General features: G+C 36.5%; 1 protein-coding gene, 6 long non-coding RNA genes and 1 pseudogene across 9 annotated transcripts; 3 read left to right on the forward strand and 5 right to left on the reverse strand.

Annotated features, from left to right (window-relative positions):
• The first annotated feature begins 5,806 nt into the window (after window positions 1-5,806).
• Window positions 5,807-20,431, forward strand: LOC142632907 (uncharacterized protein At5g50100, chloroplastic-like; annotated as a pseudogene).
• Window positions 20,432-30,608: 10,177 nt separating this feature from the next.
• On the reverse strand, window positions 30,609-46,761 carry LOC142632908 (uncharacterized). The gene is made up of 3 exons (XM_075807223.1): window positions 46,695-46,761; window positions 45,984-46,605; window positions 30,609-30,730 (listed from the first exon to the last, which is right to left on the reverse strand). Exons 1-3 carry the CDS (start codon window positions 46,740-46,742, stop codon window positions 30,609-30,611), a joined length of 792 nt encoding a protein of 263 aa, XP_075663338.1. The 5' UTR covers window positions 46,743-46,761.
• Window positions 46,762-53,496: 6,735 nt separating this feature from the next.
• Window positions 53,497-63,228, reverse strand: LOC142632065 (uncharacterized). Of its 2 annotated transcripts, none has more exons than XR_012843724.1 (4): window positions 62,706-63,228; window positions 62,462-62,548; window positions 62,250-62,333; window positions 53,497-53,962 (listed from the first exon to the last, which is right to left on the reverse strand). It is a non-coding gene; the product is annotated as an uncharacterized LOC142632065 (long non-coding RNA). The 2 variants fall into 2 exon arrangements; XR_012843723.1 differs by having other exon boundaries at window positions 62,250-62,327; window positions 62,706-63,210.
• A 3,910-nt stretch (window positions 63,229-67,138) lies between these two features.
• Window positions 67,139-82,932, forward strand: LOC142632004 (uncharacterized). The gene is made up of 4 exons (XR_012843711.1): window positions 67,139-67,226; window positions 71,530-71,694; window positions 78,803-79,073; window positions 82,549-82,932. It is a non-coding gene; the product is annotated as an uncharacterized LOC142632004 (long non-coding RNA).
• An 8,266-nt stretch (window positions 82,933-91,198) lies between these two features.
• LOC142632212 (uncharacterized) lies at window positions 91,199-92,619 on the reverse strand. Its single transcript, XR_012843755.1, has 3 exons — window positions 91,781-92,619; window positions 91,639-91,680; window positions 91,199-91,544 (listed from the first exon to the last, which is right to left on the reverse strand). It is a non-coding gene; the product is annotated as an uncharacterized LOC142632212 (long non-coding RNA).
• Window positions 92,620-119,513: 26,894 nt separating this feature from the next.
• On the forward strand, window positions 119,514-121,430 carry LOC142631060 (uncharacterized). The gene is made up of 2 exons (XR_012843500.1): window positions 119,514-119,972; window positions 121,057-121,430. It is a non-coding gene; the product is annotated as an uncharacterized LOC142631060 (long non-coding RNA).
• A 1,952-nt stretch (window positions 121,431-123,382) lies between these two features.
• LOC142632147 (uncharacterized) lies at window positions 123,383-127,324 on the reverse strand. Its single transcript, XR_012843739.1, has 2 exons — window positions 127,275-127,324; window positions 123,383-123,856 (listed from the first exon to the last, which is right to left on the reverse strand). It is a non-coding gene; the product is annotated as an uncharacterized LOC142632147 (long non-coding RNA).
• Window positions 127,325-133,727: 6,403 nt separating this feature from the next.
• On the reverse strand, window positions 133,728-140,724 carry LOC142631901 (uncharacterized). Of its 2 annotated transcripts, none has more exons than XR_012843675.1 (4): window positions 140,398-140,724; window positions 140,155-140,235; window positions 139,992-140,058; window positions 133,728-135,095 (listed from the first exon to the last, which is right to left on the reverse strand). It is a non-coding gene; the product is annotated as an uncharacterized LOC142631901 (long non-coding RNA). The 2 variants fall into 2 exon arrangements; XR_012843676.1 differs by having other exon boundaries at window positions 133,728-134,400; window positions 140,398-140,721.
• Window positions 140,725-143,629: the final 2,905 nt, after the last annotated feature.

Here is a 143,629-nt window from a genome sequence, read left to right on the forward strand (position 1 = left end):
TTGTTGTGTGATGATTTTGATTGATAATATGTGATTGGTTTTTTATTTTTTATTTTATAGTTCATTAATATTAGAATCTTAGTATTTTGAACTCGTTAACTCAATTGGCACAAAGATTAAAAAATTTAAGTAGACACATGACACAAAATTGGAATCTAATTTCAAATTCTAATTGAACTTTCTCTGAGTTTTGTCTATTAATATATATATATATATATATATATATATATATAGATATAAACTATGGACAAAGTTTTTATTGTAGCTAGGCTACAAATTCCTTTAAAAAATTAATATTGTCACATATTTAAAAATTTAACCCATTGTATTGCATGTTTTTTACGTGTCAAATTTGATGTTAATTGGATGTAATTTACTATATAATTTATAAACTTATATTTTTTTATATATATAATTTTAGATTACAAAAACTTACAATTTAAACAAATGCTTGGTAATATAGTTATTGATCTTTATCTTCTTGAAATTTTGTAAGTATGGATGATATAAAAAGAAAATATAATTGCTTCCAATAAAAAAATATTGGATGAAATTATAACATACACCCACGTTTATAACTAATTTTTCAAAAGATTTGGATTTTTTTTTCAAACGTTGTGTAGCGTAGGGAAAAAAGAAAAATAAATAAATAATCCTCATATTTTCGGACGTGTTAAAAACAAAAGGCAAGAAAAACCTCAACTTTCCAAGGGAAAAAAAAAAAATAATAATAATAATAATAATAATTAAAAAAAAAAAAAAAACTCCGGGCCCAAACGTAGGACTCCTGCGCCTAGCTATTTTTTTTTTTTTTTTTTTTTTTAGGGACTCCAGCGCCTAGCTTGAACCCACCAAACCATTGAAATCCTTCAGCAACGCGGTTTCCTCAAGAGGCCTAGCTAATAAGAATATATTGAAGGTAGAATTTATAATAAAAAAGAAAATGAAGACATTAGTATGCTAACCTGTCATGATTGCTAAGATTAGCATCACATTCTTTTTTCTTTTCTTTTTTTTTGAGAATCCAAACTCCTTAGCATTTTATTAAGATATAGGAAAATTGGCGGATACAAAACGATAAATATCTAGTGGAACATCCTCCATCCAGATTAAAATAGAACAAGAAAGCCTCGCTCTCTGCACTAAGGCATAGGCCACAGTGTTTCCATGCCTCCTAACATGAGAGAAAGATTTAGTTCGTAACAAACCGCTTATAGACTCAATGTCTTTTACAATGTGACCGATATTAGGAATTAAACAATTTCCTTCAGCAAGTGCTTTAATAACAGTTTCTGCATCTTCTTCAAAAATGGAATGCGCGAACCCCAACTCATGTATGAACTGGACTGCTCTGCGTGCTGCCAGGACCTTCAATATTTCTGTGGATGCTGGTTTGGGTATTTTTTCTGCTAAAGCTGCCATTACCTGCCCCTTATTGTTTCGAACAACCACCCTTATCCCTACTTGATCCGATTCAGCAAACATAGCCCCATCAAAGTTTGTCTTCACCACTACTCCTTCTAGTGGTTTCCATTTGATGTCTCGCTGCATTGAAACATTCACACTAGGCCGAGTATGGCTTTGAAATTCCCTCAGTAGAGAAGCAGCGCTCTCTAGGATTTTTCCCAATGGCATACTCGGTTCATTACACCTCACCTTGTTCCTGTGGCACCAAATGAACCAAGCTATCGTTGCAAAAAGCTATAGCTGTGTTGCATGCTCGCCAAATAAAGCAACCAGGTCTGTGAACTGCGATATCCCTGGGTGGTCCTTTAAAATCCATCCAAAAACCTTTTCCCATATCGTGCGAAGCCAATTACATTCCCATAATGCATGCATCATGCTCTCATTTCCAATACCGCAATGTGGGCACGTCAAATCCTCTAGCACTTTCCTCCGAAGTAAATTGCATCTTGTAGGCAAAGCTTCGGAACACGCACACCATAGAAAAATTTTAATCTTATTCAGTACCCTCATCTTCCAAAGGTGCCTCCAGAAAACTCTCTTGCTTGTCATGTCGACACGATGCTCGTTCTGGGTATCCAACTCACAAAGTAATTGGTATCTAGTTTTCACCGAATATAATCCATCCTAGCATCTTGGCCAAATAATGCAGTCAGCCTGATTAGTAATACATATAGGAATGGATTTTATTTTTGCTGCTTCAAACAGTAGGAAGAGGTGATCAATCTTTGCATAATCCCACTGTTTTGTGTCTTGGTCAATCAAAGAAGCTACTCGCACTTCTCTTGGAGCACTATTCTGTGGTGAACTGATCTTAGAAGGGAAATTTCCAGGTAACCAAATCTTTACCAAATCTTTGAAACCCAAACCGCCTTGGTCTTTTGGTTGGCACATTACCTCCTAACTTCTCCAATGAATTTTCCTTTGCTCTCCTCCTTGCTCCCACCAAAATTTCCTTATCAACATCTCGATATCATGACAAAGGCCCACTAGCATCACATTCGGAAATGGGAATTGTGACTTTTGTCCCCAACTCTGACTCCGACTCAGTGCGTCTTCCGGACATCTTTGGGTTGTCGTGCTTTGCTTTTCTTCAGCACTATGAACACTTTAAAAAATATCTTTTTTACATTTTATAGCAAGAGTAAAGACTTTGATTCAAAAACAATAATCTATATATGTATATAAAACCAAAGCTTTTGAAGCTACTACAGTTTTCCACGTGAGCATAATTTAAAAAAAAAAAAAAAAACGTAATATAACTTTTTTTAAACCCGACTTTGCCTTTCCCTTTCACGATGCTATGCCAAAGCCCAAACCGGCTCTCCAAATCCCCGATCTCCACCGTTGACAAACAAAATGCAGACCTTTTCTCTTTCCCCCACCGTTTCCCTTCTCCTTCCTCCAAAACAAAGATCCACCCCTTCTACTTCCTCCAAAAAAAAAAAAAAAAAATCCCGACCATTAGCGAACTGAAAACCAGCATAAGAAACCTCCTTCTCTCCCATTCTGGTCTCTATCTCCAATGATCCAAAAAACCCAATCATTGCTTTGAGGTACGCTTCTTTTCATCTTCTTAATTGTTTCTCCCTTAGCCTCAAGCCTTAAATCTCTCTCTCAATTGAAGTATTCTGTTTTCAACTTTTCCGGTCCCAACTCCACCAAACCCGTTTCCCATTTTTCAACTTTCAAAGCATTTGATAGAAGAAGAAGAGAAGAAAGGCAGTGGATCTTATTGTGGGCAAAAGAAAATAAAAATAAAGAGAAGATGAAAGAGATGACAGGGAGATACGGAGGGCACTGTGAGAGAAAAAAAACCCTTCTAAAGCTTCGTCTTCTTCTTCTGGTCATTGTTCGTGAAAGAGCTTAGGATTTTTTATCTGGAAATTTGGATCAGCGACTTCGTTTATTTATTTTTTTGGGTAAAGCTTAAGATCAAATTGTATCAATTAGCAGATTTAGACCCACAACCCCAATCGAAGGAGTATACAGTTTGACTTAAAATCTTTTGGGCCAACATTTCGGGTCATAACTGTGGGCCTGAGGTGCAGAGAAAACTGGCTCAAATCTTCCTTTAACTTGGAGTGGGGCCTTGATTTTTTTTTTTTTTTGAGAAGTGGGCTTGATAGTATATATGATGATAGGGCGCCGATTTAGCCTATCTCCAAGTCGTCCATAAAGGTCGTCCGTAACCCGGCTACTATCGTAAACACGCTCAGGAACTTACCCAGAATTACCTCGTCCTTGTAAGAAGAGTTCTGGACGAGGTAAGCATCACCAGCAGGATACACTCGTCCAGAACACCAATAACCTTGTCTTGAAGGAATTCGTCGGTTAGACGAAACTGCCCCTGCGCATACCAGCACACATTCAAGGGATCCCAGGACGAGGGTACTATACTTCGTCCAGGACGAGGGTACCATACTTAGGAAAATCTCCGAGCATGGCGTGACAATCCCTTATCCCACGCATAACCGCCAGGTATCCGTTGAGCAACAGAAGCATAACTCCCAAACGGTTATGCAAGTTACACTTGATTCCTACCTCTCCTCGAATCTAGGAGAAGTTCCAATCTTGATAACCGCCTGTAAGAACACTATAAAAGGGGCTGTCTCAGACAAGGCCAAGGTATGTTCATTTCCACTCCAAAAAAGTTGGAACTCAGATAACGTAAAGAAAAAAACTAACTTTGCCATCGGAGGATTTTCGGCCGGTAGCCCCGGTCGCCTTTGATTCGTTTTTCTTTCTTTTTCAGGCCGCAGAGAGAGCCAGTGGTCCTTTGAAGTCCGAAGCATCCAGCCTACTGATTTTCTTCGCATCATCATATGATATTATCAAATAATATTTTACTTCAACGATATCATTGCATATTGCATGATAGTGGGCTTTTTTTTTTTTTTTTTTTTTTTTTTTTTTTTTTTTTTTTTTTTTTTTTTTAACGCATGATAGTGGGCTTGATAGTATACCATTGGGTTCTCATTAGATAAGTTTTTATACCATGATCTTGAATTTTTTTTTTCTTTTCATATTAGGGAAGTAATTAATAGCTTTCCCGTGCATCGCACAGGTTAGCAACTAATAATAAAATAAAACAAAGCTAAGACTCCTTACCATCCATCCCTAAAGTGCAATGACCCTATTACCCCAAAAGCCAATGAGTTCTTACCGTTCAACCAAGTTCTAAAAATACACTTTTCAAACTATAATAATATGTTCAATACTCCAATGTACTTAGTTTTTATAATTTTATGCGATACTCAGATACATTTAAAAAAAAAAATTTATAATATTTTTTTGATCTTTAAGAAATAAATGAGTGCAAAATCACATTAGATTCCAATTGAAAAGAAATTAAAGTTTTAAAAGGTTTATCAAATAATAGTTTCTTAAAATGATTACTAATTGGAGTATTGTATTGTTATATGTGGATCAAAAAATTGTTGTATTTGGCAGGAATCAGTATATTTCACAATTTTGTTAAGTATTGTAAGTAGTAATAGAGTTCTTCTTTTTTTCAAAAATAAAGAAAGATTTAACTCATAAAAAATATATTGTATATATAAATGCTCCATATTTATAGTTAGCATCCTTTAAAAAAATTATTTTCACATACCTTAACATATACTACAATATAAGATAAACAATAAATAGTGATAACAAAAACTAAATGAGAAACTATTTTTTAAAACTAAAAAAAATAAAACCATTTTTATGACTTTAATCATAAAATATTTATTTTAGGTAAAGTTTTTGCTATTATTCCTATATCCCTGATCCAAAAAATGCAAATGAAAAAGAGGTTCTTTTAAAAAAAAATTTTAATTACAAGGAGATTTACTTATATTATATGAACATATACTTTAAATATTCTTAAAATTGTTTAAAAAAAAAATATTCTTAAAATGAATGAGTTATAAGTGACAAAAAAGTGAATATTAGAAAGAAAAAAACTTTAAATTGAGCATTTGTATTTATTTATTTATTTTTAATATGAAGGGTTTATTAACAAAACTCATAATCTTTAATACTATAATAGAAGGGAGGGTACATTTTTGGAAAAGCAAGCAAACCATGGCCACTGTCGCTGTCACGGAGGGGCGCCTGCTCCCTCCTTACTTTGGATATTCCAAACTCAAAACGAAGTTTTGACGTGTCAAGAACTAGAGAAAGTACATGATGTTTCAAGAAGTATGTGGAAGGTTTATTAGAACCTTCTACATACTTCCTCTTACTTTAATAAATCTTCTACTCTACCAAACTCACCCAATTATTTAATGGGTCAAAGCACTGACCCAATTAGACCCAGTAAACTTAGACAACAACTGGGCTTTTAGCTAAAAGCTAATAAACCCAATTAACCCAAAATAATAAGCCCAGTCTCTCTGAGCCTCTCGACTCTCTCTACCTCTACGTTTCCTTCTTCATGAATTTGGGCGCTACTCACCGATTTCATCAGTGATTTTTCAGCCAAAATCACTAATTTTCACCATCTGTCGCTCCATTTATCCTATTTTCGAAGATTCTCAGCGAAAATCTCCATAAGGGATTGTAGAGAATTGCATTACTTGGCTTTGCATGAGATCGGCGAGTTTTTTTGTGGAAATGGGAGAACCGAATCGACGGCAACGCGAAGAACCGAGTCAACCAAAACCTACGTAAACTGGAATCGGTTCCCTAAGGTACGCTAATCTATATCTCTTTTGTTTGTTTGCTTTTATAATTGTTTCTGTTTGGATTTGTTTGTCAAATCTGATATATATATATATATATATATATTGCTTTTGTATCGTTGTGAATAAGTTAGGTTTGATGGGTCATGTTGTTAAAGCTTGTATTGATGTTTATAAGCAGTATCAGCCATTGCCATAATCTGTATACACGTTGATGTTATGATAATTTTGGTTTTTGAATCTTTCTTGTTAGAACATTATAAATTTGTTGCGCTTGTGTGACAACTTTTGACTGCTTGTTAGAGCTTATAAATTGCTTTATAGTTTTTTAGCCAATACTATGTATTGTTTAATCTATACTATGGTGTTGCATTGGTGCTTAGTATATGTTGATGCAAAGAAACAAGGTTAGGACTTGAGACAGTAATCGTACCTCACAACGGTGTACTTTATTAGTGGGACTGACATTGGGCAATCGCATTATGCTTAAGGATAGAAGAAATTTTTCTTTGCAGTCTTTTTTGAGATATTAGATGAACTTTTGACAATCTAAAGAAATACTGTAATTTCAATCGCTGAAAAAGAAAAATGCATACATTGTATATGTTCCTTTATCTATCAGTTAATATTTCATGGCATATCTTGAAATAATTATTTTAACTCATGAAACAATAAATTTCGAAGTTAATGTCCTGTTTTTATGATAATGTTTTGTTTTTTGTGACAGAAATCCACCAACAACATTGCTGGTGGTTTTAGAGAAATTCACAACATACTCCTTTTGATAAGTTCAAGATTGTAAAGCTTTCCTAGATAGTCCCTATCACATGTTTGAATATCTCAACTCTAAAGGATGCCTAAGTGTAGCATAAAGATGCGGAGTTGTTAAACTCCATTGGTCACCACCATGATTATACCAAGGAGTGCTTAGGAAGTTTCCTAAGGTCCTCTTAGGCACCTAGGCAGTGCACCATCAGAAATAGAGAGAGCTGAACTAATCAACATGTGAACACCTTGATTTCCATTAAGCCAAATTCCTTACGTCTTCTTTGCACTGAATCAGAAACAGAATAGTGCATTCATTTTGCAATAATGCATTTCTTTTCAGCGTATATGTATCATGTTGGTTGATTTATATGTAAATTTGTTATTTTTGAAGTTGGTGATTTTAAATATTTGATGCGTTTAAGTTTGTTATTATGTCACTATGTCAGGTTTACATGCTCAGTGAGAGGAATAAGTGCTATGGTACGATCAAGTTTGTTGATATAAGTTCTGATGATTACTCTCTAGAGGAGAATCAAGGCCTAGACTACAAAACTGTATGTTCTAAACAGTGCTGAAATTTTCAGTAGACACAATTTGCTGCTTTAAGAGGGTTTGGTTAGGGCTGTAAGATAAGAAGTAGAAAATGAAGTGTGTGAAAGTAACACTACCTGTTAGTCATTTCAATATGATTTCAGAGACTAATATTTTACTGGCACAATTTGCTGGTTTAAGAGGGTTTGGTAGGAGCTGTAAGATAAGAAGTAGAAAATGAAGTATATGTGACAGTAACACTACCTGTTGGTCATATCCAATATGACTTCACTGACTAATATTACTTTTTTTGGTGGCTTTTATGGATCATAAGAAATTTTCTGAAAAATCCAGCACGAAACCATGTAGCTGCATGGTTTGGCCATAGGAAAGTAAATGATAACTTTGTAGAATACAAAGTAGAGCATATTAACTTTGTGGTATGTATACATAGATTTTAGAGCATCTCTTTTTTCAGATTTATTACATTATAGTGATGATGTTCTGTTTGTTGTTTAGGTTATGGGAAGGATTTGCTCAATCCTCTGATGGAACTGTTGTCACTGATGTTGAAGTACGCCCCATTTCCTACCCTTTTTTTCCCTGTAATTGTACATTAACTGTGCTAGCACTTCTCATTTTGTGTTTTACCTTTCTTTCTATATTTCCATCAAATCTGAGTTCACTATCTTGTATTAATCAAGTATAATTTTTTTGTGTTGAGGGGATTATCAAGTCTAATTTCCATCATTTGTGCATGTCACCTATGCTATGTGAATATGTACTAATATGTGTTTCGGTGTTCCAACCCATGGAAGTTATAGGAAAAATGGGGGAAAGAAAACCCCACCAATAGAATTGTGGCTATTCCATGACTGGAATCAATTAGTACAAGTTCAAGATTGTAAACCTTGAAATTTAATGTGTTCTAGACAATTTCTAATTGTTCGAATATCTAAACTCTCAAGGAGGCCTAAGTGCAGCATAAGGATGTGGAACTGTGAAGTACCAATGATCACCACCATGATTCTATCATTCTATTAATGCTTGCATAGGAAGTTTACTGAGGTCCTCTTATAGGCACATGGGGAATGATATTTTTCACTAAGCCAATTTCCTTATCCGTCACCTTTCCAATGATTAAACAGCTTTGTCAATAGTAAATGCAATGGTGTGGGACACATCTGGGATTCTTTAGATGTAGAATCTGTTTGAAGAAGTTGGCTAAAGAACTCTGATAAGACTTTACTTTCAGCTATATCATCTGAGATTCATTTTAACCAAGAAAAAAGAATTTAAGTGACAACTTTTGCAGGCAGTTAGAAGACTATATGAACAAGTTGGTCTTGGATGGGTTTATGCCATTACCAAATACGAACCTGTAATTTTCTTTGTTCTTCCTCATTTTACCCATAGTTCAATCAAAATACTACCATCTTGCAGACGCATAGGGTTTTGGATAATGCTCCCTTGTCCTTTTCTCATTATTTGTACTTAATAAAACAATATGCATTTAACAGATTGCAACAATAACAGATGCCATATATGGTGTTTGGGCTAAATATCATTTTCAATCACAGGTAAATTTATATTGCTTAAACAATTTTGTGTTACAAGTCCTTCAAAGTTCTCTTGCAGTCATGCCTTTTTTGCTTCAGTGACCAAAAAGTAATGCTATAGCTGAACTGTTTTCTTGGATTTACATAATAACAGAGTGACTCCAGCCTTATGATCCACACACCCAAATCAGCGACTTTAAATTGTTGTGATAAGCTATTATTTCTTTTGATAACCATAAATTGTCCTTTAACAGAAAAAACTATCATTTGGATTAAGTTGCACCATGAAAACTCTCTCTGCACTTTTTTAACTTGTCTCTATGCAAAATTTTGAAATCAAACTTTGGGCCTGCAACATACTTCACAGGAAGTTCATGAAACGTGCTTTGAAAACTAACCACATTAATGACTAATATGGTTTTACTCTACTCAATCAAATTATTAACTTATAAATGTTTGATGCAAACTTATCTGTTTTTGTCTGGCTAACCACCTTTAGAAGTCATTTTGGAATTACGAAAGAAGAACAAGGTTTGTATACTACTCTGCAGGGATTAGCATTTTAGAGGTATATGGTGCTGATTCATGTTAGATGTTTGTTTTCATTGCAGGATGAATTATGTAATGACAGAAATTCATGTAAGAAGTGGACTTGCTTGATAATTGCAAGAAGTCAGAGCTTTCCAAACTTGCTCTTCATTTGCTTACGTATATGATCTTCAAAAAAGAGCTGTATTTGAGCTCATAGCCAGAAGTTGTAACAAGATGAAGAGGTGTTGCAGTTCACATACAATTTTTCAATTAATTTTAGTCATCAAATTGTAGATTTGATGCTCTTGTAATGGCATAATGATATAATAATTCACTTTTTGTTGGATGGGAAAAAGGAGAACCAAGAAGCCCCACGTTAGAATTAGTAAATTAGAGCTTTTCCTTATCATTCCAAGCCACTTTCCACTTTGAATTCTCTGGTTGATATGGATTATTATGAATAGATGAGTCTAGAGAGGTCAAGATGTTCATGGCAATTAGTTTCTGTTTTTTTAATAAGGTTTGACAATCTGATTGATTCTCAAACTTGATAATTGAGTTTCTCAAAGAAGTTTGTCGTAATTTTATGCTCTAATTATAGTCCTTTCCCAGTTTTACTAAAATAAAAATTTGCGCCAAAATTTGACTTCATATCTCCAAAGAACATTATGGTTGGATGTTGGTCCTAGGCCTTTAACGATTATGGGTACTAAATTATGTAGTTACTGCACAATTATATACTGTCTATTATATACACACACACACACTTTAGTGATATTATTCCATTTTTTTCCCATAAGACATTTCTGAAACTCTATAGACCAATAGTGTTGCGGATGAATGTGAGATTTCTGAGTTTGCATCACACCCTAAACCAATGTGGCCAGCAACCACGTACCCCCATACTTTCACATCATAAGATATTAGTAAAGCATTTAATTTTTGTAGTCTATTTGAAGATGTTGATAGATGTGTGACTATCTAAAAATCCGACTAATAAAAATGCCTTTAATAGTTGGGGAGGGGGATTTGAACCCAGACGCCCCATTGGGAAATATTAGTAGGTGTCAGATGAGCTATTAGTAGGTGTCAGGTGAGCTATAAGGTTATTGGCTAATGGTGACACGTTTATTTCCTATGACAAATGCTTCCATTTTTTTTCCTGCTTTATTTTTTGTGTCAAAGGAATTGTAAAGGATGCTGCAAATGTAAAACCAATTGCTATCTTGAGCATCTGTGATTCACCATAGAATCTGGGTTTCCAGGAGGAGATTCTACTCTAGAGGGAGATATTGTTAAAGCTTATAGAAAGGCTACGATTTCCAATTCCTAGAAATGCCTAAAATTTTCATTATTATATTCAGTCATCTTCTCAGTGGTGTATTGGTGTTTTTGTTGCACACTTGGTCAGATCAGATAGCATATTTGTTTGCTTTCCAAACGAAATATGCAAGTGCTGATAATTTTGGATTCAAATGCAATTGCGTTTGAGTTTAGTTCTCACAAGACACAAACAACATGATAAACTGAGCCAAATGTGGGAAGATAGATTGTAAAGAGACTGGAGAACTTTGCTTGTAAATTTGCAGAGACTCAATTACTCAGATCAAAGGAATATTTGTGGTCTAGGAAACAACCTTTCTCACATTTGACCAATTACGAGGGTTAATTTGCATTTCCCTTCAAATATAGTGTAGCTGTAGTAAGGTCCTTTCATTTCAAAACTGAATAATGTCATCCCTAACCAGTAATAAGCACTTCGTCCCATGCCATTTGGATTTCCATCATATTTGATAGAAAATTCAAGTTCCTATGAGACACGTTTTTCGAGAAATTTTGGGAAAGAAAGAAGAGGCAGTGACCAACAAAGGAATTTTTAGGCACACAATCTCACTGTCGCAGTGCTACAGAGCATGCAAAGATTAGAAGAGGCAGCTCTACCTAGGGGTCAATTTCCTGATGTAATTCTTTTACTTTGGCTTTTCCTGTATCGGATAACTATCTTAATTTACCCAAAAAAAGAGGTCTGCAAAAAGAACAATTCTGCAGATTCCATTTGGAAATCTCAGAGCTGCTAGAAAGGGAACATATTATGTGTACTCAAAAGCTCGATCAGACTGGTGGTTGATGACAGAAGAAATACCTAGTATTTTCATATGTTGGTGAACAAAAGAAGGCTGAATAACAGAATCTTAAGGCTCAAAATGGCAGATGATCAATGGATCGACTCAGTAACAAACAGAACAAGGAATATTGGATCATCTTAGTGGAATCTATATCAGTTCTGTTGAACATAACTTGAGTCAACTTCAAGCAATAGACATGCAGTGCCTAGCCACTGATCAATAGCAGAAAGTAATGTATGCCCTCTCAAGTGGGTGTTTTAAAGGCCATTGGTCCAAAGGGATTCAAACATTTTTTTTATTAGAAATACTGCAGCACAATAAATGTGGTGAGGATATGCAGTCATAATGCAATGCTGCTGGTGTTAGCAGAAAGGACACAGAATTGGCAAGTGCTGTAGTGGCAAGTCATTTTGATGCTAGATGGAGCAGGATCCAAAAGAAACAAAATGAGGGCAACTGCTTATGTGTGCAAAGACAGATCAGGAAATTAAGTATTACCAGGATGCCACTATTGGGAATGGGACACAAAAGGATACTACAATCAGTTTAACTCTTATATTAGCTGAGTCTACTACAAAAGGGAGGAATCACAAGCATCTTGTATTTTTTTTTTTTTTTTTTTTTTGATGGGTAAGGAAACACAAGCATCGTTATCCTATCAAGGAACCACAAGGTGTGCAAACATCAGTTTGAAGGGTCCATTCCCAGATGCTGAGAGACAATCAATCTGGCCAAAGCGGAACCATGACTGTATATGCATGTTTTTGGGTCTAAGCTTTGGCAACTGTTTTGTCGGTTGGTAGTATTTTCAAATGGCAGCCGTGGTTGGGTCAGATGCGGTGTTCCAATTTTCTGACTTCTGTCTAGTTTTGTTTCCCTTAGTAACAGGGCTGGCCAAGAGAGTTTGAGACCAAAATTTTTAAAGCGCTTTTTACATCTGAATATCACTTAAATAATATTTAATTTTTTTTATTACATACTTTTTTATTTCAAATATATATATATATATATATATATATATATATTTTTAGAGAGTTTCAACCTATGGTATCCGCTCTTAATGAGTGTTCTTTGTCATCAGACCAATACACCAATCAGTTTTTGGTGTAGATTTCAAATAAATTATTAATTCATACTTATTAATATGACTAATTCACCTAAAGTAAGCTAATGATACTTACTATATAGGTTTTATAAACTAGTATATCACCAATTAAAATTAAAAAAAAATTATTCAAACATTCATTTATTATACTGTTTAAGTGACACCGATCATATGATGGTCACATCACTAGTTTATAAGTTTTTCGTCGTAAAATTTGTATTAGCTTTAGGATTTTTATTCACTTAATAGAGATTAGGTTGCATTTCTATTAATTCATATTTTTTTTATAGAGAAAATGCTAAACTTACAATAAATTTTATTACAAAAAAGCTTACAAACTGATGTAGCAATGATGCGACATTTCAACAAAAAAACAAATCAGTATTGAATTACTTTATGTAATTAGTGACATATCAATTTATAAGACTTATGTAATAAAACTTGTAATATACTTCCATAACTCTAATATTTTAGGTGTTGGAAAAAAATTTACGCCTAACTTACATTTTTTCTTTATTAAAAAAAAAAACCTTAGAGCCCCCATATTTGGGGGTCTTTCCATGTTAGGGGGCATTTATATAGTGGTGAGTAGTGGACCGAGATCCCTTAAATGTACGGATTTTTCCTTGTGGAGGGTATTTGGTGTTAGGGTTCCTGTGGTTCTAAGGTGTCTTTCCATATGATAAAAACATGTGAGCGTAGGGGTGTGCATAGGTCAGGTTGGGTTGGGTTAAGAGGATTTTTTGACTCAACCCACCATGGTAGGTTAAAAAAAATTCAACCCAACCCAAACCAACCCAACCCAACCCAACCCATCACATAAGTCCAACCCAACCGACATGGGTCGGGTTGAACCCATGGGTTGGACAATTTTTTTTATTACTATTATTATTAAATTGAGTAGAAAAAATATATCACACTTGCCACCTGAGTTGATAAACAAAATATACATTAATATATGAACTAATATTTTAACTCAATTATACATTAATATATGAAATAATATACATTAATATTGGCTTTTATATAGGATAAGAGGAAGAGCTGGTTATTTTAAAAAAAATTATTAATTATATAATATATTTTAAATATAAATTAAATATATGGGTGGGTCGGGTCGAGTTTGGCGGGTTTGAAATTTTATGACCCGAACCCAACTCGACCTATTATAAAAAAAATTTTGTAACCCAACCCAACCCACCAAGCCTTAAAAACTGACCAAACCCAGTGGATTGGGTCGGGTCGAGTCGGTTTTGGCGGGTTGGTAGGTTGGTTGCACACCCCTACGTGAGCGTGATTAGGCCTTGGTACGTGATGCGCAAGATATTTCCATATACGAGTACTCTTAGGGTCCATGCATGGCCACATTAGACCTGTCGGCCTCTTCATTCCGTCGGTCATGTGGTCCATCGTCGCTTCATTTCTTCCCGTCCATACGGGACGTATCTGTCGTCCTTGGGGTCGTCCATTTTGCAAGTGTTGTTAGTTTATCAAGGATCCTTTGTCACCTTAAAGCCGACAAACCCTACAGAGACTGTCTGCTTTCTTAGCCTTTCGTTTATAAATGTTTGTTCATGTTGAAGCTGCCCCTATTAGCTGCCCCCTACTCCATGGTTTCGTCGGTCCTAGCTTACAGGTCATGAAGTATCGTAAGTATTAGTTATGACTTTTTCGAAAAGGGTGTCATTAAATGTCCTTAAGCAGTTTTGGTTTAAATGCTAGGTGACATGCGTTAGCTAGTTGGCCTTATTGTTGGTTGTTGAGAATTGGAGGTGGATTTCACACTCTACTATATCTCCTTTAGGTGTTCATAATAGAACCCCAGCTCCACCTGCCTGTTGATTAGACGATTTGTCTATCCACACCATCCATGTCGTTGGTTCTTTTTCTTCAACTCCTCTTGTTGTGAACTCTGCAACAAAATTAGCTAGCGTCTATGCTTTGATTGCAATTCGAGGTCAGTATTGGACGTCGAATTCGCCGAGCTCTATTGCCCATAGGACCAGTCGTCTGGCCGCCTCTGGGTTATTCATCGAATTCCGTAGCAGCTTGTCAGTTTGGATCACAATGGCATGCACTTGGAAGTACGGCTTGAGTTTCTGTGCAGTTGTGATCAGCGCAAAGGCCAGCTTCTCCATTGGGGGGGGTATCATTCCTCCGCTCTTCGCAGTGCTCGGCTAGTGTAGTAGACGGGCAATTGTACTCAGTCTTCCTCCTTCACCAGAGCGGAGCTGACGGGTGTCTGGAATACAGCTAAGTAGAGGGAGAGCTCTTTACCAGGTTTGGATGGGCTGAGTAGTGGAGGAGACGAGTGGTAGGCCTTTGGTTCTTTGAAAGCCTTTTGGCACCCGTCAGTCCATTCAAAAGCTTTTTGTAGCACCTTGAAGAAAGGTAGATACTTATCCATTGCTCTAGAGACGAACCTGTTAAGGGCTACAACCCTACCGTTCAAGCTTTGCACCTCCTTGACGTTCTTTGGAGGGGCCATCTCCACTATCACCCGAACCTTGTTGAAATTGGCTTCTACACCACATTGTGACACCATAAAGCCCAAGAATTTTCCTAATGCTACACCAAATAAACACTTGTTGGGATTGAGATTCATGTCGTGGAGGCGAAGGGTATTGAATGTTTTGCGAAGGTCGTCTAAGTGGCTGGCCTCCTTCGTACTTTTTACGAGCATATCGTCTATGTATACTTCCACGTTTCGCCCTATTTGTCAGGCAACCATCTAGTTCACAAGCCTTTGATACGTTGCCCCCACATTCTTTAGACCAAATGGCATGACTTTGTAACAGAAGAGTCCTTGGCTTGTGACAAATGATGTCTTCTCTTGATCCCCTTCATCCAACCTGATCTGATTGTATCCGGAATAGGTGTCCATGAAGCTTAATAACTAATGACTAGCCGTAGAGTCCACAAGGAGGTTGATACATGGAAGGGGATAGCTATCCTTCGGGCACGCTTTGTTCAGGTCGGTGAAGTCCACACACATTTTCCATTTGCCGTTTGCTTTTTTTTACCATGACCACATTGGCTAGCCATTTGGGGTAGTAGACTTCCCTAATGAAATCTGCCTCCAGTAGCTTACGTACCTCTTCGACTATGACTTTGTCCCTATCCTGAGCGAAAACCCTTTTCTTTTTTTGAACTGGGGGGAAGGATGGGCATACGTTAAGCTTGTGGACCATGGTATTTAGGCTGATTCCTAGCATATCCTCGTGGCTCCAAGCGAAGACGTCCTGATTGCTTTTCAGGAAGAGGGTAAGCTCTCTGCGAATTGAAGAGCCAACTTGGGTGCCAATACGAGTGGTCCGGCCCAGAACGTGATCATCCAAGAGGACTTCCTCTAGGTCCTCTGTTGGCTCTACGACTACCTTCCTCTCTTCGATGATCGATGCCTGTAGGTGGTCATCCATTTCCATCATGGTAACAAAGCATTCACGGGCAGCCATTTGGTCCCCTCGCACTTGTCCTATCCTAAACTCTGTCGGGAACTTCACTAATAGGTGGTATGTGGACGTAACCACCTGCCATGTGTTAAGCGTGGGTCAACCAACGATGGCGTTGTAGGTAGAAGAACAATCAACGACGAGGAAATTGACCTCCCTAGTGAGTTGTTAAGGGTACGTCCCGATGATAACTGGTAAGGTAATAGTCCCTACGGGGAAGACTTTCGTACCCCCGAATCCTACCAATGATGTATCCGAAGGTAGGAGACGCTCTCGGTCAACCCTCATTTGCTGAAATGAAGGATTGTAGAGGATATTTGCTAAGCTTCTGTTATCTACTAGCACTCGTTGGGTATTAAAGTTTGCAATGGGAAAGCTGATGATGATAGCATCGTCATGAGGGTGGTGTAATTGCCTAGCATCTTCCTTTGTGAAGCTAATGGTAGGGTTGTTAAGTTTGGTTGTCTTAGGAGGCTGTTTAGAGACCTGGACGCTCTGCACCATGCGCAAGTATGTCTTCCTAGCCTTCTTAGATGTTCCCGCATGGTGCTTCCTCTTACTATTACCCTTATCTCTTCAAATGGAGCTCTGGGCCTCTCTTCAGCCTGCTGGTTGGGCTCAGGGTCCCTCAGCTGGTTTTCCCCATTCCTGACGAATCGCTGCAACTTCCCTTGTTTAATGAGGGCCTTAATCTGCTGCTTGAGGTCATAGCATTCAGAAGTGTCATGTCTGTGGTCCCGGTGGAAGCGACAATATTTGTTCCTAAGTCTTTTATTCGAGTCCCCCTTTTGCTTGTTTGGCCATGTTAACGTTGCATTGTCCCTAATCTGTATGAGGACTTGTTCTAGCAGTGTTCTAAGGAGTGAAATTTGTTCTCCTTGATGAGGGTCTCAGCCTCCTATCGCCCCTTCTGTCATTTGTTCGAGCTAACTTCCTTCCTCGGTCCCGGGGGGGGAGGGGGTCATCTTGCCTTTCTCTCTTCCTTGGTCCATCTCCTCGGGCTATCATCTCGTCTTCGGCATTCATATATTTCGTGGCTTTGTATAGTGCTTCAGCCATTGTTTTTGGGTTATTCTTGTAGATGGAGAAGAGAAACTCTCCTCGCTTTAACCCACTGGTGAAGGAGGTAACGAGGACTTTGTCGTCGGCTTCATCTATCAGGAGTGCTTCTTTGTTGAAACGGGTCACATATGACCTTAGGCTTTCGTCTTCCCATTGTTTGATTTTTAGTATGGTCGCGGAAGATCGTCTGTGTCTTTGTCCTCCGATGAAGTGTGTGAAGAAGTGGCCACTCAATTCTTTGAAAATGGAGACTGTGTTTAGGGAAAGCTTGCTGAACGGCACCCTTACTGGCCCCTTCAGCGTGGTAGGGAATGCCATATACATAATTTCATCCAGTGCTCCTTGCAAGGGCATGAGGGTTTTGAACGACTCTAGGTGGTCAAGTGGATCACTCGACCTATCGTATATTTCTTTTGCGGCATCCGAAACTTTGCTGGGAAGGGGAAGGATGTTACCTTGGCCGTGAAAGGGAACTCGGTCTGATGGACTAGCTCATCCAAGTTGGTAGATACTTGTCCCCTCATAGCATTCATCATCATGTCCATCTTCTGCTTCATCATCTACATATCCTAGGGCATACGCATCACGTTGACTTCTATTTCAGAAGGATGGCTAGTGTCTTCTGGACCGTCCATTCTGCTAAGGACGTTGCTCTCTTCTTAGTCTTCCCTTTCTTGCCTGCTCCCTGTAGGTAGGTGACTACCATTTTGCTCGTTGGCATCTCGTTCGTCGTGTAGGCCTTCCTGGCGTCGCTTGCTCCTTTGGTTCAACTGTTGTTCCAATTTTTGCTTTCGCTGGGTAAGTCACTCTACCGCTACAGCCAAGGTTTACACTAGTCTTTCCAGGGCATTAGGTGGATTCCCTGTTTCCTGGTTGATGGTAGCCATTGAATGCGTCTAGACCATGCAACTCTTTTGTCTTAGACTTGTTGTTGTGTTCCCACAGACGGTGCCAATTGATGATGTGCTGAAATCGTTAGTGAGTTGTAGGCTCCAAAGCACTCCAATAGGTATCTGTGGAATGGGAACAAAATGGACCAAATAGAAGGCACCGGTGTGGTACTGGCCAAGAACCCTCCGAAGGTTAAGTTAGTGAATGAGAAATCTCTAAGAACTCTATAGTGAGAGAGTTAGGGATTTTCTTCATACCTGAGGAAAGAGGGGGTCTGGCATTTATAAAGTGGTGAGTAGTGGACCGAGATCCCTTAAATGTAGGGATCTTTCCTTGTGGAGGGTATTTGGTGTTAGGGCTTTAGTGATTCTAGGGTGTCTTTCCATATGATAAAAACATGTGAGCGTTATTAGGCCTTGGTACGTGATGCGCAAGATATTTTCATATACGAGTACTCGTAGGGACCACGCATGGCCAATCTGGACCCGTCGACCTCTCCATTCTGTCGGTCTTATGGTCCATCGTTGCTTCATTTCTTCCCGTCCATACGGGACGTATCCGTTTGCCTCGGGGTTGTCCATTTTGCAAATGCCATTAGTTTATCAAGGATCCTCTGTCACCTTAAAGCCGATGACCCTGCAGAGGTTGTCTGCTTTCTTAGCCTTCCGTTTATAAATGCTTGTTCATGTCGAAAATGCCCCCATCAACTTTGTACATTCAATTACCCATGTTAACATTTTCATTTTAAGGTCGGGTCCACCATATAGGCCATTTAGGGAATTTCCTTAGGCCCCCTAGTGTATAAAGGTCCCATAATGATGGTCATAATATCATACTTCAATATATCTTTTTCTAGAAAAAATTTCACAAGCACCATTCAATCAAACAAAATACATCAACTCAGCCAATTTTCGACATTTCAGTTGCTATTTTATAACTTAAGCTACCCAAAACCCACTCCATTCGAGTTTGTAAACTTAAAAAAATTTGCAACCTTACTATTCACAGGTTGTAAAAAAAAATTTATTTTAATATGTGGTTGTGTGAAGAGAAAAAGTGAGTGGGGAAAAATAGAGAGAATAATACTTTTTATTATTTTATTAGATAATTTATATTATTTTATTGGGTTGTATGTAAAAATAAAAATTAGGACGTAAAGTGGGTTGTAAAATGAGTTGGTAAAATAGATAAAGTAGTGTTTGAGAATGCAAAATAGGTGTTTTTTTTTTTTTTGGCTGGCATGCTAATGCTCTAAGGTTGCATATATGCAACCTTACTATTCATAGGTTGCAATTTTTTTTAAGTTTACAAACCCGGATGGAGGGGGTTTTGGGTGGCTTAGGTTATAAAATAGCAATTGGGGGGGTGTTTTTACCTCTCAATGCTAGTGCTCTTAGAAGATTATATGAACAAGTTGGTCTTGGTTGGGTTTATGCCATTACCAAATATGAACCTTGTAAGTTTCTTTGTTCCTAACTTTACTTGTAGTTGAATCGAAATGCTACTATTCTCTAGATGCGTAAGGTTGTGGATAATGCCCATCCTTTTGTCATTATTTGCTCTAAATACAACAATATGCATTTAACATATTGCAACGATAACTGATGCCATATATGGTGTTTGGGCAAAATATCGTCTTCAAATCACAGGTAAATTCGTATTGCATAAACAATTTTGTGTTATGACTCCTTTGAAGTTCTGAGGTAGTCATACCTTCTTTGCTTCAGTGATCAAAAAGTCTTGCTATAGCTGATTTTTTTTCCTGGATGTACATATTATAATAGAGTAGCACCAGCCTTGTGATCCTCACATCCAATTAAGTGATTCTTTTTATTGCTGTGATAAGGAATTATTTCTTTTGATAATCATTATTTTGTCCTTTAACAGAAAACCATATCATTTGGATTTAGTTGCTCCATGAAAAATATCTCTGTGCTTTTTTAAATTCTATTTATGCACATTTTTGAAATCAAACTTTGAGCCTGCAACATACTTCACTGGAAGCACATGAAACTTGCTTTGAAAATTAACCACATTAATGACTAATTTGGTTTTACTCTGCTCAATCAAATTATTAACTTATAAATGTTTGATGCAAATTTATCTGTTTTTGTCTAGGCCAGCCGCTTTTAGAAGACATTTTGGAATTACGAAAGAAGAACAAGGTTTGTATACTACTTTGCAGGGATTAGCATTTTAGTGGTATATGGTGCTGATTCATGTTAGGTGTTTGTTTTCATTGCAGGATGAAGTATGTAATGACATAAATTAATGTAAGAAGTGAACTTGCTCGATAATTGCAAGAAGTCAAGAGTTTTCCAGGCTTGCTCTTCATTTGCTTACATATATGATCTTCAAAAAAGAGCTGTATTTAAGCTCATAACCAGAAGTTGTAACAATATGAAGAGGTGTTGCAGTTCACATACAATTTTTCAATTAATTTTAGTCATCAAATAGTAGATTTGATGCTCTTGTAATGGAATAATGATATGATAATTCACTTTTTGTTGGATGGGAAAAAGGAGATAACCAAGAAATCCCACTTTAGAATTAGTAAATTAAAGCTTTTGCTTATCATTCCAAGCCACTTCCCACTTTGAAACTCTCAATGGTGGATATGGATTATTATGAAAAGACGAGCCTAGAGAGGTCAAGACATTCATGGAAATTAGTTTCTATTTTTTTAATTTCATCTTTTTTATAAGGTTTGACAATCTGATTGATTCTCAAACTTGATAATAGAGTTTCTTCAAAGAAGTTTGTCTTAATTTTATGCTCTAATTTTAGTTCTTTCTCAGTTTTACTTGAATAAAAACTAGCACCAAAATTTGACTTCATATAACCACCGTAAATTGTATTTGTTTTTCTGGATGAATAACTCATTTACGACTCTTCTTTCTTAATTCCATTTCTTTTGTCCTAAGTCATGCTTGGTCGCTTACAACAATTGGGAAAAGAACTTCCCCTCCAAAAAAAGAAAAGAGGAAATTCTGAATAAAGACTGAAAATTGAAGGGTTTTTTTGGGTGTCTCATGCAACTGCTAATATTGTATCTCGATATCTCTAAAGAATGTTATGTTTGGACATTGGTTTTGATAATATCATTTCTTTCAAAGGAGAAGGGGGTTTGCTATGTTTTTTTTATATTTCTACATGTAGAATATGACTTTTATCATTGATACTAACAGGAAGAACTGAACTATTATGGCAAGAAAATGTTTAATTCAAAGAGAGAATTTAGGCAAAAATTATAGCAAAAATATCATTTGATTCGTTGATCCCAAAAAAGAAATAAGTACCGTTCCAAAGTTGAGTGAGAAATGGGAAATTCATGGAACGGCTTTTGTTTTGCGTGTGTGTGTGTGTATATATATATATATTTAACATCTTCATGCTCTTTTTTTTGTGTGGCTACTTTACCGTTTGAGACAAAGGGATGTAAAGGATGCTGCACATGTAAAATTTCTATCTGCAGCACTGTGATTCACCATAGAACCTGCGTCTCCAGGAGATTCTAGAGAGAATTTTATTAAAGCTTATAAAAAGTCTACAATTTCCATTTCCTACAAACGTCAGGAATGTTAATTATTATTTTCAGAGGATTATTGGTGTTATACTTGCACACTTAGACAGATGCATATTTATTTGCTTTCCAGACAAAATACGCAAATAGATTATAGGATGCCAAGTGCGACTGCGCTTGAGTTCAGTTCTCATAAGACACAAACAACATGACACACTGAGCCATATGTGGGAAGTCAGTATTGAGAGATTGATTATAAAGAGACTAGAAAACTTTGCTTGTAATTCTGCATGGACTCAATTGCTCAAATCAAAGAGATCTTTGTGGTCTAGGGAACAACCATTCTCACATTTGACCAATTACTAGGGTTAATTTGCACTTCCCTTTAAATATGGTGTAGTTGTAGTAAGGTCCATCTACTTCAAAACTAAATACCGTCCTCCTCAACTAGTAATAAGCACATAAGCAGTTGCAGTGCTAGAGGATTTCATTAAATTTGATGGAAATTTGATGGAAAATTCAAATTCCTATTAGATATGTTTTTCAAGCAATTTGGGAAGGAAGGAAGAACAGTAACAGTGGCCAATAAAGAAATTTTTAGGCACACAATCTCACAATCGCAGTGCTAGAGAGCATGCAAAGATTAAAAGAGGCAGGTACACCTAGGGGTCAATTTCCTGAGAGTAATTCTTTTACTTAGGTGTTTCCTGTATTGGATAAATATCTTATTCATCCAAAAAGAAAGTTTTGCAAAAAGAAGAATTCTACAGCATTCCCTTCAAAAATCTCAGTGTTACTAGAAAGGGAGCAAATTATGCAGACTCAAAAAGCTCAATCAGGCTGGTGGTTGATGAGAGAAATACCAAGTATTTTCATATGTTGGTGAACAAATGAAAACTTAATAACAGAATCTTAAGGCTCAAAATGGCAGATGATCAATGGATCAACAAGGAGTAGTGGATCATTTTAGTGGAATCCATATTAATTCTCTGTAGAACATATTTTGAGTGAACTTCAAGCAATAGACATGCAGTGCCTAGACACTGATCAACAGCAGTACTGTATGCCCTCTCAAAGGCCCTTGGGTCCAAATGGATTTCAAACATTATTTTATCAGAGATATTGGAGAATCATGATAAATGTGGTGAGGTATGCAGTCGCAATGCAATGCTGGTTTTAGCAGAAAAAGGATCCAGAATTGGCAAGTATAGTAGTGGCATGTCATTTTGATTTCCAAAAGAAACAAATGGAGGGCAACTGCTTATGTGTGCAAAGACAGAGACAGATCATGCAATACAGTACTACCAGTATGCCACTATTGGGAATGCAACACAAAAGGATACTGCAATCAGCTTAACTCTATCACCAGCTGACTCTACTACTAAGGAAAGGATTCAGAAGCATCCAATTTTTTTTTTAATAAGGAATCACAAGCATCAGTATCCTATCAAGGAACCGCAAGGTGTGCAAACGTCAGTTATATGGCTGCCATGGTTGGATCAGATGCGATGTCCTAGTTTTCTGGCTTGTCTGGTTTTGTTTTACTCACTAACGAATTTTTGGAGTTGAAAATAAAATGGAAATCTCACTTTCCATAAAATCTTTTAACCTTGATAATCTAGTTGAAAATTTGCAAATTTGCATTGCAAAATTTATAATCTAGGCAGTTGGATGCGAGAACTTTAGTAAAGTATAAAAACATATGCTGAATATAGTATAATAAACCTAACTTTGAATAAATAGTACATAAATTGAAACTTCCACAAACAGAAAAGTAAAATTTTTGTTTACTTCATGTCAATTAACAATAACAGGTCACTTAAACAATTTCCTTGATCAGAATAGCATTGTCTTCTGGTTCCCTTGAAGAAAATGCTTGAGAAGCTGTTTATTGGAATTTCTGTAGGAGACTGTCTTATATCTTATAAACTAATTGATAAATCTTGTCAAACAAACTACATACTGCATTGAGTACTAAATTAGCTGTGTAGTAAAGACACCGATATATTTGTTGGTATGAATGACGCAGTACCCCCACGATCAGGATTGGACAAAAATTAACCATGAATAGCCAAAAGGGAGAAATGATTATTGCAACAAGTAGCTCAATGGCAATAATTCCAGAAACCAGACAAATGAACCTGAATAAGGGGAGGTCAGCATTTCGAGGTAGTAGTTTTATCTCCACATACGCAATGCTATAGATGATTGTAGCCATGATGAGTAGCAAGATGATAGCAAAATGTGTTTCAAGTGGTGAGACACCCAAGCCTTGAAAGTGTAATCCAATTAAGGCAGCCAGAAATGAGACAAGATAGGCAAGAAGCTCATGAAATGCTTCAAAGAAACCGAGTGCTTCATCACTGGCACATACGCAAACAAGAAGTCCTTCAGCTTTAAGATTAATTTTTCTTCCAAACATAATAAAATCAAAATCCCACAAAATCTAATTAACTTCTAAAGGGAAAAACGAAGAAGGAAATACCTTCATCTTTATTAGGTTTCTTTCCCAAATCTACCACAATGAGTGCAATTCAACATGAAGAAATAATTTCTGCAATTTGTCTAATCAAGAATTCTAAAACTTCACTCCTTATATTTGTGTGTGCCTGTGCATTGGTGAGTTTGTAATAATTAAAGTCACCATAGGCCTGATATAAAACTTATTGTTACTCCCACAACCTTAGTATTGATGTTGAAGTGGAAACAACAACAATAACATCCAAATCCTTACTTCAAAATTTTGGAATTGGTCAGGGATGCTCAGCAGACCAATCAAAGTTGGTCACACATTCTTTCCTGCCATTCTATGTTATCCAAAATCACACTCTTTATCACTTCCTTAATTTATGTCATTTTTACTACTTACATTAATGTTATTTTAGATTTTCCACTACCTTCTTTTGTTCTCTCAACTTGAACCAACTCACATAAGAAAAATTTTACCTAAAATTTTCTCACCTTAGGCCTCAAATTGTATCAAGTTAGCCCAACGCTTATTTTATAAACATGTTGCTTCTTAATAGTCTTACATTCAATACCATAGATTACAATTAGTCTTACAGCTATCTTATAATATTTTCCCTTTTAACTTAATAGGTATCCCAATATTATACAATACTCCTGATATACTTCTTCACTTCATTCACCATACTATTATCCTTTTTAACTCCATCTAGCTGCTGCTTGAAGCTGCTCATTTTTCACCACTAAATCTCATTAGTTTGTTGCACACATCCTTTTAGATTCTCCAAGTACTTCTTACTCTTTTAATATGACTAGTCATTTCATTCAACATCTTATAAACAGTTTCTTCTAGACCTCACTAGCCTTCTTTAATCCTTTTAGGAAAAGGTTTATCTCCAAACTATTTCAAAGAAAAACCCTTCAAACTCCTATATCTTTTTATTGGATGTAAATTTTAAAAATCAAATCGTTGGATTGCATATTTTTATTATATCTCCATGCTTGCAAGATTTCAAGAAGATCAAAGATCAATAGCTATATTATCAATCAAATGTTTAAAAATCAAGTTTTTTGTGGTCTAAAATTATGCATAAAAAATAAGTATATTGATCAAATAGTAAATAACATTTGATTTGAACGAAATTTGACATGCATGTTAAGAGCAAAAAAAATATGCAATCTAACGGTTAGATTTTCAAAATTCATATTTAATAAAAAAATATAAGAGGACTTTGAAGGGTTTCTCTCTAAACTAATTTGGAGAAAAACCTTGTCCATTATTATATCTTTAAACACTAGTTGTTTGTCTTCTTTCAAACTTCCTCTCCTAATTCCTGGGTTTCTCTCTCCAATATGTCTCCTTTTCCCCTCGTTTGGCTAAAATACAGTAAATACCCCTGAGGTTTGGGTTTTTGCCAAAGCATATCCAAAATATTTCAAAACTAACCAACTTGGTCCCTAAACACAAATAGCTTGTAACGCCGTTATTTATTTTTAATCTCTATTAGACCCTCCCTCTTCTCTCTCTCATACCTCTCTCACTAGTCGAAAATGAACTTGATGCAACCTGCAATGATTTATTAATGGTGGATGTTCTGAATGAGGGGTGCATTGAGACGAAAATCATGTACAAATTGATTGAAATGTTGATGGAAGAGAAGGGTTTCAGGTCAACTGATGTTTCAGGTCATAGCATTTTGTCTGGCTTGATGAGGTTGGTGAAGGATTTCAGCTGCGATCGACCGCCACCAACCAACCAACAACCACTACCACAATCCAAAACAAACACAACAAATGCAGCCTCATACCTACAACAAACCCATTACCAAATACACAGCCACTAACAACGAGTCGACTGCCATCAATGGCAAGATTAACTGTCACCAACAACAATCACAACTGCCGAGATCCTCCAACAAAACCCAAATCCAAATAATCCAAATCCAACAAAACCCAAAAACCCTACAGCAAACTAGAATGATTGTCACCATCGTAATCACAGCAGGAACTCTTGCTCATTTCTCACTATACCCAAGCACTAATGTAATGCCTCTCTTATAAAGAACACTCTAACTAACCCTTGCCCGCTTTTCAAACATCTAGCGCCCGATGTAGCACACCGCTGGTAAGGGTTGATCCAACTTGTATCTGTAGTGGATCCATTTATAATAAAGTGACTAAATCTTAAGTTGTCCATCAACATATGCAATCATCCTTCTATTTCCAAGCTTATTAGTAGCTGTGAACAAAATATGTTCTACTAAGCACAGACATAGACAGAGTTCAAATTCAAAAATAAACAAAGATATAAATCATTCTCTCTTAATTTAACCCCAATATAGAAGATATCCACATTTTATGTTTATAGATGTATTGAATGGTTTGGACTTATGATTCATCTCGTCATGTCTAAGAAATATGACACCCAATAACTTTTGCATACAACATGCGTGAACCAGATTAATTTGCTGGATAAATAACTTTTAAAAACTATTAAATTACCTCTACTCAATAAATAACTTTTTAAAACTATTAAAATTACTTCTTCCATGCTAAAAGTCTTGAGGTTCAAAGGCATTGTCCAAGAGAACTTAATTTCAAATCCCTCCATCCCCAATTCAATACATTGTAAGGAAAAAAAAATTAAAATTGCCCTTACATGCAAGGGAATTCTTGGACTAGCTACGGCTATTGTTGGAGTTTACAACTTATACAAACTTGGCCAATGAGCTCTACCTCATATGGCATTTCCTCCTCCTATAATATGGGATGAAGAATGAGGTATTGGGTTCAAGACATGTGTATGTAATTTATCAATTGAAAAAAATTAAATTTTTTTTCTTGAAATGGGAATGACTATTGGGGAGTCCAATGCTACAATCAATTCAAGCTTTTTTAAAGGTCTACAAGGCACATGCCAACTAGTCCAAGGATGAAGGATGGTAAATTGTCAAGGCCTTAACCTAGTCTAATCCACTTGAATTTATGACTTTCTTGATCAATATCAATCCATATTTAGACCTACTATTCCAAATGGCATTATGTTAAATAATCTAAAGTCTAAACAAAGTGGGTTGATTATATATGTCTCAAATATTTCATGCATCCAAAAAATTGTTCTCACTATAGAATTAGACAAGCTAAATTCCAATAAACAACTTGATTTAGACCTTTTTTAATTTTTTTAATGAGAAATATGATAAATTGCTCAAAGAGTGTACTATGTTGAAATGAGTAATAAGTGATGCTCTATCAAACTTGATGGAGTGCCATCCCATCACCTTACTTAATAGATAACACACAAATTTATTTATTTATGTATTCTATTTGGGTTGTGTGCCTAAAGCAAATTAAATAAGTCCTTTAACACTAAAATGGATAGAAAATAAAAGAATGGAAGGGAATATAGTGTATTTTCTCTTGTGTGTTAGTGACTTTATAAAAGAAGTGATAAAATGGGCATGTTACACATTTCATTAAATGTATGAGTGTTCCTCCCACTTTTGGAAGGAATGTTTAGGAGGAAAATGGAATGGAATGAGTATTCCCTACCAGCATTCCATTTTGTTTCTACTAATTCTCAAAAGGGAATTCTTAAAAGTATCTCTCATTCCATTCCATTCCATCCTCCCTAGTCCCCAATCCCCACCCCGCAAAAAAAAAAAAAAAAAGAGTATAAGAATTAAGAAAAAGGCCAAAGCTGGAATGGTTTAAGAAAGGCAACATTGGCTTTAAAAGGGCTGAAAGGCCCAAAAATATGTCAGATATGGGCCTGTTTGAAGTTCACAGCTAGTGGTTTTCCAGCAACCAAATAAGTCCACTTTGGGTTCCACAAAGCTACAGAGACGAGCTGGAATCAAAGCCCTAACTGTAACCAGTCTCCTAATGGATTTGTGGCTTTTGAATACCAGACTAAATGAAGTAGATCTCAGCTGCAAGCAGCTAGTTGATCAGAAGATATAGTCCTAATGGATGAGAGACTCACTTGATAAAGAACAATCGAATTATTTAAAAACTATAGGATTGGCTAGGAAAGAAGGTTAATTTTCAATTAACTACCAATTCATGCCCTATAAATGGAGGGCTATACTTCAAAAAAAAAATAGAGATTTCTGTGAGATGGACTCAAACTTTGCTGAAATTTCCTCAAAGAGAGAATTTCAAGAGAAAAATATACACCCCAAAAAAAAAAAATCTACTACAAAATTAGTTCATAGAACATGGCTGTCATAAAGGGCTTTCTAAAGAAAGCTTGGGAAGAAAGTTTATGCTGGTTTTTCTTATAAGTGATCTTGGTTCTGAGAGTCTTGAAAGCAAAAGAAAGATCTGAAGTAGAGATTTCCATGGAAAACTACAGGTATATTTGAAAGATACTAAAGAAAATGTATGGAGGCAGATTTGAACTCTGGTTCTCCTCATGAAGGAGACCCATCAATGCCACAGAGTTATAAGACTCTTGGCATTCAAAGTATGTATTAGAAGTGATGAATTTCCTAGTTAACAGACATTAGGCTTTCTGTCTAAATTTAGAGAAGGCTGACATCATTGAGACATTATAAAATAATAACACAACCAGGCCTTGCTAACATAAAATTCTTAAGGATCCCAATTCCCAACCCTTAGGTTGTGTTTGGGAACATGGACTTAGATTTAGGATTTAGATTTCTAATCAATCAAGGGATTTGGAATTCATTACTTTGCAATTCATGGATGTTTAATCCCTTGTTTGGATCATTTATATGATTAGAAATATTTGAATTTATTTCAGTTGGCAGGGAAAAAATAGAAGCAAAACTTAACATATTTAGCAAAGAAAGGAGAATACTCATAAAAGTTTGCAGGCCCACCAAACAAAAATGCTCTACTTTATGGTTACATAATCTGAAGTAACATAACTTTCTAGTGAAAAACCCATCATAATTAACATATAATTGTATGGAGTAAGATACAAATAAAAGTTAAACTTAAGAAAAAATTGTCACTAACACCATTCAATCAAAACAAAAATACCTTTTCCCTTTACTTCCTGCTAATTTTAATGCTAGTCAGAATATGCGCCAACAACGATAATGGACAACTCTTTTCTTAAATCTTCAAACAGTTTAAAAACAACCAAGCAAAACAACACATACCCCCTTCCCCTTGAATTTGAAATTTAAAAATATGGCCTTTTACTCCTAATATCAAAACTAGCATGGATAAGTGAATTTAAGGTTTTCCAAAGTAATACTTCATTTCTTCCGTTTTCTAAGCAACAAAACAATAGGAAAATCGAACAACCTGATGTAGAATAAATTGGGTGCTTCTGGTGGGTTAATGATTAGGAGGAATTGAGGATCTAGGATTCTGAAATGTTGAACATAGAGTTAGCACTCAAAATTAGCCAGGGTTTGATGAGATTTTTTCCGACTATTTGATAGAGAAAGTATATAGAGTTTTATGGCTTTCATAGGTAAGAGTAAGGGATTTACCTTGGGGTTGTACAGGAAAAGAAAGAGAAATTAATAGCGTTCAAAATTGACACCAGAATTTAGCCCTTGGGCTTGTTCCTGAACAAGTTTAGTAGTGGGCAAAAATACTTGGCTACAACACATTCTGGATTCCATACTATTAAACAAACAATTTCTGATCTGTGCATCCTCAACCCTCCAATCAGCATACTTAGGATCCATAGTAGGAGGGAGTTAATCATTTAGATAAGTAAACTTCTTGCTACCAAAAGAAAAACCTCAACAACCTAGGTCCATTGCATGTAATAACTCCCATTAAGACGAATCAAAGTAATAGAGAGCATACCAGAGGTGAATACAAAATTGGGCTGTATACCTTCCTTGGATTCCAATAAGCAACCAATTAAGACAAAGAAAGTAACCAAGTGAACAAGATGTGGCTCCTGTGAGCTACACTAAAAATAAATAGCAACCAAACAATGGCTGACACTCAGTCCTCAAACAACCAGTATTCCCCATAAGAAAACCGCCCACACTCCTCACAACAACCCAGCAATTAGAAAAGCAACACAACAGTTCCAAACCAACAAATCTGATGCAGCCATGGAAGATTAAAATGTTACTACTTTGCAAATTTGCCTATTCAAGATTTATTTTATGGGGCCATGCTTGAAGTTCAATTAATTTAAAAGTCACCCAATTTTAAAGGCCTAGTTATGTGTCTTTGGGTCAATCAGTTTTTTATTTGGCCTTTATTTAGTAAGTTATGGTCAATTTTGTATTCAGGAGCAAAATTGGAATTTCGGCAATTCCTACTAATTAAGGATATTTTGGTAGTTTAGTTGATTCTTGGATTTTCTAGGAGATCTTAAATATCTTAAGTTTTATTTTCATAGACCTCAAGATCCATGAATCAGAATTGGAACATTAAAGACAATGGCAAGTACAATCTGATTGGGCCTAGAGTGGAAGCAAAGGAAGAAGCAACTCACTTTTGATGATTTAGGAATTCAGCATACTCTTCCTTTGGCACGGAGATCAATTCTATCTTTAGAGTCATCTTGGGAGTTCAATATGGCCAATGAAGGACAAAGTTCAAGCATAGTATTCATTACAGACTTTACAGTTTTGCCTATAAGTACAAAATTGACCATAACTAGTTAAATAAAAACCCATATTGAATCATTTTTTAACCTAAGGATACATATAATTAAACCTTTGAAACCAAATGATTTTTACTTTAATTGGAACTTCACACGTAGGCCCTTGGAAGAATTTTGAAGTAGTAACAAATTGATCTTCTATAGCTGCATCAACACCACAACTTTGCCGCCCCCCCCCCCCCCCTCCCCCCAAAAAAAAAAGTAACTCTATAAGTAAAACATACCATTAAATTGAGAAAACCAATTCATATAAAACAAATGCAAAATGAATATGAAATGGATAGCCCAAAAAAAAAAAAAAATCAATTATTCATAGCCGCTAAACAGAGAGTTAACTGCCTTCCAACTTCAACCAACAATCATCGACCTAATTAACAAGCATAACTACTCTTTCCAAATAATCCCCAAATTATGCATATCCAGAAGCTAACACCAATGTGCAATTTGCTATACAAGCACACATACGTACATACATAAACATAATCATACAAGAATCCAAATCTACTCAATAGGAGATATAGAGCTTCCAAAATTGAAACCTTTCAATCTGATCACTAATTTCACAGGGGCATTTAAACTGAAATAGAAAACAAAACACAAAACACAAAACACAAAACACAAAAAAAAACACAATTATTAAATAAAAATTGATCCAAGTAACAATCAAATTTGAAATACGAAGGAATAGAGAGGTTGAAACCTGTTCAGTAGGTGATAAAGAGCTTCCAAAATTGAATCCCTCAATCTGATGATCACTAAATTCACAGCCGCCTTTAAGCTGAAACTTGTAGAATACAAAATGGAAATAAAAAAATCAATTACTAAATAAAAATTGATCCAACCATCATAACAAATTGAAAAACAAAGAAATAGAGAGAGAGAGAGAGAGATAGAACATTGGAACCCAAACCTGTTGAATAGGCCATAAAAAGCTTTTGAAATTAAAGCTTTCAATCTGATCGTTAAGCAATCAGTCACAGCAGCATTTGAGTTGAAACTGATTTAAAAAGAAAATCAATAAATTAACGAAAAATAGATGCGAGTAACAATCAATTATGTAAATTGAAAACAAAGGAATAGAGGCATTGAAACTGTACGATAGGAATAGCTTTGGTTAGGGTTAGAGATCGCGAAGAGACTTTGAAATTCCTAACCTCTACAGCTCCACGTATGCCTTTATTTGAAATCACTGGATTTTGGGGGGTTTGGCCGTTTGGATCCATCCTCTCAAAATGAACGTTTCTTAACCTGGGGCAAAGGTGACCGTTGACACCTTGTTTTTTTTTTTCAAAATTTCACAGAAATCAAACCGAGTGGTAGGAACCACAACAGAGCTGAGCTCGCAAGCAACATAGAGCAAAGGCAAATAAATAAATAAATAAATAAATATGGGTGTAAAAAACACAAGCTCTCGTTTCGCCCATGGGAAGTAATTTTTTTTCCTTTTTTTGATTGGCCCATGGGAAGTACTTAAGAATAAGTTTTGTAACCCACAAATGTGGGTTTGGCAACTTTTAAGTGCTACGTAAGTTCCATATCAAAAAAAAAAAACAAAACAAGGGTTCCTCTTTGTCGAGCTCTCATCCCATTTAAAACCTTCTCATTCTCTCTCATTTCATTAGGATGAATTACATGCTGCAGACCAAGTGACCCATCTAAAGATTAAAAGAAGCCCACTTCAAATAAAGCTTTTCTCTCAATTCGCGTCTTTCTTTCTCTCTTCTTTTCCCTTTGACGGTGAGGGAGTGAGAGCAGAGCTTATAGTTGACTGAAAATTGGCCTAAGTTCCGACTATCTATACTCTACTCTCATCCTCCTCCCTCAATCCAAATTGACCCATAAAGACTAAAACTACTCCCCTCATCCCTGGAGCATATTGACATGTAGCCGCCACCTTGCATATATTCTTATCTTAGCTTCTTCTCTCAGTGCTACGTTTGAGCATCAAAGGTTAAACTGGCTAGTGTTTGAAGCCAATCAACTCCTACACCTGCCATGAGGCTCTAAACCCCGCTGTCATGACAAGGTTTAAACCATCAACATGTACGGCATGCCATAATTCTTCCACCCAAATGGCAAAAAAAGCCAAAACCCAATTGCACCACAGAATATTTCTTCTCTGTATATAAATTAAATCTCACCATCGATCGCCGATCCTAACTTCTGCTTGCAACAAAACCACTGGTTTTCTGTTTTTAATTTTTGTTTTTCAAATCGGTGGCACCGCAACCTCTCATTAAAACCCTCCAACAACGCGCGGTTTTCTCAAGTCCCTCACTTCCACGACATTAGATTGATGGCCCCAAGCTTAGCCAGTCACAGTGAATGCTCTTTTGACTGCTAGCCCAGCTTCTCCAACCGCAAATTTCACCCGCTAGCTAGGTTTTATGCATGGGCTGGACTGGACTGGGTGTCACCCAAGCTAACTGGGGTTGAAATGGTGATTTTGGTGCGAGGAACATCTGTTGTGCTTCATCAAAGAGTTGGCTTGTATTTGAGGAAATGTGTGGCTACGTAATTGGGTTCAGCTCATCAAACACGATGAAAAGTAGTTCATCGATCGGCTTTGCCGAGGGTTAGTAGCACAAAAGGTAGCCTGCAAGAGACTTAGAAGTTGGCTTATCTGAAAAAAATTCAGATAGATATAGTTATGACTTATGCGGGGACGTGATTCACGTCAGTTGTGACGATTTTAGTGAAAGGTGGCGGAGTTTTGCTGATCCGCCAGAATATTTAGGGATGGGTTTAGATATATATATAGTAAAACACGGAAAAAAAAATGAAGACACGGTAGAGTAGAGTCAGTAGACTAACCTTCCATGATTGCTAAGATTTGCATCACATTCGGAAATGGTATTTCTCTCCGACTCCGTGCGTCCTCCGCATACTCCAGCCATGGAATTTTTTTTTTCGAAAAAAAAAAAAAAAAACGGGTTGACGTGAAGTTTTTTTGTGATTGCAGCTATTCTGCACACTATCTTTATAGCTCAAAATTGCGATTGCATATCCAACGGCTGCGTAGTGACGCTCACCAAAATTACTTTCTGTTTGAGGCCCTTCGATTAACAATCGTGCATCGAACGGCTGCCAATGAAAATAGCGAAAAGCTACTTTTGTTTGAGGCCGTTGATGGTAGGAATAAAAATTAGTCTTTGTTTGGGAGAATATTCTCTCAATCTGACGCGGTTCGATTAGCCATTTCTCCATCAACGGCTAGCTTTAGCTTCCCAGTTCCAACTGATTTTTTAGGTGTAAAACGTAAATATCTCCTTCGTAATAATTTAACAAAATTTTTAGTATGAAATTATTACTGTTAAATTAAAATGTAATTTTAATAATAAATTTAAATTAAAACTAATAATAGCTCGTACTAGTCTGTTATAAAATTATTTTTATTTAAAAAAAGAAAAAGAAATGTCCATAAGTGCCACAGATGTCTTTAGAATAATAATTAATAATTCATTTAAAGAAAGTTTTATCGGAAAGGGAAAACAAAAATTTGATATCTTTTTTTTTATCTATTAGCCTCATCACACGCGCTTCGCGCATGCCATGAGGCTTTGTTTTTTTTTTTTTTTTTTTTTAGTGTTTGTAGCAAAAACAAATCTGTGTTTTTCATTATATATATATATATATATATATATATATATATATATATAATTTTTATTTTAAGAATCTAATTTATAAGTGGATAAATAAATTTGAAAGGAGAGTGACCCTATTTTTTAGACAATGTTTTAGTAGAAGTTAGGGTTGTATTTTTACTGGATTGTCATTTAGTTTTGTCTCTACTAAAACATAAGGATGTAGGGGTATTTTAGAACAAAAAATTCGTGTCCAAACAAGGGAAGCCCTTAAAAATTTTTATCAAAAAAAACCTTCATAACATGAGAGCCTATCCTATTAAAAAAATTAATGCTATTTAATATTTGGGGTTGAGAAATTTCAATTAATTGGGCTACAAGTAAAATACTAGCATCTAAGTACGCGCTTACGCGTGTGTCATGTTCAGGGGCTCTTCTATTTTTGAGATAAAATTTAATAATTTACCTTCATTGTAATTTGGGATTATTACATTTTTTAATCACAAAAAAAAAACCTAGGAGTGTGATGAGTATTATGCATTTATACTCATCACACCCAAAGTTTTTTTTTTTTAGATTAAAATTTGTAATAATCCCAAATTACAATGAATGCAAAATATTAAATTTTATCTAAAAAATAGAAAGGCCTTTGAGCATGACACGCGCGTGAGCACGTGCTTAAAGGCCATTTAAGGGGGCTTCCTCTATTTGGATCAGTTTTTTTTTTTTTTGTCCAAAATACTCATATTTCTCTAAGTTTAAGTAGAGACAGAACTAAAGAATAATAAAGTAAAAATACATCTTTAACTCCCACTAAAACATTACCTACAAAATATGATTACTCTTCCACTAACCCACTTATTCATAAACAAATTTCATGTTTAAACTTTCCTCTTTCTTTATTTTTTTAATTGGCCAATTTTTTTTTTTTAACCCATGTTAAAAAGTTACTTTTTTGGGAGGTAAAATTTAATGATTTGCATAAATTATAATTTGAGATTACTACATTTTTCAATCACAAAAAAATTTAGATGTGCAATGAGTATTATGTTTTTTGTACCAAATATTAAAATTATAATTAATGCAAATTATTAAATTTTACCCAAAATTTAATTTAAGAGGCTTTCCCTGTTTGGACCGGATTTTTTATCCCAAAATACCCCTACAGCCTACCTTTAAGTAGGGGTAAAACTTGATGATAACATTGTAAAAATATATCTCTAACTCTCATCTAAAACATTTTCTACGAAATAGGATCACTCTTCCACTAATCCACTTCTTCAAAGCAACTATACGTTTGTTGTTGTTGTTTTTTTTCTTTTAAAAAAATCATTCTCACGTTTATCTTCAAATCATTTTTTTAAAACATCCTCAAGTTTAGCCAAAAAATAAAAACTGAATAAATATATACAAGTTTGATTACAATTTAAATTGCTTTTAACTTCTTTTTAAAAATTAAAAACAAGAAACCTAATAAAAAAATCCACGTTTTAAAAAAAAAAGTTATCTACCTTGTTAAAAAAAATTTATCTACCCACATTTTTAATTTGGAAAAAAAAAAAAAAAAAAAACTATCCCACATTCTATCCAAAAAAGTCTAACCGGACATTTCTTTTTACAAATTTGTAAATGAAAAATATAGTAATTCCAAATTATAATTGATACAAATTATTAATTATTTCCTCAAAATATAGAAGAGTCTTTGAACACGCTCATGAGTGCGTACTCAAAAGTTAGTTTTTTATAAAATTAGTGTCAAAACTTTTTAAAAATAGATAATTAACTATTGTGCTGGGTAGCCTCACTAAAAAAACTAGTCTCATCACACACGCTTCGCGCGTGCGATGAGACTTTTCTTTTTTAGTGGTTCTAGTTTGTAAAAAAAAAATTGTATTTAATTATTTTATATATAAATATATGATTTTTATTTTAAAATTTTAATTTATAAGCGAATAAATCAATTAAAAAATTAATAAGAGAGTGGTCCTATTTTTTAGGCAATATTTTAGTGGGAGTTGGAGTTGGAATTGCATATTTACCGGATTGTCCTTTAGTTTTGTCTCTACTTAAACATAAGACTGTAGGGGCATCTTTGAACTAAAAAATGAGTTTTTACCGGATTGTCCTTTAGTTTTGTCTTTATTTAAACATGGGACTATAGAGGCATTTTTGAACTAAAAAAATAAGAATCCAAACAGGAGAAGCCCCTTAAATAATAGTATAGATAGATTATACTATACATGTACTTTATTACACGAACATACCCGCATACTTTTTGTCCTTTTTACGTGGTTTGGAATAATTTATCCTCAATGAGAAGCCGTTCGATTATCAATCGCAAATCGAACGGCTGCCACTTGCCAGTGATTATGACACGACAAAACAATTCCGAAATTGTGAGAATTGTGAGTCTCTCTTTATCACTATGTGCTGTTTGGTTAGTGAGAATTGTGAGTCTCTCTTTTCAGTTCAGTTCCCCACGGGAAATCTGATATGCAGGACAAGTTGATGTTATGATAATTTTGGTTTTTGATTTTTTTTTTTTGTCAGAAAATTGAAAATTTGTAGCACTTTGTTAGAGCTTATAAAATGCTTCCTTCTGTTCCTCGTTTTTGCGCTAATACTATATATATTGTTTAACCTATGCGATATATGGTGCTGCATTGGTGCTTTTTATATATATGTTGATGCAAAGGTAAAGAATGTTAGGACTTAAGACAGCAATCTTACCTCTTGACAAAAGAATCTTTGAATTTCAAAAAAAAAAAAAAAAAAAAGTAATGGCATTATATAAGTTTATTTATACTCCTTCATTAAGTATGGGGATAGAAGAAATTTTTTCTTTGCAGTTTCTTTGGAGATATGAGATAAATTTTTGGCAATATGTTTCTTTACCTATCAGGCAATAGTTCATCACATATGTTGAAATAATTATTTGAACTCGTGAAACAATAAATTTCGAAGTTTATTTCCTTGTTTTAATGATAATGTTTTGTTTTTGTGATAGATCCGCGAACAAAATTTCTGGGAGGATTTTTTTTTTTTGAGAAAGAACCCCCTTACTTATAAAATTTATTTTCAGTTTTATTTACTTTGCTTCTGGATCCCCCTTCTCTTATTAGCTTTAAACCTTACTCTTGAGAATGTAGCATTCCATCATGTATATTTTTATTTCCCCTATATATCATTCTATTTTTTTATTCTTTTGAGATGGTTTATTATATATGTGGGGAGTAAAAAGACCCTGATGGGGATGTGGGGCTTTGGGCCATGCTAAGGAAGGCCGACCTGCTCTTGGGTTTAGAACTTGTTAGTACTACGGGTCGGCCCATACGCCGAGGATCCGAGGATCCAGCCGAGAGTGAATTTCCCTTCGGATGGACACCGGAGAACCCGGGACTTCATGGTAAAGGTTAGGGAATGACACGGTCAAGACCAATGGTTAAAGGGGGTAAACCCTTGAATGTCCTAGAAGCACCGATGTCAGAGAAATACCAAAGATAAAGGCTGCCACCTCCGCATTAAAGACCCTGCACCTACCACCCTGGCCGCATTAATGGGGAAGTGACACCTGAACAGTGGAAGGGAAACTTCTGGTTACTATTCAAAGGCACTGAGAAAAGAAATATCTAGGCTAAGGGGGAGTTGGGGCAACACGTGTACAAAGTATCAAAAAGAGGAGCATTTAAGAAGCAACCTAGAACAGGAATGGGGGCTCCCTTCTTGGTAATCTAAAGAAAAAGAGAAAGAGAGAATATAAGAACAGCTCTCGACTTACGTCCGAGCAGGTTGATTTACAATATTCCTTGTTGTTTTCAAGTGTTTGCAATCTTTGGCTTGTCATTTAATCCTTAGACACTTCTAACCTAGGTTTCAAGCCCACACTCTACAAATTCGTATTGTTTAAGGCTCATTGGGCCTGAGCCCATAACTGTTCTTGGGGCCAGGTGCAATTGTCCACTTACAATTGGCGCCGTCTGTGGGAAATCTAGTCTAGAAGAGGTAGGGATACTATGGCAGGCTTAGGTGCTCACCATGCAGAGTCACAGGGATCACAGCCGGAAGATCATTTCGAACGTCTTGAACATCGAAGGGATCGTGAGGGAAGTGTCCATACAGAATACCCAGGCGCTAGCCATATTCATGAGGGGGGTAGCGCCACCCACGATGAGGGTTCTAAATCCATGCAGAAGGAAATCAATCGTTTGAAGAGAAGGTTACGCCGTGCTAAGCGCAGGTTTTCACCGTCCTCATCTAATTCTTCCTCGGAGGAGGACAAGGGAGGTGGCTACGGCTCAAGGTCGCGCTCTCCCACCAGTGCAACATCCTCCGGTGAAGAGGACCACCAGCCAACTCGCAGACGCAAGAAGCCTCATTCTAGGGGCTTAGGCAACGATGCTATGAGTAGGGCGTTGCACCAACTCTCCAAATCTCCATTTACACGGAGGATTGAGAAAGGAAGGCTTCCCAGAAGGTTTACCCAGCCCACTTTCACCATCTATAATGGCCGGACTGATCCGGTGGAGCATGTGAGTCACTTTAACCAGAGGATGGCGGTGCACTCTCACAACGAGACCCTGATGTGTAAAGTTTTTCCCTCTAGCCTGGGACCTGTTGCTATGAGGTGGTTCAACGGCCTTAAGTCGGGGTCTATAAGTTCGTTTGGGGAGCTTACTAGAGCATTCACTTCGCGGTTCATTACGTGTAGCAGAGTACCTCGGCCATTGGACTCGCTGTTATCCATGACCATGAGGGAAGGGGAGACGTTGAAAGCATACTCCGACCGTTACTGGGAGATGTTTAATGAAATAGATGGCGACTTTGATGAGGTGGCGCTTAATACCTTTAAGGTAGGCCTTCCTACTGATCACGACCTGAGAAAGTCTTTGACTAAAAAGCTTGTTCGCAGTGTACGTCGCCTCATGGACCGTATTGACGAGTATAAGAGAGTGGAGGAAGACCAACAGCAAGGAAAGGGAAAGGAGAAGGTTATCCCGCAGGAGAGAAGGGATTTCAGGTCGGACAGATATCACAACAACAAGCCGAGGAAGGATTACTTCGGGCAATCCGGCTCGGCAGCACCTCAGGCTGTAAATACTGTATTCCGGGAACCAGTACATCAGCTGCTGGAGAAAGTTCGTAAAGAACCCTTCTTTAAATGGCCTAGTAAGATGTTAGGGGATCCTGCGAAGAGGAATCAGAACCTCTTTTGCCAGTACCATCAGGATATAGGCCACACTACCGAGAACTGTCGGACCCTTTGGAACCATCTGGAGCAGCTTGTCAGTGAAGGAAAACTGAAGCAGCACTTGTGTCAACCTACTGGTCAGGGCAGCCAGTCAGGTTCAAACAATCAGAGGAACAATTCGTCCCGGCCGGCATTGGGAACAATCAATGTTATTTTCGCTGCACCTGGTAGGACCGGCTCAGGTCCCACTAGGGTGATAGCGGTTTCCCATCCTCAGGGCGAGGATGTGGGTAGAAGGCCGAAGAGGTTGAAGGGCACTTTGCCCGTCTTAGGTTTCTCCGAGGAGGATAAGGTAGGGACTATCCAGCCCCATGACGATGCTCTTGTGGTCACCCTCAGGATAGGAAACTATGATGTGAGAAGGGTGATGATAGATCAGGGCAGCGGTGCAGATATCATGTACCCTGATCTATTTAAGGGGTTAAGGTTGAAGTTGGAAGATCTTACTCCTTATGATTCGCCGCATATAAGCTTTGAGGGGAGAGCCGTTGTGCCGAAGGGACAGATCCATTTGCCCGTTCAATCCGGCTCGGAAACGGTTGAGGTGGATTTCATTGTGGTTGACGCGTACTCTCCATATACAGCCATCCTCGCCAGGCCTTGGCTGCACGCGCTTGGAGCCGTCTCCTCTACCTTACATGTTAAAGTTAAATTCCCCTCGGGGGAATGTGTTGAGGAAATCCTCGGCAACCAATCGGTAGCCAGGCAGTGCATATCGGCTGCAGTACTGCACTAGACAGAAGCCGAGTCTTCGGCTTCAATCACCAAAGACTTATAGCAGTTAACAACTCCTAGTTCATCTGGGATGGTGACAGGAAAGGAGACACATTGCGAGGAGTTAGAAAATTTTCCAGTAGCTGATAATCTAGAGAGGTTCTTCCAGGTCGGCATACTTTTGCCACACCAAGAGAAGATCGAATTGTTAGAATTTCTGAAGGACAATATTGATGTTTTTGCGTGGGATCCTTACGAAGCTCCAAGCGTCGATCCGAGCTTCATTTGTCATCATTTAAATGTCAACCCAGCTATTGTTCCGAGAAGGCAGCCACCTCGGCGCTCTTCCGGAGAACATTCCGAGGCTGTGAAGGAAGAGGTGCTTAAACTCAAGAGGGCTGGGGCTATCAAAGAAGTTTTCTACCCCGAGTGGTTGGCCCATACAGTTGTTGTTAAAAAGAAGAATGGAACGTGGAGGGTATGTGTGGACTTTACTGATCTGAACAAGGCATGTCCCAAAGATTCGTTCCCAATGCCGCGTATTGACCAACTGGTAGATGCCACTGTCGGACATCCTCGGATGAGTTTTTTGGACGCTTTCCAAGGTTACCACCAGATTCCCTTGGCATTGGAGGACCAAGAGAAGACTGCTTTCATTACTCCGACGGGGAATTATCATTATAAGGTCATGCCATTTGGTCTGAAAAATGCTGGGGCTACTTACCAAAGAATGATGACTAGGATGTTCGAACAGCAGTTGGGGAAGACTATTGAGATGTATGTAGACGATATGGTGGTAAAGAGCAAAACGATACCTTCACACGTGAAAGACCTGGCTGACACCTTTCAGGTGTTAAGAAAGTACAAGCTGCGCCTTAATGCCTCAAAATGTTCTTTCGGCGTTGGGTCTAGAAAGTTTTTAGGGTACATGATCACTCATAGAGGCATAGAGGTAAACCCAGCACAGGTGAAGGCTATTCAGGACTTGCAGCCTCCTCGCAACCCAAAGGAAATCCAAAAATTGACTGGGATGATTGCCGCGTTGAATAGGTTTATCTCTCGGTCAGCTGACCTATGCCGTCCCTTCTTCCAATTGTTGAATAAGTGGAAAGGGTTTCAATGGACCGAGGACTATGTGTTAGCTTTCCAGCAGCTTAAACAATATCTTTCTCGGCCACCCATTTTGTCTCGCCCCGAGGCGGACGAGGTCTTGTTTGCTTATCTGGCAGTGGCCGTACACGCGGTCAGCCTGGTCCTTATCAGGAATGAAAGTGGGATGCAAAGACCGGTCTACTATGTTAGTAAGTCTTTGAGTGAAGCCGAGGTGTGCTACTTGCTCTTGGAGAAAGCGCTTCTGGCCATAGTTCATGCCACGCGGAAACTTCCTCATTATTTCCAGTCTCATACTGTGGTTGTTTTAACCCAATTGCCTCTCAAGGCAGTGTTACGCAGCGCCGACTACACTAGTAGGGTAGCAAAGTGGGGAACCATATTAGGAGCTTTTGATGTTAAATACAAACCTCACACCTCGGTGAAGGGCCAGGTCCTCGCTGACTTGGTGGCAGAGTTTACCGAACCATTACTAGAAGAAACTCTAAAAGAAGCACACATGGATGAAAAATCAGTTGGTGTGATTACAGCTGCCATGCCTCCGAATTGGAAAGTGTATGTGGATGAGGCGGCTAATCAGAGAGGATCTGGTGTTGGACTTGTTCTAACGTCCCCTAAGGGAATTGTCTTCGAAAAATCTTTGAGATTGGCGTTCTCGGCTACTAACAATGAGACTGAATATGAAGCAGTCTTGGTAGGCATGCAGATGGTACGTAAGATGGGTGGAAAAGAAGTCCATGTGTTCTCGGACTCTCAGTTAGTTGTCGGCCAGGTCAGGGGGACCATGGAGGCTAGAGACCCAAGAATGCAAGAATATCTGGCCCAGGTTAAGCGTCAGCAAGCAGAGTTTGACTCCTTTGTCTTAGCTCACATCCCTAGGAGTGGGAACACTCATGCCAATTCCTTGGCTACGTTAGCAACGTCCTCGGCTCAGGACTTGCCTAGGATTATCCTTGTGGAGGATCTGCTGGAGCCCACTCTTGTCATTGCCAACGCGCTTCGCATCCATCTAATAAGGCTTGGACCTAGTTGGATCAACCCGGTCATATCTTTTCTTAGGAATGATGTCCTTCCTGAGGACAAATCTGAAGCAGACAAGATACGCCGAAAGGCGCCACGTTTCTGGTTGTCCGAGGACCAGAAACTGTACAAACAATCATTTTCAGGACCGTACTTGTTGTGTGTACACCCTGATTCAACGGAAGGGCTTCTAGAAGAATTGCATGAAGGGATTTGTGGCAGCCACACTGGAGGAAGGTCCTTAGCCCACAGAGCTCTGACTCAGGGTTATTGGTGGCCCAATATGCAAAGGGAGGCTCAAGACTATGCCAGGAAATGTGATCAGTGCCAGAGGTTCGCCCCTAATATTCATCAACCAGGTGGGGTTCTTAACCCTCTCTCCAGTTCTTGGCCTTTTGCGCAATGGGGATTGGACATAGTGGGGCCATTTCCGAGAGCAGCAGGAAATAAAAGATGGCTCCTTGTGGGAACAGACTATTTCACCAAATGGGTTGAGGCCGAGCCCTTAGCATATATCAGAAATATTGATTCCAAGAAGTTTGTTTGGAAAAATATTGTCACTAGATTCGGTATACCACACACACTTATTTCCGACAATGGCGTTCAATTTGACAGCAAGGCCTTTAGACAATATTGTGGTGACATGGGTATCATAAACAGATACTCCACCCTAGCGTATCCTCAGGGAAATGGGCAAGCCGAGGCCGTTAACAAGGTCATAGTCAGTGGGCTTAAGAAAAGGTTGGACGATGCGAAGGGTAGATGGGTAGAAGAGCTCCCTTATGTTCTATGGACGTATCGGACCACACCGCGCAGGTCCACGGGAGAAACGCCATTCTCTATGACTTATGGAGCCGAGGCGGTGATACCTCTGGAATCTGGTTTTCCCAACCTAAAGACGAGCTCATTTAGCCCGGAAAATAACAATGGACTCTTGGAGAAAGATCTTGATTTACTCGAGGAACGACGTGAGGCAGCTATGGTCCAAATGGCTTATTATCAACAGAAGCTAAAACGAGGATATGATGCCCACGTGAAGCTAAAGCCACTTGCACCTGGTGATCTTGTGCTAAGAAAAGTTGTGGGCACCTCTAAGAACCCAGCTTGGGGTAAATTAGGACCCAACTGGGAAGGCCCCTATCGCATTGTTTCAGTAGCAGGCATAGGGTCATATCGGCTAGCCGACCTAGATGAAAGAATGGTACCACGCCCATGGAATGTAAATAATCTTAGAAGGTATTATTATTAATAAAATGTGCTTTTGTCAGTTAACATTTCAAAGTTATGAGTACCTCTGACGCATGAAGTTACTACTTTTAAGAATCAAACAGAAACTTGATTAAGTGTCGTCCTCGGACCACAAACCTTGTGGAAATTGATATCTTTTCATTTGTTAAACAGAACCTTAGTTATGTCGGGTCCTCAGACCTCCTACTTTGGGAAAATTAACATTTGAAGTTAGTGTTCTTAAGAATCAAACAGAAACTTGGTTAAGTGTCGTCCTCGGACCACAAACCTTGTGGAAATTGATATCTTTTCATTTGTTAAACAGAACCTTATTTATGCCGGGTCCTCAGACCTCCTACTTTGGGAAAATTAACATTTGAAGTTACTGTTCTTAAGAATCAAACAGAAACTTGGTTAAGTGTCGTTCTCGGACCACAAACCTTGTGGAAATTGATGTCTTGTCATTTGTTAAACAGAACCTTAGTTATGCCGGGTCCTCGGACCTCCTACATTGGGAAAATTAACATTTGAAGCTACTGTTCTTAAGAATCAAACAGAAACTTGGTTAAGTGTCGTCCTCGGACCACAAACCTTGTGGAAATTGATATCTTTTTATTTGTTAAACAGAACCTTAGTTATGCCGGGTCCTCGGACCTCCTACATTGGGAAAATTAACATTTGAAGCTACTGTTCTTAAGAATCAAACAGAAACTTGGTTAAGTGTCGTCCTCGGACCACAAACCTTGTGGAAATTGATATCTTTTCATTTGTTAAACAGATTCTTATTTATGCCGGGTCCTCAGACCTCCTACTTTGGGAAAATTAACATTTGAAGTTACTGTTCTTAAGAATCAAACAGAAACTTGGTTAAGTGTCGTCCTCGGACCACAAACCTTGTGGAAATTGATATCTTTTCATTTGTTAAACAGAACCTTAGTTATGCCGGGTCCTCAGACCTCCTACTTTGGGAAAATTAACATTTGAAGTTACTGTTCTTAAGAATCAAACAGAAACTTGGTTAAGTGTCTTCCTCGGACCACAAACCTTGTGGAAATTGATATCTTTTCATTTGTTAAACAGAACCTTAGTTATGTCGGGTCCTCAGATCTCCTACTTTGGGGAAATTAACATTTGAAGCTACTGTTCTTAAGAATCAAACAGAAACTTGGTTAAGTGTCGTCCTCGGACCACAAACCTTGTGGAAATTGATATCTTTTTATTTGTTAAACAGAACCTTAGTTATGCCGGGTCCTCGGACCTCCTACTTTGGGGAAATTAACATTTGAAGCTACTGTTCTTAACAATCAAACTGAAACTTGGTTAAGTGTCGTCCTCGGACCACAAACCTTGTGGAAATTGATATCTTTTTATTTGTTAAACAGAACCTTAGTTATGCCGGGTCCTCGGACCTCCTACTTTGGGGAAATTAACATTTGAAGCTACTGTTCTTAAGAATCAAACAGAAACTTGGTTAAGTGTCGTCCTCGGACCACAAACCTTGTGGAAATTGATATCTTTTTATTTGTTAAACAAAACCTTAGTTATGCCGGGTCCTCGGACCTCTTACTCTGGGAAAATTAACATTTGAAGTTAATGGTCTAAAGAATCAAATGGAAAATTAGTTAAGTCTTGTCCTCGGACTATAAACTTGATCAAAGTCAAACTTCTTATTGTGTCTGGGAGTTAGTGCCTTACCGTTCAATAACTCGGATCTTAAGTTTTATTTCTTTGAAAGTATTAAGCAAATTTATGTGAGGAAGGAGTGGTCCTCGGATCTTACATCCTGCTAAAAACAATGCTACACATTATAAGGTTTTAATCGTTATATGAGGTCTCTCTTTTTTAACCAAGGCATTGTTTAAACATATTAGCCATTTCACTTTTTATTAAGTTTTTAATAACACGCGAATGACTGCTTGGAGGTTATGATTGTGCAAAACTTGAAGTTAGATTTGTTTGCTCTGCCCTTTTTGACCATGTACTAATGGCAATCTTTATGACCAATATAACAAGAATAAAGTAAAATGGATGTGACATAAATCAGGATCAAACGAAATAGTTCTTCATTAATCACTTAAATGTACATTACATATTTAATCTAGATGTAGAAAAAGAAAAGTCCTAAAGCTAGGTCCTAAGCTTTTGGAGGGGGGTCTTGCTGAGAGGTACTGGTGGCCTCGGTCTTTCTCAACTCTAGCTCAAAGGGAGTCAGGACTTGCTTTCCTTTGTTTGCTGTCTTCGTTGGGAGGACGTTGGGTTCCACTTTCTGGCTCAAGTCCTTCTCTGCATCCCCGCCTCCTTCCTTCTCTTTGTTGGAACCTGAAGGTTCTGTAGGATCTGGAATTAGCTGTGGGACCATTGGAGGCAGAGCAGGGAGAGTTGACTCAGGGGTAGGAGTAGCAGTAGGAGCCTCTTCAATCTCCTGTATCTCCAGGGGAAGCCAAATGTTCTCGGACTTCCTCAGATCCGAGGATAGAGGAACTCCAGCTACGTTTAGGGCTTCCCCCCAGACTTTCTGACAGTACTCCCGACACAAAGCCGCGAAGGCCTCTGTCAGCTGCTCCTCGGTGGTTGCTACCCCTTCCTCGTAACTCGTCTGCTTGGCAGCCTGTAAAGAGCGTTGGAATGAGCTGGCTTCTTCCTTCATCAGCGCAAGTTCCTTTTCCAAATCCGAGCGTTCCCTTTGGGCTCGGGAGAGCTCATCATCTTTTTCGCGAAGGAGTTTGCGCTGCCCTTCTATCTGGGTCTTCATGGTCTTCAGATTCGCCTCGGCCCCATTCTTTTCTCTCTTTAGATCAGCCACCTCCGAGGTAAGCTTCTCGTTCTCAGCAAGGGCTGTGCCTAAGGACTTCTCAGTCTCCATCCTAATCTCCTGCTCAGTTCTGGCCTTCTTCCGAGTGTCTTCTATGAACTTCTCGGCTACAAAGACCTCCTGAATGGCCTGTAACAAAGTATGATGGAATCAGGAATAGTAAAAAAACTTATGAATATTGTTAAAAGTGGAATCTTCCTAAAAAGGGGTAAACTTACCAACGCTAGGTCTCTTTTTAAAGAGAGGAATAGTTGTGGCTGGCTCATTTTTTCCAAGGTTTCTATGTCCTTGGGCAGCAGAAGAGGGCGCTCCAACACTTCCGCCAAGTGGTGGGCATGGCCTTGTTGAACCGCCCTTATACTGGATTGGCAGGAGATAGGTGCACCATCCAATCTTAAGTCAGGGGACCAAGTGACCGGTGCTCGGCGCACTTCGGCCTCATCCCTGATCTCCCCGCTTTCAACTGAGCGGGCTCTACCCTTGCCTTTATCCAGCTTCTGCTGCTGAACTGGTTGAGGTTGTTGTCGTGGTTTCTTGGGGTCCTTGCTGATCGTCCCCTCGGTCTCCCCCTTTCTCTTCTTTTTGGGATCCTCGGCTGGAAGTTTTGGCTCGGCTGGAGGAGGGGGAGGTGGCAAGATTGGAAGAACTTGGGACGCCCCCGTCTTTTTCCCGGCGACCTTCGCACCTCTCTTGGTTAGGAGATCCTGCATCCTATCCATGTCCTCCTCGGATTCGTCTTCCGGTCGGGCAACTACAAACCCTGCAATTCCAGAGGCCTCGGTGGCTTCTTCCTCCTCGTCAGAAAGTACGACGAACTGATTCCCTCGAGGTCTTTCGGTGTCTTCAAGTTGGAATTGATCTATCTCTTCGTCTAGTGTATGTGAAGAAGACACCTGCTATTCTGGAACAACAGTTACCTGAGAGTGCACGGCGAGGGGAATTGCCGCTATGGGCTGGTTGTACAAAACGGTGTGAGGAGCGTCAGGGAGATCGTGGTCGTCCAAAAAGTGGGACCGGGCTACGTTTATTCTCCTTCGTCTTCGGTCACCCGCGATTATGGCGTTTTCTATCTCCTGGAAGTCCGAAGAGATGGGATTGTACCCCAGAATCAGATGAGCAGCTCTAAGTTGTAAGTCCTCGCTGACAAACACCTCGGAGCGAAGCACTCGGTTTAGATCGGCAACGCTGCAGTGGCTCAAGCGCGGACGCACGTGTTGCTTATCTGCAAAGAAAGACGTGAAAGTGAACAACATGGTCAGATTCACACAGCCAGTGATAAAGTTAAACAAATGTAAATACATGTTAGTGTGCATGTTTGTTAGTATTAAAGGAAGTTGTGAGATGGGGAGGTTAATCCTAAGGTGTCGCACCTGGATTTCCCCACTCAACTGGGCAGTGGAGGCCATCGTGCCAATTCCCAGAGACGATCAGGTAGTCATCCTTCATGCCTTTGTTGGATTTGGGCAGACAGGAGATTAGCCTAACAACGCTGGAGTGGGATTTAATATAGTAACCTACGTTGGAGAGTTTATGGGACTCGTACAAAAAGACAACATCGTGCCAGGTGAGATTTAGACCCATTTGCTCGTTTAAAGCATCGACGCTACCCAAAACTCTAAAAACGTTTGAGAGGCACTGATCGGGACACAACCGGTGGTTGCGAAGGTACTCCCTAGTTACAGGCCTCATTGGGAGAGTCATCCCACCCTCTATAAAGGCTATCATTGGGATGATAACCTCTCCCTCTTTTTTAGAACCGGCCACGGCTTCTGCCGGACAATATTTTAAACCTACATCGCCGGGAATGTTATACTTGGCTCTGAAGCCTTCCATTCCAGCGGCGGTATCAACTAGACACTTAAACCTACCCATCAGAAAAGAACGAAAGGCTAAACTCTAAAGGGGAGAATATCTATGAGGACAGCCGAGGACTATATCCGAGGAGAAAAGGTTAAGAATAGAGAGAGCAAGAACTTACAAAGTTGAAGGTGTGCAAATTTCCACGGTTTTCTGCAGGTAAAGTATGACTGTTGATGTTTTGATGGGATTAGCCCCTGGGGAATTAAATGAGGGCGCAGGTTCCCGAAGCGTCACGATGTGCGGAAAAGCGGCCTCGAAATTATATTCGTCCCGCCCAAATTTTCGTGGAGTAACGAGAACCGTTGGATACCCATCTCGCCGTTGAACATGGGGGACAATGTGTAGCTTACAGCAATAAATGCGCGCGTTTTTGAAAATAAAACCGCCAAGTGGTATCTTCTGGGACGCGAAACGATTTCCACACGTGCAATCATTCACAAAGTATATGGAGTAGGTTCTCGTCAGGTCAAAACCCTATTTTTCTCCTCGGACGTTGAAAATTAGAGTTTTGAGGGGCTATTGTGGGGAGTAAAAAGACCCTGATGGGGATGTGGGCCTTTGGGCCATGCTAAGGAAGGCCGACCTGCTCTTGGGTTTAGAACTTGTTAGTACTACGGGTCGGCCCATATGCCGAGGATCCGAGGATCCAGCCGAGAGTGAATTTCCCTTCGGACGGACACCGGAGAACCCGGGACTTCATGATAAAGGTTAGGGAATGACACGGTCAAGACCAATGGTTAAAGGGGGTAAACCCTTGAATGTCCTAGAAGCACCGATGTCAGAGAAATACCAAAGATAAAGGCTGCCACTTCCGCATTAAAGACCCTGCACCTACTACCCTGGCCGCATTAATGGGGAAGTGACACCTGAACAGTGGAAGGGAAACTTCTGGTTACTATTCAAAGGCACTGAGAAAAGAAATATCTAGGCTAAGGGGGAGTTGGGGCAACACGTGTACAAAGTATTAAAAAGAGGAGTATTTAAGAAGCAACCTAGAACAGGAATGGGGGCTCCCTTCTTGGTAATCTAAAGAAAAAGAGAAAGAGAGAATATAAGAACAGCTCTCGGCTTACGTCCGAGCAGGTTAATTAATATTCCTTGTTGTTTTCAAGTGTTTGCAATCTTTGGCTTAGACACTTCTAACCTGGGTTTCAAGCCCACACTCTACAAATTCGTATTGTTTAAGGCTCATTGGGCCTGAGCCCGTAACTGTTCTTGGGGCCAGGTGCAATTGTCCACTTACAATATAACTTGGTGATTTCATTGATTTGATTTCAAAAAAATTTCAGTAATGGTTTGGTCTTTTAATGCGAAAAGACCATTTGGTTTCATGATGAGTTCGCTTGCATGTAGCAACGTGGAGGGTTTAAACAGATTTTTGTCTTAGTAATGTTGATCATGATCATATTCATAACCGCCATCTCATATTTGCTATATACATTAATTCTGTATTTTCTTTAGGTTGAGTTTTCTTGGCCTCCAATCCTTGCTTCATTGTGTATGGTTCTTTGAGTGTTGTCTTGCAGGAAAAGCTAATGGATTCACAAAGGAATATAAAAACAGTTTCAAAAGACAAATATAGTTAGTGAGTGCTTAATTGCTTACATAGTTACATATACTATTCTCTAATAGATAATTTGGAATAATTCTTGCTTTGATAATTGTTAGACAACCAACTATTGTTAATCTTAGAGTGTGGAGTATGGCTTTTTGTAGGTATAAATTTCCTGAATATTTTGGCAAATGTTTTTGACCATTCCCGTCCTCTTGTGGTCATTAGAGGCCTACGTGGCCCGTGAGCTACAAAATGGGAATTTTCCCTCTTCAGCACCCTAATCCTCCAATTTCTGGCGGATCTGCAATTCAATACCAGGTCTATAGTACAATGTCAAGAGACTTTACCAAGTTTATTGCCACTTTCAATCTACACTTTACCAGTAGGCTTGACCTTTCAAATAGTATAACAAGATATGTGTGGTCAATCAGGTATTTTGGATTTTTTTTTTTTTTTTATCAATTCAATGGGGCATGTCTGAAAATTAATGATATATATATATATATATATATATATATATATTTTTTTTTTTTTTTATAAATTTTAAAGTTTCTTGGAAAGGAGTCATTTTTTCTTTTTCCTTTTGTTCATGAAATGAAGTTATACCAACTTCTATATTGTTTTCTTTCTATTTATCTGGAAGGTGTATATATGATACATACACACTTAGGCAAACACAAATATGCACGGGCCTCAACACAAGAAGCATTATCTTTAGGCTTTCAAGAATGGACTTTTGTATGTTTATTGTTATGCGATAATGTTAGTCTATTGCAAAGATTGTAGTTTTTTCCAGTATGCGATAATGTTAGTCTATTGCAAAGATTGTAGTTTTTTCCAGTATTCACCCTCTTTAGACATATGAGCCATCAAATATTACAGGGAAAAATGGAAGGATTTGTAATTCATGGAAATGTCCAAAATGTTCCTTTTCATGAAGCATTATTGTTGAATAAATGTAGAAATTGAAGGCAACAGACAGCTGTGCTTTTAACAAATCTTATGGGAAATAGATATAATGTAGATCCAAGGGTGTTTGTTGTATTTTGAAATAAACCCAAAAAAGAAAAAAACAGAGTAGAAAACATAGTTATTATGGATTAGGGCAACAGTTCACCAGATGGGTTCCATTTTTCTTCTTTTTCTTTCGGGGGGTTGTTGGGGAGGGGGAAGGGGAGAGTATATGGGTGTGGTTACATTGAACCTCATTTTTATTTTTTTTTCCGTCAACCACTATGTGCAACTTTGTTGAAAAAAATACTAGCAATAAATATATGTGATTATTGAACTTTGTAAATGCTCTAATCATCTAAGGTTAACTAGTTTGAGGTATTCAGGCTTCTACTACTCCTAGATTCTGCCTCACTGTCACAAACAAAGCTGTATGTATTACTATGAGCAACTCAAGAACGTTGAGAATATGCTCTTATGCAAGGTTAGGGATAAATTGATTAGGAAAGAGAAAAAAAAGTAAAAAAGAAAATAATATAATATTCTATCAAATTAATTAGGTTACCATTCTCAAAATTAAAAAAAAGAATAAAATAATTAGGTTAGCTAATATGAAAAGCAATTAATTTTAAAGATAACATTGAATATAATGATTTTCTAACCATTAAATTTCTTAGAAATCTACAGTTTAAAAAATGTATAGCTTTTGTAGAGTTACATCAGGTGTAACTCAAACCTATCTCTACACACACACGCACACTTTGGTGAGATTATTCCATTTCTTGCCCATAAGACATTTCTGAAACTCTATAGACTGATAGTGTTGCGGATGAATGTGAGATTTCTGGGTTTTCATCACACCCTAAACCAATGTGTAGACCAACCACGTACCCTGCGTACTCACATTTGACCAATTACGAAGGTTAATTTGCACTTCCCTCTAAATATGGTGTAGCTGTAGTAAGGTCCGTTCATTTCAAAACTGAATAATGTCATCCCTAACCAGTAATAAGCACTTTGTCCCATGCCATTAGGATTTCAATATATTTGATAGAAATTTCAAGTTCCTATGAGACATGTTTTTCGAGAAATTTTGGAAATGAAGGAAGAGGCAGTAACAGTGACCAACAAAGGAATTTTTAGGCACACAATCTCACTTTTGCACTGCTACAGAGCATGCAAAGATTAGAAGAGGCCGCTCCACCAAGGGGTCAATTTCTTGATGTAATTCTTTTACTTTGGTGTTTCCTGTATCGGATAATTATCTTATTCATCCAAAACGAGAGGTCTGCAAAATGAAGAATTCTGCAGATTCCATTTGGAAATCTCAGAGCTACTAGAAAGGGAGCAACAAAAAGCTTGATCAGACTGGTGGTTGATGACAGAAAGAAATACCTACTATTTTCATATGTTGGTGAACAAAAGAAGACTGAATGACAGAATCTTAAGGTTCAAAATGGCAGATATCAATGGATCGACTCAGTAACAGACAGAACAAGGAATAATGGATCATCTTAGTGGAACCTATATAAATTCTCTGCTGAACATATATTGAGTCAGCTTCAAGCAATAGACATGCAGTGCCTAGACACTGATCAATAGCAGAAAGTAATGTATGCCCTCTCAAATGGGTGTTTTAAAGGCCATTGGTCCAAAAGGATTCAAACATTATTTTATCAGAAATACTGCAGCACGATAAATGTGGTGAGGATATGCAGTCACAATGCAATGCTGCTGGTGTTAGCAGAAAGGATAGAGGATTGGTAAATGCTGTAGTGGCAAGTCATTTTGATGCTAGATGGAGCAGGATCCAAAAGAAACAAAATGAGGGCAACTGCTTATGTGTGCAAAGACAGATCAGGAAATAAAGTATTACCAGGATGCCACTATTGGGAATGGGACACAAAAGAATACTGCAATCTGTTTAACTCTTATGCTAGCTGAGTCTACTACAAATGTGAGGAATCACAAGCATCCCTTTTTTTTTTTTTAATGAGTAAGGAAACACAAGCATCATTATCCTATCAAGGAACCACAAGGTGTGCAAATATCAGTTTGAAGGGTCCATTCCCAGATCCTGAGAGACACAATCAATCTGGCCAAAGTGGCACCATGACTGTATATGCATGTTTTTGGGTCTAAGCTTTGGCAACTGTGTTGTCAGTCAGTAGTGTTTTCAAATGGCAGCCGTGGTTGGGTCAGATGTGGTGTTCCAATTTTCTGACTTCTGTCTAGTTTTGTTTCCCTTACTAATGAATTTTTGGCATTGTCACTAAAATAAAATAAAATGAAAATCTCACTTTCCATAAAACCTTTTAACCTTAGAAATCTAGGTCTTGAAAATTTACAAAAGTGCATCATTGCAAATTTTATTTTCTATGCAGTTGGATGTGAGATCTTTAGTAAAGTATAAAAGCATATGTTGTATATAGATAATCAACCTTACTATGAATAAAGTGTAAAAAAAAATTCAAATTTCCATAAACAGAAAATTAATAATGAACATTTAGCACACTTTATGTCTAATTAACAATAACAGGTAACTCAAAAATTTGTCTTTTAAAAAAACAGGTCACATAAAACAATTATTTCACCTGAATACCATTTTCTTCCTGTTCCCTTGAAGAAAATGCTTCAGAAGCTGCTTATTGGAATTTCTGTAGCAGCCAGTTATATATATGAGAAACTGATTGATAGATCTTTTTAAACAAGCTACATACTGCATTGAGTACTAAATTAACTGTTTAGTAGAGCCACAGATAACTTTGTTGGTACAAATGACGCAGTACCCCTATGATCAGGATTGGACATAAATTAACCATGAATAGCCAAAAGGGAGAAATGATTATTGCAACAAGTAGCTCAATAGCAATAACTCCAGAAACCAGACAAATGAACCTGAATATGGGAAGGTCAGCGTCTGGAAGTTGTAGTTTTATCTCTGCATACGCAATGCTATAGATGATTGTAGTGATGATGAAAAGCAAGATGAGAGCAAAATGTGTTTCAAGTGGTGAGACATTCAAGACTTGACAGTGTAAACCAATTAAGGCAGCCAGAAACGAGACGAGGAAGGCAAGAAGCGCATGAAATGCTTCAAAGAAATGAAGTGCTTCATCACTGGCACATACGCAAACAAGAAATCCTTCAGCTTTCATATTACTTTTCTTCTGAACATGAGAAAATCAACATCCCACAAAATCCACTTAACTAACAAAAAAAGAGGGAAAAAAAATCCCTTCAGCTTTATAGCCTACCACAATGACTGCAATTCAACTTGAAGAGATGATCAAGCCATTAACAATATTATTTCATTCACCCTCAATACAAGAAATAGTCTCTGACAATTTATCATATTAAGAACTCTAAAAATTCACTCATTATATGTGTGTGAGCCTGTGCAATGGTGAGTTTGTAATATTTAGTCATTCAATAAGCTATAGGTCTGCTATAAGACTTATTGTTCCTCATGCATGCTTGTTTTTTTTAGGTAAGAGAAATTTTATTGAAAAGATACTACTTCATGTATAAAAAATACAAATAAGCGTAAATAATTACAAAAAATAAAAATAGAAAACATCTACACATGTAAAGACTCTATAAAGGCTTGAATAGAGTACGGAGTTACAATCCATGAGGCTTGAGACATAGGACCACTCATACATGCATTAGTATTGATGTTAAAATGTAAACAATAACAACCAAACCTGAGTTCTGAAATTTGGAATCGGCCAAGGATCTTAATAGACTAATCAGAATCAACCACATATATTCCTTTTAGCCATATTAATCAATTTCCTCAACACATGATCAAATCATCTAAAGCAACTCTCACTCATCTTTTAATCAATAAATACCCCACTCTTTAAGGGGATTTCTTCATTTCAAATCTAACTTTGAACTTTCAATTACCATCTTAACATTTTCATTTTAAGGTCAGGTCCACCATATTAGCCATTTAGGGAATTTCCTTAGGCCCCCTAGTGTATAAAGGTCCCATAATGATGGTCATAATATCATACTTTAATATATCTTTAGAAAACATTTTCACAAATGCCATTCAATCAAACAAAATACATCAACTCAGCCAATTTTTGACAATTCAGCATCTGATACCCAAATTAAGGTGAATCCATCACAACCCCCCCCCCCCCCCCCCCCCCCCCCCACCCAGCCCACAATTAAAAACAAAAACCAGGAGTTCAACATCAGGGGCATAAACTCTTGTCAAAATCTCAAGCATTGACTATCTTAAACCAACAAGCACCTGACTACCAAAGGAAAATAAAACCTATCTCTTCTTCCTCATTTTTTCCAGCTCATTCCCAGTATGTTTACATTGGATGCATAAATCTCTTCTATCATAGGCCATAAAGATCAGAGAAGCTTGAAAAACTTAAAAACAAATATACAACCATGCCAGTACAGAAAAGTGTCTTTTTCCCTTTCCTTCCTGCGAATTTTCATACTAATCAAAATATGCCCCAACAACGATAATGGACAACCATTTCTTTAAATCTTCAAAGAGTCCAAAAACAACACATACACCCTTCCCACTTGAATTTGAAATTTAAAATATGGCATTTTCCCCTAAAATCAAAACCAGCATGAATAAGTAAATTTGAGGTTTTCCAACGTAATAGTTCATTTGCTCTATTTTGTGATGCAGATGTGGAGCAAATTCTACATGTTCGGATGCTATTACTTTGTTTCTAGGCTGTGACAGGATTAAAGGTTAATGTTCTAAAGAGTGAGATGGTTCCCAATGGGGAGGTTCATAATGTGCATGCCTTGGCGGAGATTTTGGGTTGTAGGATTGGGAATTTGCCTATGACCTATCTTGGTATGCCATTGGGGGCTTCCCACAAGTCCCCTACTATTTGGAATCCTATCATGGAGAAAATTGAGCGTAAGTTGGTTGGGTGGAAGAAGCTGTATTTGTCAAAAGGTGGAAGACTGACGTTGCTTAAGAGTACATTATTTAGCCTTCCTACTTACTTTTTTACTATTCCCACGCATGTGGCCAATAAAATTGAGAAGTTGTAAAGGGGTTTCTTGTGGGGGGATTCCAAGACACATTTGGTGGGGTGGGATAAGGTGTGCGCACCTTTGGAAAATGGTGGGTTAGGAGTAAGGAAATTAACTACTTTAATAAAGCCTTACTAGGGAAATGGTTATGACAATTTGGGGTTAAGGAGACAAGGCTTTGGAAAAGGGTTTCAGCTTCAAAGTTTGGGGAAGAGTGGGGGGGATGGACTTCTAAGCTAGGTAGAGATATACATGGGTGTGGTTTGTGGAGAAGTATCCAAATGGGTTGGGAGGTTTTTAGCAAAAATATTCAGTTTGAGGTAAGGTGGGGGATAGAGTGAAGTTTTGGAGAGATCGGTGGTGTGGGGATTCATCACTCCAATTGACCTTCCCGGTTGTGTTTGGGATTGCTTCCAATAGAGAAGTCTCTGTGGCCTCTTCTCTTGAACGGTTGGGAATAGGGGAACGGAGAAGTTGGGATGTTCGTTTCATTCAAAGACCAAACGATTGGGAGATGGGTGTTGTGGATGAATTTCTTCGTACTTTGGGTCCTAATTTACCTCCAACTAAGAATGGAGACCGTATGAGATGGAAGTTGATGAAGAATAGGGATTTTGATATCCACTCGTTTCATAATAAGTTACGAGATCCCCTGCACATTATTTTTCCTTGGAAAGGTATTTGGAAGGTCAAGGCTCCTCGGCGGGTTTCTTTCTTTGTGTGGATCGCAGCTTGGGATAAGATTCTTACAAGTGACAAGCTGCGAGTAAAGGGTTTGATTTTGTTGACTGGTGCATTATGTGTTGTTGTAATGGGGAGACGGTGGATCATTTGCTACTTCATTGTGGAAAGGCTTATCAGTTGTGAAGTTTGGTTTTTAGATCTTTTGGAATTTCATGGGTCTTGCCAAGGTCAGTTGCATACTATTTTTGGTTCGTGGAATTGGTTTGGAAAGCACTCATCTAGCATTTGGAATTTAGTTTTCGTTGTGCTTAATGTGGTGTATTTGGAGGGAGCGAGCGAAATTGACGGATGATTGAGGACATGGAAAGCTCCGACGATCAACTGCTTGCTTCTTTCAGTGGCTCCCTTTTTGACTTGTCTAGGTCTTGGGGACTCACCTCTAGTGATTCTCTCCCTATGTTCATTAGTTCTCTCCTTTGTAATAAGTATATTCTTGGTTTTTTTTTTTTTTTTTTTTTGCCGATCTGTTTTATGCCCTTTTGCTTGAGGTAGTTTTTTTTTTTACTAATATACATCTTTATTACTTATCAAAAAAAAAAAAAAAAATCCAATAACTTGATGTAGGATAAATTGGGTACTTGTGGTGGGTTAAGGTTTAGATGGATTTGTGGATCTAGGATTCAGAATTGTAGAAAAAAGGGTTAGTGCTCAAAATTAGCTGGGTTTGATGACAGCTTTTATGACTACTTGAAAGAGAAAGTATGTGGGGTTTTATGGTTTCCAAAGGTAAGGCTAAGGGTTTAACATGGGGTTGTATAGAAGAAGAAAGAAATTAATAATGTTAAGAATTGGCACCAAAATTTAGCTATTGGGCTTGTTCCCACACAAGTTTGGCAGTGGGCAAAAATACTTGGCTACAGCATATTTTGGATTACAAACTATTCCACAAACAAGCTCCTGATCTGTGCATCCTCAACCCTCCAATCAGCATACTTAGGAACCATAGTAGGTGGGAGATCATCATTTAGATAAGTAAAGTTCTTCCAACCAAAAGAAAACCTGAACAGCCTAGGCTCATTGTGCATAATCACTCCCATTAAGACAAATCAAAGTAATAGAGAGCATTTCAGAAGGGAATAAAAAATTGGGCTGTATAGTGTATACTTTCCTTGGATTCTAATAAGCACCCAATTAACACAAAGAAAGTAAACACGTGAATAAGATGTGGTTCCTATGAGAAACACTAAAAGATAAATAACAACCAAAACAATGATTGACACACAGTCCACAGACAACCAGTATTCCCACAAGGAAACCACCAGAAAAAATACCTTTTCCCTTTACTTCCTGCTAATTTTGATGCTAGTCAGAATATGCGCCAACAACAATAATGAACAACTCTTTTCTTAGATTTTCAAACAGTTAAAAAACAACCAAGCAAAACAACACATACCCCCTTCCCCTTGAATTTGAAATTTAAAAATATGGCCTTTTACCCCTATAATCAAAACTAGCATGAATAAGTGAATTTCAGGTTTTCCAAAGTAATACTTCATTTCTTCCCTTTTCTAAGCCACAAAACAATAGGAAAATTGAACAACCTGATGTAGAATAAATTGATTGCTTCTGGTGGGTTAATGATTAGGAGGATTTGAGGATCTAGGATTCAGAAATGTTGACCATAGAGTTAGCACTCAAAATTAGCCAGGGTTTGATGAGAGTTTTTATGACCGTTTGATAGAGAAAGTATATGGAGTTTTATGGCTTTCATAGGTAAGAGAAAGGGCTTAGGCTTGTTCATTGAAAGAGAAATTAATAGCATTCAAAATTGACACCAGAATTTAGCTCTTAGGCTTGTTCCTGAACAAGTTTAATAGTGGGCAAAAATACTTGGCTACAACATATTCTGGATTCCATACTATTACACAAACAATTTCTGATCTGCGCATCCTCAACCCTCCAATCAGCATACTTAGGATCCATAGTAGGAGGGAGTTCATCATTTAGATAAGTAAACTTCTTGCTACCAAAAGAAAAACCTCAACAACCTGGGTCCATTGCATGTAATAACTCCCATTAAGACGAATCAAAGTAATAGAGAGCATACCAGAGGAGAATACAAAATTGGGCTGTATACCTTGGATTCCAATAAGCAACCAATTAAGACAGAAAGTAACCAAGTGAACAAGATGTGGCCCCTGTGGGCTTCACTAAATATAAATAGCAACCAAACAATGGCTGACACTCAGTCCTCAAACAACCTGTATTCCCCATAAGGAAACCGCCCACACTCCTCACAACAACCCAGCAATTAGAAAAGCAACACAACAGTTCCAAACCAACTTATCTGATGCAGCCATGGTAGATTATATGTTAATACTTTTCAAATTTGCCTATTCAAGATTTATTATTTTATTTTATGGGGCCATGTTTGAAGTCCAATTGAATTAAAAGTCATGTGATTTTAAAGGTCTAGTTATGTGTCTTTGGGTCAATCAGTGTTTTTTATTTGGCCTTTATTTAGTAAGTTCTGGTCAATTTTGCATTCAGGAGCAAAATTTAATTCAGCAATTCCTATGAATTAAGGATATTTTGGTAGTTTAGTTGATTCTTGGATTTTCTAGGAGATCTTAATTATCTTAATTTTTATTTTCTTAGACCTCAAGACCCATGAATCAGAAGTGTAACATTAAAGACAATGGCAAGTACTATCTGATTGGGCCTAGAGTGGAAGCAAAGGAAGAAGCAACACGCTTTTGATGATCTAGGAATTCAGCACACTCTTCCTTTGGCACGGAGATCAATTCTATCTTTAGAGTCATCTTGGGAGATCAATATAGCCAATGAAGGACTAAGTTCAAGCATAGTATTCATTACGGACTTTACAGTTTTGCCTTAAGTACAAAATTGACTATAACTAATTAAATAAAAACCCATATTGAACCATTTTAACCTAAGGTTACATATAATTAAACCTTTGAAACCAAATGGTTTTTACTTTAATTGAAACTTCACGTGTAGGCCATTTGGAAGGTCAAGGCTCCTTGGTGTGTTTCTTTCTTTGTGTGGATTGTAGTCTGGGATAAGATTCTTACGGACGACAATCTGCAAGATAGAGGGTTTGATTTTGTTGACTGGCGAATTATGTGTCGTTGTAGTGGGGAGACGGTGGATCATTTGCTACTTCATTGTGGAAAGGCTTATCGGTTATGGAGTTTGGTTTTTAGATCTTTTGAGATTTCATGGGTCTTACCAAGGTCGGTTGCAGATACTCTTTTTGGTTGGTGGAATTAGTTTGGAAAGCACTAGTCTAGCATTTGGAATTTAGTTCCGTTGTACTTAATGTGGTGTATTTGGAGGGAGTGGAATTAGCGGATGTTTGAGGACATGGAAAGCTCCGAAGATCAGCTGCTTGCTTCTTTCAGTGGCTCCCTTTTTTACTTTTCTAGGGCTTGGGAACTCACTTCTAGTGATTTTCTTCCTACATTCGTTAGTTCTCTCCTTTATAATTAGTATTTTCTTTGTTTTTTTTTTTTTTTTTTTCAATTCTCTTTCAGTACTCTTTGATCTGCTTTATGCCCTTTTGCATGAGGTAGTTTTTTATTTATATTTTTATGAATATACATCTTTATTAAAAAAAAAAAAAGCCAATAGCTTGATGTGCTCGGGTTGGCTTTTTTTTTTTAATAAAATTTTTCGTTACTTATCAAAAAAAAAAAAAAAGTGTTTAGATGGATTTGTGGATCTAGGATTCAGAATTGTAGAAAAAAGGGCCAGTGCTCAAAATTAGCTAGGGTTTGATGATAGCTTTTATGACTACTTGATAGAGAAAGTATGTGGGGTTTTATGGTTTCCAAAGGTAAGGCTAAGGGCTTAACATGGGGTTCTATAGAAGAAGAAAGATGGAAATTAATAATGTTCAGAATTGGCACCAAAATTTAGCTATTGGGCTTGTTCCTGCACAAGTTTGGCAGTGGGCAAAAATACTTGGCAACAGCATATTTTGAATTCCAAACTATTCCACAAACAAGCTCCTGATCTGTGCTCTTCAACCCTCCAATCAGCATACTTAGGAACCATAGTAGGTGGGAGATCATCATTTAGATAAGTAAAGTTCTTCCTACCAAAAGAAAAACCTGAACAGCCTAGGCTCATTGTGCATAATAACTCAAATCAAAGTAATAGAGAGCATATCAGAAGGGAATAAAAAATTGGGGTGTATAGTGTATACCTTCCTTGGATCCTAACAAGCACACAATTAAGACAAAGAAAGTAAACAAGTGAATAAGATGTGATTCCTATGAGAAACACTAAAAGATAAATAACAACCAAAACAATGGTTGGCACAGAGTCCACAGACAACCAGTATTCCCACAAGGAAACCACCCACACTCCTCACAACAACCCAGCAATTAGAAAAGCAACAAAACAGTTCCAAACCAACAAATCTGATGCAGCCATGGAAGATTAAAATGTTACTACTTTGCAAATTTGCCTATTTAAGGTTTATTTTATGGGGCCATGCTTGAACTTCAATTGAATTAAAAGTCACCCGGTTTTAAAGGCCTAGTTATGTGTCTTTGGGTCAATCAGTTTTTTATTTGGCCTTTATTTAGTAAGTTATGGTCAATATTGTATTCAGGAGCAAAATTGTAATTTCGGTAATTCCTACTAATTAAGGATATTTTGGTAGTTTAGTTGATTCTTGGATTTTCTAGGAGATCTTAAATATCTTAAGTTTTATTTTCATAGACCTCAAGATCCATGAATCAGAATTGGAACATTAAAGACAATGGCAAGTACAATCTGATTGGGCCTAGAGTGGAAGCAAAGGAAGAAGCAACTCACTTTTGATGATTTAGGAATTCAGCATACTCTTCCTTTGGCACGGAGATCAATTCTATCTTTAGAGTCATCTTGGGAGTTCAATATGGCCAATGAAGGACAAAGTTCAAGCATAGTATTCATTACAGACTTTACAGTTTTGCCTATAAGTACAAAATTGACCATAACTAGTTAAATAAAAACCCATATTGAATCATTTTTTAACCTAAGGATACATATAATTAAACCTTTGAAACCAAATGATTTTTACTTTAATTGGAACTTCACACGTAGGCCCTTGGAAGAATTTTGAAGTAGTAACAACTTGATCTTCTATAGCTGCATCAACACCACAACTTGCCCCCCCCCCCCCCCCCCCCCAAAAAAAAGAGTAACTCTATAAGTAAAACATACCATTAAATTGAGAAAACCAATTCATATAAAAAAAATGCAAAATGAATATGAAATGGATAGCCCAAAAAAAAAAAATCAATTATTCATAGCCGCTAAACAGAGAGTTAACTGCCTTCCAACTTCAACCAACAATCATCGACCTAATTAACAAGCATAACTACTCTTTCCAAATAATCCCCAAATTATGCATATCCAGAAGCTAACACCTAAGTGCAATTTGCTATACAAGCACACATACGTACATACATAAACATAATCATACAAGAATCCAAATCTACTCAATAGGAGATATAGAGCTTCCAAAATTGAAACCTTTCAATCTGATCACTAATTTCACAGGGGCATTTAAATTGAAATAGAAAAAAAAAAAAAAAAAACTCTCACACACAATTATTAAATAAAAATTGATCCAAGTAACAATCAAATTTGAAATACGAAGGAATAGAGAGGTTGAAACCTGTTCAGTAGGTGATAAAGAACTTCCAAAATTGAATCCCTCAATCTGATGATCACTAAATTCACAGCCGCCTTTAAGCTGAAACTTGTAGAATACAAAATGCAAATAAAAAAAAATCAATTACTAAATAAAAATTGATCCAACCATCACAACAAATTGAAAAACAAAGAAATAGAGAGAGAGAGAGAGAGATAGAACATTGGAACCCAAACCTGTTGAATAGGCCATAAAAAGCTTTTGAAATTAAAGCTTTCAATCTGATCGTTAAGCAATCAGTCACAGCAGCATTTGAGTTGAAACTGATTTAAAAAGAAAATCGATAAATTAACGAAAAATAGATGCGAGTAACAATCAATTATGTAAATTGAAAACAGAGGAATAGAGGCATTGAAACTATACGATAGGAATAGTTTTGGTTAGGGTTAGAGATCGCGAAGAGACTTTGAAAGTCCTAACCTCTACAGCTCCACGTATGCCTTTATTTGAAATCACTGGATTTTGGGGGGTTTGGCCGTTTGGATCCATCCTCTCAAAATGAACGTTTCTTAACCTGGGGCAAAGGTGACCGTTGACACCTTGTTTTTTTTTTCAAAATTTCACAGAAATCAAACCGAGTGGTAGGAAGTAGGAACCACAACAGAGCTGAGCTCGCAAGCAACAGAGAGCAAAGGCAAAAAAAAAAAAAAAATGTGGGTGTAAAAAACACAAGCTCTCGTTTCGCCCATGGGAAGTAATTTTTTTTTCCTTTTTTTGATTGGCTTATGGGAAGTACTTAAGAATAAGTTTTGTAACCATCGTCAAAAAAAAAAAAAAAAAAAAAAAAAAGTTTTGTAACCCACAAATGTGGGTTTGGCAGCTTTTAAGTGCTACGTAAGTACCATATCAAAAAAAAAAAAAAAAACCAAAACTAGGGTTCCTCTTTGTCGAGCTCTCATCCCATTTAAAACCTTCTCAATCTCTCTCATTTCATTAGGATGAATTACATGCTGCAGACCAAGTGACCAACCATCCAAAGATTAAAAGAAGCCCACTTCAAATAAAGCTTCTCTCTCAATTCGCGTCTTTCTTTCTCTTTTCTTTTCCCTTTGACGGTGAGGGAGCGAGATAGAGCTTATAGTTGACAACTAAAAATTGGCCTAACTACCGTCTATCTCTACTTTATTTTACTCTACTCTATTCTTCCCTCTCTCTCACTCCAAATTGACCCATAAAGACTAAAACTACCCCCCTCATCCCTGGAGCATATTGACATGTAGCCGCCACCCCACCTTACATATATTCTTATCTAAGCTTCTTCTCTCAGTGCTACGTTTGAGCATCAAAGGTTAAACTGGCTAGTGTTTGAAGCCAATCAACTCCTACACCTGCCATGAGGCTCTAAACCCCGCTGTCATGACAAGGCTTAAACCATCAACATCTACGGCATGCCATAATTCTTCCACCCAAAAGGCAAAAAAAACCAAAACCCAATTGCACCACAGAATATTTCTGCTCTGTAAATAAATTAAATCTCACCATCGATCGACGATCCTAACTTCTGCTTGCAACAAAACCACTGGTTTTCTGTCTTTAATTTTTGTTTTTCAAATCGGTGGCACCGCAACCTCACATTGAAACCCTCCAGCGACGCGCGGTTTCCTCAAGTCCCTCACCTCCACGACGTTAGATTCACGGCCCCAAGCTTAGCAAGTTACAGAGAATGCTCTTTTGACTGCTAGCCCATCTTCTCCAACCGCAAATTTAACCCGCTAGCTAGGTTTTATGCATGGGCTGGACTGGACTGGGTGTCACCCAAGCTAACTGGGGTTGAAATAGTGATTTTGGTGCGAGGAACATCTGTTGTGCTTCATCAAAGAGTTGGCTTGTATTTGAGGAAATGTGTGGCTACGTAATTGGGTTCAGCTCATCAAACACGATGAAAAGCAGTTCATCGATCGGCTTTGCCGAGGGTTAGTAGCACAAAAGGTAGCCTGCAAGAGACTTAGAAGTTGGCTTATCTGAAAAAAATTCAGATAGATATAGTTATGACTTATGAAGGGACGTGATTCACGTCAGTTGTGACGATTTTAATGAAAGGTGGCGGAGTTTTGCTGATCCGCCAGAATATTTAGATATGGGTTTAGATATATTCATATATATAGTAATAGACAAAAAAAAAAAAAAAAATGAAGACACGGTAGAGTAGAGTCAGTAGACTAACCTTCCATGATTGCTAAGATTTGCATCACATTCGGAAATGGTATTTCTCTCCGACTCCGTGCGTCCTCCGCATACTCCAGCCATGGAATTTTTTTTTTCGAAAAAAAAAAAAAAAAAAACGGGTTGACGTGAAGTTTTTTTGTGATTGCAGCTATTCTGCACACTATCTTTATAGCTCAAAATTGCGATTGCATATCCAACGGCTGCGTAGTGACGCTCACCAAAATTACTTTCTGTTTGAGGCCCTTCGATTAACAATCGTGCATCGAACGGCTGCCAATGAAAATAGCGAAAAACTACTTTTGTTTGAGGCCGTTGATGGTAGGAATGAAAATTAGTCTTTTGTTTGGGAGAATATTCTCTCAATCAGGCGCGGTTCGATTAGCCATTTCTCCATCAACGGCTAGCTTTAGCTTCCCAGTTCCAACTGACTTTTTAGGTGTAAAACGTAAATATCTCCTTCGTAATAATTTACCAAAATTTTTAGTATGAAATTATTACTGTTAAATTAAAATGTAATTTTAATAACAAATTCAAATTAAAACTAATAACAGTATACTTATTTGTTATAAAATTATTTTTTATTTCTTAAAAAAATACTTAGGGTAATGATTAATAATTTATTTAAAGAAAATTTTTATAGAAAAATAAAATAATGTTTTAACAACTTTTTTTTTTTTTTTTTTATAAAAATAGTATTAAAACTTTCTTAAAATAGATAGTTAATCATTATCGCTTGTTAGTAGGATTAAAAAAAAATAGGGATAATTACACTTTATCCACTTGTGGTTTGCCTCTAATTTGATGTGACTACTCGTGGTTTAAATTTTGACACTTTGCCCACATGTGGTTACTACCGTTAGTTTCCTGTAATCCACCTCTATTAAAAAGAATGGTAAATATGTATTTTTGCACTATTCTTATGCCTCTCCCCCCCCCCAAAACATAAAAAATATAAAAATTTAAGAGAAAACAAGATCAAAATATGCTATTGATAAAAAAAAAAAATTATGCAATTTCTTAGAACTTCAACTTTTATTTGAACCTATCATCTCAACTACAAGCAAACAACTAATTATAAATTTTAAAGCATGATAAAGCCGTATGAAAAAAGAAAAATAACAACTTAATATAAATCCAAATTTAGATCCAATTTTTACAGAGCAATGAACTATTCATATACAATTGCTCTAGCGAAAATATGAAAAAAAAAAAAAAAAAAACCCAGAGACTTTATTGTGTCTCTAACTAAATTAAATTCAAAAACTGAAAATATGGCCATCAAGACCAAGGATCCCACAGAGCTCAACTTGAGAGAATTGAAATATTGAAAAGGACACCCACCAAGGAGAGATCAAGTAGGTAACAAACCACATCAAACTAAATTTCTGTTTGCCATGTCTTCGTACCAAAAAAAACCACATTGGTCTATCATAATGCTTCCATCTCTGCATGTGGTTCTTCCTATATATAAACAGGCGTCCAGTAGTTTGGACTAACTTGTAGAAAAGCCCTATGATACTAGGAGTACAATAAACGAATTATATAGAACTTCTTCATTGATGATTAAACCATACAATTTCATGAATATAATGATGAAAGCAAGGAATAAAGCAGACCCAAAAGCCTCTATTATTCACAAGAGGGAACTTGAACATAGAAAATGTATATAAGGGTAAAACTAGCCATCTTTAGAACAAGGCAAATTTTCCATATTCAACCATTTATTTGGCAATGACAAAAGTTTAAGGAACAACTCTTTTAAAACAAGCCTACTCCATCTAACAGCTAAATCTTGGAAAATTATAAAGAAGCACAAGCAACTGACATCCCAGAACAAATTCTCCTTCTAATTTGCAGTACAATCTTTTTGCTTAAGCAAAGGCACCCGTACAAGTTGTGACTGGAGCTTCGATTTGTCTCTTTGCAGAACTGTATTTCTTGGTAATGAATCTGCAATTAACCGGCCATATAAAATATTAGTAAGTTTGAGAGAAATTAAACAGACATGATTCAACTTTCAAGACCCACAAAAGGGTCTCTCTCATGGGTCTCTCTCTTGCACTAAACTCGAACTCTCAAGACCCACAAAAGGGTTTTTTGATCCAAGAAAGGGTGGCTTGTTGCTTAGGTGTTGCAACAAGCGTAGAGAGAGAGAGAGAGATTAGTTTGATCTTGTGTTAGTGTTCTCATGGAAGCTCTTAAAGCATTCAAATATTTTTACAAAAATCACTTTTTGATATTGTTTTTTCTAATTTTGTTATATTTTTGTGTTTGTAACGGTTTAAGTGATGGGTAGGTAACGACAGGCTAACAGTAGTAATCACAAATAGATAAAGTGTCAAAATTTAAATTACAAATTAACACATCAAATTAGAGTTAAACCATGTGAGAATAAAGTGTAATTATCTCAAAAATATGTTATGCACGTACTTTTTATATTATTATTTATTTATGGAATACTATACACGTACTTTATTACACGAACGTACACACGTACTTTTTGTCTTTTCTATTTGTTTTGGAATAATTTATCCTCAATGAGAAGCCGTTCGTTTATCAATCGCAAATCGAACGGCTGCCACTTGCCAGTAATTATGACACGACAAAACAATTCCGAAATTTTCTGCCCCTTAAATTTCCCAGCAACTGGTATAAGTATTGCCCATTTCAGTCAAATAATTAACACACCGACTATGGCAACATTTTTATAAAAAAAACTCCCGCCCCTGCACCGGAAAATTCGGTCGGACTTGCTGGAAGTGTTTTTCCAAAGAGGTATTCATTGCGTGCATAATTTCATTTCCTAGTCAGTTTTGGGCACGAAAAGTTTTCACTTCTTCGTGACCCTGTATTTGTTTCTTCATTTACGAGTCATCTTTTGTCTCTTTATCACCATGTGCTGTTTGGTTAGTGAGAATTGTGAGTCTCTCTTTTCAGTTCAGTTCCCCACGGGTACTCTGATATGCAGGACAAGTTGATGTTACGATAATTTTGGTTTTTGTTTTTTTTTTTTTTGGTCAGAAAATTGAAATTTTGTAGCACTTTGTTAGAGCTTATAAAATGTTTGCTTCAGTTCCTTGTTTTTGCGCTATTACTATATATATTGTTTAATCTATGCGATATATGGTGCTGCATTGGTGCTTTTTATATATAAGTTGATGCAAAAGTAACGAATATTAGGACTTAAGTTAAGAAAGCAATCTTACCTTTTAACAAAAGAATCTTGGAATTTCAACCAAAAAAAGAGACAGTAATGGCAGTATATAAGTTTATTTATACTCCTTCCTTAATCATTATGTATGGGGATAGAAGAAAATTTTTCTTTGCAGTTTCTTTGGAGATTTAGATAAATTTTTGGGAATATGTTTCATTACCTATCAGTTTCCTGAATATTTTGGCAAATGTTTTTTACCATTCCCGTCTTCTTGTGGTCATTAGAGACCTACATGGCCTGTGAGCTACACAATGGGAATTTTCCCTCTTTAGCACCCTAATCCTCCAATTTCTGGCGGATGTGCAATTCAATACCAGGTCTGTAGTACCATGTCAAGAGACTTTACCAAGTTTTTTGACACTTTCAATCTTGATGAATCTTACACTTTACTAGTAGGCTTGATTTTTCAAATAGTATAATAAGACACGTGTAGTCAGACAGGTATTTGGGACTCTTTTTTATCTATTCAATGGGGGCATGTCTTAAAATTAATGATATCAGTTGTTTTATTTTATTTTTTAAAGTTTCTTGGAAAGGAGTCATTTTTTTCTTTTTCCTTTTGTTCATGGAATGAAGTTTTACCAACTTCTATATTGTTTTCTTTCTTTTTATCTAGAAGGTGTATATGGTACACACGCAGGCAAACACAAATATGCATGCACCTCAACACAAGAAGCATTATCTTTAGGCTTTCAAGAAAGGACATTTTTATGTTTATTGTTATGCGATATGTTAGTCTATAGCAAAGTTTGAAGTTTTTTCCTGTATTAGAATCCCTTTTTAGACATATGAGCCATCAAATATTACAGGGCAAAATGGAAGGATTTGTAATTCTTGTAAATGTCCTAAATGTTCCTATCAATGAGGCATTATTCTTGAATAAATGTAGAAATTGAAGGCTACAGACAGCTGTGCTTTTAACAAATCTTAGGGGAAATAGGTATTAATGTAGATCCAAAGTTGTTTGCTGTATTCTGGAAAAAAAATAAAAATAAAAAACTGAGAAGAAAAAAATTGTTATTATGGGTGTGGTTAGAACTTGGAATTCTACTTTCCTATCAACATCCCCCTGCCACCCCAAAAAAAAACTATGTATTTTATATATTTGCAGTATAGATATATCTTGGTATAGGGACAAGTTTTTAGTTTTTGACACCCATATATAGTTGATTAGTTATTTGTCTTGTTGCTGACCAAATTCAGATGTGCTATGCAATACCATTACAGCTTAAGGGACATAGTTGCTTAAAATTTTGCCCAAGTTGGGCAGGTGGCATGTTGGTGTTCATTTCATTCCCCTTTCCTGGAGAAACTGACTATCAAATGCACTGGATTACTTCCCTAATAAGAACTTGGTGCTAACTACGTCAATAAATGAAGTCTTTGTATTTGATGCTTTCATTAGGATATTCCTTTCATTGATGACTGCTATAAAAATTTACAGAGTTGAAGCATTGGTGTTGTGTTGTTATTCACTTAGTGCTTTAGTAACATGAAGTTTATTAAATTGTGATGCAACTACCTTTGAGGAATCAGAAGAGACCTCATGCTGTAAATGGTAGCTTGCTACTTTCGATATGTCTATATCTTTGTTCTGCTTAATCTGATATCTATGGTATCATATATTCTCTTATCCTGGACTAGGGCATAAACTTCATGTCAATGGTTTGTAATTTTCTTAACCCGCAGAAGCGCTATCTTCATGCTTACACTTTTGACAAAGATTCCCAGTTTTTATACATTGTGAATTGGTGAAGATCTAGGGATGTTTGATATTGGGAATTCCAAGAGTGCATGTTTACTCCTACGTGACACACATAACTTGACAAAAAGGGATGCGGTTATATATGTTTTCTTGTTTATATCCTGAACTTAATGTCTGGATAGCTTTGATGGTCAAAATAATGTATCAATACAAATTCCTTATGTCATGGTGAAACTACAGTATGTCCTCATTGTTTTGGTTAAAAGTATGCCCTCTTTGTCGATAACTTACGAAATTACATTTTTTTTTTTTTAATATTGAAGGATGGTTTAATTGTTTAACTACTATTGACCCGGAACTTTATTTTTTTTTTAAATCTAAGGACGGGCTCTAGTAGTAATAAACAAATATCAGATTTTAATTGTTTGATCTTATAGTCCACCAATTGTAATAGATTTTAAATTAGTGGCATGTGTTGTCTGAAAGGTCTTAATTTGCTGTACTTTGTTTAACTTGAGTGGGTTATTGTTCTTTTCATACGGTCTTAGTTTGTGAAATTTTTTCTTGATTTCTTAGGCTCTTGCTCAGTCAATTTTGCATACCTTCAAAATTTATAATTATTTTAAAAGAAAAACTGAGTTCTTATCTTTCACCACCACTTCTTTTATATGTTTTGCTATGCCAACACCAGTAAGTTGTATATTTACTGCGGTCACTCTTCTCACTCTGTATTTTTATCTTGTTTTTATCTTTATTCTGTGTGTGTGTGTCTACGTGAGAATTTACCAATTTGTCTTTTAGTGGTTGAAACTGAGGAAATTACTAAATTTAGAATATTAGAGGAAGTTATAAGGAAAATGTGGGAATGAAAACACTGCCAATAGGTATGGGAGCTTTGAACTTTATTCGTGGCTAGTCCATGACTGGAGTCAATTAGTACAAGTTCAAAATCATAAAACTTTTGAACCTAATATGTGTTCTAGATAATCACTACATGTTCAGATATCTCAACACTAAAAGAGGCCTAAGTGCAACATAAGGATGTGGAGTTGTTAAATCTATCAATCACCACCATGATTCTACCAATGATTGCTTAGGAAGTTTACTAAGGCCCTCTTATAGGCACCTGGTCAATGCCACCATCAGAAATAGGAGCGAACTGAACTAATTAACATGTGAACCCCTTGATTCTTTCTCACTATACCAATTTCCTTATGTCTCCATTATGGTGCAAACAGTTTATCGGTGGTGTGGGACACATTTAGAATTCCTTGGACACAAAATTTGTTTGAAGAAGCTGGCTAAAGAACCTTGATGAGATGTTACTTTAAGCTGTCACAGTTTTCTTTATCCAACATACATTTTAACCAAAAAAAAAGACATTTCACACAAATGACTACTTTTGCAAGCATTTAGAAGATTATGTGAACAAGTTGGTCTTGGACAGGTTTGTGCCATTCCCAAATATGAACTTGTAAGTTTCTTTGTTCTTCCTAACGTTACCTGTAGTTCAATCAAAATGTTACCATCCTGTAGACACCGTGTTCTAGATAAAGCTCCCTTGTCCTTTTTCGTTATTAACAATATGCATTTAGCAGAATGCAACAATAGCTGATTTGTTTATGGCATTTGGACTGGGATAAATATTGTGTTCAAATCACACATAAACTCATACTGCATAAAGAATTTTGTGTGGTAGCTCCTTTGAAGTTCTCATATCTTTTTTGCTTGAGTGACCAAAAAGTGTCGCTATAACTGTATTTTTTTGGTTGCATGGTTATTACATAATAAGTGAAAACAGAGCGGCACCAACCTTATGATCCACACATCCAAATCAATGATTCTCATAAGTGTTATGTAAAACAAGTACTTCTTTTAATAACCTCTAAATTTTCCATGAACTGAAACCTGTCATTTGGTTTTAGTTGCAACATGAAATGTCCTTTTCGATGTGTTTTTAACTTCTCTATATGTACATTTTCAAAATCAAACTACTAGCCTGCAATGCACTTTATAGGAAGCTTGTTTTAAGGAATACTACTTGCTTTGAAAACTAACCAAGTTGATGACTAGTAGTCTAATATGATTCTGCTCTGTTCAATTAAATTAAGACATATAAGTATGTGATGCAAACTTATAGTCCTTTTTTTTTTGTCAAGGCCGATCACTTTTAGAAGAAATTTTGGATCACAAAAGAACAAGGTTGGCACACTGTTGCCTGTATGCGTCAAGACTTTAAATGAATCCTGAACACAGTTGACAGTAGAATAAATGAATCCTGCATGCAGTTGACAGTGAATAGCAAGAAAGATTAACTTGAGTAGGTACGTGTTCCTTTCATATGGTCAGTGTCTGAATTTCTTTCTTGAATTCTTGATTTCTTATATCCATGCTTAGTTAACTTGGAATACCTGCAAAATTTATATATAGTTTTAAAAAATAAAATTTAGAAAAATTGAATTCTTTTTTTTTTCAACACTTCTTTTATATTTTTAGCTTTAGCCAATGCCACTTAATTTTATATTTACTGTGCTCACTCTTCTCATTGTGTGTTTTACTTTCCAAATTTCCATCAAGTATAACTTAGCTATCTTATATTTAATTATTTATTTATTTAGTTCTTTGTGTGTAGGTGGGTAAGCATGCATGTGTGCATGTATCTATGTATGTACCAATTTGTGCTTCAGTGGCCCAAACTGTTGAAATATCTAAATTTTAGAATATTAAAGGAAGTCATAAGAAAACTGTGGGAAGAAAACCATTGTTATTAAAAGAGCGCTTAAGCGCAAAGCGGCAGAAACTCAGTGCCTTTCGCCTCTAAAGCGAGGTGCATTTGCAAATGCATGCCTAAACCACGATTTTTGGAGCTTTTGCAATAAGCCCAAATAAATTTTTTGGAGCCTTTTATTTTTATAAATAAAATAAAATATACCAAATGTTCTCATACCATAAATTTGATTTTTGTATAACAATTCCATGGTGTTTTTGACAACATTAAGATCTTCCTGCTACATTATTGATAATGTTTCTGTAAAATCTTAATGTTCTTTATATATTACATGATTTGTTATACAAAAATTAAATTTATGTTATGATATCATACACCTAAGCCCAACCCTCCATGCCTTTTCAAATTCCAGAAAGTAAAAATCCATCTAAGACCACACCCCACATACAGCTCATCCTCACCAAAGGAGACAAGCAAGATGAGGTCACTAGGGAGGGAAACAAGTTCAAGTTCTAGTTTACAACATACTACTTTTGAGAGAGAGAGAGAGAGAGAGAGAGAGAGTAATTATTAATTTAGATGGCGAAGATGATGGGGAGAGATTATTGATTTACATGAAATAGATGAGGAGGATGATGAGGGTTATAAATCTTGTGATAACAATTTTAATGGCACTAAGCATAATGAGGATGATGATTATATACTCTTAGGACTGCATCACATTGCTTTTGTTAGGCATAGAAATCAATACTAAACATTCTACTGCCTAAGCGTAGCATAAGGATGTGGAGTATGCTCCATTGACCACCACCATGATTCTACCAATGAATGCTTAGGAAGTTTACTAAGGTCCTCTTACAAATAAAAAATGATATTTCACACAAATGACAACTTTTGCAGAAATTTAGAACACTATTGTGAACTATGGGTTTATGCCATTTCCAAATACGAACCTTTAAGCTTTTTTGTTCATTTTAATGTTACCTGCAGTTCAATTGAAATGCTACCGTCCTGTAGACACATGGTGTTCTGGATAAAGCTCCCGTGTTCTCTTGGCATTATTTGTACTAAACATAGCAATATACATTGAACAGATCAATGTAGTTAAAGGTGTTTCAAGCACTCACCTAGGCACCCAGTTGAGGCGAGCCGCCAGATAAGCGCCTCAAAGGCACTAAGGCGAGGCGCCTTTAGTGAGCCATTCAATTGACTGGATATATTTACAACCACGGGGGTGTGTTAAATATGATAAGAGAATACACAAACCAAAGAGAGATGCTTAGGGCTGGGAAAACTAGGTTTTGCACTTCATATCTTACAATAAAATCCATTTATAAGCAAAAGCATAACCTATGAGCCTTGTTTACTTCTGAGGAGTGGGTTCGTAGTTAATGGACAAATGAAGCAAATGCTAAATGAGTAGTAGAAACGATTTTGAGGCCCTCTTTTTGGAATACTATAGTTTAAATTCTTAAAGTTATGGGCCCTCTTGTTCGAGTTCTTCTCCTTGTTGATAATGAGAGAAAACTAGCAATGGGTTACATATATGAGGCAATGGATAAGGCTAAAGAAGCTATTATAAAAGCTTTTAATGAGAATGAAGAAAGGTATTCAAATATTTTGTAAAATCATTGATGAGAGATGGGATTGCCAACTACATCGGCCTTTGCATGCAGTGGGTCATTTCTTGAATCCAGATTATTTCTATTTCAATCCTGAGAAATTATAGCAGGATTGTATGCTTGTATAGAAAGACTAGTTCCTAGAACTGAAATTCAAGACAAGATCATGCTTGAGCTATCCATGTATAAGAAAGCTGAAGGACTCCTTGGCATTCCATTGGCGGAAAGATCAAGAAAGACAAGGGCTCCAGGTAAGAAAGCATTTATATCTAACTTAAAATGACTTGAACAGTGGCACTTTTTACAAATAAAAAATCTTACTTCTATGATATATCATATGTCATTACTCATACTTATTTTTTTAACATAGCTGAATGGTGGAGTTTGTATGGGAGCTCAACTCCGAATTTGCAACAATTAGCTATAAAAATCTTGAGCTTGACTTGTAGTGCATGTGGCTATCAGCATAATTGGAATGTGTTTGAGCGAGTTTTTAAGTATAATAAGTAGATTTTATCTTTTGATGAGCTACTTTATTCATAGAAAGTTCCAATGGTTTAATTATTCACTAATAGTCTACTTAGTTTTCATAAATGCTCGTAGATTCACTCAAAAAGAAGGAATAGACTTGCACAAAAACAACTAAATGATTTGGTCTTTGTGAAGTATAATCAAAAGATCAAGGCACGATATGATAAGCATGATGGGAGTTATTGATCCCATCTCCTTAGATGATATAGATGAAAGTAATGAATGGTTGTTGGGGGAAATGGGTGCTGAACCATCTATGAATGTTGAAGATGAGTTGGTTTTTGATGATGATGATGATGGTTTGACATGGAGTGTAATGGCAAGAGCTGCTAGTGTTGGAGAACCAAGGAAGAATACTAGATTTCAAACAAAATCAAGGGCAAGCTCAAAGGCCTCAACATCACAACCAAATATTGAAGAGGAAGACGTTGATTCTAATGAGACCGAGGAAGAGGCTGTTGATGGTTATAAATCTAGTTCAAGTGGCTTTGAAAGTGATGGAAACTTGAGTGAAGAGTCTGATGATGACCTTTAGATTAAAACTAACAACCACATTCAAGCTATTAGCCTATTAGAATGTTCAATCTTCAAATGCTTTTGTTTTGTCATGGATAGTCATGAAGTTCAATGTTTTGTTTAGGAGTTTTTTTCTTTCTAATATGAAGTTATGAACAATATTTTGGTTTAATATTCAGATTTAGTTGATATTTGGATGGAGATTAATTTTTTAATGGTAATTTATGGTTTAGTATTCAGACTTAGTTGTTATTTGATTATTATTCAGACTTAGTTGTTATTTGATTATTATTCAGACTTAGTTGATATTTGGATGGAGACTAATTTTTGTATTTGGGATTCAAACCCAAAAACTGGTTTTATAGACCAGCTCCTATCCATTAGGAATGGAGTCAAATTTGTTTATATAATATTCTTATACATAAAATACATTAGATTGGAACCCTATATGTAAAATAAATATATTTAGAATTTGGCACCTCGCTTCACTCAGGCTAGCACCTTTTGTCTTTGACTACCTTGGAACAGATTGCAACAATAGCTGATACCATGCCTGGTGTTTGGGTTAAATGTTGTTTTCAAATCACAAGTGAATTGATATTGCATAAGCAATTTTGTGTGATTACTCCTTTGAAGTTCTTATGTCTTCTTTTCTTCAGTGAACAAAATAAGATGCCATAGCTGAATTTTTGTGTTGCCTGGTTATTACATAATAAGTGATAACAGAGTGGCACCAGCCAAATGAGCCATGCATTTAAACTGGTGGCTCTTTTTAGTGTTATGGTAAGCAATTATTTCTGTTAATAACCTTTGAAGAGTCCATGAACTGAAAGCTTTATCATTTGGTTTTAGGTCTACCGTGAGAATTCTCTTTGGTATGATCTCCGTGACTACGAGCTCGCAACATACTTCAGAGGAAGCTTGTGATTCAAGGAATACTACTTCCAATGAAAACTATCCAAGTTGATGACTTATAGTTTAATATAATTCTGCCCTGCTCAATTAAATTAAAACTTATAATTATCTGATGCAAACCTAACGTCTGTCTTTGTCAAGGCTTACCTCCTTTAATAGAGATTTTGGAATCATGAAAGGAGAACAAGGTTGGCATACTGCATCTGAAGTGATACCTTGCCCGCATACATCAAGACTTTAACTGAATCTTGCTTACGGTTGACAATAGAATATCAAGCAAGATTAGCTTCATATCAGCAGTTTCAGATGATAGAATTTTACACTGTTTGGTTGACACTTGACATACTTTACTGACAGTAATCTCTGTAAAAAATTAAAGGACCTGAATTTCCAAAGTAAGAAAATTGAATTTTTTTAGATTTTTTTTTAAACCTTCAGCCAATGAAAAAATTTAGTAACCAAGTCTTTTCTCTTATATTTCCCATATAAAGTTACTAGTTGATGCAAATCCTATCTCTCTCTCTCTCCCCTTACAAGAGGCTTGCAGTTTTTTTATTTGGATTTCTGCATGCCTAATTTATTAGGTCCTCATCTTATTGAACTCTTTATTTTGCATGAAACCCAATGAAATGAACCTTGATATTCCATCTCCCTAATCCTATTTACATTCCTAAAGTAAGTTTTCCTAAACAATTTTGAGATAGCACAAAGCTTGAACTCCAGTAAATCAGATGAACCGGAGTATCTAATATCTAAGTATAATTTTAATAATGTATTAAATAGTAGAAATGATAATAATTGCTCAAGCAATTTTTCTCTTGCATAGGTCTCCCCATAAAGCCTTAAGAATAAAATATTTGAGGTATCTGGTGTTGATACATGTTAGGCTTTCTGTTTTCATTGCAGGGTGATGTAATGCCAGCAGTGATTATAATATTTGAACTTGCTCGATAATAGCCTGAAGTCAGTTTTCAATAGCTGATTCTAAAATGAGCTGTATTGGAGCTCATATCCAGAATTTTTAACAAGAGGTGTGGCAGTTCTTATCAAATAATCAGTCTCTTTGCCTCAATAAAGAATATAAATCTGTAGCCCTTTTTCAATCTCACTGCTGTATGCATGTATCATTTGTACAGCAATACAAGTGTCAATTTTAGCTTACATACATATTTCAATTAATTTTAATAATTAAAAAATCCAGTGAGTCAATGCTCTTATAGCATTTAATGATATGATAATTCACTTTTGTTGGGCAAGAAAAGGTAGATAATCAAGAAATCTCACTTTAGAATCAGTAAATTAGAGCTTTTGCCTATCATTTCAATCCACTTTCCACTTTCCACTTTTAACTTCCAATACTTGATCTTGGATTATAATGAAAAGATAAGCCTGGAGAAGGTCTAGATGTTCATGGAAATTAGTTTCTGTATGTAGAATTATCTGCTATCAATAAAATTAGTCTTGTATGATTAGCGATATCATGGTCATGGCACTTGAAGATACGTATACAGTATAACCCAATAAGTCAGCAAAAGACGGTTGTGTAACATAGGACCTGTGTCAAAACTTGAATAGAGGATGCACCCCTGAACTGCTAGTAGATGGAACAATTAAGTATATGATTCTGTTACAAATTTCTGAATTTGTCCAGTTGCCTGTTGAATATTTTTAAGCCACCTGTTATGTTAGAGAGACTGAGAACTCATCAAGAATTAGTTTTCTTTAGCCGAGCTTTGTAAATCAATGTGATGGGTTGTAGGGACCAAGAACTCATCAAGAATTTGTTTTCTTTAACTGAGCTTTGGACATAAATGTTTTGGTGAAATTTAATACAGGCACTTTGGATTCATTGTTTTTCACACAAATTGACCATGTGGTTAAGAATTTTGTTAGGACGTTTCATGGTATGGCCTTTAAAATTATTTTGAAACTTGTTACAGTGACAACATGTGGTTAAGAGTTTTGTTAGGACATTTAGCCTTTAAAATTAATTTGAAACTTGTTACATTGACAAAAGCTGCCACTACAGCTTAAATTACTACCTCAGTGAACTCTTTTGGTAACTGTATACTTAAACTCAAGTCAGTATTGTTCACCTTAGCAAGCTGAATTCGTCTCTGTATCAGCTGAGAAACAAATATGTCCTGTTAAGGACTCAAATCCCGCCATGGTACAACCAACCCTTTTTCTTGTACTGAATTAATAAGTTCGATTGACAACTTGTTTCTGGAATCTTTTGCAACCAATAGGAAATTCATATTGCTTGCTATCAAACCCCATGCAATTTCTTTGGCTTGTTTAACTGTTAAATCTGCCATGCTTCCAAATTATGCATATATCACCGACTTTGGTGGTTGTCTTTAGCCAGCTCAAGCACTGGTCACAACTAAGTTCCCAGAGACTGGCTCCATAAGCTATGTCTCCATTGATCTGCTGGTCAAGGTAGGCTGATGGCACCATTGGAGCAACCATCACCAAGGGCTAGAGTCCCAACATGGCCTTCACTAGGTTTTCAACAATCTATGAGCAAAATGAGAAAGATATACAACTATACAGTTCTTACTTAGGAAATTCCTTGTGTCTTCTGATCTTATCTCAACATTAAATAATAAAAAATATTTTTTTTAAAATATGATTTTTCCTATTTCATCTTCTTTTCCCTCTTAACATCAATTGTTTTCTCAATTCCCGTGATTGTCTTGTCTCTCAGTTTCAATTTATTTATGGCAGATTATTTAATAATGCATGCCACTGATTTATTTAACCATGTTCATATAAATATGTTTCCAAAATATGTTTCTTCCTAGCATCTATTCTCAACAATAGAAAACAACCTACGCCCAAAAAAAAAAAAAAAGAACCTACCATGGTGAGTAGTCTAGCTAAACACGGCTCTGTGGGTGAAATATATGAAAGTTACCTCCACAAGTATAAGTGCTTGTGGGGTGTGGGGGGTAAGGGCCGGAGTTCAAGTTTTCAGGAGGGAGTTTCATACACATATACACTTAAATTAGGCTAAAGTAGAAATTTTATCTTGTATCAAAAGAAATATATGAAAATTACCTCACTTTCCAACTCTTCAGAACTGTTACTGAACACCCAGTCATTTTTTTCAAACAGCCAGAATTTTCCATGATCACTGCCAAAGAAGCAGAATTACTTGCAGACTGCGCAAGAATACTACGCAAGTCAGAAAGGCCAAGTGAAGGTAGTCCAGGCAATAGTGCAGGCTCAGTTTCTTGCTTCACTGGCAAAGTCAGGCGACCATGATTGATATGCCAGTACATAGAGCATACAGAAGCGGAGATTGTTAAGAATGCAGCTACATAAATGCCAACCTGGCCACATCAAAAGCCCATGGAAGCAAAGATCATACACAACACAGTTACTGGTGAGGCCGAGTCTTTGAACTTTGATATGAGCTATGCTATAGTTTTTGGACCAACTGATTTAAATGACTCTAACTCTCTAAGTAGGCGTTTGTACTAGGAGCTTTCTTAAACCCACCTTCATCATAGCCATCTGAGATTGGCTCAACACCAACAGTGGTTGCATGAATGGACTTGACAGTGTAATGGGTGGCGGCTAGAGTGGCCTTGAACCCTTTGGAGGCCAAACATTTGGCAAACTGGAGTGGGCTTATGTGGCTTTGGGCAGGATAAGTGAGCTCAACAACGTGACCTTTTTGGTGACTCATTTTTTTGTTTTCAGGGATGTACCTTGATTGATGAATAGAAGACATGCTTATAGGTCATGCTTGAGGTTCCTTGCCATCCTTGAACTAAATTACCATGGAAAATTTTGGCTGGATATTGGAAAAGTCGTTCACCCTTTTAATTGTAGTGGCCAAATTTGGTGAATAATTTTTTAAATAGAAATGCTGATTAGGTATTAATTTTTTTTTAATAGGAGAATTTGAAGTTATTGGTTTTCAGAAAAACTGGGTTTGGACCCACCAATCCTTAGGTTTACATAATATATGTTTCTTATAAATAATTTAGTAGTTTCGATAATGGGAGAAGAGGGATTTGTATCATGGTTCTCCTAATAAAGGAGAATAGGTTATATCAATGAGCTTGAGGCTCTTAGATTTATGGGTAGGAGTGCAGTGGATGTTACTTGAAATCTGTTTGGGGCACTCATGGCTGTGGATTTTGGAGAGCATTAGAATGAAGGGAGATTGTTTCTTACTGTGCATTCAGTTTGACATAGGCTCTGGTAGTCAAATTTGATTCTGGCATGAGAGTTGGTGTGGAGATCAGCCTTTGAAGCTAATGTTTCCTATGCTGTATGATACTACTGTTAATAAGAATGCTTATGTGGAATCTTTATTGGAGAGATAGGAGGAAGGGGGAGGAGAAGTTGTTGCGTGAAATTCATGAGAAATTTTAAGGATCGGGAAATGAATGGGGTGGCTTCATTTTTCCATCTGTTAGATTCTTATATATCATTAGGGAGGGGAGTGATAGGAAGAGGTGGAAGCTAAAGAGTGATGGGGAGTTCATTGGACAATCTTGTTATGAGACTTTATGGGGCTCCACTCCAATGCCTTTCCCTTGGAAAGCCATATGGAGGGCCAAGGCTCCTAGGAGAGTTTCCTTTTTTGCATGGATGGCAGCTTGGGAGAAAATTCTTATCTGTGAGAACCTCATCAAGAGAGATTACTCAATTGTGAGTTGATGTTGTATATGCCATTGTAGTGGGGAAATTGTGGACCTCCTCTTGATACATTGTAGTGTGATTTTTGAGTTGTGGAGTTTGATATTCATGGTGTTTGGGGTTCGATGGGTATTGTCTAAGAAGGTTCTTGATTTATTATGTGGATGGTGGAGTAGGGGACCTAATTCAAATATATGGAATATTACTCCTTTATATTTGATGCATACAAGTGGTCTTTTGTTTCGGGTCTTACAGATAATAACTTTGTTCATTCCTTCATTGAGTCCATCCGTATGTAGATATTTTTGCAATTGTAATTCTTTAGATTATTTTGTGTCTATTTCATGTAAGAATTAAGATGTGAACTTGCCCGATAATTTTAAGAAGATAGAGCTTTCCAGGCTCGCTCTTCATTTGCTTACATAAATGATCTTAAAAAATGAAGAGGTGTGACAGTTCACATACATTTTTCAATTAATTTTAATGATCAAATAGTCTAGTGAGTTGATGCTCTTATAATGCATAAAGATGTGATAATTCACTTTTGTTGGACTGGAAAAAGGACATAACCAAGAAACCTCACTTTAGAATTAGTAACTTAGAGCTTTTTCTTATCATTTTAAGCGACTTTCCACTTTGAGCTTCCAATGGTTAATATGGAATCATGGATTAATATAAAAAGATGAGTTTAGAGATGTCTAGACGTTCATGGCAGTTAGTTTCTATTTGTATATAAGGTTTGACAAACTGATTGATTCTCAAACTTCATAAGAGAGTTTCTTAAAGAGGTATATCTTAATTTTATGCTCTAATTTTAGTTCTTTCTCAGTTTTGCATTGATAAAAATTAGTGCCAAAATTTGACTACATTTAACTGCGGTAAATTGTATTCTTTTTCTGGATGAATAACTCATTTGTGATTCCTCTTTCTTAATTCCTTTTCTTTTGTCCTATAGTCCTGTCCTAAAGGTTTGGGTGCCTCATGTAACTGCTAATACTGTATCTCGGTATCTCCAAAGAACATTAAGGTTGGACATTTGTATACTGCATCTGAAGGGATACCTTGCCTGCATGCATCAAAACTTTAACCGAATCTTGCATACGGTTGACAGTAAAATATCAAGCAAGATTAGTTTCATGATATCACCAGTTTCTCCTAGATGACATGCTTTACTGACAGTGATGGATTTTTTTCATTCAGTATTGAAACAGAATCTGTTTAAAAAAAATGAAGGAGCAGAATTTTCAAGGTAAGAAATTGAATTATTATTAGAAAACGAAGAAGTTTAACTATGCGTATTCTAAAAGTTCAAGCTATTATAAAATGAAGAAGTTGATCATATAATTATTATTTTAACACTTTTCTTTAGATCTAAATTCCTCCTTTATAAATGAAGTCCCATAATATGTAGCACCATAGAAAACAACACTCCTTAACAAAAGCTACTACACAATCTGATCTTAGCCAGTAAGCAAACACTTTTTCTTTAATAAGCATTAATTTTACAATGATGCGTTTCTTTTCAGCGTATACGTAACATATTGGTTCATTTGTATGTAAATTTGTTATTTTTCAAGTTGGTGATTTTAAATATATGATGTGTTTAAGTTCAATTTAAAGTCACTATGTCAGGTATGCTCAGGGTGAGGAACAAGCACTATGGTACGATTAAGTTTGTTTATATAAGTTTTGATGATTACTCTCTAGAGGAGAATCAAGGCCTAGACTCCAAAACTGTATGGTCTAAACAATGCTGAAATTTTCAGTAGATACAATTTGCTGGTTTAAGAGGGTTTGGCTAGAGCTGTAAGATAAGGAAAAATTGAATTATGTGTGACAGTAACACTACCTGTTAGTCATTTCAATATGTCTTTAGAGACTAATATGTTACTGTCACACAATTTGCTGGTTTAAGAGGGTTTGGTAGGAGCTGTAAGAAAAGAAATTGAAAATGAAGTATATGTGACAGTAACACCTCACTGACAAATATTTACTTTTTTTGGTGGCTTTTAGGGATCATTATAATTTTTCTGAAAAATCCAGCATGAAACCATTTAGCTCTATGGTTTGTCCAAAGGAAAGTAATGGTAACTTTGTAGAATACATAGTAGAGCATATTAACTTTGTGGCATGTGAATATAGAGTTTAGAGCACCTCTTTTGACAGATTTATTACGATACAGTGATGAAGTTGTATTTGTTGTTTAGGTTATTGGAAGGAGTTGCGCAATCCTCTCTGATGGAACTGTAGTCTCTAATGTTGAAGTTTGCCCCATTTCCTACCATTTTTTCCCCTGTAATTTTACATTTATAGATTTACAGTGCTAGCTCTTCTCATTTTGTGTTCTACTTTTCTTTCCAAATTTCCATCAAGTCTAACTTTACTATCTTGAATTTATCAAGTCTAGTTTCTCTTCTTCTTTTTTTTTTTTTTTTTTTTTTTTTTGAGACGATTATTAAGTCTAGTTTCCATCATGTGTGCATGTCGTCTATGTGAATATGTACTAATTTGTGTTTCGGTGGTCCAACCTGTGGAAGTTTTAAGAAAAATGGGGACAAGAAAACTCCATCAGTAGAATTGTGGCTATTCCATGACTGGAATCAATTAGTACAAGTTCAAGATTGTAAACCTTTAATTTGTTCTAGATAATTGCTAATTGTTCAAGTATCTAAACTCTCAAGGAAGCCTAAATGCAGAATAAGGATGTGGAACTGTGAATTACCAACAATCACTACCATGATTCTATCATTCTATTAAGGCTTGCATAGGAAGTTTACTGAGGTCCTCTTATAGGCACATGGGGAATGATTCTCACTAAGCCAATTTCCTTATCCGTTGCCTTTCCATTAATTAAACAGTTTTGTCAATGGTAAATACAATGGTGTGGGACACATTTGGGATTCTAAAAATGTAGAATTTGTTTGAAGAAGCTGGCTAATGGCCATAGAACTCTGATAAAATTTTACTTTCAACTATCACTGTTTCTATTATCTGAGATTCATTTTTAACCAACAAAAAGGAATTTAAGTGAAAACTTTGGTAGGCATTTAGAAGACTATATGAACAAGTTGGTCTTGGATGGGTTTATGCCATTACCAAATATGAACCTGTAAGTTTCTTTGTTCTTCCTGATTTTACCCATAGTTCAATCAAAATGCTACATCTTGCAGACACATAGGGTTTTGGATAATGATCCCTTGTTTTTTTGTCATTATTTGTACTTAATATAACAATATGCATTTAACAGATTATAAAGAGACTGGAGAACTTGGCTTGTAGTTTTGCAGAGGCTCAATTACTCAAATCCAAGAGATCGTTGTGGTCTAGGAAACAACTATTCTCACATTTGACCAAGTAATAGGGTTAATTGCACTTTCACCCTTTAACTATGGTGTAGTTGTTAGGTTTGTCTATTTCAAAACTGAATGATGTCCTCCCTTAACTATAAGCATTTTGTCCCAAACCACTAGGATTTTCATAAGATTTGATAGAAAGTTCATATTCCTACTATACAAATTTTGGGGAAGGAAGAACAGTAACAGTGGCCAATAAAGGAATTTTTAGGTAAATAATCTCACTGTCACAGTGCCACAGAGCATGCAAAGATTAGAAGAGCCTACTCCACCTAGGGAGCACTTTCCTGATGTATTTCTTTTACTTTGGTGTTTCCTGTATTGGATAAATATCTTATTCATCTAAAAAGAAAGGTCAGCAAAAAGAAAGAATTCTGCAGCATTCTATTTGGAAATCTTGGAGCTACTAGAAAGGGAGCAAATTATGTGGACTCAGGAAGTACACCAGTTAAGAAGAAAGAAATACTAAGGGTCCATTTGGATACCGCTTATTTTGCTGAAAACTAAAAATACTGTAGCAAAATAATTTTTATATGTGTGAATAGCGTCATGAGACCCATTTTTAATGAAAAAGTTGCTGAAAAAAAAAAGTTTGTGGGTCTCGTGAACAGTGCACGAGACCCACTGATGTGACATAAAGCCACAAAAACACGCTTCTCCAAAAAAAAAAAAACACAGACACAGGGACGTGGACGCAATCCAAACACATGCTAAGTATTTACATAGGACGGTGGACAAAAGAAGAGTGAATAACAGAATCTTAAGGCTCAAAATGGCAGATGAGCAATGGATCAACTTGGAAGTTGGTACAAGACACAGAACAAGGAATGGCGGATCATATAGTGGAATCTATAGAGTAGTAGATCAAATCTCTGTAGAACATATTGAGTCAACTTCAAGCGATAGACATGCCGAGTCTAGAGACTGATCAACAACAGAAGTACAAAATGCCCTCTCAAATGGGGGTTTTAAAGGCCCCTAGTCCATTTGGATTTCAAACATTATTTTATTGGAAATTCCGGAACATCATGATAAATGTGGTGAGGATATGCAGTCACATCGCAATGCTGGTGTTAGGAGAAAAAGTATCCAGAAATTGCAAGTGCTGCTATGGGAAATCATTTTGATGCTAGATGGAGCGGGATCCAACAGAATCAATTGGAGGGAAACATCTTATGTGCGCAAAGACAGATTAGGCAATAAATTAATATCAGGATGCCACTCTTGGGAATGTGACACAATGATACTGCAATCAATTTAAGTCTTAGACCAGCTATGATTCTTCAACTAAAAAAGAGAATCACAAGCATCATTATCCATCAAGTGGTAGTGTGCAAATATTAGTTAGAAGGGTCCAGTCATGCATCTTGTCAGACGTAACTAATCTGGCTAATGTGACACCATGACTGTATATGCATGTTTTTGGTCTAAAGTTTGGGCAACTGTTTTTTTTATTTGTACTATTTTCTGATCGCTGCCATGATTGGATCAAATGTGGTGTCCTAGAAATCTTGCTTTCTACAACCCTTGTAACTATAGAAATCTAGTTGCTGAAATTTGAAGAATTGCATTGCAACTTTTACTAGCTTAGCAGTTGGATGTGAAATCTTTAGTAAAGTATAAACATATGCTGAATATAGTATAATAAATCTTACTTTGAATAAAGTGTAAATAGATTCAAACTTCCACAAACAGAATATTACTTAAAGTGAAAATTTTGCTTACGTATATCTGGTAATACAACAAACAGGCCACTTAAACCATTTCTAAACCCTGATTATCATTGTCTTCTCGTTCCCTTGAAGAAAATGCTTGAAAAAATTGCTGATTGAAATATCTGTAGGAGCTAGTCATATATCTGATGAACTAATTGATAAAACTTTTCAAACAAGCTAGGGACTGCATTGAATACTAAAATAGCTGTGTAGCAGAGAAGCTGATATATTTGTTTGTAAGAACACAGTACCCCTATGATCAGGATTGGACATAAATTTACTATGAATAGCCAAAGGGAGAAATGATTGTTGAGACAAGTAGCTCAATAGCAATGATTCCAAAAACTAGACAGATGAACCTGAATATGGGACAGTGCTCAGTGTCTGGAGGTTGTAGTTTTATCAACAGATTCAACACATATGCAATGCCATAGATGATTGTAGCCACAATGAAAACCAAGAAGGTAGCAAAATGTGTTTCAACTGGAGAGATGTGAAAGGGTTGAAAGCGTAAAGTAATTAAGGCAACCAGAAGCAGGAAGAGAAAGACAACAACCGTATGAAATGCTTCAAAGAAACTGAAAGCTTCAGCTTCATCGCTCACACATACACAAACAAGAAATCCATCAGCTTTAATATTACTTTTTCTTCCAAAGATAAGAAAATCAAAATTCCACAAAATCCACTTATCTTTATTAGGTTTCTCTCCCAAACCTACCAAAATGAGTGCAATACAACTTGAAGGGATGAACAAGCCACTAACAATAGTAATTCATTCACCTTTACTAAAAGAAATCATTTTTGAAAATTTGTCTTATCAAGAAGTCTAAAAATTCACTCTTCATACGCATGTGACTGCAATGCTGAGTTTATAATAATTAAAGTCATTCAATAAGCTATAGGCCTGATATAAGACTTATTGTTCCTCATTCGTGCAGAAGTATTGATATTGAAATGTAAACAACAACAACAATCAAGCCTTAGTCCCAAAACTTTTGAACTGGATTGGGATCGAACTAGATTGGGATCCTCAATAGACTAATGAAAGTTGGCCCCATATTTTCTTTTCTGTCGTTCTATCTTATCCAAAATCATACTCTTTGGTCACCTCCTCAATTGATATGTCCTTTTTTACTAATTCCATTAATGTTATTTTAGATTTTTCTCTACCTTTTTCGTTCACTCAACTTGAACCAACTCATGTTCGTCACTAGTGGATTAGCCAATCTCCTCTACACGTGACCAAAATCTTCTCAAGCAACTCTCACTCATCTGTCAATCAATAAGATACGAATCTTAACTTTGTACTTTCACTTATATATAGCAACTTAAAATTAAGATAAATGTTATGTCCACAACAGATCCTAAATAACAGATGGTTACTGGCTGTTATTGATGGACAAAAAGTAATTTTAGTGTGGGTTTAAATTAGAACCAATAAAACCTACTACCTAAAATTTGTTGCAAAAATATTGTGGACGTAGCACTTCTCTAAAATAAAACATTTCTCCTATCCAATAACTTTTTTCTTTCTTGTGGTTTATATCTAACTAAAAAATGGAATAAAGTCATCTATTCTTTTTCTTTTTTCTTTTTTACCCCTAACTTATTATCAGAAGTCATATTTAGATTAAAAAATATATATTTTATTCTTTATATATTATGCTCTATATACAATTGATGTGAAAATTTGTATTAATTTGATTTTAAGTTAGTCCATCTTTAGTTTCGAAGGTTAAAATTATTGTTGTTCTAATGTTAAGGGAAGGTGAACTAGTGCTTTGATAAATTAGGTTCTATTGTTCTATGCTTTAAAAACACCATTCAATCAAACAAATAAATCAACCCAGCCAATTTTTGAGAATTCAGCATATGATACTCAAATTAAAGTGAATCCTTCCACCCCCCCCCCCCCCCCCCCAAAAAAAAACAAAAAAACAAAAACTAGGAGTTCAACATCAGGGGCATAAACTGTAGTCAAAATCTCAAGCATTGACTATCTTAAACCAAACAAAAACAAGAAACCCAACTAGCATTGGGACAAAACTCATCTCTTCTTCCACTTTTTTTCCATCTTATCCCCAAATCCCACTATTTTTTGTTGGATGACAATTCTCTTCTATCATTGGCCATAGAGATCAGAGAAGCTTGAAATACTTAAAAGCAAACATACAACCATGCCAGTATAGAAAAATACATTTTCCCCTTTCCTTCATGTTAATTTTTATACTAATCAGAATATGCCCCAACAACGATAATGAGCAACTCTGTTCTTAAATCTTCAAAGAGTTCAAAAACAACCAAGCAAAATAACACATACCCCCTTCCCCTTGAATTTGAAATTAAAAATATGGCTTTTTTCCCCCAAAAACAAAACCAGCAAGAATAAGTGAATTTGAGGTTTTCCAATGTAATAGTTCATTTCCTCTGTTTTCTAAGCAAAAAAAATATAGAAAAATCCAACAACCTGATGTAGGATAAAGTGGGTGCTTATGGTGGGTTAGGGTTTAGGAGGATTTGTGGATCTAGGATTCAGAATTGTAGAAAAAAGTATTAGCACTCAAAATTAGCTAGGGTTTGATGAGAGTTTTTATGACTATTTGCTAGAGAAATTATGTGGGGTTCTATGGTTTTCATAGGTAAAGAGTAAGGGCTTGACTTCGGGGCATAGAAGAAGAAAAAGAAAGGAATTAACTTTGTTAAGAATTGACACCAGAATTTAGCTTGTAGGCTTGTTCCTGCACAAGTTTGGTAGTGGGCAAAAATACTTGGATACAACTTATTTTGGATTCCATATTTTTCTACAAACAACTCCTGATCTGTGCATCCTCAACCCTTCAATCAGCATACTTAGGATCCATAAGAGGAGGGAGATAATCATTTAGATAAGTTAACTTCTTCCTATCAAAAGTAAAACCTCAACAGCCTGGGCCCATTGTGCATAATAACTCCCCTTAAGACAAATCAAAGCAATAGAGAGCATATCAGGGGGGAATAAGCGATTGGGATATATACCTTCCTTGGATTCCAATAAGTACCCAATATGACAAAGAAAGTAAACAAGTGAATAAGATGTGGCTCCTGTGAGCAACAATAAAAATATATAGTAACCAAAACAATGGCTGACCATCAGTCCACAAACAACCAGTATTCTCACAAGACAGCCACCCACACTCCTCTTAACAACCCAGCAATTAGAAAGCAACACAACAGTTCCAAACTAACATATCTGATGCAGCCACGGAACATTAAAATGTTACTACTTTACGAATTCACATATTCAAGATTTATTTTGTGGGGCCATGCTGAAGTCCAGTTGAAGTATAAGTCATGTGATTTTAAAGGTCTAGTTGTGCGTCTTTGGGTTAAAACAGTTTCTTATATGGGATTTTATTTAGTAAGTTATGGTCAATTTTGAATTTAGGAGTAAAATTGTAATTTCAGCAACCCCTATGAATTAAGAATATTTTGGTAGTTTGGTAACTTCAGCTGAGTCTAGGATTTTGTAGGGGATCTTAAATATCTTACTTTTTATTTTGTTAGACTCCAGTGACCCATGGATCAAAGGCGGAACATAAAAGACAATGGGATGCACTACTTGATTAGGCTAGAGTGAAAGCAAAGGAAGAAGCACTTGCTTTTGATGAGCTAGGAATTGAGAGTACTCTTCCTTTGGTATTGAGACCAATTCTATCTGTAGAGTCATCTTGGGAGTTTAATGTGGTCAATGAAGGACAAAGTTCAAGCATACTATTCATTGCAGTTTTGCCTTTCAATACAAAATTGACCAACAACTTGTTAAATAAAAACCGTATTAAAAACTGTTTTAACCTAAGGACACATAACTAAACATTCAAAAACAAATAATTTTTACTTTAATTGAATTTCACACGTAGACACTTAGAAGAATTTTGAAGTAGTAACAAATTAATCTTCAACGGCTGCATCAAACCCTTGAAAAAAGAGAGGGTATCTCTATAACTAAAACATACCATGAATTGAGCAATAATTAAGAAACTAACTCACGTAAAACAAATCCCTAATGAAAATGGACAGCCCAAAAAGAAAAAAAGAAAAAGAAAAATCAATTATACAGCCATGAAACAGAGAGTTAACAATTAACTTCCCTTCCAACTTCAACCAATAATTTTAACAATTACATATTAATAAACATAAAGGACCTAATATGCTCTATCTGGCCTATCTAAATTAATCCCAAATTATGCATATCCAGAAGCTAGCCCCTAAGAACATATTTATACAAGAAACCAAATCTGTTCAATAGGTGATAAAAAAAAGCTTCCAAAATTGAAAACTTCAATAAATTAACAGCCGAATTTAAGTTGAAACCTGAAGAAAACTAAAGGCAAATAACAATCAAATTTAAAAAATTGAAAAACAAAGGAAAACCCAAACCTGTTGAGTAGGTAATCAGGAGCTTTTGAAATTGGATCCACCAGTTTAATCACAGCCTTGTAAAAGATTGCTGTCATAAAGGGCTTTCTAAAGAAAGTTTCTGCTGGTTTTTCTATAAGTACTCTTGGTTCCGAGAATTTTGAAAGAAAAAGGAAGATCTGAAGTAGAGATTTTTATGGAAAACTGCTGGTATTTATGAAAGATACAAAAGAAATGTATGGAAGCAGATTTGAACTCTAGTTCTCATCATAAAGGGGACCCATCAATGCAATTGAGTTACAAGACTCTTAGCATTCAAAGTTAATTGTATTAGAAGTGATGAACCTCCGAGTTAACAGACACAAGCACAAACCTAGTGCTTGGGGTTTAGCAAAGGCTAGCATCGTGGATATATTATAAAAGAATAACACAACCAGGCCTTGCTAATGTAAAAGCTTAAAGGAGCCCAACCCTTAGGTAGCATTTGGGAACATGGATTTAGACTTCGGATTTGGATTTCAAATTAATCCAGGGATTTGGAATTCATGGATTTTCAATTTCTTGTTTGGAATCATTTATATGGTTAGAAGAATTTGAATTTATTTCCATTGGTGGGGGAAAAAAATAGAATTGAAAGTTACATATTTAGCAAAGAACAAAGTATACTCATAAAAGTTTGCAGACCTACCAAACAAAAATGTCCTAATTTGTGGTTATATAAACTAAAGTAGCAAAACTTTCTAGGGAAAAAACCCACCATAATTAACATATAATTGTAATGTCTAAGATACAAATAAATGTTAAATCTTAAGAAAACATTGTCATAAACACCATTCAATTAAACACAATGCATCAACTTCGCCAATTTTTGACAATCCAGCATCTGATACCCATATTAAAGTGAATCCCCCCCCCCCCCTCCCCAAAAGATTAAAAAAAAAAAAAGGAGCTCAACATCAGGGGCATAAACTCTTGTCAAAATCTCAAAGCGTTGACTATCTTAAACCAACAAGCATAGCAAGAAACCTGACTAGCAAAGGAAATAAAACCCATTTCTTCTTCCTCATTTTTTCCATCTCATTCCCACTAGGTTTTCATTGGATGCACAAATCTCTTCTATCATTGGTCATAAAGATCAGAGAAGCTAGAAAAACATACAACCATGCCATTACAGAAAAATACCTTTTCCCCTTTCCTTCCGGCTAATTATTATACTAATCAGAATATGTCTCAACAATGATAATGGACAATTCTTTTCTTAAATCCTCTAAGATTCCAAAAAAAAAAAAAAGCAAAAAACACATGCCCCGTCCCCCTTGAATTTGAAATTTAACAATATGGCTTTTCCCCCCTAAAATCAAAACCAGCATGAATAAGTGAATTTGAGGATTTCCAATGTAATAGTTCATTTGCTCCCTTTTCTAATTAGCATGAAAATTTCAAAACCAGCATGAAGATTTTCGTCACTAAAAATACATTTTGTTGTAAAGCAACAAACCAATAGGAAAATCCAACAACCTGATGTAGGATATCATAGACTTAGGATGCTTAACTAAGTAACTAACCCTTCTAAGGAATCCTAAATTTTACATATCCAGAAACTAACCCCTAAGTGAAATGAGCTACACAAGCACATAGACATATAAATTTATTTATACAAAAACCCAATTCAATAGGTTATAAAGAGCTTCCAAAATTGAATCCTTCAATCCGATCGCTGATTTCACATCCGCATTTAAGCTGAAACTTGTAGGAAAAAAAAATTCTCAATCATCCAAGTAACAATTAAATTAGAAAAAGAAAGGAATACTGATAATAAATCTAGAACCCAAACCTGATCGTCGAGCTTACAGCCACAGCCGCATCTGAGTTGAAGCTGATTAAAAAAAGAACAAGCAAAATCAATTATTAAACAAGAATAGATCCAAGTAACAATCAAATTTGTAAATTGGATAACAAAAATAGAAGAATTGAACCTGGCCGGGAAGATGGCTACGATAGGAATAGTTTTATTTATTTATTTATTTAATGGGAGAGAGAGCGCATGCTAATTTCTAAAATTTCTAAACTCTGCGGCTCGACGTATGATGGTATGTGAAATCAATGGATTTGGGAATTCTGATAAAACGAGGAGCCAACATTCCAGTTGCAATTTGGTGGAATTGGTGGTGGTGTTACAGCTCCAAATGAATTGGAGCTTCTGGTTTTGCTGAAATGGTAGTACTACAGGATTATTTGGTGGTGGTGGTGGTACAGCTCCAAATGAATCGGTGCTTCGGGTTCGCTGAAGTGGTGGTAGTATACGTACGAGATTATTTGGTGTGATTGGCAGTGTGGTGGTATAGGATCATTTGGTGGTGGTGGTACAGCTTTAAATGAATCGGAGTTTCAAGTTTGCCAAAGTGGAGGTACTACAGGATTGTTTGGTGTGATTGGTAGGGTGGTGGTACATGATTATTTAGTGTTGGTGGCAGTACACAGCTCCAAATGAATCGGAGTATTGGTTGGGTTTGCTGAAGTGGTGGTAGTACAAGATTATTTGATGTGATTAGCGATGTGGTGGTACAGGATTATTTGGTTGTGGCGGTAGTGGCACCGCTCCAAATGAATTGGAGCTTCTAGTTAATTTGCTGAAGTGGTGGTATTACAGGATTATTTGGTGTGATCGGTGGTGTGGTGGTACAGGATTATTGGGTGGTGGTGGTACAGCTCCAAATGAATCGGAGCTTCAGGTTTGCTGAAGTGATGGTAATACGCACAGGATTATTTGGTGGATGGTCCTGAGACTGCTTGCGTATCATCATGGTTCTCCATTCTGGTAGCAATTGCCTTATTGCCTATTCGGCTAGAAGTGAGTAATAAGCAGTAAAGAAGAAAATGAAGACATTAGTAGACTAACCTCTCATGATTGACAAGATTAGCATCACATTTGGAAACGGTAATTCTCTCTGAGTCCAACGCCATGCCTCTTCCTGCCATTCTTTGGGATTACTAAACTACTTGCTTAATTCGAAACTATGTTGAGACAACAAATTTAATAAACTACATGTAATATTTATTCAAATTAAATATTTTAAAAGTTTGATCTCCAAAAAAAGAATTGGCTCCCCTACAATAATTGCATTACAAAAAGATTATAAAATTTTTATAAAAACATCACTCAAATTCATTACTTATTGAAAATAATATATGACAATTCTTTAGTGGTTCTAATATATTCATATTTAAGGCATGGGGCTAAAGAAGATTTCGTTGAAAAATATAATATAAAACACCCAATTTATATGATAATAAAAATGTTGTCTTAGGTTAACCCAATTTAACAACACATTTTTTTTGGACTATATGTTCAATACTTCAGCATTCTTAGTTTTTGTAATCTTCTTTGGTATTCAAATACTCTTTTTTTTCTTCTTCTTATTTTATAATATTTTATTGATCTTTAAGACATGAAAGAGTGCAACACCACAAGAGATGTTAGTTGAAAAGAAGATCGAGTTTTTAGAAGATTTATTGAAATAATAGTTACTTAAAATGTTTATTGGTTGACTTACAGCTTCGTTATCTGTGGTTCAAATAATTGTTATATGTGCTACAAATCTTGTACGTTCCACAAGTTTGTTAGTAATGTGATTGAAAATAATTTTTTTCAATAAATAAAATAAAAGTCAAATGTTTAAGATGGTAAAAGTTTGAATAAAAAAATTAGCCCATAAAAAATATACTATATGTAAGGACACAATTCAAATTCCCAAACCACGACTAGGAGGAAAATGGGCTTGAAAGGCCTTTCTTCACAATGAATTTGTAGAGGATGGGTTTCTAATTTAGATTTTAAGGATGGCTTTAGACAATCACAAAAAGAACGGGCTTTGGGCCCAATGGAACAAAACAAAGAATCGTTTGCAAAGAGTGATATTGAGAATTCCTCCTCGGACTGTTTCCGAGGACAGTTTCTAATAGTATTTCTCAAGTGTGGATACAAATAATGTTTATCATACACTTTTTCTTTCTCAAAAGGCCTCTCCCTTTCTTCGTATGCCTTCCCTCCTATTTATACTCCTCCTCTTCTCTTCATCATCTTCCACTTTATGGCCGCGACCCTTATTTTTTGGATACTTGTCCCATCCATTCTTCCCTAAAGCCCGCTGGGACTTGGGACCAAGTTCCAAGCTCTATGCTCAGGTCCCATCCTTCCATCTCTATTGTCAGCGTATCAATTACAGGGTCTTTAATATATGGGCGGTGGTAGCAGCTTTACTTTAGACACTCCACCGCTCTTTCTGATGTCCTCCACGCATACTGTGTATCCTCGGCTTAACATTCCGAGGACAAATCTACTCTTCGGACGGTATGGGACACTTAAACACTCCACGATCATTTTGATGTTTTCGGATTTGGGTTTCTAGCCCAAAAGACCTTGTTGGGCCGTCCATTATAAATTACTGGACCCAATACCCCTACAATAGCCCCTCGAGATTCTTTATTTTTCTCTCACCTCGGGAGGAAAATAGGATCTCGATTTAAAAGACCTTTTCACCCTGCAGGATCCTGGAATATTTACTAACGGAAATAACTTCTGAATTACCCACCGCGTGTTCCCGATGCTTCGGTATGTGAAACGCCCCCGAATTTATTATTGGCGCTTCTATGTCCCCCACGTTTCATTGATATGACATATATCCAACGGTCGAGAGCGATTCCCGTGTTGAGGCGGGAATTTGCCCGCTTCAAAACACCTTTTGACATATAAATACTAATTTTCTTCAAACTTCCTCACACTACAGAAACCTGATAACGTACCTGCCACACTTTCCATCTCCCCGTACTCTCTCTTTCTATCAAGTACTCTGTCCGAGGTGACGTGCTTTCTTCTTTTAAAAGTAAGTTCTTCAATACTCTTTCCCCTCCTTATCAGCTTTTTGTTTCTTTTGTTTCTTTTCCTTCCTGTCTTCTCCTTTCACTGTGTCTTTCATCCTCGGCGTAGTTAGTTTTCTTCCCACCTCCCCTTTTTTCAAAAAAGAATGGGTAGGTTCGCGTCCCTGGTAGATTCGAACGAAAAAATAGAGCAGTTTAAGGCTAAGTACAAAATTCCCTCGGATGTATCCATTACGTACTGTAACGAGGAAGAGTATTATACAAAAAGAAAAACGGGGGAAGTCGTAATCCCGATGATTGCGTTCATCGAAGGGGGAATGAAAATCCCCATGGGAACCGTGACTAGGGATTATTTTAGGGCCTTTAGATTAGCTCCCACCCAGTGCGCCCCAAACGTCTTTAGGATCCTAGGTTCCATAGATGCCTTAAATGAGAAGATGGACTTAGGGCTCACTCACCACGACGTGAACTGGGTTTACAACCTCCATTACCTAAGCAAAAAAGATGAGTATTACCTAAAATCTAGATACCCCGAGGTTAGGCTAATTCAATGTCTGCCTGAATCAAATAAGGGCCTAAAAAACGACTTCCTGATCATATCAGGAAATTGGCACGACGGCCTCCCCTGTCCGACAAGGGAAGGGACTCCAGGTGAAATTTCTTTTACATACTATTATCCTCTGTCTTTTTACTTATTCTTACCCTCTCTTATTTGGACAACTCTACAGATCCACACGCCGCGGATCGTCATCCTAATCTCGTTGACTTCGGACGGTTGGATAGGATCCTACAAGCCGAGGTATTTGTGCATACTGACGGTCAACTCCGAGCAGCTCATCTTATCCTCGGCTACAATCCAATATCCAAAGCCTTTCAGGCGCCGAAGTGCGTGATCAAAGCCCACGATCCTCGTCTTCCTCGGATCAGTGTTGCTGTCGAGGGTTTTTTGCTACCGGAGGGGACTGCCATTCCTCAAGGCACCTTGGTCACCCAACCAATCCAACCACCACCATTCGTTCCAGTTGGGATTCCCACAGTTCCTCTCTCCACAAATTTAACATTTGGGGAAGCCGCGCCCTCTCGCTCCATTGTAAAGGAAGAAGAAGAAGAAGTAGTTGAGGTATCAGATTCCGAGGACGATTTTGAGGTTTTTAATCAACCCTACTCTCCTGAAGATTCAACTTCCATTCTCGGCACCTCAACCCATATCTCAAAGGCTACCACTGAAGAACTTGACACTATGGGCATCCAACGAAAGACTAAGCCCAGTTTGAAGGATGTCCTTGAGGGCACTGATAAGGCCCCCCGAGTCCAAGAACCACCAAAAGAGGTGCGCCCTCGGACTCAAGAAAAGGGTGCTGACAAAGGCCCTGAAGCTAGGCTTCCTCCTCCTCCCCCATCCTCCCAAACCCAACGCACCAACATAGCTGATCTCAAAAGAAAAAGAGATCAGTCGAAAGGAAAGGAAGTGGTGGAGGCAGGGAAGGGCTCTGTCTCCAAGGAGACCGAGGTGGAAAAGGGTGCAAAGCAGGCCCGCACTATACAGACTAGGTCGGAGAGAAGAACTGACCAACAGGTGGCCGTGCGCGCCCCTTTATGGCTCCCCGATATGTCTATGGATGACGAGGCCATTACTGTGGATGCATCCATTAGGAATTCCGATGAAGGGACAGCTGCATGCGTCGCGGATGCTTTGGAGTAGGCGCTGTTACTCCCCGAGGATATGGTTGAGCTGAGAAAGAAAAGGGACCATACCGTCTTCATGACTTTGAAGAAGGAGCTTGCAATGGTAAGTTTTCTTTCTCTAAAATCTTGGCCTTTGTTTTTACTTCCTATATATATATGTCTGATTTTTATATGTTTTTGTTCGTAGGCCGTTCAATCTGCCCATAGGGCAGAGGAGATTGCCATCAACTCCTATAAATCTTTGAGGGCCGAGGAATCCAGGCGTGAAACCGCACAAAAGATCTCGGACCTTCATAAGAAGAAACTGTAGGAGGTCACAGCAAAGTTGGCCAAGGCAGAGAGTGATAAGGCAGGCTTGGAGGCTGATCTGAAGACCACGACTAATCAAGCCGAGGATCAGCGCCTAAAGCTCCGTGAAGCCGACAACAACCTCCTAACGGCACGCAGGCTCGTAGAGGATCTCAAGAGAGATCTGGACGAGTGTGCGAAGGCCAAAGAGGAAGCCATTAAGGGCAAAGAGGAAGCCATTGAGGAGAAGAAAAAGGCCGAGAAAGCAAAAGAAGAGGCCGAGATCTCAAGGGACCAAGCCGAACAAGACGGTTATGACATAGGCGTGAAGGAGGTCACTGAAACCTTCAAGGCTCAGGTTCCCGAGGTATGTAGGCATTACTGCCTCCAAGTGTGGAATGAGGCACTCTCCCAAGCTGGGGTTGATGCCTCTTCCACTCTTTGGAAAGCAGAGAGTGTCTACTATCCTCCCGCAATTCGCGCTTCTTCCATTCCTGAAGTTGCCCAAGAAGCTGCCCAGGGATCATCTGAGGATAAGGGGGCTGATTTGGTTGAGGATTCAACTCTTCCTGAAGATGCTTCTAAGCAAGCTGATCCAGTACAAGAAAAGGCGCTTGAAGACATACAACCCTCAAGTGACCTTCAGGTATCTTCGAAGGATGAGTTGGGTGATCAAGCTAATCCAATACCCTTGACAGATGATCCCAAAGGCAAAGGAATTGCCATTGAGTCCTTGGTCCAACTTCCATCTCCTAAAGACCCCAAAGGCCCTCTGAAGATCAAGCTGAAACAATAAATGCCTGCTGTCTTCCTTCCTCTTTTTTTTTTTATTTTATTTTGTTTTATCTCTAAGTGTAATTTCTAAAATGTGATTGAAAAAAGTACTTACTTTGAATTTAATATAAGCACGAATGTTTGTTTTACTTGTTTGGATGATTCTTACTTTTTACTCTGTTCTGAGCATATCATTCCATAAATATCATCTCTTTATCTTCTACCAAAGTTATTAACAACAGCTTGAATTGAAATTGATACTCCTAGGAAGGCTTAATTATGCCGAGAACTGCATTAAGTGATGCAATTTGAGCATTTGTTTCTTCGTTTTGGATCTCTAGTTTGAACTATGTAAAGATAAGGCATATGGTCTATGCAAATATCTGATGTATTGATTTTTCTCAAGTAAATGATTCGAGGATCCAACAATACCAAGCTTCTGCTTGATACTTAGACGAATAAATTTAAAAATGTTAATTTTCCCAAAGTAGGTGATCCGAGGACCAGACGTAACTTAGGTTCTGTTTAACACTTTGTAAAGAATATCAATTTAGACGAGGTATGTGGTCCGAGGATCCAGGCATACCAAGTTTCAGCTTGATACTTAGGCGAATAAATTTAAAATGTTAATTTTCCCAAAGTAGGTGATCCGAGGACCAGACGTAACTTAGGTTCTGTTTAACACTTTGTAAAGAATATCAATTTAGACGAGGTATGTGGTCAGAGGATCCAGGCATACCAAGTTTCAGCTTGATACTTAGGCGAATAAATTTAAAATGTTAATTTTCCCAAAGTAGGTGATCCGAGGACCAGACGTAACTTAGGTTCTGTTTAACACTTTGTAAAGAATATCAATTTAGACGAGGTATGTGGTCCGAGGATCCAGGCATACCAAGTTTCAGCTTGATACTTAGGCGAATAAATTTAAAATGTTAATTTTCCCAAAGTAGGTGATCCGAGGACCAGACGTAACTTAGGTTCTGTTTAACACTTTGTAAAGAATATCAATTTAGACGAGGTATGTGGTCCGAGGATCCAGGCATACCAAGTTTCAGCTTGATATTTCGGGGAATAAATTTAAAATGTTAATTTTCCCAAAGTAGGTGATCCGAGGACCAGACGTAACTTAGGTTCTGTTTAACACTTTGTAAAGAATATCAATTTAGACGAGGTATGTGGTCCGAGGATCCAGGCATACCAAGTTTCAGCTTGATATTTCGATGAATAAATTTAAAATGTTAATTTTCCCAAAGTAGGTGATCCGAGGACCAGACGTAACTTAGGTTCTGTTTAACACTTTGTAAAGAATATCAATTTAGACGAGGTATGTGGTCCGAGGATCCAGGCATACCAAGTTTCAGCTTGATACTTAGGCGAATAAATTTAAAATGTTAATTTTCCCAAAGTAGGTGATCCGAGGACCAGACGTAACTTAGGTTCTGTTCAACACTTTGTAAAGAATATCAATTTAGACGAGGTATGTGGTCCGAGGATCCAGGCATACCAAGTTTCAGCTTGATATTTCGACGAATGAAGATAACGAATATAATGTAGTTTACAACAAAGAACGACCGAAGTGCCTTTTATTTAGTAATAGTACCTTCGTAGATTATTTACATTCCAGGGACGTTGTACAACATTTTCGTCCAAATCCTCCAGATTGTAGGCCCCTATTCCTGCTACCGAAGTAATACGATAAGGTCCTTCCCAGTTGGGTCCCAATTTTCCCTACGCAGGGTTCTTCATCGTGCCCAAAACTTTCCTTAGTACTAAGTCACCTGGTCCAAGAGGTCGAAGTTTCACATGAGAATCATACCCCTGCTTGAGCTTATGTTGATAATAAGCTAGTTGAACCATGGCGCTTTCTCGCCGTTCCTCAACTAAGTCTAAGTTTCTCATTAACAGATCATCATTGCTATCTGGAATAAAGGAGTTTTTCTTCAGGGTTGGGAACCCAGTTTCTAAGGGGATTACTGCCTCGGCCCCATAAGTCATGGCGAAGGGTGTTTCTCCTGTGGATCTTCGTGGTGTAGTTCTATACGTCCACAAGACATGTGGCAGTTCTTCCACCCACCTCCCCTTGGCGTCACCCAACCTCTTTTTGAGTCCGCTTACTATTACTTTGTTCACAGCCTCGGCTTGCCCATTTCCTTGGGGATAAGCCGGAGTGGAATATCTATTCGTAATGCCAAGATCACAGCAGTATTTCCGAAAGGCTTTGCTATCAAATTGTAAACCGTTATCTGAAATGAGAGTATGAGGAATGCCGAACCTGGTAACGATATTCTTCCATACAAACTTTTTTGCTTCCGTGTCTCTGATGTTTGATAATGGCTCAGCTTCAACCCATTTGGTGAAGTAATCTGTTCCCACGAGAAGCCACCGTCTGTTTCCCTTTGCTTTGGGGAAGGGTCCAACAATGTCCAAGCCCCATTGGGCAAAAGGCCATGGGCTAGATAGAGGATTCAGGACTCCACCTGGTTGATGTATATTTGGAGCGAACCTTTGACATTGGTCACATTTCTTTGCATAATTTTGCGCTTCTCTCTGCATATTTGGCCACCAATAGCCCTGAGTAAGGGCCCTGTGAGCTAAAGACCTTCCTCCTGTGTGACTTCCACAAATCCCTTCGTGTAACTCTTCCAAAAGTAGCTCCGTTGCCTCGGGGTGTATGCATAGCAAGTATGGTCCCGAAAAGGAACGTTTGTACAATTTTCGGTCCTCGGATAACCAGAAACGAGTGGCTTTCCTGCGAACTTTATCCGCTTCAGCCTTTTCTCCAGGCAGGATGTCATTCCTGAGAAATGTTACTATTTGATCCATCCAACTAGGCCCTGTCCTAATTTGAAGAATTTGAGTGGAGTTACTATCCGTCCCAGTGGGTTTCAACAGATCTTCAACGAGGATAACTCGTGGTAGACTTTGTGCCGAGGACGTCGCGAGCGTGGCTAATGAGTCGGCATGGGTGTTGCCACATCTGGATACATGCAATAGTAGAAATGACTCAAATTTAGATTGCATATACCTGACCTGGGTTAGGTATTCTCGCATTCTGGAATCCCTTGCTTCTAGCTTGCCTTCTACTTGGCCTACCACCAATAGTGAATCCGAGAACATCTGCACCGTCTTTCCTCCCATTTTATGAACCATGTTCATCCCTGCGAGGACGGCTTCATACTCTGCTTCGTTGTTGGTGGCCGAGAATCCCAATCTCAAAGATTTCTCAAAAGTAATTCCCTCTGGGGATATCAAAACTAGTCCGATACCCGATCCCCTCTGATTTGCTGCTCCATCAACATGGACTTTCCATAATGGAGGCCCTTCACACGAAATCATGCCTACTGATTTTTTACCCATGCCTTCTTGATAGTCTTCCAACGAAGGCTCAGCAAATTCCGCCACAAGGTCCGCGATGACCTGTCCCTTTATAGAGGTGCGGGGCATATACTTGATATCGAAAGCTCCTAGGACAGTTCCCCATTTGGCAATTCTTCCCATATAATCTGCACTTCGCAGAATTGATTTAAGAGGGAGTTGTGTAAGAACAACAACCGTATGAGACTGGAAGTAATGGGGAAGTCTTCGTGTAGCATGTACCACCGCCAAGATAGCTTTCTCCAGTGGCAAATAACTCAGCTCGGCCTCATGCAGAGATTTGCTTACATAATAAACCGGTCTCTGGATGTTATTGTCATCTCGGATAAGAACCAAACTAACAGCATGGTTAGCCACCGCAATATATGCAAACAGAATCTCATCAACCTCTGGTCGAGACATAACTGGTGGTCGCGAGAGATATTCTTTTAGCTGTTGGAAAGCTACTGCGCACTCCTCGGTCCATTCAAAACCCTTCCATTTATTTAATAATTGAAAGAAAGGCCTGCATCTGTCCGCGGACCGAGATATAAATCGGTTGAGAGCAGCAGTCATACCTGTTAGCCTTTGCACTTCTTTAGGATTCCGAGGTGGGTGTAAGCTGTTTATCGCCTTAACCTGAGCAGGATTCACTTCAATTCCCCGGTGAGTCACCATATATCCTAGAAACTTGCCCGACCCCACACCGAAAGAGCATTTAGAGGCATTGAGCCGCAATTTATACTCTCTTAGTTTCTGAAAAGTGTTGCTCAGATCTTCCAGATGTGCAGAAACTTCTTTACTCTTTACCACCATATCGTCCACGTATACCTCAATATTTTTTCCTAGCTGTGCCTCAAACATCCTCGTCATCATCCTTTGGTAGGTAGCCCCTGCGTTTTTCAAACCAAAAGGCATTACCTTATAGTGATAATTTCCCGTAGGAGTGACGAATGCAGTCTTCTCCTGGTCCTCAACGGCTAAAGGTATCTGGTGATAACCTTGGAAAGCATCAAGAAAACTCATCCGAGGATGTCCAACAGTAGCGTCAACCAATTGATCAATTCGAGGCATCGGGAATGAGTCCTTTGGGCAAGCTTTGTTTAAATCTGTGAAGTCTACACAAACTCTCCACTTCCCATTCTTCTTTTTCACCACCACCGTATGGGCTAACCATTCAGGATAGAACACTTCTTTGATAGCCCCTGCCGCTTTGAGTTTGAGCACTTCCTCCTTTACGGCTTCGGAATGTTCTTTTGAGGACCTCCGAGGAGGTTGCCTCCTCGGCACTACAGTTGGATTGACCCTTAAATGATGGCATATGAAGTTCGGATCAACCCCTGGGGCCTCATACGCGTTCCAAGCGAACACATCCATATTTTTCTTTAAAAATAAAATCAGCTCGGTCTTCTCTTCCTGTGGCAATTGAACTCCAACCTGGAAGAACTTTTCAGGATCATTGTCTATGATAATTTTCTCCAATTCTTCACATACTGCCTCATCTACCTCGGCTATGGGAAGAGACTTTGATTGCTATGCTTCACCGATAGTCGAGGACGGGGAGTCTGGTTCTGGTCGACGCAGAATTGCAGCCGTGACACACTGTCGAGCCACAGACTGACTCCCAAGTAACTCCACCACCTGGTCTCCAGAATGAAATTTGATTTTGACATGCAAGGTTGAGGAAACAGCCCCTAACGCATGCAGCCAAGGTCTTGCCACAATAGCCGTATAGGGAGAATAAGCATCGACCACGATGAAATCTACGTCTACCACCTCCGGACCTGATTGCACAGGCAGTCTAATCTGTCCCTTTGGAACGACAGCTCTCCCTTCGAAGCTTATCAAGGGTGAGTCATATGGCATAAGATCTTCAACTCTTAACTTCAAGCCTCTAAATAGGTCAGGGTACATGATATCTGCACCACTACCTTGATCAACCATTACCCTCTTTACATCATAGTTCCCTATTCTGAGGGTTACCACTAAGGCATCATCATGAGGCTGGATGGTCCCCATCTTGTCCTCTTCAGAGAAACTTAGGACTGGCAGGATACTTGCCTTAATCCTCTTCGGCTGATCCCGTGACTCCTCGGCAAATGTTCGAGCAACTGACATTACCCTGAAAGGAGCTGAGCCAGTCCTACCAGGTGCTGCAAAAATGACATTGATAGTACCTAGAGGAGGTCTGGATGAAGGACCGTCGTGGTTTGCCACTCCTGATTGGTTTCCTCGCCCGTTGGGTTGGTACAGAAACTGCTTCAGCTTTCCCTCTTTAACCAATTGTTCCAGATGATTCCACAAAGTGCGACAGTCCTCGGTGGTATGACCTCTCTCCTGGTGATAATGGCAGTGGAGATTTTGGTTGCGTCTCAAAGGGTCTCCTGCCATTTTATTCGGCCATTTGAAAAAAGGCTCATGCCTTATTTTCTCCAACAGCTGCTGCACCGGCTCCCTGAAGACGGTGTTGACCACTTGTGGGGGTATGTGACCAGCCTGCCTGGAAAAATCCCGCGTAGGCCTGTTGTTGTTGTATCGGTCCGACCTGAAATCCCTCCTTTCTTGTGGGATAACCTTCGCCTTGCCTTTTCCCTGCTGCTGATCTTCCTCAACCCTTTTGTACTCGTCGATGCGATCCATCAGTCGACGTACGCTTCTTACAGGCTTCTTCGTCAAGGATTTCCTCAAGTCATGCTCCGTTGGTAGGCCGACCTTGAAGGTCCTTATGGCTACATCGTCAAAGTCTCCGTCGATTTCGTTGAACATTTCCCAATATCGGTCCGAATACGTTTTCAGGGTTTCCCCTTCCCTCATGGCCATGGATAGTAAGGAATCCAATGGACGAGGAACTCTACTGCACGTGATAAAGCGAGAACCGAATGCTCTAGTAAGCTCTTTGAAAGAATCAATGGAGCCTGCCCTTAAGCCGTCAAACCATCTCATGGCTACGGGCCCTAGGCTAGAAGGAAAAATCTTGCATAACAAAGTTTCATTCCTGGAATGCACTGCCATTCTCTGGCTGAAATGACTTACGTGCTCCACAGGATCCGTCCGACCATTGTAAAGAGTGAAGGCCGGTTGTGTGAAGCGCCGAGGTAACCTCCCTTCCTCCAATCTGCGCGCGAAGGGTGATCTGGAGATTTGGTGTAACGCTCTTCCCATTGTGTCATTTCCCAAGCCCCTAGGGGGGTAGTCTCTGCCACGCCTTCCATGCAGATTGTCTTCCTCGGAAGAGATATATTCACCTGGGGGAGTTCTGGATCTCCGCTCGTAATTGTCATCCTCGGATCCTTCCGAAGAGGGGTCAGAGACCGGAGGAGTTCTCCTTCTCCTCTCGTGACGCAGTCTCCTCTTTAGGCCGTCAATCTCTTTCTGCATGGCCCTGGCATTCCTCTCATAAGGAACTCTACTTCCTCCTTGCGAATGACTAGCACTTCTGATCGTGTGTGTAGTATGTACACTTCCTTCTTGGTTTTCTGCATGATCAGGACGTAAGGAGTGATCCTCACGCTGGGAGCCAACGGACTCTGCACTGCGTGGTGGTTCCGATCCTACCATGATGCCCTAAACTTCCTTAAAAACTAAATCCCCACAGACGGCGCCAATTGTAAGGACACAATTCAAATTCCCAAACCACGACTAGGAGGAAAATGGGCTTGAAAGGCCTTTCTTCACAATGAATTTGTAGAGGATGGGTTTCTAATTTAGATTTTAAGGATGGCTTTAGACAATCACAAAAAGAACGGGCTTTGGGCCCAATGGAACAAAACAAAGAATCGTTTGCAAAGAGTGATATTGAGAATTCCTCCTCGGACTGTTTCCGAGGACAGTTTCTAATAGTATTTCTCAAGTGTGGATACAAATAATGTTTATCATACACTTTTTCTTTCTCAAAAGGCCTCTCCCTTTCTTCGTATGCCTTCCCTCCTATTTATACTCCTCCTCTTCTCTTCATCATCTTCCACTTTATGGCCGCGACCCTTATTTTTTGGATACTTGTCCCATCCATTCTTCCCTAAAGCCCGCTGGGACTTGGGACCAAGTTCCAAGCTCTATGCTCAGGTCCCATCCTTCCATCTCTATTGTCAGCGTATCAATTACAGGGTCTTTAATATATGGGCGGTGGTAGCAGCTTTACTTTAGACACTCCACCGCTCTTTCTGATGTCCTCCACGCATACTGTGTATCCTCGGCTTAACATTCCGAGGACAAATCTACTCTTCGGACGGTATGGGACACTTAAACACTCCACGATCATTTTGATGTTTTTGGATTTGGGTTTCTAGCCCAAAAGACCTTGTTGGGCCGTCCATTATAAATTACTGGGCCTAATACCCCTACACTATAAATGCTTAATGTTTAAAGTAAACATCTTTTTAGAATATATATATATCTTTTTGCTAAATTTTATACTTGAATCATGATATTTAATTATCTATATGATTTTTTTTGGTTGGTTTTAATTCATCCAATTATGTGCTTAATTCATCAAACACAAACCGGGTTAATGAGACACATGCCACCCACTTTAATGAGTCACGTGAGGCGAATGAGGCTGTTAGGGCTTCAACGAAACATGAGCATCTTCGAGTGCTCCCAACTTGGACCCGCCGTGCATGACCTGGGGTCCCCACAAACTCAGAAAAATTGGAGTATTGTTCAGGCCAAAAAAGAAGTGCTAGCACATGTGAGTTTCTACCAGAGTTACCAAAGAAGTGAGTTCAGGTTTCTCAAGTTGAAGATGGTGCCTATTTCGAATTGGTGGAGGCTGGTTCCCAGCCCCACCAGGAACAATGAGTTGTCTAGCATAGAAACTGTCATGGGCTTGGGAACTTACGTACAGGGAAAGAGCTTGTATGGGCAAAAGATCGCTCTATCATTTTTTTAGCCGAAACTCTGACAGATGAAGCAAGGCTAGAACAGGTTCAACGTAATATAAATTTTGATCACAGATGGGTAGTTCAAAGGGAAGGTCGAGGAAGGGGTTTGGTTCTATATTGGAAGTCAACAATAAATTTGAAGATTGTAGGGTCGCACAGGTATTACATTGATGCTATTATAGATCAAGGTTCGGAGAATGAATGACGATTCACTGGTTTTTATGGTGAACCAGAGACAAATAGATGGGAAGCTTGGGATTAGCTTAGGCATCTTAATTCCAACTCCAGAGTTCCGTGGATATGTATGGGTGATTTCAATGAGATCACAAAACAAGATGACAAATTGGGTGGTAGGGCTTAGTCTCATAACCAGATGGAATTAGTTCGAGACGTCATTGATGAATGTAATTTCATGGACCTTAGATACTTGGGGCCAAAATTCACTTGGAGTAGACATTTTAAGAATGGTAGTTCAATATGGGAAAGGCTTGACAGGGGACTAGCTACAAGCGATTGGTTTATGAAATTCCCAGGATCAAGGGTCTATCATTTACAAAGTGATTCTTTAGATCATCGATCTCTCCTACTTGTACTTGCACCTCTAGACCTACCACCGAAGAAAAAACCATTTCATTTTGAAGAGATGTGGCTATCACATCCGAGTTGTGAGGGAAGGGTTTAAGCAGCCTGGTACTTTACTTTCGGGTCAGATTTGAGTAGGGAGATCCTAGCTAAAGTTGAGAAGTGTGGTAGTGATTTGAGTAGGTGGAATCGGGATGTGTTTGGAAGTGTTCGTCAAGAGCTAAACCGCAAGAAGAACCTGCTGGTTTTGGCTGAAAATCAAGCCATCATTAGTGGGAATAACCATAAGGTCCAGGAGCTAAAATCTGAGATAAATGTGTTGCTGGATAAAGAAGCTCGCATGTGGGCGCAACGGTCTAGACTTCTATGGGCCAGCCAAGGAGATAAAAACAGCAAGTACTTCCATTGCCGAGCAACAAAAAGGTTCAAGAAAAATCAGATTGGAAGGATTAGGGATGAACAAGATGCTTGGGGAGCTCAACCAGAGGAGGTTTCATATATTAAATTGACTTAAGGAGTGTTAAAATGAAAATATAACCTTTTAAATGAGTAAAAATCTATTTTTGGAAATAAAATGATCAAAGTGGCCCTCAGGCCCACGTATGTGGGCAGTGGCCTGCGTACGTGGGCCAAAGCATGTGTACGCAGGAACATTCCTGCGTATGCAACTAGGGTTTTTTCAGAAGCATAAGAAATACAAGTTTTCTGCAATAATGACTGAGGTTTGGAATGAATCCTACATCGTCTGGGAGCCATTCCAAACTCCATTTTCTCCACTATAAAAAGCCTTACATGGTACATTTTCAAAACACATAAAAATCCTATGAGAAAAACCTAAGATTCATAATAAAATAGTGAATCAAATGAGAGTTTTTCACAAAACACCCTCTAGTCAATTTTATTTGATTGGAACCTTTTCTGGCCTCAATCCTTTGAGTCTAAGGTTACCACTCACGTGTTTATTGACTGTGATAAATTTGACTAAGGGGAACGGTCAAAATCAAAGCTTAGGAACTCCTTTTTTGAGGTATCAAAGCTTTAACTCTTTCTTTTTAATTTTTGTCTTTCTTTCTATGTTTTAATCTTGTTTTTTGCTTGGTTTATGTTTCTACATATTAGCCTAGGTTAGTTTATAGTTCGGTTTATGTTCTGAGCATGCTAGGTTGTTAGAATTAGGGTTTTTATATTTGTGCTCTGTTTTCTGTTTTAGTTTCTGGGTTAGGGTTGTTGAATAAGTCCTACGCACACATGTCATGAGCATGCGTACATAGCTTAAACTCTACGTACGCAGGTGATTGCCTAGAAACCCTAATCCAGATTCCTTATGTTATTCGTTTTGCTTGTTTCACATGTTTTATCTCTTTTAAAACTCTTTTTTTTTTTTTTTTTTAATGTTTGTATGTATCTGAGTCCCTGTCTTACATGCTTGTTTGTCTTCAACACGCTTAGATTAGGATTTTATGCTTGTTTCTTGTTTGTGTTGCCATGAGCATGCATTCATATGTCCATTCATGATGCCATAAGTGTTGTGTTGCTGAAAGGTAAGTAAAGCTAAGCCATGCATAGGTATGAACATGCATTTGATGATGTATGTCATTTGAATGCTTGTTTTATGTCCAAATGTAGACTTTATATGATTTGGTGTTTGCCATGATATGCTTGTTGCCATGTTCCATTTGCTTCCTTGCCTTGAGATGTATGATAAGGTGTTCACATGCTAGATGAATGTTAGGGTTTCTTGGATGTGTTTAGGTTTGGTTCTCTTTTGCTTTAGGTTGATATATATTTTGTTTTGGGATAAAGATGCCATGATTGTATGTTAGATGCATGTTAGTGTGTGTGTGAGTTTAGGATGCAAATGTTGAATTGGTTTTTAATAGGGTTAAGACATAAGACACAACGATGGGAGGCCAACCTTAAGGTTGGGCGATCTTGGGTGCCTAACACCTTCCCAAAAGCGTACCTAAACTCCGAACCTATACTCTGGTAGTAAGATCAAAGGTCTTTCCTCAAAAGGACACTATATATATGGTTCCTAGATCATTGCAAAAAATATGTGGTGACTCCAAAAACGACCCCTTGCATCTACATTGTTAGGGTCATGTATTGGCTTATTCTTTGACAAAATGCACTTTACTTATAATTAGGTAGATTTAAGTTGAGTTTAATGTATCAACAAGTGTGTGAAGTTTACTTTACAAGTGGTGTCATTAAAGACATGAAGATTAATCCAAAAAACAAGTGAAGAAAAATTGTTTTTATTAAAGCTCGACACTAGCATTTATTAAGGATTAATGAAGAAACTCAACACAAGCTCGATCTATTAAGATTCACAATTTCAGAATTCTCAGATTTGAAATTTGGCCCATGATGACTTGGATGATTAGATTTTCTCTCTTTACAACCCTAGACCATATAAATGGCTTATTTTAAAAGTCATCAAAGATATAGAGACTTAGATTAGAGAACTCATACACTCTGTAAGAAGTAACTACGTTTTGTGCGCCTTAGGGTTTTATAACTAAGTGCTTCCTGATCATCAACGTGCTTTTTGATCATTAATGGGCTTTAAAGTGAAGAACTTTGCAGCTAACAACAATCAATCAATTGCTGGGAGTTAGTCACATACTGGGGTTCGTGCATACCAAGAAGTATTTTACAAGATCAAGTCCAATTAGGGATTGGAGTAAAGGTTCAACTATAGGTTAGTATTTTAGGATAGTCTAAGGTAGTGGTAAGATTCTTTATTCTTGTAACCACTTGATTCTTGATTAGTGGATACTTGGGAGTGGTGACCTGAAATTCACCCGGTGGAGTTTTTACCTTGCGAGAGGTTTTTCCCAGTGTCAACAAATCACCGTGTCATTTAATTTCTGTTGCATATTAGTTTATTTGGTGATTTGTTAATGCCTCCACGATTTACATGTAATTTGACCTAATTAATCAACTTGGGTAATTGAATTAATTAGCCGGAGTCAATCTATAACCCAATAGATGTCACACAGCAATAATTCCAAGAGGAGTAAACTACAAACAAGTTTGCTTGGAGAGGATGGATTAAATGCTAACATTTTCTTGGTTTTATAATGTCTTAATTGTGGTGGAGAGAATCATCTTCTTGTATTTTGAATTGTGTCAAGTTTCATTTCATATGAATGTATTTTGAATTAGAAACTTTCTAGAAAAATTGTGATATACTTTATTTCAGATTTTCCAATCTTATGATCCTCTTTTTGTATACTAAACTGTGACAGGTTTTGATGGGTAATTAAATTGGAGCACATGGCCTACTAATTTCACACATCATCAGGTTTTATTTCAGATCGATATGTTTTAAATTAGAAAATTTCAAAAAGAATTGTAACAATTTACATTTTGATGTATTTCCAATCCTATGTGATAGGATTTATTTCTGTTTAAAAAATTGAATTAAAAACTTTTCTACCATTGTATTGAGTATTTAGTATTTACCAATCTCATGATTTTTTTACATGTGAAAAAATGAATTAAAAGTGTTTTGAGACATGTTGTTTGAAAATTTCAAGTTTTAGATCACCTTTTGGTAAACTAAATTGTTGAGTTAAAATAGTTTTTTTATGTTGAATTGCAACAGCTATAAACAAGAAAAAGGAAAATGTTAGTTTTGCTCTCAACAAAATATAATTTTTTTTTTATTACAAAAATACTAGTGGTGGGAAGGGAACCTGAGCCTTTGAGGTCCGTTTGCTTACATAGGTCCTATAAATTGATGTACGAGTAAATCAATACTCAATTGATTCTATTGTTGAAATGTCACTTCATTGTCACATTAGTTTGTAAGTTTTTTGTAGTAAAATTTGTAGTAAGTTTAACATTTTCTTAACAAAATAAATTAATAGAAATACAACCCAATCACCAATAAATGAATGAAAAATGCTAAAGCTAATACAAATTTTACGACAAAAAACTTACAAACTGATGTGACATGAATATGATCAGTGTCACTTAAACAATATAATAAATAAATGTTTAAATAACTTTTTTTTGTTGGTGATATGTCAGTTTGTAAAACCTATATAATAAGTAAGAATTAATAATAAATTGAAATAAAAAATATATAATAAAAAATAAACTAAATATTATTTAAGTGAAATATAAAAAGGGCTTTTTAAAATTTTCGCCTTAGGCCTCAAACTATCTTGGGCCGGCCCTGCATGAACCTGTTGTTGCATTTCTTTTTAGCTTATATGTATCATGCTGGTTGATTTGTTTGTAAAATGTGTTGATTTGTGAATTTGGTGATTTCGAATATTTGATGTGTTTGAGTTCATTATAATGTCAGGTTAGGATCCTCAGGGAGATGAATAAGCGCAATGGTACGATCAAGTTTGTTGTCATAAGTTCAGATGATTACTCTCTGGAGGAGAATCGGCCTAGACCGCAAAGTTGTATGGTTGTATGTTCTAAACGGTGATGAGATTCTCAGTAGACATAATTTCCTGGTTTAAGAGGGGTTGGTAGGAGCTCTAAGATAAGAAGAAAATGAAGTATATAAGTCATAGTAACACCTCTTGTTAGTCATATCCAATTAATTTGACTTCACAGACTAAGATTGCTTTTTTTTTTTTTGGGTGGCATTTATGGATTATTTTATTTTATTTTTTCTGAAAAATCTAGTGCAAAATCATGTAGCTCTATGTTTTGGCTATAGGAAAGTAAATGATAACTTTGCACATAATAGTGCGTATTATGTGCAATAGAGATTTTAGAGCATATCTTTGTCAGATTTATTACTACAGTGAGAAGTTTTGTTTGTCGTTTAGGTTATGGGAGAAAGGATTCATGCAGTCCACTTTGATGGAACTTGTTAGGAAACTAGCTAACTTTGATGTATGTACTATATTATCATATGAGCATTGTATGTTAGCATTGTTAATTAAATAGTTGCTATGCTGAGTTGTATTCGGTTAGTTGAATTCTGTTAGTCAGTTAGTTAGTTCTATTAGTTGGCCGATTTAGGCGGGAAATGTGACTGAATTTTATAGAGAGAGATTCCAGATGTTAAATGAAATTTATCCGGAGAATTAACCAACTTTGTCATTTAAGTAAGAAGCTTCTATGGTGGATCTTCTTGGCAGAATTGATTCTCTGATATTGTTGTTTCCCATCTTAACCTATGTTCAATTACCCTTTCCTAAAGTTTCATAATGTGACTTATAAGTTTAATTCCATGGTAATTTGTATAGTTTTGATTATCCCCTTGTTCTTGTAAATATGTATTAAAGTACTTTTTTCTACTCACTAGGCATTTTGTTAACACTTAAGACCTCATTGAAAAGTTTTGTCAACTAGTATAAACCCAGATCACCTAAGCACTTCCAAATTTTAATGGAGATTCCATCCAGTCCCACGACTTTTCCCATTTTCATCTTCTTTAATGCATTCTTTATTTCAATCATCCTAATTCTTTGAACATATCTACGATTTCTATCCTCCGTTGGACTACCCAAATCACTACATCTTTCATACCGTTTCCATTAAAAAGGTTATCAAAATAATTTTTCCATCTCTCTTTTATTTGCTCCACATTGACTAACATTCATTGATCTTCATCTTTAATGCACCGAATACCATTCAAATCCCTTGTTTTTATTTGCTTTTCTACATAAAATTATCAAATTGGGCTGCAAATTCTGGATGCTGCACATCAAGCTCATAGTGTACAATTAAAATCTCAAATAAACTTTCTTTGCTGCTTAAAAAATTGAGAATAAAATTTTTCAATCAAATTGCACATATTATCAAATTTTGACTGATTTGTAAGCATCAAATTTGGAACCTTATCTGTGGGTTCCAGTTATATATTAAATTTTCTAGTAAATCCCCCAAAACCCCTTCCAACTCATTTCATAGTCATTCCCTCACCAACCTTTTTGAATGAACGGTGAGTATGGATCATACTATGGCTTATGGGTTTACTTTCCATTGGATGCATCGAACTTAACCCATATTTAGAAAAATACCAAAAATAACATTAGTAGAAGTAATAAAAATAAAATGTCAACTAAAGAAGTAACATCTAGTATGATTTTAGATATAATAGAATTAAGGAAAATAATATATGTGACTAATACTAACTAATTAGTTGTTTTTTATTATTATTAATTTTAATAAAATAATATGTTGTTATTGTTATTATTAGGGCTAATAAATTGTTCCATGGTTTTTGAGCTAATACTTATATTCATTGGTGCTTATTATATGCAAGACCAACTCTACCACTAGGCCAATTAGGCAGTTGCCTAATTAAGGCCTCAAAGTGGAACAAGGCTTCCGAATTTTAACTAATAAGGATATTTTTTTTACAAGTATAAGAATATTAATTAGACCTAAAAAATTAGCTAATACATAAAAAAAAATGTTATATCCATAATATTCTCACAACATTCTAAGTGACAAGTTGTTATTAGTTATTAATAAAGGGCAAAAAACAATTCCAGTTGTTGATTCAAATTCGAACCAATATCAACTTACTATCTAGGATTTGTTATGAAAATGTTGTGAACGTTAGCACTTCTCAAGTAATTTAATGAGTAATGCAATGGATACAAAAAAATGTTACAATAATTTTACAACATTTGTAAATTAACACACCAACTCACACATGGGTCCACCACAATATTTAATTTAATTTGTTTGCAATGCTAATTAGGAATGTTGTGAAAATATTGTGATATTTTGTTGTACCCCTAGTACTACTCAAAATAATTGTTTATCAAAGACAAAATAAATAAATAAAAATTAGCAAAGTGTAAATGGACTACTGTCTAGTCATTTCTTTCTTTTTATTTTTTTAAATAAAATTTTATCTTTATAATTTTATATATAAACTAGTTGTTAACAAAAAAATAATTAAGTTTTTGTGAAACATTAATTGAGCCTTAAAAGGGTTCTCTAGATAATTTGTTACTAGCAATGAACACAACTATAATTAAAAAAATTATGTGAAATTCTCTCAATAAATAAGACAAATTTCCAAAAAAATTTAGATGATCAACTCACAAATAAATAAATAAAATCATTCAAAAATCCAAAAAATTGCATCTAAACAAATTAGAAGAATAGATTTTACTTATAATATTTTGTTGTTCTTTAAGACATGAAAGAGTGCAATGTCACATTAGATGTCAATTAAAAAGAAAATAGGGTTTTAAGAGATTTGGTGGAATAATAATTTCTTAAAATGATGATTGATTGGTGTTTTGCTTTATTATTTATGAGTCATGTGTAAATAAGTACATGATTATCCTTTAAATTATATATGTATGTATGTATGTATTTTTTTAAAAGCTTAAAGAGGGGATCATTTAAATTATATTAATTACATGACTCTAAAAAATAATCATCCCTTAAGAAGCAACATATCTTTAAAATGGATATAGCTCAAATGAGAATGTTAAGATAAATAAGCAAGAATACATAAAGAGATAAGATTTGAAATAAGAACATTTTCTTCAAGATAAGGGTAACTCCTGTTAATGAAAATGTGAAGGAATGCCACTTGAGATAAATTTCTTGCGTTCAAATAAAAGTAATAAATAAACTGGTAAGAAAAGTGATTTGACCCATGTTAAGTGAATAAAAGAAGATAAAGGTTGACTAAAAGTAAATTTAGTAGAAGTAATAAAAAAAAAGTCAATTAGGGAAATAATAGAGTGTATGACTTTAATTAGAATGAAATTGAAGAAAATAATACATATGACAAATCTTAACTAATCTGTCAATGATTTGTATCTAACCCCAAAAATTTAGGATTAAGACTTAATTTTTATTATCATCATTGTCTATGTGTTAACATATTTAATGTAATATAAACAATAAATAAACAACCATAAAAAACTATTACTTTTTTGTTAGATGAAAAAAAGAACATGATTCCAAATTTTTAATCATAATATCTTTTGTCTAATAAAAAAATTCTTTATATTTTAATATCATGAACTCACTAAATGCAAATAAAAACAAGTTTATATATTTTTGAAAAAGGAAAAGAACTTTTACTAAAGAAACTTACTTATATTTTTATAAATATGTAGTTTAAATGCGCCTAAAATTAATAAGCTATATGTGAGTTTCAATTAATTCAATTAGTAAAATTTTCTAGTATTTGAATAAGAGATAATTTCTCCATCTACACCAAATTCATAAGGAGTTTAAATGCAGCTATTTTTGAAAAAATTGAGCTTGTAGCCAATAGCCAGTTTCACCGAACATGTTGAGATATGAACACATATTCAATTTTAGATATATATTCATATCTTAGCGTGTCTAATATAACTGGCAACAAAATAAAATTCATAAGTTTTAAATTATTAATAATAAAATAGAGGGGACATGAAAAGCCAGCAAACAGGCCCCACTGTCCACGAACCGGGAAGGATGGGAAACCAGAAGCTCTAGCATTGCTCTTTCCATTTTCCCCCAGGCCCTTCTACGTATACCCCCTCCAAAACCACTATTCAAAGTAAGATGCTCAGCTCAGACGACGACATACCCCTTCCAAAATTCCCCACGTCATTCAATTCTTTTCATCGACAATTGGCTAGTGTTCTTTCAGTAAAGTTCACACGTTTTCTTAAAAAAAAAAAAAATGATACCCACCCACCAATCCATCCCCATCGAAGTCAAAGCATCCAAAGGGACTCAAACCACGCCAGACCATCTTCACCGTTCATCCAGTCCCCAATAATAGTACACCATCTTCTCGTCCAGAACCAAATTAAACCCAAAAAATTAAAAACTAAAAACCGAAAGACCGAGACAAGCTTGAACTGTACGGATTTTTGCGAGCAGCTCTGGTCCAAATGTGCGGTGCACAAACCTGGACTGGTTCGCTTATTGGTGACGAGAAGCAATTTTTATGTGATTCACATATAATTTTCAATTAATTTTAATCATCAAATAGTGTAGTGAGTTGATGCTCTTATAATGCTTACTGATGTGATAAAGAAAATTATTATGTAATTTTAATCATTTTAAGCAATTTTTATGTAATTCACATAAATGTCTAGACATTCATGGCAGTTAGTTTCTGTTTCTATATAAGGTTTGACAAACTAATTTGTGGGGGGACTAGAAACTCAAACACATAGTAACGGGTTAAAATATCTAAGTAACTGATTTGCACAATCTATTTATCATAAATATAAGGGTGGAAGACCCAAACAACTGATTAAGAAAACAGAAGTGAAGATAAACTATATTAAGATATAAAGGTTGTTTTTCCGAGATACAGGGAGTAAGCAAGAAAACAAAAGTACAATGTGGCTTTACTCAGCTTATAAATGTGATATTTATATGCAAAATGCAGTAATAATAAATGTAATTAATAGGTTTTAAACATCTAATAAAAAAATGTTTAAATTATTTTATGGCAATTAATGACACTTTCAGCAATAAATTTGGTAATATCCTTAACATTACTCACCCACAGAATAAGTACAAAAACCGAAACCCAGGCAAAATCCAAAGTTTAGAAAAAAGAATATTAGTCAGATATCCTATTATTGGTTGCACACACTTCATATGTATATTTTATTTTTAAATAATAGACAGCGGCGTGGGCTAAGGCAAAACAAGAAGCAAATAAAAAAAATAAAAAATCGTGTAGGATAGAAGCGAAAGAGGAGGGAAAGACACCTACCTTCGTTGCTACACTACTCAATGAATCTAACCAATTTTAGGGCCTGTTTGGTAATTTTGTTTGTATTTTTTGAAAATACGTGTGAGTAAAAAAAATGTGTGAAAATACGTGTAATAATGTTTAAACACTGAAAACTGTTATTTGAACAATGGTAACAAATGGACCCTAAGACTACTCCAAATCCCAAAACCAAATAAATAAAAAAGAGAGTGAAAGTCCTAAATAATTTTACAGTTATACAGTCCTATCACTTACCGTTTCTCTCTTTTTCTAATAAAATTTTGGGTTTAGCTAGCTCCAATATGAGATGAGATTCTCTATTCTTCAAATATTTGGAGTCTAATAAATTCTCTACAACTCTCTTCGTGTCATCTCTCTCTCTGTCTCATGGCTACTCTCTGCTTTCTCTCCTCCTCCATGGCCAAACCCAAACCCAAACCATAACCCTAACCCTAACCCTACATATTTGGTATGATAATAAATTGTTGTCAAAGGAATGTTAGCTTTTATTTAGTAAGTTATGGTCAATTTTGGATTCAAGAGCAAAATTGTAATTTATTCAATCCCTACAAATTACGAATGTTTTGGTAATTTAGTTGATTCTAGGATTTTCTAGGAGATCTTAGGAATTGAGCGCACTCTTCCTTTGATAGAGAAGCAACCCACATCTTGGGAGTTTGATGTAGCCAATGAAGGACTAAGTTCAAGCATAGTTTTCTCCTAAAGAAAAAAAAAAGTTCAAGCATAATTTCATTACACTTTTTTTGAATACAAAATTTACCATAATTCATTAAATAAAAATCCATATTAAAAATTGTTTTAACCTAAGGACATATATAACTAAAACCTTTGAAACCAAATGATTTTTAAATTAATTGGACTTCACATAGGCTAAGTGTGGGGAGTAAAAGGACCCGAGCAGGTATTTGGGCCTTTGGGCTCTGACAAGAAGGGCCGATCCGTTCTTAATTAAAAGCCTGTTGGTACTACAATTTGGCCCATACGCCGAGGGTCCGAGGATACATCCGAGAATGAATTTCTCCTCGGATAGACCCAAGAAAACTCAGAGATTCGCTATAAAGATCAAGGCAGAGTTCCAGAAAGACTGTTGGTTAAAAGAGGGATCCCTGAATCCTCTAGATGCACTGGTGTTAGAGAAATATCTTAGGCGAAAGCTGCCACCTCCACATTAAAGACCCTGCACCTACCTCCCTGGCCGCATTAATGGGGAAGTGACCCCTAAACAGTAGAACTGAAACTTCTGGTTACTATTTAAAGCACTAATAGAAGAAGTATCGAGGGGGGGAAGATTTGAGCAACATGTAGATAAAGCACCAAAAGAAGAAGTATTTATGGGGGGGTGAAGGCCAAAGAAAAGGGGATCGGTCAGTGACCAAGAAAGAAACTAAGAATTGTAACATTTAAGAAAGAAAGAGAAATAATACAAAAGTTGTCCTCGGCTTATGTCCGAGGAGGCCCCTTTGCAATAATCATTTACTATTCGCAAGTATTTTTTACACCTTAGCTTGTTTATCAAGTTTCCAGCATCTCTAAACTAGATTTCAAATCCACACTCTACAAATTTCATTGTTTAAGGCTCATTGGACCTAAGCCCACAGTTGTCTTTAGGGTCCAGGTACAATTGTGCGCTTACACTAAGAATTTTGAACTAGTGAATCAAACACCTAATAAATAAATTTAAAATAAAAAAGAGTAACTCTATGAGTAAAATATACCATGAATTGAGCAATAACTAAGAAGCCCAATTTATATAAATAATAACATAAGAGAGGTGCTACCAAAAGCCGACAAGTTTTTAAAGTGCAATGACCCTATTACCCCAAAAGCCGACAAGTTCTTACCACTCAACCAAGTTTTAACAATACACTTTTCAGACTATATTATGTTCAAAACTCCAATGTACTTAGTTTTTATAATTTTATGTGATACTCAGATACATTTTTAAAAATATATATTTTATAATATTTTTTGATCTTTAAGAAAAAAATGAGTGCAAAAATCACATTAGATTTCAATTTAAAAGAAATTCAAGTTTTTAAAGGTTTATCAAAATAATAGTTTCTTAAAATGATTACTGTGAGGACCCGAAGACCCAAAGACCCAAGGACTTAGGATGAAGACCCGAGAATAAGTTGTGAAGCGTAAGAAATAAAGGAGGATGGAAGTCAAGGGCTTGAGGATCCGAGAAGGAAGAAGTAGGATTACTCGGAGAAATACAAAGGGCAAAATTGGTGATGCATTAGAGAGATATTGAAAATATCTGGATTGAGGGTAGGTAACTATGAACACCGCATTGAATGCTCTGCACCAAACTTTCTGGCCGCATTGAATAGGGAGCACTAACTTTATCTGTTGCATTAATGTGGAGGTGACCTGAATAGTACAAGGCTCAGCACTAGAACTTCTTTCCATTACAAACTACAAGTAAATGAACAAGTGTCAGCAAATGAGGCTAGTGAGTGAGAGATGAAGGGTTGAGATAGCAAGGGCAAGGAGTATAAATAGGAGAGGTAGAAACGGAGAATGGGGGAGCCAATTCTGGAGAGAGAAAGCCTTAGAGAGTGTATTGTTAATCTTGGTGATTTGATCAGAATGCCATTATCTTTGTTGTTTTGTTCCCTTTCTACAAATTCATTATTTTGGGCTTGAATTATTGGACCTCCCTTGGGCTGTTGGGCTTGTGCATGATTTTTGGTCCTTACCATTACTAATTGGAGTATTTTATTGTTATATGTGGATAAGAAAATTGTTGTATAGGGTAGGAATCAGTATATATATTTCTCAATTTTGTTAAGTATTGTAAGCAGTAATAGAATTTTTTTTTTCAAAAATAAAGAAAAAATTATCTCATAAAATATATTGTATATATAAATGCTCCATATTTATAGTTAACATCCTTTAAAAACATTATTTTCGCATACCTTAACATATACTACAATATAAGATAAACAATAAATAGTGATAAAAAAAAATGAGAATCTATTTTTTAAAACTAAAAAAAAAAACCATTTTTATGACTTTAATCATAAAAATAAAAAATATTTATTTAGGTAATTTTTTTGCTATTATTTATATATCCCTGATCCAGAAAATGCAAATGAAACAGAGGTTTTTTTTTTTAAAAAAAAAAAATTACAAGGAGATTTACTTATATTATATGAACTTATACTTTAAATATTCTTAAAATTGTTTTCAAAAAAAAAAAAAAATCTTAAAATGAATGAGTTATAAATGAAAAAAAAAGTGAATACTAGGAAAAATAACTTTAAATTGAGCATTTGTTTTAACTATTTATTAGAGGAATAGGAAAGATGTAAGAGTGGAAAGCTAATTAGAAGAAGAAGTAGAACCTTCTACATACTTCCTCTCGCTTTAATATAAATCTTCTACTCTACAGGCTTCCTAGTCTCTAGACCCAGCCGCCCGAACTTACCCAATTATTTATTGGGTCAAAGCACTGACCCAATTAGACCCAGTAAACTTAGATAATAACTGGGCTTTTAACTAAAAGCCTAATAAACCCAACTAACCAAAAAATAATAAGCCCAGTCTCTCTAAGCCTCTCGACTCTCTCTACCTCTTCGTTTCTATCTTCACGAATTTGGGGATTAGGGTTTCCAAACTCAAATTGGGCATTTCTCACCGATTTCATCAGTGATTTTTCACCCAAAATCACCAATTCTCACAATCTGTTAAAGCTTGTATTGATGTTTATATGTAGTATCAGCCATTATCATAATGATATGTATATAAAAAAGGACCAAAGCTAGCTTGAACAGTGAGCTGTACTGATTTTTTGCGAGCACATCTGGTGCAAATGCAATGCACAAGCCTGAACTGGTTCACTGATCGGAGACGAGAAGCAAATTTTAGAAGCTTCAGATGCTCCGTCAAGCTGCATTAAGACATGAAGCTTGAGGAGCTCGCCGTCGTCGAGGTGGATGGCCCTTTCATTTCCCTTGTATTTGTTTCTTCCTTTACCATTCATCTTTGGTTTCTCTATCACAATGTGCTGTTTGGTTGGTAAGAATTTTGAGTCTCTCTTTTTAGGAGGTTATAAAAATTCATGCAGTTGGTTCTAGTATGTAGATACAAGTTGATGTTATGATAATTTTGGTTTTTGAATCGTTCTTGTTATAACATTATAAATTTGTTACGCTTTTGTGACAATTTTTAACTGCTTGTTAGAGCTTATAAATTGCATTATAGTTTTTTTAGCCGATACTATGTGTTGTATAATCTATACTATGGTGTTGCATTGGTGCTTAATCTATGTTGATGCAAAGAAACAAGGTTAGGACTTGAGACAGTAATCGTACCTCACAACAACGTACTTTATTAGTGGGACTGACATTGGGCAATCGCATTATGCTTAAGGATAGAAGAAATTTTTCTTTGCAGTCTTTTTTGAGATATTAAATGAACTTTTGACAATCTAAAGAAATACTGCAATTTCAATCGCTGAAAAACGCATACATTGTATATGTTCCTTCATCTATCGGTCAATATTTCATGGCATATCTTGAAATAATTATTTTAACTCACGAAACAATAAATTTCGAAGTTAATGTCCTGTTTTTATGATCATGTTTTGTATTTTGTGACAGAAATCCACCAACAAAATTGCTGTTGGTTTTAGAGAAATTCACAACATACTCCTTTTGATAAGTTCAAGATTGTAAAGCTTTCCTAGATAATCCCTATCACATGTTTGAATATCTCAACTCTAAAGGAGGCCTAAGCGTAGCATAAAGATGTGTTGTTAAACTCCATTGGTCACCACCATGATAGGCAGTGCACTATCAGAAGAGAGCTGAACTAATCAACATGTGAACACCTTGATTCCATTAAGCCAAATTCCTTATGTCTTCTTTGCACTGAATCAGAAACAGAATAATGCAAAAACTTTTTCTTTAATAAGCATGCATTTTGCAATAGTGCATTTCTTTTCAACGTATATGTATCATGTTGGTTGATTTATATGTAAATTTGTTATTTTTGAAGTTGGTGATCTTAAATATTTGATGCTTTTAAGTTTGTTATAATGTCACTATGTGTCACAGGGTCAATTTTTTTCTTTTAAATTTTCTGCCGAACACTATGTCAGGTTTACATGCTCAGGGAGAGGAATAAGTGCTATGGTACGATCAAGTTTGTTGATATAAATTCTGATGATTACTCTCTGGAGGAGAATCAAGGCCTAGACTACAAAACTGTATGTTCTAAACAGTGCTGAAATTTTCAGTGCCACAATTTGCTGGTTTAAGAGGGAGCTGTAAGATAAGAAGTAGAAAATGAAGTATGTGTGAAAGTAACACTACCTGGTCATTTCAATATGATTTCAGAGACTAAAATGTTACTGTCACAATTTGCTGGTTTAAGAGGGTTTGGTAGGAGATGTAAGATAAGAAGTAGAAAATGAAGTACGTGACAGCAACACTACCTGTTGGTCATATCCAATATGACTTCACTGACTAATATTACTTTTTTTGTGGCTTTTATGGATCATAAGAAATTTTCTAAAAAATCCAGCATGAAACCATGTAGCTGCAAGGTTTGGCCGTAGAAAAGTAAATGATAACTTTGTAGAATACAAAGTAGAACATATTAACTTTGTGGTATGTATACATAGATTTTAGAGCATCTCTTTTGTCAGATTTATTACAATATAGTGATGAAGTTCTGTTGTTGTTAAGGTTATGGGAAGGATTTGCTCAATCCTCTGATGGAACTTTTGTCACTGATGTTGAAGTACGCCCCATTTCCTACCCTTTTTTTCCCTGAAATTGTACATTAACCGTGCTAGCACTTCTCATTTTGTGTTCTACTTTTCTTTCCAAATTTCCATCAAGTCTGAGTTCACTACCTTGTATTAATCAAGTCTAATTTCCATCATGTGTGCATGTCACCTATGCTATGTGAATATGTACTAATTTGTGTTTCGGTGGTCCAACCCGTGGAAGTTATAGGAAAAATGGGGGAAAGAAAACCCCACCAATAGAATTGTGGCTATTCCATGACTGGAATCAATTGGTACAAGTTCAAGATTGTAAACCTTGAACTTTAATGTGTTCTAGACAATCACTAATTGTTCGAATATCTAGAAAGGGAGCAAATTGTGTGTACTCAAAAAGCTCGAACAGACTGGTGGTTGATGATAGAAAGAAATACCTAGTATTCTCATATGTTGGTGAACAAAAGAAGACTGAATAACAGAATCTTTAGGCTCAAAATGGCAGGTGATCAATGGATCGACTCAGTAACAAACAGAACAAGGAATAGTGGATCATCTTAGTGGAATCTATATCAATTCTCTGTTGAACATATATTGAGTCAACTTCAAGCAATAGACATGCATTGCCTAGCCACTGATCAATAGCAGAAAGTAATGTATGCCCTTTCAAATGGTTGTTTTAAAGGCCATTGGTCCAAAGGGATTCAAACATTATTTTATCAGAAATACTGCAGCATGATTAATGTGGTGAGGATATGCAGTCACAATGCAATGCTGCTGGTGTTAGCAGAAATGATCCAGAATTAGCAAGTGCTATAGTGGCAAGTCATTTTGATGCTAGATGGAGCAGGATCCATAAGAAACAAAATGAGGGCAATTGCTTATGTGTGCAAAGACAGATTAGGAAATAAAGTATTACCAACATGCCACTATTGGGAATGGAACACAAAAGGATACTGCAATCAGTGTAACTCTTATACCGGCTTACTCTACTACAAAATAAAGGAATCACAAGCATCCCGTTTTTTTTTTTTTTGGATAAGTAATGAAACACAAGTATCATTATCCTATCAAGGAACCACAAGGCGTGCAAACATCAGTTTCAAGGGTCCATTCCGAGATCCTGAGAAACATAATCAATCTGGCCAAAGTGGCGCCATGACCATATATGCAAGTTTTTGGGTCTAAGCTTTGGCAACTGTTTTGTCAGTTGGTACTTGGTAGTATTTTCAAATGGCTGCCGTGGTTGGGTCAGATGTGGTGTTCCAATTTTCCGACTTCTGTCTAATTTTGTTTCCCTTACTAATTAATTTTTGGCGTTGTCACTAAAATAACATAAAATGGAAATCTCACTTTCCATAAAACCTTTTAACCTTAGAAATCTAGCTCTTGAAAATTTGCAAAATTGCATTGCAAATTTTATTTTCTAAGCAGTTGGGTGTGAGATCTTTAGTAAAGTATAAAAGTATTTGCTGAATATAGATAATCAACCTTACTATGAATAAAGTGTAAAAAATAAAAAAAAAATAAAAATTTGAACTTCCATAAACAGAAAATTGCATAAGTGAACGTTTAGCACATTTTATGTCTAATTAACAATAACAGGTAACTCGAATAATTTGTCTTCTAAAAAACAGGTCACTTAAACAAATATTGAAGAAAATGCTTCACGGAACATGATCACTCCTCAACAAAGATGGAAGAAAATGCTGCAGAAGCTGCTTGATAGATCTGATAAACTGATTGATATATCTTTTTAAACAAGCTACATACTCCATTGAGTAATAAATTAACTGTGTAGTAGAGCCACTGATAACTTTGTTGGTACGAATGATGCAGTACCCCTATGATCAGGACTGGACATAAATTAACCATGAATAGCCAAAAGGGAGAAACGATTATTGCGACAAGTAGCTCAATAGCAATAATTCCAGAAACCAGACAAATGAACCTGAATATGGGAAGGCCAGCATCTGGAAGTTGTAGTTTTATCTCCATATATGCAATGCTATAGACGATTGTAGCCATGATGAAAAGCAAGATGAGAGCAAAATGTGTATCAAGTGGTGAGACGCCCAAGACTTGAAAGTGTAAACCAATTAAGGCAGCTAGCAACGAGATAAGGAAAGCAAGAAGCACATGAAATGCTTCAAAGAAATTTAATGCTTCATCACTGGCACATACACAAACACGAAATCCTTCAGCTTAATATTTTACTTTTTCTTTCAAACATAAGAAAATCAAAATCCCAAAAAACCACTTAACTTCCAATTTTTTTTTTTCCTTCAGCTTTATAACCTTCCAGAATGAATGCAATTCAATGTGAAGAGATGAACAAGCCACTAACAATATTATTTCATTCACCCTTACTGCAAGAAATAATCTCTGACAATTTGTCTTATCAAGAATTTTAAAAATTCACTCATTAAATGTGTGTGCATGTGCAATGGTGAGTTTGTAATATTTAAAGTCATTCAATAAGCTATTGGTCTGATACAAGACTTATGGTTCCTCATAAATGTTTTTATTTTATTTTAGTTAAGAACAATTTTATTGAAAAGAAACAACTTCATGTATAAAAAATACAAATAAGTTTAAAATTTACAACTGAAAGAAAAATCTACATATTTATGGAGTCTTTAAAGGCTTGAACGGAGTTACAATCTGAAAGGCTCGATATAGAAGACCACTCATACATGCATTAGTATTGACATCAAAATGTAAAAATAACAAGCAAGTCTTAGTCGCAAAAATTTGGAAGTGGGTAGGGATCCTCAACATACTAATCAAAATAAGCCACATATATTCTTTTCTACCATTCTATCTTCTCCAAAATCATACTCTTTGCCACCTCAATTGGCATGTCCTTTTTTACTACTACCATTAATGTTATTTTATATTTTCCTCGAGCTCTTTTCTTTCAGGCAACTTGAACCAACTCATGTTCCTCACTAATGAATTAATCAATCTCATCTACACATGATCAAATTGTGTCAAGCATCTCGCTTATATTTGAATCAATGAATACCCCTATTTTTCAGCAAATTTTTTCATGTCAAATCTTAACTTTGTATTTTCACTTATCCATATTAAAATTATAATTTTAGTACACTCTTTCAAGGTATGGTCCGCCATATAGGCCATTTAGGGAATTGCCTTACGGCCCTAACGTATAAAGGTCCCATAATGATGATAATAATATCATACATTTATATATCTTTACAAAAAATTGTCGCAAACACCATTCAATCAAACAAAATACATCAACTACGCCAATTTTTGACAATTCCACATCTAATACCCAAATGAAAGTGTATCCTCCACCCCCCCTCCCCCCAAAATCCCAGTTAAAAATCAAAACCAGGAGTTGAACATCAGGGGCATAAACTATAGTCAAAATCTCAAGCATTGACTATCTTAAACCAATAAGCATAACGAGAAGCCCGACTAGAAAAAGAATAAAACCCATCTCTTCTTTCCCATTTTTATATCTCATTTCCACTTTGTTTTCGTTGGATGCACAAATCTCTTCTATTATTGGCCATAAAGATCAAAGAAGCTTGAAAAACTTAAAAGCAAACATACAACTATGCCAGTATAGAAAAATACCTTTTTTCCCTTTCCTTCCTGCAAATTTTCATACTAATCAGAATATGCCCCAAAAAATGATAATGGACAACTCCTTCCTTAAATCTTCCAAGATTCTAAAAACAACCAAGAAATACAGCGCGTACTCCCTCCCCCCTTGAATTTGAAATTTAAAAACATGGATTTTTCCCCTAAAATAAGGTTAAGGAGGATTTGTGGATCTAGGATTCAGAATTGTAGAAACAAGGGTATTAGCTAGGGTTTAATGAGAGTTTTTTTTTTTTTACTATTTGATAGAGAAAGTATGTTGGGGGTTTTATGGCTTTCACAAGTAACACTAACGGCTTAACTTGGGGTTATAGGGAAAAAAAAATAGAAATTAATAGTGTTTAGAATTGACACTGGAATTTATCTCTTGGGCTTGTTCCCGCACAAGTTTGGTAGTGGGCAAAAATACTTGACTACAACTTTTTTTGGATTCCATACTATTCCACAAATAACTCCTGATCTGTGCATCCTCAACCCTCCAATTAGCACACTTAGGATCCATAGTAGGAGAGAAATCATCATTTAGATAAGTAAAGTTCTTCCTACCAAAAGAAAAACCTCAACAGCCTGGGGCTATTGCACATAATAACTCTCATTAAGACGAATAAAGTAATAGAGAGCATATCAGAGGAGAATAAGAAATTGGGCTGTAGACCTTCCTTCGATTCTAATAAACACCCAATTAAGACAAAGAAAGTAAACAAGTGAAATAGATGTAGCTCTTGTGAGCAACACTAAAAATAAATAGCAACCAAAACAAGGGCTGACACTCGCTCCACAGACAACCAGTTTTCCCACAAGGCAACCACCCACACTCCTCACAACAACCTATCAATTAGAAAAGCAACACAATAGTTCCAAGCCAACATATCTGATGCTTCCATGGAAGATTAAAATGTTACTACCTTGAAAATTAGCCTATTCAAAATTTATTTTATGGGGCCATGCTCGAAGTCCAGTTGGAGTAAAATTCATGTGGTTTTAAAGGTCTAGTTATGTGTCTTTGGGTTAGAACTGTTTTTTATTTGGGCTTTTATTTAGTAAGTTGTGGTCAATTTTGTATTCAGTAGCAAAATGGTAATTTCTGCAATCTCTGTGAATTAAGGATATTTGGGTAGTTCAGTTGATTCAAGGATTTTCTAGGAGATCTTAAACATCTTACACTTCATTTTATTAGACTCCAATGACCCATGGATCAGATGCGGAACATAAAAGACAATGGGATGCACTACCTGATTGGGCTAGAGTGGAGGCAAAGGAAGAAGCAACTCGTTCTTGATGAGCTAGGAATTGAGCACTCTTCCTTTGGTATGGAGATCAATTCTATCTCTAAAGTCATCTTGGGAGTTTAATGTAGCCAATGAAGGATTAAGTTCAAGCATAACAAGATATACTTACATACATAAACACATCTTCTTCTTCTTTTCTTTTTTTAATTTTTTTTATTATTATTTTTTTAATGCAAGGACCCTTTCTAAAGAAGAGCCCTTTGGACTCTAGTGAAACCTAAAAGTAATTGACTCCACCCACTAGAACTAGTTGTTAGGTAATTTTAGGACATTCACCCTAATAGGCTAAGCCATTTATGGTCATAAAGAGCATATTTAAGGTCTATTTGAAAACAACTTATTTAGTCGAAATTGAAATTTTTTTGCCAAAATTATGCTAAAATATGCTTGTATTTTGAAAAAAAATAAATTAAAAATGTGAAAAAAAAGATAGAAAGTAAGGTTTTAAAAAGTTGTACATAAAAGCTAAAAACTGAGCTTATGCCAAACATATTCTTGTACAAAAACCCAAATCAGTGATTAAGAGCTTCCAAAATTAAACCTTTCAATCCAATTGTTAAATTAACAGCCGCGTTTAGGTTGAAGATTGTAGATTACAAATGGAAAATAACAATCAAATTTCAAAAATTGAAAAACGAAGGAATAGAGAGATCCTAGAACCCAAACCTTTTCACTAGGTGATCAAGAGCTTTAGAAATTGATTCTTTCGCTTTAATCACAGCCCTTTTTAAGCTGAAACTTGTAGCAATTAAACGAAAGTTAAAAATTATTAAACAAAAATTGATCCAATCATTTAGAAAAAGAAAAACAAAGGAATCGAGAGATAAAACCAAGAACCCAAACCTGTTCAATAGGCCATGAGAAGCTTTCAAAATAAAAGCTTTCAATCTGTTAGTTGAGCTCATAGCTTCATCTGGATTGACGCTGATTATGCATGAAAAAAGAATATCAATTATTAAACAAAAGAAAGATGCAAGTAACTACAAAATTTGTAAATTGGAAAACAAAAATAAAGAAAATCAGTATAAATGCGAGCTATTATGGCACCCTACAGCAGCAACGACAAACTTCCATTGAAGATCACAACGCTTCTGTTCGCCACAAACCCCTGAACCCCGCAACATCATGAAATTGCAGTCTCTAATGACTAATGAAAGTACCAATCTCCGTGGAGTGCAAAAGATAAAAAAAAGTACCAATCTCCACATCGCCGTTAGATAGATAACGCCAAGCTGAGCAAGAAGTTAGCAGAGCTTTTTCGGCGACTGGTGGCCATCTTCTGCACTCTACGGAAAAATTATAACATGACACGGTGGTTATGACACCGGTATGTGCAAATGAATTCTCCGTGCTTATTGTGCTTCATCTAAGAAATTAAGTAAGAATTGACTTGTCTTTGAGGAAATTTTTGTAGGTGCATAGTCTTGAACTTTTGATCCCGCCCAAGTGAGCTACTCAAATATTCTCATCTCACCAAACTTTGTACACCACTTAACTACTCTCACAGTGTCATCTTATTCCTAGACAGCTAACGTACGTACGTAACTATGTATCATCCTGCTAGTGGCTGCTACCTTCTCCACGTATATCGCTTAATTACGCGATGAGCTTTTAGTGGAAGGTGGTGGTGTTGGCTGAGCCGCCAGAATATCGACGGCGGATAATAACTGATTCATAAGCTGATAAGATAATATTGAAGATGGTATATGTATAAAGTAAAGAACAAAATGAAGGACAGTAGAGTTTGTTAATTAAACCTGTCATGGTTGCCAAGATTAACATCATGTTCGGAAATGGTACTTTTCTCCAAGTTCGACTCCATGCGTCTTCCAGTCATTGTTTTGGTTGACGTTTTTTGCTTCAGTTCTTCAGCACTCTGTACAGGGCAACACTTTACATATAGCAACTACCTTCGAATTATCAAGTCAGTTATTCGCAAGAGCCGAAGTGTCTCACCTGCAGGCTACAAGGAAAATTATATTTATACCATGCAGGAGATATAATGGGGTCCACGTTCACCTGCGCTGTGGGGCAGAACAATGCTACCAATGAATGTTGTAATGATCCTAAAGCCCCGATAAATGCGTTTGTGCTTTTTATTATTATTAGGCAAAACTATTATCTTTGTGTAATTGGTAACTCAAGTTTCAAATGAGCATAATTGATCTTTTAAGTTTAAAAAATAAGTTGTATTAGTTATTTTACTAACTGCTATTAGTGGTGTTAATAATGTGATTAACAAAACAATGACTTAGCATTATTTTCAATGATGTAACATTTTTTTAATTAAAAACTTACAATAACTAATTTCCACCTTAGGTCAAATCTAAAGCAAACTGAACTGGTTGAAAAATCATGAATGAATCACATGAATAAATTGGGATAGACATGGCAAAAGAAAAACCAACATTATCAAACTTACAAAGAAAAATCATCCATAAAAAAATCATCTTCACCAAAGTCAACCTTATCCTCAGAAATTACATCCCCATTATTAGACTCCAATGTTGACGATAAGACAAACATGTGACCTAGTAATTCAAATTCCACTGTTCGATCCGGGGAAACAAGATAATTAGACAATGATGATCGGATGTGAGCAATATCATTTTGATCACTAGGAATCTCTTCCTTGTATTCCTGCTTTATGGAGGATTGGAAGGATGTGAAAAAAGGGGTTGTCTTAGCAAACTGCAAACTTTTATGTCGGCTATGGCGGAATCAATGCTTGCTGCGTGGCTCTTTATTTCCAAAGTAGCCACATTGGCATTGATGTGAATGTTGTTGTGATTATTACCATTACTATGCCTCTTCTTGAACCCACAGATAAAATTCACTAAATCCTCTCTTCTCTGGGAGAAGTTATAAGGTACTCATGGTGGACAAGTAACGTGATTCACCATTTCACTAAAAAACTCCCACCTATTTAAAATTGTTGAGTTAGAATTTTTTTAAAAAAACAAAAATTGATTACTAACTCAGCAATTTTAAACAAGTGAGAGTCTTTTAGTAGAATGGTGAACAAATAATATGGTCTATCAGAGGATTGTATAATTTCTCCTTCTCTGGGGCATTCCAATGGAAACTACTTAAAGAAAACCCTGGACTGAGATAACACCCCTAATAATGTGGAAATTTTTTTGAGAGATAATTACAACATGCTGCTAATCCTGTAGCTCGAACCTCTTCCCCTTAAACCCCCAAACACTTTGTATTTGGGGAGGTGCTAATTCAGCTACGAGACCTTTGGCTAATAATGTGGAAATTAGTTATGGTAAGTTTTTAATTAAAAAAATGTCACATCATTAAAAATAATGTCAAGTCATTATTCCGTTAGTCACGTAATTAACACCATTAACAGCAGTTAGTAAAAGGACTAATAAAACTTATTTTTTAAACTTGAGGGACTAATTGTGCTCAGTTGAAACTTGAGGGACCAATTGCGCACACAGGATAAACTTTAGGAACTAATAATATAGTTTTACCTTATTATTATTATCATAACTTGACTCCCCTAAAAACTAAGTTAGATCTTTTAAGGAAAATCTTATTTTAAAAAAATAGCATTATATATAGATTATATAATTTTTTTTTTAAAAACCCCACTATATTCATTATTTTTATGAAAATAATACATAACAATTATTTAGTGGTTCTAATATATTTATATGTAAGGCATGTGGTTAAAAAAAAAATTCATTATCAAATTCAAAATAAAAATACATATTTGGTACAATAATAAATTGTTGTCAAGGGAATGTTAGCTTTTATCAACCTTGTTCTAATAATACACCTTTTGAGTACTATATGTTCAATACTTTAATATGCCCAATTTTTGTAACTTTTTTTAGTACTTAAATATTTTTTTTTTTCACCTTCATTCTCAAGAGTCCGAACTTTTTTTTCTTTATAATATTTTGTTGATCTTTAAGAGATTAGGTGAAACAATAATTTCTTAATGATCACGAGTCATGTGTGGTTAAGTCACATGTAATTATCCTTTGAGCATGTACGTATGTACGTTTGTGTTGTTTGCAAGAGTCATGTGTGATTAAGTCACATGTAAGTATCCTTTGATATATATGCATGTACGTATGTACGTTTGTGCTGTTTGCAAGAGTCATGTGTGATTAAGTCATATGTAATTATCCTTTGATATGCATGTACGTATGTACGTTTGTGCTGTTTGCAAAATTACTGTTCCACTCCAAAACGCACATTCAAAGAAAAAATCTCCGACGAATCGAAGCAGTTTCAAAGTATCCCCACCGAATTCGAAGTCAAAGTATCCCAAGGGACCCAAACCGCGTCAGGCGATTCAAAGTTTCAAACCAAAAACCCCTTCCACCAATTCAACCTGTGTTTTTGTTGAGAAAGTTCCAGTTCCACCGATTCACCTCAGACGTCATACACTCATACGTCATACCCCCTTCGCCCTTCCCCCTTCCAATTCACACGGTGTGTGTCAGTGTCACACAATCACACCCCAACCTTTTTGAATGGACGGTGAGGATGGATCAGACTATGGGTCACTTTTGCATTGGATGTATCAAGATATTCCCCCAAATTAAGCAGACCATCTTCACCCTTCGTCCAGTCCCCAAATAAGGGTTCAAATCTTCTATTTCATGTACTGTGCTCCACCAATATATTTTGGACAGCGCAACTGCCTTCTTTCTTTGAGTGAGATAGGTTAACTAGTTGGGCTAAATTGTTAAGGATATTATACAAAATAATAATGGAAGAACAATATTAACATAAAAAACAAACAGAAAATAGATAACTTGAAAGTGCAATATTGTTTTTCTTAGACAATATTTGCCCATCACACTGTTGTTACTAAAGAGTGATTGTCACATCAATGGTACGTGGTGGTATGATTCCTTTTTTCTTAATTCTTATTCTTTTGTCCTATAGTCCTAAAGATTTTTTGGTGTCTTATGTAAATGTAACTGCTAATACGATATCTTATTCTTGGTATCTCCAAAGAACATTATGGTTGAACACTACTAGTCCTCCCAGGCCTTTAATGGTTCTTGGGCCTTATATTATGTAGTTACTGCTCAATTATATCACGTTTATAACTTTTATATATAAAAAAGGAAGCAATATCTCAGCTACACATCTATATGAAGAAACTCTTTTGATTATAGGAATCCAATTAATTAAAATGCCTAGATACATCTGTTTTCTTATTGATAATTCGATGTTTGGAAATGAGGGATATGAATCCTAAATGCCTTTATTAGAAACACTAGAAGATGCCCTTTTTTAATGAAAAAAAATGAGTAGAGGAAGGTGACCTAGGAGATGCGCATTAAACTTAAGGATCTTGACAACACACATTTGTTTCAGTAACATAAGCATTTTCATTTTATTTTATCTTTTGATACTTTATTGTTTGTGAGAAAGGAATTGTAAAGGATGCTGTGCACATGTAAAACCACTTGCACATCTTTGATTCACAATAGAATCTGGATATCCACACTACAAAACACGCGGGTCTATAACCGCGTTTTTTTCTAGAGGGAGATTTCGTTAAAGCTTATGAAAAGGCTACAATTTCAATTCCTAGAAATGTCTAATTAAAATGTTCATTATTATTTTCAGCTATCTTCTCAAGGGTGTTATTGTTGCACACTTGGACTTCTTCATATTTGTTTATTATTTTGGATGTGAGGGCAACTCATTTGAGTTCAGTTCTCACAAGATAAACAACATGATACACTGAGCCGTATGTGGGAAGTCAGCATTAAGATTAAGTATAGATTATAAAGAGGCCAAAGAACTTTGCTTGTAATTTTGCAAAGACTAAGGGTCTGTTTGGTTGCAGAACTCAATTGTATGTTTTCAATTTTGAAAAAAATGTTATAGAAACACGGTATTAAACTTTTTTTTTTTTTTTTTTTTTTTTTTTTTGCATTATGAGTACTTTTTTTTTTTTAGAAAACTGAGTACTCAAAACACACTTTTCACAACACTTAAATATGGTATAGTTGTAATAAGGTCCGTCTAAGTGAAAATTGAATCATGTCCTCCCTTAATTATTATATATCTTATTCATCCAAAAAAGAAAGGTCTGCAAAAATAAGTATTATGCACCATTTCATTTGGAAATCTAGGAGCTACTAGAAAGGGAGCAAATTATGTGGACTCAAAAAACTCGATCAGGCTGATGGTTGATGAGAGAAAGAAATACCAAGTATTTTCTTATGTTTGTGAACAAAAGAAAGCTGAATAGCAAAATCTTAAGGCTCAAGCAGATGATCAGCGGATCGACTCAGTACAAGAAAGAACAAGAAATAGTGGATCATTTTAGTGGAATCTATATCAATTTTGTGGAACACATTTTGCGTCCACTTCAAGCAATAGACATGCAGTGCCTAGATACTAATCAAGAGCAGAAGTACTGAATGCCCTCTCAAATGTGTGTTAAAGGACTTTGGTCCAAATAACTTTCAAAATTTAATTTTATCAGAAATACTTGAGAATGAAGATACATGTGATGAGGATATGCAGTCACAATGTAATGCTAGTGTTAGCAGGAAAAAAAACTCTAGAATTGGCGAGTACTGTAGTGGCAAGTCATTATGGTGCTAGATGAAGTAAATTCCAAAAGAAACAAATAGAGGGCTACTGCGTATGTGTGTAAAGACAGATCAGGCGATTAAGTATTACCAGGATGCCACTATTGGGAATGAGAAACAAGCGGATATTGTAATCAGTTTAACTCTTACACCAGCTGACGCTACTACTAAGGAAAGGAATTACAAGCATCCTTTTTATTTCATTTTGATAAGTAAGGAATCACAAGCATTATTATCAAGTCCAAGAACAACAAGGTGTGCAAACATCAGCTAGAAGGGTCCATTGACTCCATTTCAGTGTATGCATGTTTTTTTGGTCTAAGCTTTGGCAAATTTTATGTCATTTTGTAGTATTTTCTTATGGCTTCTGCCTGCCCTTACTAACGAATATTTGGCGTTGTCATAAAAATAAAATAAAATGGAAATCTCACTTTTCATAAAACCTTTTAACCTTACAAATCTAGTTATTGAAAAATTGCAAAAAATTACATTGTAAATTTTCTTATCTAAGTTGGATGTGAGATCTTTAATATAGTATAAAAACATATGTTGAATATGGTATAATTAACTTTAATTTGACAAGAGTGTAAATAATTTCAAACTTCCACAAACAGAAGATTGCATAAGTGAAAATTTAGCTTACTTTATGCCTAATTAACAATAACAGCTCAATTAAATAATTTCTTCCATCTGCATACCACTGTCTTCTTGTTCCCTAGAAGAAAATGCTTGAGAAGCTGCTTATTAGAATTTCTGTAGGAATCAGTCATATATCTGATAAACTAATTGATAAATCTTTTTAAACAAGCTACGTATTGCATTGAGTACTAAATTAGCTGTGTTATAGAGACATTGATAAATTTGTTGATATGAATGACGCAAAACCACTACAAACAAGATTGGATATAAATTAACCATGAATAGCCAAAAGGGAGAAATGATTATTGCTACAAGTAGCTCTATAGCAATAATTCCAGAAATCAGACAAATGAATCTAAATATGGGAAGATCAGCATCTTGAGGTTGTAGTTTTATCTCCACAATATGCTATGCTATAGACAATTGTAACCATGATGAAAAGCAATATTATAGCAAAATGTGTTTCAACTAAGACTTGAAAGTGTAAACCTATTAAGCCAGCCAAAAATGAGACGAGGTAGGCAAAAAGGGCATGAAATGCTTCAAAGAAATCGAGTGCTGCATCACTGGCGAATACACAAACAAGAAATCCTTCAGCTTTAATATTACTTTTCCTCTAAACACAAGATAATCAAAAACCCACAGAATCCACTTAACTTCTATAAAAAAAAATTTAAAAAGAAAAAAAAGAGAACCCTTCAACTTTATTAGGTTCTCTCCCATACCTACCACAATGAGTGCAATTCAACACAAATAGATGAACAAGCCACTAACAATATTATTTCATTCACCCTTACTACAAGAAATAATCTTTGACAATTTGTCTTTTGAAACAAGTCTAAATGAAGCTCTGCTGCAAGCAGCTGGTTGATCAGAAACTATAGTCCTAATGAATAAGAGAATCACTTAATAAAAAACAACCAGATTATTTTAAAACGGTAGAACTGGCTAGGAAAGAAGGTTTATTTCAATTAACCTTTACCAACTCATGCCCTACAAATAGAGGGCTATACTTCAAAAATGAAAAAGAGAGATTTGGCTTAAATTTTGCTGAAATTTCTTTGAAGAGAGAATTTCAAGAGAAAAATACTCACCCAAAAAAAAAAAAGTCCTATAATTACTTTATAGAATGTTGCTGTCATAAAGGGCTTTCTGAAGAAAGCTTGGGAAGAAAGTTTCTGCTGGTTTTTCTTTAAGTTTTCTTGGTTCCAAGAATCTTGAAAGCAAAAGTAAGATCTGAAGCAGAGATTTCCATGGAAAACTGCAGAAAATGTATTGAGCTAAATTTGAACTCCAATTTCCTCATAAAGTAGACCAATTAATGCCACTAAGCTACAAGACTCTTGTCATTCAAACTAAATTGTATTAGAAGTTATGACCCTCCTAGTTTACAGACACATACAAATCTAATGCTTGGGCTTTCTAGGCTAAGTTTAGTGAAGGTTGACATGATGGATATATTTAATAAAATAATAACATAACCAGGCCTTGCTAACATATAAGTCTTGAGGAGCTCAACCCTTAGGTTGCATATTGGAACATGGATTTGGATTTCAAATCAATCGAGGGATTTGGAATTCATTACTTTGCAATTCATGGATTTTCAATCTTGCATCATTTATATGGTTAGAAGTATTTGAATTTATTTCCATTGGTGGGGAAAAAATATTAGAAGCACAACTTACATATAATTGGACTCTAAGATACAAATAAATGTTAAATCTTGAGAAAAAATTGTCACAAACACCATTCAATCAAATAAAATACACCAACTCAAATAATTTTCAACAAATTCAGCAACTGAAACCCAAATTAAAGTGAATCCTACGCCTCCCCAACCATCTCTCCCCCCCCCCCCCCCCCCCTCTTCCCAATTTAAAACAAAAACTAGGAGTTCAACATCAGGGGCAAATATTCTAGTCAAAACCAACAAGCATAACAAGAAACCCGACCAAAGAGATAAAACCCATCTCTTCTTCCTCATTTTTATCCATCTCATCCCACAATATTTTCATTGAGACACAAATCTCTTCTATCATTGGGCATAAAGATCAGAGAAGCTTGAAAACTTAAAAAGCAAACATACAATAATGCTAGTACAGAAAATACCTTCCGGCCCCTCCCCCCGCGCCCCCTTTTTTTTTTTCCTTCCTGCTAATTTTTATACTAATAAGAATATGCCCCAACAACGATAATGGACAATTCTTTTCTTCAACCTTGAAAGAGTTCTAAAACACCCGAGCAAAACAATACATACCCCCTTCCCCCTTGAATTCGAAATTTGAAAATTTTGGCTTTTTTGTAATAGTTCATTTTCTCCATTTTCTAAGCAACAAAACAATAGGAAAATCCAACAACCTGTTGAAGGATTAATTGGGTGCATGTGGTGGGTTAGGAGGATTTGTGGATCTAGGATTCAAAATTGTAGAAAAGGGGTTAGTACTCAAAATTAGCTTGGGTTTGATAAGAGTTTTTATGACTATTTGATAGAAAAGGTATGTGGGCTTTTATGGTATTCATAGGTAAGAGTCAGGGGATTAACTTGGGGTTGTGTAGAAGAAGAAAAAAGGGAAATTTTTTGTGTTTAGAATTGACACCAGAATTTAGCTTTATGGCTCATTCCCGCACAAGTTTAGTAATGGGCAAAAATTCTTGGCTACAACTCATTTTGGATTCCATGCTATTCCTCAAACTCCTAATTTGTGCATCCTCAATCCTCCAATCAGCCTACTTAGGATCCATAGTAGGAGACAGATCATCATTTAGATAAGTAAAATTCTACCTACCAAAGCACAAACCTCAACAGCTTGGGCCATTGTGCTTAATAACTCCCATTAAGACAAATCAAAGTAATAGAGAGCATGTAAGAGGGGAATAAGAAACTGAGCTCTATTTCTTCCTTGGATTCCAATAAGCACCCAATTAAGACAAAGAAAGTAAACAAGTGAATAAGATGAGGCTTTTGTGAGCAAGACTAAAAGTAAATAGCAACCAAAAGAATGGCTAACACTCGGTTCACAAACAATCAGTATTCCCTCAAGGCAACCACCCACACTCCTCAGAACAACCCAGCAATAAGAAAAGCAACACAACAGTTCCAAACCAACATATCTGATGCAGTCTTGGAAGATTAAAATGTCATTGCTTTTCAAATTTCCTATTTAAGATTTATTTTATGGGGCCATGGTTGAAGTCAAATTGAAGTAAAAGTCATGTGATTTTGAAGGTCTAGTTACGTACTTTGGGTTAAAATAGTTTTTTACTAGGGCTATTAAGTTATGGTCAAATTTTAATTCAGAAGCAAAATTGTAATTTCCACAATCCCTACAAATTAAGGAGATCTTATATATCTTAGAGCATCCACATCAGTCCCTCTATTTTACACATCTATTTTTACACTAAAAACCTACTTTTTATATTTTACACATTCACTTTTACAAAACACCCACATCAGTTCATCTATTCTACCCCTCTTTTAATTAAATAATCAATTTCCTCACAATTTTTTATTATTTCTCCTAACCACTTTTACAAAACGCGCGCTCTCTCTCTTCTTTCTCATTTCTGATTTTTTTCTCTCTCGCTCTCTCTCTCTCTCTCTCTCTCTCTCTCTCTCTCTCTCTCTCTCTCTCTCTCCATTTCAGATCATCTCTCTCTCGATTAACTCTCCGTTAATCGATCCGCTCAGATCAACTCTCTCTCTCTTTCTCGATTAACTCTCCGTTAATCGATCCGCTCAGATCATCTCTCTCTCTCTCTCTCTCGATTAACTCTCCGTTAATCGATCCGCTCAGATCAACTCTCTCTCTCTCTCGATTAACTCTCTGATCCGCTCCGATCCGAGCTCCGATCCACGATTCACCAACTCCGAGCTCGGATCCGCTCCGATCCACCAGCTCCGATCCGAGCTTCGAGTTCCGATCCGCTGCGATCCACTAGCTCCGCTCCAATCTGAGCTCCGAGTTCCAATCCACAATCCACGATCCACCAGCTCTGAGCTCCGATCCGAGGTCCGATCCACCAGCTCCGAGGTCCGATCCACTATCTGTGTGTATCTGTTTTTTTTTTTTTTTTGAGCAAGTGTATCTCTGTGATGATATGTCTGTGTGTTTGTGTGTGGGTGTGTTTGTGTGCATCTGAGGAAAAAGAAGATGAGCAGTTAACTGGGGTTGTTAAGCATGGATAGGAGAGAGAAAAAAAAGGAGCGAACGGAAATTAATAAAAAAAAAGATAAACGAGCTACAGTAACCGTGTTAATATACACGATTACTGTAGCTCGAGGATAGATTTACATAATTTTGCATGTTTTTACACCTATTGATGTGGGTGTTTTTTTGCTCAAAATGTATAAAATTTGTAGTTATTTTTATTTTAGAGGATTTTAGAGGGACTGATGTGGATGCTCTTATGTTTTACTTTCTTAGACTCCAATGACCCATGGATCAAAATGGAACATAGAAGACAATGGGATGCACTACCTAATTCACTAGTGGAAGCAAATGAAGAAGCAACTCGCTTTTGATGAGCTAGGAACTGAGTGTACCCTTCCTTTGATAAAGAACCAACCCACATCTTGGGAGTTTGATGTAGCCAATGAAGGACTAAGTTCAAGCATAGTTTCATAATTTCATTACACTTTTTGCCTTTGAATACAAAATTGACCATAACTAGTTAAATAAAAACCCATATTAAAAACCATTTTAACTTGAACCTTCAAAACCAAATGATTTTTAATTTAATAGGACTTCACACATAGATAAGAAGAATTTTGAAGTAGTGAATCAAACCCCTAAGATTAATAAATAAATAAATAAAGACAAAGAAAGTAAACAAGTGAAAAAGACGCAGCACCTGTGAGCAACACTAAAAATAAATAGCAACCAAAACAATGGCTGACACTTGGTCCACAAATTCCCAAAAGGCAATCATCCACACTCCTCACAACAACCCAGAAATTAGATAGGCAACAAAGCAGTTCCAAACCAACATATCTGATGCAACCATGGAACATTAAAATGTTACTACTTTACAAATTCACATATTCAAGATTTATGTTGTGGGGCCATGCTTGAAGTCTAGTTACCTATCAAAAAAAAAAAAGTCTGGTTGAAGTAAAAGTCATGTGATGTTAAACGTCTTGTTGTGTGTCTTTGGGTTAAAATAGTTTTTAATATGGGATTTTAGTTAGTAAGTTATGGTCAATTTTGTATTTAGGAGCAAAATTGTAATTTCAGCAATCATATTTTGGTAGTTTCAAAAATGGTAACTTTAGTTGAGTCTAGGATTTTTTAGGAGATCTTAAATATCTTACATTTTATTTTCTTAGACTCTAATGATCCATGGATCAGAAGTGTAACATAAAATACAATAGGATAAAGTACCTGATTGGGCTAAAGTGGAAGCAAAGGGAGAAGCAGCTCCCTTTTGCTGAGCTAGGAATTTAGCATACTCTTCCTTTGGTATGGCGATCAATTCTATCTCTAGAGTCATCTTGGGAGTTTAATTTAGCCAATGAAGGACTAAGTTCAAGCATAGTATTCATTACAGTTTTGCCTTTGAATACGAAATTGACCATAACATGTTAATTAAAACCCATATTAAAAACCATTTTAACCTAAGGACACATATAACTAAACCTTCAAAAAAAAAAAAAGATTTTTACTTTAATTGAATTTCAAACACAGATCCTTAGAAGAATTTTGAAGTAGTAACAAATTAATGTTCAATGACTGCATCAAGAGATCAAACTCTTAAAAAAAAAGGGTGACTTTATAACTAAAACATACCCTGAATTGAGCAATAATTAAGAAACTCAACTCACATAAAACAAAACCCAAAAAAAAAAAAAAACAATTATACAGCCATGAAACAGAGAGTTAACAATTAACTTCCCTTCCAAATTCAACCAACAATTTTAACAATTAAATATTAATAAATATAATAGACCTAATATGCTTTATCTAACCCATCTATATAATCCCAAATTATGCATATCCAGAAGCTAGCCCCTAACCAAATCTGTTCAAAAGGTGATAAAAAGCTTCCAAAATTGAAAGCTTCAATAAATTAACTGCCGAATTTAAGTTGAAATTGGTAGAAAGCGAAAGGCAAATAGGAATCAAATTTGAAGAATTGAAAAACGAAGGAGAACCCAAACCTGTTCAGTAGGAAATCAAGAGCTTTATAAATTGGTTCCTCCACTTTGAACACAGCCTTTTTTTAAGCTGAAACTTGTAGAAAACAAAAGATTAAAAAAAATCAATAATTAAACAAAAATTGATCCAATCATCTTGTCGAGAGATAAAACCAAGAACCCAAACCTCTTCGACAAGCCATGAAAAGCTTTCGAAATAAAAGCTTTCAATTCGATCGTTGAGCTCACAGCTTCATCTGAGTTGACGCTGATTAAGAATGAAAAACGAATATCAATAATTAAACAAACAAAAAAAGAATCCAGGCAACAATCAAATTTGTAAATTGGATAACAAAGATAAAGAAAATCAGTATCAATGCGATCTATTTATGCCCAAACGGGGGGTTTGGGGTTTTAGTCAAAGTCCAACCTCTGCAATCCACGTTTCTCAACAGGCCATTACGGCACCCTAGACCTGCAACGACAAACTTGATACAGAGTTAAGAAAAAAAACAAACACAAATAAAAGAGACATGTTTGAATGAAATGGTAAAACTCTCTTGTTTTATTGATAAAGAAAGGAGGCCTATGTATAGGCTTTACATCAGAATTGAAAGCACATGAAAATATGCATTATAAACCAACTCCTATTAACTAGGAAACAAATAGAAACAAACTACTTCTTTAGGATAGCAAGGTGAGACACTTTCTCAGCCATGAAATTTGGTTGAAATCAATTAACCAAATATCCAAAAGACTCGGTCAAACTACTAAATATCTAAAGATACTTCCAATAAATATTATAAAATAAAACAATTAAATCTTAACACCCTCCCTTAAACTGAAATTTGCAGAAATCAGTTTTAAAAAAAATCAACCCTCTACGAAGTCTTCCTTTGCAGCAGCATGTGAACACATTCCAAGTAGACCACGCAACTTCACAAATGTAGCCAACTTGAGAGGCTTGGTCTGTATATCTGCAACCTGGTCTTCACTTCGACAATAAACCAGTTTGATTGTTCCATCATTGCTGAGGTCTCTTAAAAAATAATATTTCACATTAATGTGTTTGCTTCTTCCGTGTAGCACAGGATTCTTACAGAGTTTGATTGCTGAGTTGTTGTCACAAAAAACTGTAGTAGCTTCAACTTGCTTGAACTGTAGCTCTTCAAGAATTTTTCTCAACCAGATAGCTTGACAAGCACAAGCTGTTGCAACAATAAATTCAGCTTCTGTAGTTGACAAGGAGACAATTGGTTGCTTCTTAGAAGACCACAATACAGCCCCTGTGCCCAACATAAAAACATAGCCTGAAGTGCTCCTTCTATCATCTTGATCTCCTGCATTATCACTGTCAGTAAACCCAAACAATTCTAACTTTTCACCCTTCTTGTAGAACAGCCCAAAATCTCTAGTTCCTTGCAAGTAACGAAGGATTCTCTTGGCAGCTAACAAGTGTATTTCTGTTGGATTCTCCATATATCTACTTATTAAACTCACAGAATACATTATGTTTGGCCTTGTTGCAGTTAAATACATCAAACTGCAAACAACTTGCTTGTAAAGTGTACTGTCCACCTTCTTCCCTTCATGATCTTTGTTTAGCTTCAAGCCAAACTCAGTTGGAGTGCTTACAAGATTGCAATCCTTCATCTGAAACCTGTCCAAAACATCTTGCACATACTTCTTTTGAAAAATAAAGATCCCATTAGCTTATTGCACTACTTCTATGCCAAGGAAGTAATGCATCATACCAAGATCAGACAATTCAAATTCAATCATCATGGATTTCTTAAAGCTTTCAATCATGACTGTATTACTTCCAGTATAAATTAGATCATCTACATATAAGCAAACAATGAGCATTTTCCCTCCATCATCAACTTTTATGAAAAGTGTATGTTCATAAGTACATTTTTGAAATCCTTCCTTCAAAAAATAAGTTTCTATACGATTATACCAAGCTCGTGGAGCTTGTTTTAATCCATATAGAGCTTTCTTTAATTTATACACTTTATGCTCATTGTCAAATTTTACATAACCAGGAGGTTGATCGATAAATACCTCCTCTTTCAAATCCCCATGGAGGAATGCTGATTTCACGTCAAACTGGAAGATAGGCCATGAGTTTTGAGCTGCCATAGCAATCACCAATCTGATTGTATCATGCCTTGCAACCGAAGCAAAAACTTCTTTATAATCAACACCAAACTCCTGCTTGTAGCCCTTAGCTACCAAACGTGCCTTGTGCTTGTCAACCTCACCATTCTCCTTCAGTTTTGTCTTGTAAACCCACTTTACGCCAATTGTCTTCTACCCTTTTGGAAGATCACACAGCTCCCATGTATCATTTCTTTCAATGGCTGTAATTTCAACATCTATAGCCTTTCTCCCTTTTGGTTCTTTGACGGCCACTTCAAAACTGATAGGATCACAATCTGAAAATAAAGCAAAATGAGTGAGTGGGTCTTCAGATTGATTAATTCCAGTCACCTCATAATCATACATCCATGCGGGCCTTTTTCGAATCTAACGATGAGATTGAGCTACTGTATCAGTAGCTTCTGCTACCGTTGGCAAAATTTCAGCAGTTGTTGGAGTTGCTTCTAATGAATTTTCAGGCATAAAGACTGTTGATGTTGGCTCACTTTCAGAATCATTGTCAAAAAGAACTTGAGTAGGCTGCTGCCTATTCCAATCCCAAGTGTTTTCCTCATCAAAGACAATGTCTCGACTGGTCACAATCTTCTTGGTTAGTGGATTAAACAATTTATACGCCTTGGATACTTCACTAACGCCAAGAAAGACACACTTTTCCCCTTTATCACCAAGTTTCTTCCTCTTCTCATCCGGGATATGTGCATAAGCGATGCAGCCAAAAATTTTAAAATGATCTACAGCTGGTTTCCTTCCACTCCAAGCCTCCTCTGGTGTCATATTTTGAACAGCAAATGTAGGACTTCTGTTCAAGATGTGAATACTCCAATTTACTGCTTCAGGCCAAAAAGATTTTGGAATTCTCCCTCTTGTCAACAAGCTTCTCACCATATTAAGGATGGTTCTGTTTTTCCTCTCTGATACACCATTTTGTTGTGGTGTATAAGCAGCTGTCAGCTCTCTTCGAATGCCAAGATCTTCACAAAAAACTTCAAATTCATTTGAGCAATATTCTCCACCACGATCTGTTCGGAGAGTCTTAATGGTGTTTCCTATTTCATTTTCCACATGAGCCTTGAAGCTTTTAAATGCACAAAAAGCTTCTGATTTTTCCTGTAAAAAATAAACCCAAGTTTTTCGAGTATAATCATCAATGAAAGTAATTAAGTATCTTTTACCTCCATTAGAACATGGTGTTATCGGGCCACATATATCAGAATGAATTAGCTCCAAAGCATCTTTTGCTCGCCATGACTTCCCTTGGGGAAATTGGGAACGATATTGTTTGCCAACAACACATTCTTCACAAACTTTGGAAGGAATACTAATCTGAGGAAGACCTGTCACCATATTTTTCTGTTTGAGGGTCTTTAATCCACCAAAACTCAAGTGGCCATAACGAAAATGCCACAACCAAGAAGAATCTTTTACTTCGGCCACCAAATAAGATTGCTTACTTGTAATCTTCAATGGAAACAACCTGTTTGAACTCATTTGCACAACAG

Source organism: Castanea sativa, chromosome 4 (assembly GCF_040712315.1).
Source record: "Castanea sativa cultivar Marrone di Chiusa Pesio chromosome 4, ASM4071231v1".
NCBI classification, from domain to species: domain Eukaryota; kingdom Viridiplantae; phylum Streptophyta; class Magnoliopsida; order Fagales; family Fagaceae; genus Castanea; species Castanea sativa.

Coding starts and splice junctions, on each gene's coding strand:
- LOC142632908 (XM_075807223.1), bottom strand. CDS start 46,742: ATGAGCCAGCCACAACTATTCCTCTCTTTAAAAAGAGACCTAGCGTTG. Junction 46,606..46,694: donor TAAAAAGAGACCTAGCGTTG/GTAAGTTTACCC, acceptor ACTTTGTTACAG/GCCATTCAGGAGGTCTTTGT. Junction 30,731..45,983: donor AGATCCTACAGAACCTTCAG/GTTCCAACAAAG, acceptor TTGTACTTATAG/GCAAAACTGTAAAGTCTGTA.